Here is a 143,241-nt window from a genome sequence, read left to right on the forward strand (position 1 = left end):
ATTCACAGTTAATTACCATCAACTGCCACCGGGGAAGATGATGACGGGATTGAGATTTGTGGGGGCGGACGGGCGGTGTGTGTTGAACGGGGAAAAAGAGCATAGGAAAAGATGAAATAAAACACGTTCGTGGTTGAGTTTGCTAAAAAAAGGAAAAAGAAAGTTTTACTTAACGGGATCATACGTACTCTTATCTTTTTTTTCTTCTATTTACTAGGATTTGGATACTGTAGTAATTTTGTTTGTATTTAGTAATTAGTGTCCATGGACTAAGTAGGCTTAAAAGATTCATCTCGCGATTTACACACAAACTGTGCAATTAGTTATTTTTTTATCTATATTTAATGTTTCATGCATGCATTAAAGATTTGATGTGATAGGAAATCTTATAAACTTTTAGAATTTTGAAGAGATTTAGGCCGTGTTTAGTTCTTGAATGGAAAAATTTCGCAACACTGTAACACTTTCGTTTGTTTATGATAATTATTGTCCAACCATGGACTAAGGCCCTGTTTGGTTCAACTTACTAAATTTTAGCTAGCTAAACTTTAGTCACTTTATAGTAGCTAAAGTTCCAAACACATTGACTAAGGCCTTGTTTAGGTACACCAAAAACCCCAAAACTTTACAAGATTCCCCGTCACATCGAATCTTACGGCACATACATAAAGTATTAAATATATATAAAAAGAATAACTAACTACACAGTTTACTTGTAAATCACGAGATGAATATTTTAAGCCTAGTTACTCCATAATTAGACAATATTTGTCAAATAAAAACGAAAATGCTACAATGTTAAAATCCCAAAACTTTTTACATCTAAACAAGGCCTAAAAGGAGCTAAAATAGTGTAGTTCCATTAGTCACCCAAGAGTAGCTAAAATAATTTTAGCTAGCTAAAATTTAGCAAGGGGAACCAAACAGGCCCTAACTAGGCTCAAAAGATTCATCTCGTAAATTTTGATCAAACTGTGCAATTAGTTTTTATTTTTGTCTATATTTAATACTTCATGTATACGTCTAAAGATTTGATGTGATGTAGAATCTCGAAAAATTTTAGATTTTGGGTGGAAGTAAACAAGGGCTTAAACAGGCCCTAAAGTATGGATGATATTGTTAATTCCGTTAGTTTCAATCTATGTTGGATCCAGTTGTCGGTGACTTCATTCCTTGCTTGCACAGGTTGCAGGCGGGCTTATTCGCGACCGTCCGTTAACCCGCATCGCTTGCCGCAAAGTTTGTTTGCGGGCTTACGGCTAGCTGCTAAGCTATAAATTTCGCGAATAAATTTTTCGTGGATATAACATAGGCTGCTAAACCCACGAGACCCGCTATACAATAGTGGAGACTAAGTGAATATTGTCTCTCTTTATATAAATACTGTAAGAATTTAGAATTTATAAGCTAAACATTTATATCCAGTTAATCGACGAGCACAGATGATACAACTTGCACTGATCATTTTAATTTTCATATCCCGGCTATCTATATATTGTACGTTCTCAAATATAACAACATCAATAAATACATGTATAGAAACAAGGATATATATCCTGTAAGAAAAGTTATTATTACTAAATAAAGACATAACGTATATATTTACTCTTCACTCTTATGGGCTCTTGCGGGTTCTTGTGAGGTTGCTCGTTCGTCCAACGGGCTTGGCGGATTGGCAATCACTAGGCCATAAAAAAATTACAACTAGTCCGCAACAGTCACGAAGCCAAATTTTGCGAGGCGAGCGGACGGGCTATGTTAACAACCCGCCCCGCCTACAATCTGACTTCCACCTCTCGGCGACCCGCACCGCACCATGCTACCCAGCCGCGACCCGCACCGGCGCACCGCACCTGCACCGCATCCCGCACCAGCACCGGCACCGCCTCGCCCCAACAGCGCCTCGTACCAGGCCACCCCTTCGTGTTCGCGTTGTCCCGTGGCGCCGCAACGCCGGCCAGCCCCATGCTACCCGAGCTCGACTGCGAAACCTCCCGACGTAAACCACACGGCGCTCAGATCCAGCTCACCATGCCCGCCGCCTCCCCGGGCTCGAGCTCGCCACCATGGCCGCCACCTCCCATATCCTGAGCTCGCCCGCCCAGATCTAGAGAGCCAGGGCTGGGGACGAGGTTGACGCTGCGATGAACGGGATGGAGAAGGAGACAGAGCCCACGACGTCTGGTCCGCCCAAATCGAAGCAACTGGGAGAACCCACATTTGAGGGCATATTTCCTCCTTGGTCCAACCCAAATCCACTAGATTTCCCAACCAAACAGAAGATCATCTAGGGCGGACCCAGGATATCCTACTTAACCCGCAAACCAAACACCACGGTGAGACGCTTGCAAGTTCCCAATCCGAGGAGACCCGTGCGGAAGTCGAATTTTTGCATGAAGAAAAGAAGAGAAAAGAAAAGAAAATAGAGTGGCAATAGAATTCATGTTGTAGTAGAAAACAATCTGCTCTTTAATTACCGGCTCGGTTCTCTGCAGCAAATTCAAATAAGAATTCTACTGCCGGCCGCCTCTTTCGCGTACCGGTACGGTGTGTATATATAGGCAGCGGGTCAAAAGCAAATAGAACCTATCGATTCCATCAGCAGCTTCCCATGGAGAACAGCGACAAATCGTTGCTGCCGTCCGGCTTCGGGATGAGGCCAACGCTGATCCAAGCGCACGGAAGCCGCAAGCAGACCCAAACCATAGTCGACGTGGTTGACCGGAGCTCGCACGAGGTGATCGTCCCCGAGATGCAAAGCAAGATCTGTCTGGGCCTCCGTGTACGACGGCAGCTGGCTGCTGATGCTAGACGAGGACACCCGCGAGTGCTTCCTCCTGAGCTTTACCGGCAGCGGCAGGCGGCGATCCAAGATTTCTCTGCCACCGCTGCGGCTGCGCCCGGCATCAGACTACAGGGGAGCGACGTGCGGGGTGCTGGGATCGCCGCCGGCGAACTTCACCGTGGTGCTCACCAGTGACCGCGAGTCCGAAGGCGAACAGTGGTTCCGGCTCTGCTGCCGCCCTGGCGACGAGGAGTGGACCGATCTGATGGCGGACGGCAACCGCCTCGTCTGGACCCCCGGCAGCAGTGTCAGCCACGCCGGAAAGCTTTACTCCGGCAACCTCGAAGTGATGGACTCCATTGGCGGCGGCGCGGTCGTACGGTGCCAGTCTCTTGACACCGGTGGCGAGGTGGAGGGCATGTACGGGATGACTGTGAGGCACCTCGTCGTGTCAGACAGGGACATCTTCCGCGTGATTGTCGAATACCTAGGGAGACATCACGACGGCTCGTTGACAAGGATTCTCGTGCACCGCCTGGACCTCTCGAGTTTGGTGTGGACGACTGTGGAGAGCATCGGCAGCGATCGTGTCTTCCTTCTTTCCAGCGACTGTGGCCTGTCAACCTCCGCGGCGTCAGCCCAATTGCAAGGCAATTGCATCTATCTGGTGTGGTCGAGCTGCGACTGCGAGAGGCTTTACAAGTTCTGCTTGGATGACATGACGAAAAGCTTCCATCAGATTCTCCCTCAACCTACCACTCCTTGTTCTAGAGCCTACTGGGTTGTTTCTGATGATGAGTGAGTTGATCCACCTTTAGCTTTTGCTACTTTATATATAAGTTTCATCTCTCAAAATTTTATCATGCACCATGTAATCCGTATATAATAAGTCAATTACTATGCGCCCACTTCGATTTCCCTTCGATCTAAATTGTAAGTCGTTCTTCCTCTGTTATGTACACATAGCTTACAATTTAGAATGAAAGAAGTACTCTACACTATGATATTATACTTTTCTTTCTTTAGAAGATATATTATATGATACGTGTATTAATTCTTCATATGAATCTAGAACGAGGACCCTATATTGCAAATCTATAGTTACTGATAATAAAAATTTTGACTTACGAAAGATATAAAACTACTCATTGTCGGAGCTAGAATAGTCAAACAACCCTTTTTTATGAGTAAATTTACACATTGTTGCTAACATGGTGCCCATGTGTCACTGCAGGATCCAAGATACACTGTTTAGAGGACAGGCTTTGCTGAGTGCTGTTACGTCGAATGAGGTTTGTAAATCCGTGAAGCCTCGCTCTTGCCAATTAGCTAGTACTACGTAATCAAGTTCTGTTTTTCTCCTAGCAGATAAAATAATCAACATATTTTCTTGCTTCAACATCCTCTCACAGCAGGTTACTCAGCCAAATGATTTGGACAGCCAACCGGAGGAGCAGAAAGGCGTTTCTTGGCCTCCATGGCATGATCTCCCGCTAGAATTGCTGGACTTGATTGCTTCCAACTAGAGATGAGCAACGGGCCGGCCCGGCACGGCCCGGCACGGGCCCGTGCTAGGCACGGCCCGAAAGGGCACGGGCCCGTATGGCCCGCGTGCCACCGGGCCGTGCCTGCACAGCCCATCGTGCCTGCCTGACGGCCCAGGCACGGCCCGTGGGCCGATTTTCGTGCCGGGCCGGCCCGAAAGGCACGAGGCCCAATAGTGCTTCGGGCCGGCCCATGGCCATGAAAAACACCAAATTTAATACAGAATTTAACAAAGCATAAATACATTACATTCAAGTCACATACATTAATACTTCACAATTCACATAACACAATATACTCTCAGATCATATTTTACTTGCCCAAAGTCACAAGTTTCACAAGTCATAGAACCTGATACTTCAAGTTTCACAAATTTCATTATACCGTGCCGACACCGTGCCTGCTGTTAAAAGCGTGCCGTGCCGTGCCGTGCAGCGGGCCGAGGGGTCGGCCCAAGCACGGCCCGCAACGTGCTTTGGGCCGGCCCGGGCCCAGTTAGGATCGGGCCGTGCCGTGCTCGGGCCGGGCCAAATGACCGTGCTTTGGGCCGTGCCTTTGGCCCGCGGGCTGCATGCTCAACTTTACTTCCAACCTAGCTTTGGTCGATCGCATAAGGTTCCCAGCCGTTTGCAAGCCATGGAGCATGGTTTCCAGCCCAATTGGGCAAGCGCAGGTTTGGCCCTGGCTCATGCACGTCTCCAAGCAAGACGGGACGTGCAAGGTGTTCGACCCTTTACGCGGCAAGCAACACACCCTGCAAGTCGAAGCACTCAAGAGCGGCAGTTACGGGCACATTTTCCGGTCCTCCAACAACAGTTGGGTCGTCACATCTACTGGACGCAACAAGGATGAAATCTTCATCATAAACCCCTTCACGCAGGGCATCGTGGAGCTGCCCATGTTCGAGCGGAGCTGGTACCACTTCAAAGGCGTCACTCTTTCGTCAACTCCAACATCGTCGTCTCCAGACAGTATTGTCGTCTTTGGCGTCTGCAGTTCTACCAATGGCAAGTATCTTCGTATGGAGACTTGGCGGCATGGAGAGGACTCGTGGAGCGACGAGTATGACTTCGAACACGAGGAGGACCCATTCCCCATTGCGTATATAATAACCCCGTGTATTTCCGCGGGGAGTTCTATTGCCTTGGGAGGAAGGGTAACCTTGGTGTCTTCAACCCTAGTGACGGCACCTGGAGAGTGCTTGAAAAGCCAAAGCCGATCTACACCGAGCTACAAGTTTTTGACGATGACCATGATGGGGCCAAGTTTTGCTATTTGGTTCACTTGGGAGAGGACCTGATATCAGTGTTCATGCACAACGCGGATGAGCCCCCACGGGTGTTCAAGCTTGACCAGACGAAGACAATGGAATGGGTTCAAGTGACGGACATCGGTGGTGCAGCTCTATTTGTGGATTATAGGGCGTCATTTGGCGTTGTGTCTCCAGGAGACGGTAATGGAAACAGGATCTATTTCCCAAGTTACTCCGAGGATGAAAAGCACGCGGCGTTCTATGATATGGAGGCCAAGGTGTATCACCCATCATTTTATGGGGTTAAACAACCATTGAACTGTGTGTGGGTGGTGCCAAACTTACAACCATACTAGAATTTTTGGGACACCCCTTCATGTCTCGTACAGTCGTACGTGACTTATAACTTGTACCCGTACGAGGCTACGAGCTACTAGGACAATTCGCGTCTAACAATCATGGATAGATAATCCGATTCCAATATATATTAGGTCATGCCTGATAAATCCGTTCTAACTCCAACCTTCAGCATGATGAAGACAATTTCAATCTTGGTGAAGCATGTAACTGTGAAGTGAAGTGCTTTATGAAAATTTTGGGATCGAGTCAGATACAACTTGTGTGTAACTATAAAGTGAGAGGTGCTTTCTGAAAATTTTAGGATTGAAACGGACGCAGCTTGTCCCTCTCTAGTGTTGTCTGATTAGCTATAGGAGAAGCATTATGCACACTCAATCCATCAACAACTAGGTAGTTTGGCAGAGCTCCCAGAGGCTAAATCTAGGAGAAATTTTGCCAGATAGTCTTTTTTTTCTGAAAAGTGATTCTTATTAATTGTATGAAATGACTCTCTACAATGAACTAGGGGCTGAGAGCTGAAAAGGTAACTTCTCCTGATTCACTTTATGCACAGAATCACTGTATGCATAGAGTTTATCCTACAAAATCTACGAAAATATAATCCATTTCAGTTAGAGACTTTCATAGAGAATCTACTGGCCCTCAGACAACGTTGCATGAAGTTTTAGGTTGATATAAGAATCGCACTAATCGTTCCTTTTGAGTGGGCAACTAGGTCTACCTCAAACTTCAACCTTACGTGCAAACATCTCTTGCTCCTCATGCAAATTAGAAGTTATTATACAAGTTCTTTAGACCTCCGCTTACAAACTGTAATGGTCTAGAACTTCATAAATTCATCTAGTCTTTTCATGTGTCTCCACTCAAGCATATCATTCTTGTTACTAGTCGATCGCTGAGCTTCCACTGGCGTGGATGATACTCCCTCCATTCCAAATTTTAAGTCATTTCAAGAATCTTGAAGAGTCAAAATATCTCAAGTTTGACCAAATCTATATGATAGGATAATAACATTTATGATATCAACTAAGTATCATTAGGTTCTTCAGTAATTATATTTGCATAGTATATCTATTTGATGCCACAAAATTTTATAACTTTTTTATAATTTTGGTCAAACTTGAAATGCTTTGACTCTCCAAAATTTTTGGAATGACTTACAGTTTGGGATGGAGAGAGTATTAGGTACATGAGCAAATTCTTCAATGCCATGTATCTTCCACGGGGAATGCTATCTCTTTACAGGCGCAAATCCTTCCAATGTCAATCGCTACCTGGGAGGACCGTGAAGCTCTGCATCAACATTTCCCTCGCACACCCGATTGGGGGTAAGCGTGTTCTAAAGGAGGAGGGGATGCTGCTACCAATCCAAATTCCTAGTAACCTAGTAGACCTACAGGTATGAAGTAAGGATAGAGAGGTGAAGAGGAAGAAGCTTGATATGATGGATGCTCAAGGAGGAAGAGAAAAACATGTCATTCCTTCTGTCGTTTGATACAGATGGTGCCATTACCCTAAACTAATGTGTGTTTTCTATTGTTGTTGGTAACGTCAATGACGACTGCCGTCAGAAGTGAAAAATCCTTCCTCAATCTTTTGAAAGTGTTTCCTACTGCACCAATACCATGAGTAGACTCAAGAAATTTAATTTGCTGAAGGTCACAAATCCAAACCACTATCCCCATAAGTTCCGTAGCCGGTTGGCATCTCTATAACTAAATGTGTCGAGTGCTTAGTTTCAACTGTAAACCCACAAATAGCAAATCTTTGACCGGAGCAAATAAGTTGACCGGAGCTCATTATTCTAAAATCGTCTCAGCTGAAAAATATTTGACAAGCTGATTGTCTTATGCTATTTATTACTGTTTAGGTTATATATTTTTTTATTTCAAAACAACATCTAGTCTTGTCTAGGTTATAGTTTATGGGATATGCTACTTAATTTTATAGCTTGCTATTGTTATGTTATCTCTACATTTTACTTCAAGCAACGCATGCAAAAGAGCACACTCCAGCAGTCCAGCTTCACCCCGGCGCCTCCGCCCGCACAGCCGTAGTCGGCGCCGGCCCTCGCCGCCCACGCCACGCCCGCATCTGGATTCTACAGCCCGCAGCCCGGGGCGCACCCTCACACCGCCACTCGGGTCCGTCACGTGTCTTCCACGGTTCCGCCCATCCACAAGCCCAAGACTGAAACCGATCGAAACGCCAAACCCAGATCCCCTCGGCCCCTCGCCCTCCTCGTCGTCCATCAGCATCATCCCGCAGTTCAAAGTTGCAGCGCCGCACAAGAGAGAGAAGCCGCACCCGAAAAACAGAGGAAAAAAACACTCCTCTCTCTCCCTCGCAGCTCAAAAATTTCCCCTCCACTACCACTCCAAACCTAGGCTTCCCGGCGCCGCGGCCGGTCCCCTCCCTCCCTCCCCGCCACTAGTAGTCTGCTGCTCGGCTTCAGGGAGCACCCACCTAGGCTTCCCGGCGCCGCGGCGCCGGTCCCCTCCCTCCCCGCCACTCCTAGTCTGCTGCCCGGCTTCGGGGAGCGCGAACCTCCGGCTTCCCGGCGCCGCGCCCCGCCGCGGCAGGTCCTCCCCTCCACGACCACTTGTAGTCTGCTGCCCGGCTTCGGCTTCGGCTTCGGCGGCGGCGCTCCTCTCTCGTTGGCAGTGGAGTGGAGATCCACACGGGCGTTGGTTGGTTGGTTTCGTGTCCATTTTTGTTGGTAAGTGATCCTAAGCTCACTTGGGGATAGGAATAATATTCTCTTGTCCTGAGAGTTGGTTTGTCTCTCAATCGAACCATGTAGTAATTTCTGTCCACTCCATTCTTAGTTGTAGATTTGTGTGCTGCGCAGTGGTTCAGTTAGCTTATATCTGATTAAGTTCTTATTCAGTGCGTGAGGTCGTCATTGGTTTACACCATAGGATTTCTCGGTACATGCCAGTTAAATCACGGGTGCAGTTTATAATTTGTTTTAGCAGCACCTTTTGGGGTTCAACTGAATCCCCATTCCCCAACCAAGTGCCCCTTCACTGGAACAACACAGTGGCGTAGAGAGTTCCCAATAGTAGCACAGCTGGAACTTCCGTTAGTTTTTTTCTCTCTCTCTAATTAGCAATTAGCTTGTCTGCAACAACCATAGGCCCCTAACAATTTGGTTCGTTGGTAAGGGGTGCATGAATGGGACAGAAGTTACAATGTTAGGATAGCTTAGCATACATTCGAAGTTTCCTGTTCTGGAGTTGGCTGATACCTAAATGTTTTTATGATGTTGTCATAATGAAAACCAACTCGATTGAGCTGGCACGACTCCATCCTTGCTTAGCGCTGCGATGACATCCTAGTGGAAAAAGTGTTGGCCTTGTGAGAAGCAAGGCCAGTTACTATAGTTGTATCCACTTATCTCCCAAGTATTTGTTCACTAATCTGACTTCTGCTAGCAGCTACAATCTTAAATTGATAAAGTGACTAGCCAGACACATACTGCACTCTGATTTTCAGTAATGAGAATCACGTCCTTACATGTGACAGTTAAAAATGACTAAGGGGGTGTTTGGCACTGCTCCACAAACTCCACCATGGAGCAGCTCCACAAAAAACTGGAGTTCGTGGAGTACCTCTTTAGGTGCTCTCACAACTCCACCATTTTTTCTCGAACTGAGTGCGTGGAGCTGAAACTGTTTGGCTAAAAAACGTGGAGCGGAGCTGAAAAACGTGGAGCAGAGCAGTCCCAAACACCCCCTAATAATCATAATACTTCATTCCAATTTTCAGATATGATTATCACGCCCTTACACCTTATAGTTGGTTCTTTTGAAATCAATTTACTTTTGCAGTGCTTGTGAGATAACACTTAGAAATCCTGTGCAGTTTGCCTTCCAACACAAAAAAGATCCTGAGCAGTGATATCAACATTTCTTCATTCACATGAAATGTCACTTCTTAGTAGATTCTTCTACAAGAGGCCTCCTGATGGACTACTGGAGTTTGTTGACAGGATCTATGGTATGCATGGAGAATTTTACTATATTTATCGCCTTCTTAGATCAATGTAACTTATTTAGGACAGCTCAACTAATCGCATCTTTTTGCATTGTACAGTTTTTGATTCATGCTTCAGCACTGAAGTTTTGCCTCAGGGAATGTACCCAGTGTATTTAAATGGGATTCTTACAGAGTTGCATGAAGAGCATGTAGAATCCTCATTTCTGGCAATTAACTTCAGGGATGGAGATAAGAGAAGCCAGTTTGCTGATATACTACGTGAATACAACATTCCAGTCATTGATTACCCCCGTCATTTTGAGGGCTGCCCTGTGCTTCCTTTATCTCTTATTCAGCATTTCCTTCGTGTCTGTGAGCATTGGTTATCCAGTGGGACCAATCAGAACATTATATTACTGCATTGTGAAAGAGGGGCCTGGCCATTGTTGGCTTTTCTTTTATCTTGTCTTCTGATCTACAAGAAATTGAACAGCGCTGATCATAAAACTCTGGACATTATTTACCGTGAGGCACCTAAAGGGTTCCTACAGCTCTTTTCTGCCCTTAATCCAATGCCATCTCAGCTCCGTTACATGCAGTATGTAGCCAGAAGAAATATATCTCCACAGTGGCCTCCAATGGAAAGAGCACTCTCTTTGGATTGCCTGATTCTTCGAGCGATTCCAAGTTTTGATTCTGATAACGGATGCAGGCCATTAGTGCGCATTTTTGGGCGAAATCTTCTCGGCAAGAATGCTACCATGACCAATATGGTTTTTTCCATGCCAAAGAAGAAATCTCTTCGGCACTATCGGCAGGTAGGTGACATGCAATTGAACATAAACAATTCATTTCTTTCTGTCACTCTATTTTGAGATGACATCAGTTGGGAATGTCTTAATGCAGGAGGATTGTGATGTGATAAAAATTGACATACAATGTCTAGTCCAGGGAGATATTGTTCTGGAGTGTGTACATCTCGATCTTGATCCAGAGAAGGAAGTCATGATGTTCCGGATAATGTTCAATACCGCTTTTATACGTTCAAATGTATTGATGCTGAATAGTGATGATGTGGATATACTCTGGGGTTCAAAAGAGCGATATCCGAGAAATTTTAGAGCAGAGGTAACTCGATGCATATACTCTTTGAAATTTCCATGGACTAAAATGGATCACTGACACAAATTTCAAAATGTAGGTGCTCTTTTGTGAAATTGGGGGCATGTCTCCCCCAAGGGCTCCAACAGCAACACTCAATGGTGATGTGAAGGGTGGTTTACCAATTGAAGCCTTTTCAGCTGTTCAAGAACTCTTCAATGGAGTTGACTGGATTGAAAGCAGCGATGATGCTGCCTATTGGTTGCTCAAAGAATTCTCAGCAAACTCACTGCAAGAGAAATTTCAAAAGCTTATACTCAATGACATGAAAGAGCTCTCGAGAATGCAAGCTAAAGTTGGTCTACAGATGCCACTGATGTCTCCACTTGATTCTGATGAAGAAAAGTATTCTGTGGCTTCTGATTCTGTTTCTTCAGCTGATCATGAGAAGGTTCAGCATGGTGGAAACTCATCTGACTCAGAGAATATTGATCGTGATCATACCACTGAAGATTTTGAATCCAGTGGTATAATAACTTCTTGCATGAACCAATTTGTGCTTTGTAACTTATTGATCATGTTATTCAATCTATATGAGGTTCCCTTTAGGAGAAACATTGCTTTGTATTGCTGTGCATGGTAACATTTCCGGGTCGCATCACTATCCTCCTTTGTGTATTTGTCTTCTATTAACCATTTTGTTTAATTACTAAAGATCTGATTCTAAATTATCACAATTTTTGCAGCTACTCCGTCAATGCACAGTTCATCCCTGCCTCCCCAGCCTCAACCACCTGTGCCTCCCCATATGTTACCTTCTACCCTTTCTGTTTCGCCTGTGTTGGCAACCGGGCCAAGTGAACTCCTAATAGAATCACTGCAGGAGCTACCAAGTAACATGTCTCCATCGTCACAACCCACTCCACCGCTGCCGCCTCTGCTGCCGCCGCCACAAAGCGGTACTAAATCTGGTTCATCTCTGCCGCCATCACCAAGCGAGAGTAAACATGTTCTCTCATCACAGTCACCTCCACCGCCACCGCCACCTCCACCTCGGGCTAGCAGTGTAGGTCTTTCACAGCCTCCGCCACCTCCACCTCCACCGCCACCACCACCACCTCGGATTAGCAGTGTAGGTCCTACACAGCCTCCACCACCACCGCCGCCGCCGCCACCACCTCCTCGAATTGGCAGTGTGTCTCCTTCACAGACTCCGCCCCCACCCCCACCCCCACCGCCACTGCCAAATTCTGGGGCAGCAAAACAGCAAAATGTTTGTGCAGCTCCACCACCGCCGCCACCACCGCCGCCACCTCTGGCTCCTGGAATAGCTACGCCACCCCCTCCTCCTCGTCCTCCCTCTTCTAGTAAAACACCTACAGCTGCTTCTGGCACTTCTTCAAAAGGACCACCTCCACCTCCGCCTCCTCCTCCACCTGCTACTTCTTCAAGAACTTCTGGCCCTTCTGTTCCACCCCCACCCCCACCACCCCCAGGTGCTAATAAAAAAACTCCTCCAGCCCCACCGCCACCTCCCCTAATGACAGGAAAGAAAGCACCTGTGCCCCCACCCCCACCACCTCAAGCACCAAAACCTCCTGGACCTCCAAAACCTCCTGGAGTTGTACCTCCACCACCACCAAGCTCAAAGATCTCAAATGCACCAGCACCACCTCCATTATTGGGAAGGGGACGAGGCAACACAACTGGACCAAGTAAAGGCCGTGGCATTGGTTTGGCACAGCAAAGTAACCCTCCCAAGAAGGCTTCACTGAAGCCTCTACATTGGGTGAAAGTCACAAGAGCAATGCAAGGAAGTCTCTGGGCCGATGCCCAAAAACAAGGGACTCAGGCTAGGTAGCTGCTGTGGACATAGTTTATAGCATGATTTTCTATTCAAGTGTTCATAACATGTCATCACATCGTTTTGCATCTGTTGGTTTGCTATTGAATGCTTACATTTGTCATGCCACTAGTTTATTAAATATGAAATGTGTTATTTATGAACACAAACCTTTGATTAAATGAACTGATTTTATAATGTGCTATATAATTTCTTTTATCACATATGTATTTTGATTCTGGACTTGTAGTTTCTTTTAGTTATTTAAGCTATGGAAGGTCTCTCCACTAAAGCTGTGTTCACTTTTTCACTGTTTGTCAGGGCTCCTGATATCGATTTATCTGAACTGGAGAGCTTATTCTCCACTGCAGTTGTAACCAGCACAAGTGAAAAGGGGGCAACAAGACGTGGTTCAGCTATTAACAAGCCAGAAATTGTTCACCTGGTATGAAAATTTTCTATTTCTTTGTTGTGGCATTTTCTCAAAACTCCTAAAAGTTCAATTGTTCTCCCTATCTGTGGGAAAAATGGCTTTGTTTAGGCCATGTTTGGTTCCTGAACCATTTTGCAAAATGGTCAAGATCCCCGTCACATCGAATCTTGCGGCACATGCATGGAGCATTAAATATAGATAAAAAAATAACTAATTGCACAGTTCGCCTGTAATTTGCGAGACAAATCTTTTGAGCCTAGTTACTCCATGGTTGGACAACAATTGTCAAAAAAAAAGAAAGTGCTACAGTAGCACTTTGCAATTTTTTTCACCAACTAAACAAGGCCTTAATGTAGAATGCTTCAAGGTTGTTCTCCTGCTGCTACAGAAATTGATTGTTTCCTGTCACATTTATTTCATAACCTTTTCCTTTATTATTTGACTATTTGTTATGTATGTAGGAGTACTTTGAAACTCAGACTGTCATTATTCTTGACAAAACTACTGCATGCCATATCTTCTCTAATCAATTTATATTTTTTCTATGTTTGTATTAGCTGAATTAAACTAGCCCATGTGAGTTTACTAGTTCCATTAACAAACACTGGTATGGAAATTCAGGATGGTTCATTAGTGTTGCACATATGGTGCAAACCTGCTGCCACTGTTGCCCTCTTTTATGTGGTTATTCCTTTTTCCTTGGCATCTTGTTACTTTGTAATTCCTCCAGTCACCCAAAAAAAAAACACTCACCTAATGCAGCTTTATCAATTATCATTATTCATTAATTCCCATTGTAGTATATTTATGAAATCTGATAACTGATATTACAAGAACACCTTTTGAGTTTTGAGCCAAATGTACGCATATGCTTGTCACACGTCTGATCTGAACACTAGTAAAGATATGGACGGCCAAATTCAATTATGCGACTTCATAGTTCATACATCTCAAAATGTTGACTATTTTGTGATTGAAGGGAGTGTTACACAACTGTGACCATTTATGACATTATAAACACATCTAATTTCAAATTGTTTGTTGTCTGATTTCATGTGGTAGAGGATGAACTAGCTATTATATTCAGAGCCTGTTTAGATCTCTTCAAAATTCCAAAAGTTTACAAGATTCCTCATCATATCGAATCTTACGGCACATGCATGGAGCATTAAATATAGATAAAAAATAACTAATTGCAGAGTTTGACTGAAAATCGCGAGGCGAATCTTTTGAGCCTAGTTAGTCCATAATTGGTCACTATTTTCTAAATACAAACGAAAGTGCTACAGTGTCAAAATCCAAAAAGATTTTTGATCTAAACACACCCTCAAGTCCACAGGACAGGATTACATATATAGAGAGGAGAGAGTTCAGAACAGTAATAAAGAGGGGAGGAGGCCTGGCCGACAGCCAGGGAGAGTTCCCATGCGTTGGCCAGGGCAAGGTCCAAGGCTTCCAGCCGTTGAGCAACCAGGCATTAAGCCACTAAGCAGTGAAGGCATTTAAGCCACTGAGCAGTAAAGGCATTTAAGACACTAATACCCAACTACCACCAGTACACAGTGAATGCGCTAACATCATGATCTCCAAATTATAGGTCAATTTAGAACTAATTGATTTCATGGTCTCCAAAGTCACCTTTGTGACTGGATGGAATATATGTGATGATTTCATTTACATGTTTTTTCTCCTCGAAAAGATTTCAGTTACTTGTGATTTCCCTTCCATATTGGTATGATGAATAAATATTCCACTGCTCAATAGACAATAGACTAATTGTTTGTTAGTTTCATTTCAGGTTGACATGCGACGAGCTAACAATTGTGAGATAATGCTTACGAAAATTAAAATGCCTCTGCCTGATATGATTGTGAGTTCACTTCCTGGTCCAACCTGTCTCTACTCGTAATAAAAGTGAGCACTCCAGTTTATAAAAAGTGGGCACTCTTAGTGACTGATGTTATTCATTGTACCTGCCATGTTAGCCCTAAAATGTATCATAATCAATTGATTTTGTAGTATATAAAAAGTCATAGCAACATTGACACTACACTCCCTACATTATAACATAATTTCATAGATCAGAGCATTCTTATTGGTGCATGGCAAAAGTATCAACTTTAATATTTGTTGTTTCTCTTTGCTAATACTGGCATACGTAAGAAACAAAAACATGCATGATGCATCTAGAAATCATATTTTGTGATTTCTAGATTCATGTTTTTGTTTCTCACGTAATTTGTCATACTTATGACATTGCGCATTGTTTTATGTTGGCACTTCCAAATTCCAATAAATCCCTGACAGTCTCATTCTTATTTTGTACTCCCACATAATTTTGTTTTATGATTGTGTCTGGCAGAATGCAATTTTGGCTCTGGACACTTCTGTTCTTGATAATGACCAAGTGGAGAATCTCATTAAGTTTTGCCCTACAAAGGAAGAGATCGAGATGTTGAAGGTAATTCTTCACGTGTTTTCTGTATTCACCTTATGATTTGACTTGCTTTCCTAATCAGAATTTGGCATGTTTTTTTTTATCATAAATGTGTGTCCTTGTGTCACATTTCAGGGTTATAATGGCAACAAAGAAATGCTTGGGAAATGTGAACAGGTGAGTTCTGTGTTTTGTTTCACACAGTGCCTCATTGTTTTTTTTGGAAAAAGGCCTCCTTTATATGTTGATGGAAGCTTTAAACTACAATGTAGTTCTTCCTGGAGTTGATGAAAGTTCCACGTGTAGAGGCCAAGCTAAGAGTTTTTGCTTTCAGAATTACTTTCTCAACACAGGTTTGGTGAACCCCCAGCCAACTTGCCTGAAATACGTGTCTCCATATTTTTGTAGTATGTCTGTATGTGATTGTGATAATTGACCTTTTCGCAGGTAGATGAGCTAAGAACTAACCTAACCACCATAAACGATGCAACAAAGGAGGTATAGCGATACTCTGTTACAATATTGAGATATGTTATACCCATGTGCTGGCTTAATGGCTCGATTTATGCAGGTGAAAGAGTCTCTGAAGTTACGGCAGATAATGCAGACCATTCTCACATTGGGGAATGCATTAAATCAAGGGACAGCACGAGGTATTTAGGAAGGTCCTTCTATACTTCACCCCCTGTGAGTTCCACCAACCTAAAGCACAAAGTCAAGAGTGAATTTGAACGATTCACCCTTGGAGTGCTTCAAGATTTGTGTAACTCGCATTAAACGGGTGAAGCATAGAAGCAAGTTCCTATCAAATAACCGCAGAGAAGTCATATGCAATGCTTTTTTCTCCGAGGACTTTCAGTGATGCCCTTGTCTGTGGATTGATTGAACAGGATCTGCTGTTGGCTTCAGATTAGACAGCCTTCTTAAACTGTCGGATACTCGAGCTAGAAACAATAAAATGACGCTGATGCATTATTTATGCAAGGTATTCACTTCGCTGAGATTTGTTATAAATGTACTGTTGCTACATGCTTAATCAGTTAATCACCTTACAGGTCGTTAGTACTGAACACATGTTACATGCTTCATGATCAACTTTGGTTAGATATGAACATTAGTGTGCCTCTAGCCTCTCTTCTCTAATATGGCAGAGCACACAAGATTGTACTCCAGTGGGCACTACTATGTGCTGTATGGTGCTAATTCTGAATCACACTCATGACTCGTTTATATTTAATAAGGTTCATTAGTCATTATCCATGAGAAGGCTTAGATCCCCTGATTATATCACTATTATAGATACACAATACGGGGACCGGATATGAGGCGATTACACATACACAATGTTTAAACGCATGGTAACACAACACGACCTTAGCTAAATGGACCTATTCAACCAGAGTCAAACATAGCCCTTCAAGCTTCTTCGCCCCAGCCAAGCAACAGAGGCTATGCTCATTCTTCAGATCATTCCAAATCCTGTTAATAGAAGGGGAAGCCCCCTCAAAAACACATGCATTCCTTTGCTTCCAATAACCCAGGCCCCTAGAATAATTAAAGAGTTCACCCCTTTCCTGTGCTCCTTGCTAACTCTGCTTATTGTTGTCGCTGTTAGTCTGTCATTTTTTCATTCATAACTTAGCTAACTTCTTTCCATTTCTATACATGCTAGCTTCTTGCTGAGAAAATGCCTGAACTTCTTGATTTTGACAAAGACCTAGTTTATTTGGAAGCAGCTTCCAAGGTATTTCAATCAACTTATCTTTTGCACTTCTGGGTGAATAATGAGCTTTCTACTCATCAAGTATGTTACAAATCAATTGAATTTGTTAATCCCCACAGATCCAACTGAAATTGCTTGCGGAAGAAATGCAAGCAATAAACAAAGGTCTTGAGAAGGTCGAGCAGGAGCTAGCTGCTTCAGAGAGTGATGGTGCAATTTCAGTTGGCTTTCGTAAGGTATGGTAGGGTTTATATCTCTTCGTTTAGGAGTTGCTGGATGGCTGAACTTAAATTAATTTACAGCAATACATCACTTCAGGATGCTTAATCTATTAAGGCAAAAATGCAGGTTCATGCCCCAGATCTTGCACTCACTATATTTCTTGTATTTTTCTTCCTGTTCTTACCCTGCCACCTCAGAGGCTAGATAGAAAGGCGATGAGAATGGGAAAAGAAAAATTAAATATTTTATTTTAATGAGTTTTCCCTTTTTGTAATTTTCTTATCTTCAATTCCATTCATTTTTTTTATAGAATACTTTTTTATTCTATATCTATAAACAAAATAGTATTATATAATATAAAAAATCTTTATTTTGTATAACTCTGGTCGGCCTCTCCAGCACTGGTGAAATATGAGCAGTTTGTGTGTTTTGTCTCCTGATTTGTAGTTTTATATGTAATAGCAGTAAAATTGCATGTAAATGTAAATGTTCAACATACTTGTGAGTTGTGACAAGTGCCTAGACATGCGTCTCGCAAAAAAAAAAAGTGCCTAGGCATGCATAGTGCGTACATCAAGTAAATTTACATGTGTAGTGCCTAGTAGGTGAACAATAATGATGACTTTTTTACTGACTGAACTAAGATTTGTTGTACAGGCATTGAAAAGCTTTCTTGATGCAGCAGAAGCTGAGGTTAGGTCCCTCATTTCCTTGTATGCTGAAGTGGTGAGTCACTGCTATAAAAAATATTTATCCTGTTTTCCTGTTCTTGTTATATATTCTGATATTTTAGTCTTGCAGGGAAGAAACGCTGATTCGCTAGCTCAGTATTTTGGTGAGGATCCTGCACGCTGCCCGTTCGAGCAAGGTATATTTTAGCGTTTGTTGTGTTTAAGCGTTTTACTAGACGTTGGCTCATTGGTTTCTTGGTTACACACATTTACATTATTCATGCTAATCCCATCTGAACATGTAGTGATGTAAGTCAATACCAATCAATTTTGTTTAACAGGATATTTAAGCAAAAAATGACCTTTGAGTAATCTAATCTTGATTACCCCACTAGGACACCATAGGCTTCAGTTTGCGCATTACATTATGTCAAACATAATTCTGCTTCTTTTATCAAAACTGCAACCTTTTTTATTCTTTAGCCCCTTGAGGCCTTTGAGTACTTTTCCATTGATTGTCTTTTATCCAAACTGTAACTTTTTATTGAAGTTGCTACTATCGGTGACTGGTTAGCTACTTAAATTGATCTGACTGCCCGGGCCCCTTCAGTTTCCCTGCGAATACTTTGATTGTCACGAATCAATTTTGTTGCACAGCTGTATGTAGTTCTTATGTTTACCTAACCAATTATTGCTCTTTTATTTACAGTGACGTCAATTTTGGTTATTTTTGTGAATATGTTCAAAAAATCACGTGATGAAAATGCTCGAAACGCGGAGGCTGAGAAAAAGAAACTGGAAAAGGAAAAGGAAAAGGCAAGTGTGTCTGCTAAATAAGGCTTGGAATGAGACTACTGCTATGCCAAAGTTCCATCTTTGTGAAGCTGGATTGCTGGACTGACGAGGACCTGCAGTGTAACTTGCGGCAGTGCAGAACCTGCTTTGAAATCTTCAGTATGCACACATGTGTTGTGCCAGGAATCTCGCTATCTGGTAGCCATCCATCAAATGGTAGGCTCTTAACTGCCGCTCCCCATATATATCGCTGCATGTATTTTGGTGATTGCTGTCTGCATTAATTTTACACCCATGGATGCAAAAAAATTATGAATTTTCTATTTCATAATCAGTCCTAATTTCATTCTCAAAATAAAATAAAGAACCTATGGCTTTCTCCTAAGTCAAAATCTCTTACTTCGACCAAGTTTTTTTAAAAAAATATATTATTATCAGCAAGTTTAAGTAAATGCACTTTTAAAATATGCTGTATGGAAAATTTAACCAAACTAATTTGATGTGATAGGTGTAATTTTCTATAAACTTGATCAAAATTAAAAGAAGTTTGACTTAAGGAAAAAGCCAAAGTGAATGATAATTCGGAATTAAGTTTATAGGAAGTTGTAGCTTTCATACTGAATTCAAATAACACATTAATTCAAATAACACATTTGGGTCATTTCACATACACATGATATCCAGCCCCATACTTTTTTTTCCTCTTTTTGTGCAGGTTACCTTTGCGAATTCCGAGGTCTAGGAGCTTTCGTGCTCACCTCCAGTGGGAATGTATGAACAGATGACTGAACAAACATACGGACGCCACGGCTGCTGTAGTTTTTGCGTGTAAATATGACAGTTACTGGAGTATAGCTGTCTTACCTGTACATAGAATTAGGTTAAGGCCCCAAGCGGGGACGAAGAAAACAACACGAGTGTTGCCTTTTTTGTTTTGAAAATAAACACGGGTATTGTACAATGTTGCTGTGTTACCGAAGAACAAACGACGAGTACAAATCCTTTGCACTTCATACATTTATCCATTGCGTGGCATGTTACTGTTTATCCCACTATTTGACATCATAGATTGGGGTTCTGTTTGGATCTAAGGAACTAAGGCCTTGTTTAATTCCCAAAAATTTTCAAGATTTTTAGTCATACTAAATTTTTGGACGTATGTATAAAATATTAAATATAGATAAAACAAAAAAAATTATTTTTATAGTTTGTCTGGAATTTGTGTGACAGAATCTTTTGTGTCTAGTTAGTCTATAGTTGGACAATAATTAGGGCCTGTTTAGATTTGAAACTTTTTGGCCTAAAGAGAAATTTTTGTGGAATTGGGATCTGAGAACTAAGGCCCTGTTTAGTTCCCTACCCAAAAATTTTTTATCCATCCCATCGAATCTTTGGACACATGCATGGAACATTAAATGTAGATAAAAAAATAAACTAATTACACAGTTTAGTTAAGAATCACGAGACGAATCTTTTAAGCCTAGTTACTCCATGATTAGCCTTAAGTGCTACAGTAACCCACATATGCTAATGACAGATTAATTATGCTTAATAAATTTGTCTTGCAGTTTCCTGACGAGCTATGTAATTTGTTTTTTTATTAGTTTCGAAAAACCTCTCCCGACATCCTTCCGACACATCCGATGTGACATCCAAAAAATTTTCGTTCCCAATCTAAACAGGCCCTAAACGGGGTCAAAAAAAATTTTGGCTGCAATTGTGCACGTACTCTCATGGAAATCCACCAATGATAACTTGAGCTGCATGTAGTTGCAGTTGTCAATTGTCATTGGTGGGCTTTCATGCGAGTGCGTGCACAGTTGCAGCCCAAAATTTTGGTCCTAAAATTTTTTTAGCCTCGTTTAGTTCTTAGGCTCCAATTCTACAAAATTTTTTCTCTTTGGACCAAAAAATTTCAAATCTAAACAGACCCTTACTAAATATAAATGAAAGTGTTACAGTAGCTAAAACTAAAAAAAATTGTGAACGAAACAAGGCCTAATTATTAGCTAAGGTACTGTTCTAGTGATTGGCTGACTAGCGGAGCAAACTCGTAGAGCCGTGTAGCAAACTCGGTGGCGTAGGAATTGGCACGAGGACGTCGAGAAATGTGCAGCTGCCGGCAAGGATGAATCGGAGCCGAGCGAGGAGAAATCAATGTCGGCGTAGGACTCGGCGAGCAGTATAGGCAGGCCCGCTTTATTCAATAAGCTATGGTAAAAAATACTGCTAGCTGATTTACTGAGAGAAAAAAATACTGCTGAATGACTGGTAGATTTGGCTGATAAACTCAAACGAACGAGGCAGCGCAAGATGATAGAGTAGCGTCTAGCTGAGCGGATGTTGACGGGACTAAGGGTTATGCGCTCTCTCTTTTCGATCGCTAAAACACCTCGTAGCTAGGTTGGATGGACTAGTAGTTAGCTAAGAGCAATGTTAATAATTAGTCAGTTGAAGACTGTAGCACAGTGCCATCTGCCATGTCATATACAGCCAGCAATACAATCAATTAGAATTATAGGTTGGCTATTTGAATGGCTCTACTAGACATAAGTATTTAATCCTTTCATTGTAAACTGTATCGGATTGGGTAAGAGAAAGTAAAAAGAACTTCTTTTTTTTTTTAACATGTGCTGCAGCTGACGAAGACCTTAACGCCCGCTCTCCCTTCTCTCTCCTAAGGTCATCCTAGCTAGCTAGGAGAAATTCTATTGGCTCTCAATAGCACTTTATAAATAGCTAGCGAGATGATGTATAAAAATAATAAAAAAAGTAGCACTCTCATTGGCTATCGAGGAGAGTGATCAAATAGCTAGCGACTCATAAATAGCTAATCTAGCACGATCTTCTAAAAATAACTCTCACAATACTCTCTACAATAGCTAGCGACTTCCTAATAGCTAGCAACTTTCTAAGCTAGCTATTTGCAAATTGCTATTGAGAGCCAATAATATTCTTCCCAAGATGAAATAGCTAGCAATTTGAACACCATTGCAGACGCCCTAACATGGCTGCTTTTGTATGACGTGCATGTCATTTCGCCGGTTGAAAAACGCTTAATATTCTTGCTCTAACAGCTAGTTGAGACCGTGGAAGTCTGGCTCATCCATTAGTCCACGTGTTTGGATTCTCAAGGGCTAAATTTTAGCAACTAGTTATTAGTTCAACAGATATAAACATGCCTTAATTAGCTTCTTGACCTAGGTCTAGCTAATAGTTTACTTGACCTAGGTCTAGCTAATAGCTTAGCTAATTGTTAGTTGAATACCTAACTAACGATTATTTCACGAGTTCGACTAAAAACTAGTTAATAGTAGCTAATATTATACCCTATTTGGACCGATTAGTTGCTAATAGTTAGAGTATCTCTAAAGACTCTCTATATCTTTTTTTAAAATGATAAGAATAGAGACTTTAGTAAAAAAACTACACTCCAATAGCTTTAGAATGGTCATCTAAATATAGTCATCTTTTATTGTGGATTTTTAGCTAACCAAAAATAGAAAATGAGAATGGCTCTCTAGAGTGCGAATGAGATATAGAAAAATGGTTGGAGAGTGAAAACTTATGGAGAACGATTTTTATACAGATGGCTCTCCAAACGATGATTTAGAGAGTGAGATTTAGAAAGGCTCTTGGAGCTGATCTTAGCTAACTAATAACAGGTCACCTCTAATATTAGGCGCTATTAGCTAGTTTGAGGTAAGCTAGTAATTAGCTAACAAATAGGTCATAACTAATATTAGCGGCTATTAGCTAGCATTGTTGAGCGCGCTAGTGTTGTATGAGCTAACAATGAGCTAAAATTATAAGCTAGATCTGTTTGGATCCAAGGAAACCAATTATTAGCAGCTACTGTAACTATTATCCTCTGATATCTAAACAGGACTTTACTAGTAAATTATTAGCTAATTAACCATTAGCCGCTAATGGGCCTTGCACGTAACATAGTTGGCATCGCAAGACTGAGCCGAGTTAACTGGGATATCAATCGAGGGAGGGGGCAAATAACAGAAGCGATTGGTCTGGCTGATCTGGCCGAATGCCCAAAAGGCAACTCATCCGCGCTCCCCACCGCAGCACCGCGTCTAGGGCCTTGTTTAGTTCCGAAAAATGAAAACTTTTCGGTACTGTAGCACTTTCGTTTGTTTGTGACAAATATTATCTAATCATGGATTAACTAGGATCAAAAGATTCGTCTTGTGATTTACAGCTAAACTGTGTAATTAGTTTTTATTTTCGTCTACATTTAATGTTTCATGCAAGTGCCACAAGATTCGATGTGACGGGAAATCTTGAAAACTTTTTGGTTTTCAGGGTGAACTAAACAAGGCCTAGCACAAAAAGGCTCGCTTCCTCGCTGTCGCTCTCGCGTGCTGCTTTACACGCACAAGAACGCGGTTTGGAAGCGCGCACGCATCCAAGCCAAGCGCCGCAGGCTGCAATCGATCCAAGGCGCTGTGGGCAGTGGCCTGTGGGTAGCTGACGCTCAGCTTCTTGCTTCCCGCCGAAGGATGGACGGCACCGGCAGCCAGGCACACAGACAGTACGACTGCACGAGAGAGCATGAGAATAATCAGGGCATTGTTTAGTTCCCAACAAATTTTGCAAAATTTTTCAGATTCTCCGTCACATCAAATCTTTAGACGTATGCATAAAGTATTAAATATAGACGAAAATAAAAACTAATTGCACCGTTTGATCGGAATTGACGAGATGAATCTTTTGAGTCTAGTTAGTCTATGATTGGATAATATTTATCAAATACAAACGAAATTGTTACTATTTCTATTTTGCGAAATTTTTCAGAACTAATCAAGGCCCAGAAAGAGCAGCGCCGCGTGTAGGGGGCGAGCAGCACATGCATGCCACTGCCACTGTGCCACAAGCTCTAGGCAGCTTTCATGTGTACTGCGAGGCCGGGGAATGGCCGATCCGGGTTCTGTACTGCACTGCCCGCTCACCTCTGGGTGGCTGGACGACGACCCTTTTGGTCACTGTGCTCTACTATACCTGTATACAGACTGGGTATGTACAAAACTCTGAATCAGTTAAGGAAGGATGGTCATCAAACGACGGACAAACGTCCTACAATGTTTGCTTATGTTTTGCTTACCGACCGCCTGCATGCTTTAAAGTTGTTGATCAGGGCAGAAGTAAGCAACCGACGGGCTACACACCTGATGACCTGAAAAGCACCTGTAACGAATCCTAGTGCAGCGAGGAGGAAGCCTCCAAAGCCTCTTTCTTGTACGACGAAAACCCCGTTTCCTGTCCTCCCTACCCTACCCTGTTCTCTTCAGCGACACCACACATGCCCAAACTGTTGCTTTCAAAGAAAACAGTTGCCCGTGCTCGGTTGGATTATTATTATGCTCTATAAAACCCATCCTCCGGAGCATGCAGGAACCCACAGCCTAGCCGAGCCGACACACTCACTCTCGCAGCCCCGGTAGCTAGCTAGCTAGCACCAACTATGGCGTCGACGTCGACGTCGACGTTTCCGCGCGCCACAGCACCTCAGCTCCTCCTCCTCGTGCTCTCCCTGCTGCTGGCCGCTGCCAGCGCCTCGTCCCTGCTTCCTCCCCTGAACAATGCACACCCGCAGAGACCTTCGCCGGTGGCGAAGGCAAGGGAGGAGGAGGGCGGCGGCGGCTCGGCGGGGCTGATCTCGACGCTGCGCGAGACGCTGGACGCGATCAGGGACGTGGCGTCCATCATCTCGTCGTTCCCCATCAGCGTCGGCGGAGGCATCCTCGGGGGCGGCGCAGGCGACCTCCGCCTGTCCTCCGCCGTCGCCGACTGCCTCGACCTCCTCGACCTCTCCTCCGACGAGCTGTCGTGGTCCATGTCCACAACCACCTCCTCTTCGGACGGCTACAGCCCCGCCAGCGCCGGGGCGGGGGCGGGGGCGGGTGGCCGCGTCGTCGGCACCGGCGACGACCGGTCCGACCTGCGGTCCTGGCTGAGCGGCGCGCTCGGGAACCAGGACACCTGCAAGGAAGGCCTGGACGAGACCGGCTCCCCGCTGGCCTCGCTCGTCGCCACGGGGCTCGACGCCGTCACCTCGCTCCTCGCCGACGGCCTCGGCCAGGTCGCGGCCGAGGAAGCAGTCGCGGCCGAGGAAGCAGTCGCGGCGTCGTCGGCCTCCTCTCGCCGCGGCGCGCTCGGCGCCGCCGCCCCGCCGCCACGGTGGGTGCGCGCGAGGGAGCGGCGGCTGCTGCAGATGCCCGTGGGGCCCGGGGGCCTGGCGGTGGACGCCGTGGTGGCGCAGGACGGGAGCGGCAACTTCACGACGGTGAGCGCGGCCGTGGATGCGGCGCCGTCGCAGAGCGCGGCGCGGCACGTGATCTACGTGAAGAAGGGCGTGTACAGGGAGACGGTGGAGGTGAAGAAGAAGAAGTGGAACCTGATGCTGGTCGGCGACGGCATGGGCGTCACGGTCATCTCCGGCCACCGCAGCTACGTCGACGGCTACACCACCTACCGCAGCGCCACCGTCGGTGAGTGCACAGTGCAGCATGCCATGTGCCTCCGCCTAACTGTTCCTCACTTCTGCTCTCAAATATAATAATTAAATTTCCTAAAAACTCGACCATGCTTAGATTCATTTAACGTAGAGGGGTCTTTGCATTGACAACAAGCTCAAGATCGACTTGATGGCAGACAGTAGTAGTACATCGTAGGAGCATAGAGGATCATATTGTGGTCCATTGCATGCATGCATGAATTGAATACGCAAATGCATGGTCAAAGCCAAAACTACTAACGATGAGAGCGCTAGCAATATAGGACTACTCCAAGTTCTTTACTTTGGTAAGCTAGGCCTCGTTTAGATGCCAATTTTTTTTTAATTTCACAACTGTAGCACTTTTGTTTGTTTGTGGCAAATATTGTCCAATTATAGACTAACTAGATCAAAAGATTCGATTCGTGATTTACAGACAAACTGTGTAATTAGTTTTTGTTTTCATCTATATTTAATGTTTAATGCATGTGCCGTAAGATTTGATGTGACGGGAAATCTTGAAAATTTTTTGATTTTCGGGGTGAACTAAACAAGACCTAGATAGATTCACCTGGGGTAAGCTCACTAAGATTACATTACCAGCTTCATAAGTATGTAGGGCGTACGACGTGCTGTATTTAGGCGTCTGTCTGACGTAAGAAAGATGGTCAAGGTGCCATCATTGCATTGCACTGCGGTATGGCTACGACGACCAACCGTACGTTGCGGTGCACGTCAGGCATGGTAGCAAGCTGCAGGCCATACTAGTAGTATGTGGGATCACCGGCAAGGCAAGGCAAGGCAAAGCAAAGCAGTAGCACGGGTCGGCCGGCGCGGTACCAATACCAACCGAGGGGTGGCCTGGTGCTGACCGCGCCGTACCAATGCCAAACATGGATACAGAGAAGCACCATGCTGGTTCGAAAGTTTCAGGAGCCTTGCCCTTAGCAGGCGGAGTACGGAAACATGGGTGAACATGGGTACGTTCTCCGTTCCGAGAATTTAGTCTCGAAACGTGAAACGAGAACATCATAGAACATCGTTTCCAAATACGGTAGAACACGAATCATATATAGAAGCAATCATAGGAACGTCAGTCTCAAGCGACTATGGAACTTCGTGGTGTGTGTATACTGCGCCGTGCCCGTCCGTGAACGGTCGGCAAAAAATCTAGATGGTGATTGACTCATTGGCCTAGACCTGCCATGAGCCTTAAGGTTGGAGTTGGACAGCTCTAAATGAAATAAAAATATAATAGTAAACTATATCACGCTAGGAATCGAACTCATTTGGTTCAAAACAACACGTAAAACTACTTGAGCCAACCACTACGTCCCAAACACGTTCCTTTAGAAAGTAGAACACGTTCCGCAATTTAAAAAGAAACGAGACGAAGCTATATACCCTACGTTTCATATTTTATTAGAATGTCGTAGCCTATGTTCTGCGAACTTAGCTGCAAAGGCTTAGGCCTTGTTTAGTTCCAAAATATTTTGCAAAATCGACACTGTAGCTCTTTCGTTTGTATTTGACAAATATTGTCCAATCATGGCCTAACTACGTTCAAAAGATTCGTCTCGTCAATTTCGACCAAACTGTGGAATTAGTTTTTATTTTTATCTATATTTAATACTTCATGCATGTGTCTAAAGATTCGATGTGACGGGGAATCTGAAAAATTTTGCAAAATTTTTTTGGGAACTAAACAAGGCCTTATTACCAGTAGTTATTTCGTTGCCTCTGGTATGGACCGTCTCATCACTTACGGGCAGCTGCCTGCGGCGCACACAGTTCCCGTGCCGCGCCATCGCGTGCTGCTGTGTGCGGCGAGCCGGAAGTTTCCACGAAAAACAAGCATGGGCTGTGCACCGTGCAGTAGACAGTAGTGCCACCATGCATCCTCACCGGCCCCCGCCTTAACTACACTGCCAACGTGCAGCATTAACACCGGACCAGTTCTGGATTTCGGAGTGGTTGGGATACACAAGCATGCCAGGCCTCCGTATCCTAGGCTTCCTGACAAATTTTGTAAAATTTTCCAGATTCCTCGTCACATGAATCTTTAGACGTATGCATGAAGTATTAAATATAGATAAAAATTAAAAATAATTACACAGTTTGATCGGAATTGACGAGACGAATCTTTTAAGCCTAGTTAGTCTATAATTAGACAATATTTGTCAAATACAAACGAAAGTTACTATTTTTATTTTGTAAAATTTTTTGGAAGTAAATAAGGCCCAACTGTCCATGCATGGGCTCGGCCTCTCCTCCGGTCAAGGGCCAGCGCACCCTAACCCTATCAGGCTCCAGCTCCAGGCACAAGCACAACAAGCCATCTGCCGAGGGGATCGACGGAGCAGAGCTCCACTGCTTGAGCCACCAGGACCGCACCGACGCAACAATGATTCCATCCTAGCTCGGGCAGAAAAAAAAATGCCACTGCACCGCGGATCTGCTGCTTGCGTCGCCTGCTACTCGAGAGTCCGTATGAGTATGATGACCACGGCCTTGTTTAGTTTACCCCGAAATCCAAAAAGTTTTTAAGATTTTCTGTCACATCGAATCTTGCGGCACATGCATGAAGCATTAAATATAGACGAAAATAAAAATTAATCACACAGTTTGACTGTAAATCGCGAGACAAATCTTTTGACCTTAGTTAGTATATGATTGGACAATATTTACCACAAACAAACGAAAGTGCTACAGTTCCGAAAACTTTTCAGTTTTCGGAACTAAACAAGGCACACGCCGCGCGTATGTGCATCTTTCACCCCAATTCGCCTTGTGATCTAGGAAACGAAACAATTTTGCGTTGCATGCATAGGATTGATGTTTCTATGGATCGTTTTGGGGCTTTTGGCCCAGCCCAGTGGAACGGCTACCAAGCAACAAAACCAGCTGGTTTGTGCTTTACAGTACATTAGTAGTCAGATAGCTGTTGTGCAGCATGGCCGAATTAATTAGCGTACTTGTCCATATGACCTGTGGGCCCTTTTGTCTCCCCTGTCAGACAAGATCCATTCGATCACCTCACGGCCTGTTCTGTTCTGTGCTGTAGACCTGTACTAGTACTGTACGTAGTAGGGGTGGCGCACCCACAGGTGAGGTACCGAGCAGAGCACATGGCGCATGCATGGAGTCATGGAGACTCTTCTGATGGGCATTTGCCGACCTAGCTGCCTACTGTGCCTGTGCTGCTGTGCCAACCACCAATCTGACGCAATTTTCGATCCTTTTTTTTTTCGCTCTGCAGCTGTGAGCGGCAAGGGCTTCATCGCGCGTGACCTGACGTTCGAGAACACGGCGGGCCCGTCCAAGCACCAGGCCGTGGCGCTGCGGTGCGACTCGGACCTCTCCGTCTTCTACCGCTGCGGCTTCGAGGGCTACCAGGACACGCTGTACGCGCACTCGCTCCGCCACTTCTACCGCGACTGCCGCGTCACGGGCACCGTCGACTTCGTCTTCGGCAACGCCGCCGCCGTGTTCCAGAACTGCTCCCTCCTCCCGCGCCGCCCGCTCCCCGACCAGAAGAACTCCGTCACCGCGCAGGGCAGGCTCGACGCCAACATGACCACCGGATTCGCCTTCCAGTTCTGCAACGTCTCCGCCCACCCCGAGCTCCTCCTCAACAACGCCACCGCCGCCGCCGCGGCTGCGCCGCCGACGCAGACGCAGACGTACCTTGGACGGCCGTGGAAGCAGTACTCGCGGGTGGTGTTCATGCAGTCCTACATCGGCGACCTGGTGCGCCCAGAGGGGTGGCTCGCGTGGGACGGGGACTTCGCGCTCGACACGCTCTACTACGGGGAGTACAGCAACACCGGCCCCGGCGCCGGCGTCGCCGCCAGGGTCAAGTGGCCAGGGTTCCACGTCATGACCAGCGCCGCCGAGGCCGGCAACTTCACCGTCGCGCAGTTCATCGAGGGCAACATGTGGTTGCCGCCCACCGGCGTCAAGTACACCGCCGGCCTCACGTCCTGATCACTTGCTTGATCCTTCAACCTTGATGGGTGTAGCCGTGTAGTATTGTAACCGTATACGCCTACTACTATATATACTAGCACAATAGTCCTATTATTACTACATGGTATCTGTGGAGGAGAATGTAAGGGAAATGGTGGGTTAATTAGTTGTTTGATTGGACCAGTGTGTGGAAATGGCGGAGATTCAGTCTTTTCTTTCTTTGGGTACTATCTGTCTCATGTTTTGTTCTGACAACAGAGGAGCAGCAGTTAGCAGTGCATCTGTTAGACTTCTCAAATGTTGTACAAGTTCAGAAAACTGCATACTATTTTTCAGAACTTGTGTAGAATGGACAAACTCCCTCTGAAGAAGACTGAAATGACCTGACCAGGGAGCTCGTAGAGAGTTAATTTTCACGCTACAAGTTGTGAAGTCCTGTGATTCTGCATCAGCAAATCAGCAGTTTCTTTTTTTTTTAAGAAAAAAAAAAGCAAATCAGTTCTTCGGCCTCTAGGTATCGCCTATCCTCTTTACTGCTTTTGCAACTCATAATATGGTACACTGAACAAGAAAATCTGATACATCAATACATGTACAGCATCCAAACCAATGCATATACATACTTGTGTACAAGTGATAGGGATTATGGTCAGCAACTCAGCATCACAGCACCTTGTCTCGTCCTTCCGTGGATCAAAATGCGCCCAACAGCTGAAGATTAGTGATCCACCATCACCATGCATAGGCAAATTAGGCATAGAAGATGGCCTCCTCCTCTGCTTCATCGCGTCCTCCTCTGCTCTCCTCCGATCCCGATGCAGCATCAAATCGTGCCACAGGAAAGGAATGTCCTCACGGCTCACGCCCAGAAGCCGTACTTCACCGGCGTCCCCGTGGGCTTGAGCCACGGCTCGGCGTGCAAGAAGTTCTGCACGGTGAACTTGTCGGCCTCCTCCTTGCTGATCACCTTCTTGTACCCAGGCCAGGCGACGCGGCCGGCGGTGTCGGCGCCGGGGCCCCTGTTGCCGTACTCGGCGTACCACAGCGTCTTGAGCCCGAAGTCGCCGTTCCACGGCAGGTACCCTGCCTTGTCGATGAAGGCCGGGATCTCCGACTCCATGATGAGCGTGCGCGAGAACTCCCGCCATGGCCGGGCGAGGTAGCTCCGGATGGGCGGGCGGGACGCGTCCCTGAGCCCCGCCTCGGCGGCGAAGCGGCAGTACTGGAAGACGAAGCCCGTGCTCTCGCGGCCGTCGGCGCGGCCCTGCGCCGTCGCGATGTTCTGCTGACTGTCCAGCGGCCGCCGGAGGAGCAGGATGCAGTTCTGGAACACCGCCGCCGCGTCGCCGAAGACGAAGTCGATGGTCCCGGAGATGACGCAGTTGCGGTAGAATTGCGCCTTGGAGTGCGCGTACAGCGTGTCCTGGTACGCGTCCATGCGGCAGTTGAGGAAGATGGACCTGTCCGACTGCACCAGCAGCGCCACCGCCTGGTGCTTCGCCGCGCCCGCCGTGTTCCGGAACCCCAGCGCGATGGCGATGAACCCGTCGCCTTGCACGTCTGCAGCGACCAGACCATAACCGCGCGTCTGTTAGAGATTCGAGGCCACGCGTACGAAACAAGAGGCGTCGCATCGCATCGCATGCAAACGGCGGTGAGGACGGTGATGCTTGCTTTCGTCTTACGTACTGAAGGTTGCGGTTTTGTAGGTGGTGAGGCCGTCGGCGAAGTTCCGGCTGCCGGTGATGACGGTCTTCATGGCGCCGTCGCCGTACATGGTCACGTTCTCCATCGCCCTGGTGATGGTCACGTACTCCTGGTACACCCCTTGCTTCACGTAGATCAGGTACCTGTCTCACGCACGAAATCAAAAGGGCAGAAAAGGGTCATCATCAGACATCAGTGCATGTGCAATCTCGATCCTTTGCTGGTTTCGATGAGAAAAGAGCGTGGATTCAGGCACTGGCCGGCACCTTCCGGTGTACTGCTTGGGCATGGCATTGAGCGCGTCGTTGATGGTCTTGAACTTGCCGCTGCCGTCCTTGGCCACCACCACGTTGGGCCTGAGTTTGGCCTGGAAGTTGTTGCCCTTGAGCAGCCTCCGCTTGTCGGCTGCCATGGCTTCGTCTTCGAGCTCGCCCAGGGACATACCCGAGTGTTTCACTTCAGGTTGATTCTCCATGTTTTCTGCTTCGTCGTTGTCGCCAAGTAACCTCCGGTGGGCGGTGAACCCTGGGATGTGGAGCGCGACGAGAACCGACGAGGCCTTCTCGATGATGGCCAGCGCGTTGCTGGTCAGCTCCTTGCCGGACTCCATCGTGGCAGTCATCTGCTTCTTGAGGTGCCCGCCGTCGGGGAAGCCGTCGATGCACGTCTCCATGTGCGCGATCACGGCGCTGAGCAAGACGCGGAGCTCGTAGTTGTGCTTGGCGACCCCGTTCATGCCGCCGGCGTCGATGCCGTGGAGCGTGCGCCCGAGGTCGTCCTTGGCGTTCTGGTAGATCTCCTTGCAGTCCGCGACGGCGGCCTTCACGCGCGGGTCGTCGCTCTTGATCACCTCCGACCGGTTGAACGCGTCCGCCAGGGCGTCGCCGATCACCGCCACGGCGGCTCGGACCATGTCCTTGGGCGACGACGCGCTGGCGTTCGCCGCCGCCGCCGCCTTGGACAGGCTCTTCTCGCAGGCGTCCTTGTAGTCTGTCTGCGAGCACATCATCTTGACGCTCTTGGACGCGCTGATAAGGTTCGACTTAGAACCCGAGCCGCCGCCGCCGCCGCCGGAGGAGGAGGAGGAGGAAGGGGACGAGGATGACGAGGACGACTCGTCTTGGACGCTGGCGTTGTACGCGACGGCGGCGCCGCCCATGACAATGAGGATAAGCACGATCGACGCGGCGCCGGCGGCGAGCATGACGCGCCTACGCTGCTGCCGCTGCCTCTCGACGCGCCGCCGCTCCGTGAGCGGACCGAAGTCGGAGAAGGCCGTCGACATGGTCGACGGTTTTTTCCCCCACTTCCACTTTCTTGTCTCTCTCCCTCTGCCCCCTTACCTGGGGAAAGGCAGAGAGGACGGAGAAAGAGCGGCCGAGTGAAGGGAGATTGCCCTCGTTTGCATGTGTCGAGAAACAATGGCGCCGAGAGATTTGAGGAAGCCTGGTTAATTTGGGAGTTGGTAAAAATTTACGAGCTTCCCGCTTGCTTCTTACCTGAAAAATGGCCGCTGCCTGTAGCAGGTCGAGGCATCTTCCAGCATTCGACGTCGTTCGTTGCTCGTTATTTAGGCCGACCAAGATTCTAGGCCTGTTGGGCCTGCATGTTCTATTGCTCGTTACAATACGTTGAGTTTTCTTTATTTTTCAATTGTTTTTAACAAATAATTTTCCAGAATCGGAAGTTTGATACTCCTGAAAGCTCCAAATGGCTAGAGGGGGTGAATAGCCTATTTAAAATTTTTATAAACTTCACTAAGCAAGTGAGTTAGTAAAACAAATGACGAAGCAATTCTAGCACTAGCTTAACTAAACTATGCAAGCCACCTATACAAACTAGTACAAGGCTAAATACTAAAGCACAACAACCAAAGAACTAAGCTAAACAAGCTACACAACTAGCAAGATATGCACAAAAGTAAAGTAGAGGTGAGTGATTGTTATACCGACGTTGTAGAGTAGAAGTATAGCCAATCAATCAATCAATCACAACTATAAGAGAATCCTCGGCAAGAGATGACACAAGATTTTTTACCGAGGTTCACTTGCTTCCCGGCAAGCTACTCCTCGTTGTGGCGATACACCCACTTGATGGATCACGAGCTAATTGGCAATCCAAAACCAAACCCTCAGCGGGTGCCGCACATCCACTCACAAGATGGGGATCCTCCGAGCCACGAGCAATCCACTAGAGTAACCAATTTGCGATCTCCCGCGGGGAAGGCTCAAGAACCCCTCACAAATAACTTGGTGAGGCTCGAAACAATCTCCAATCACAAACTCAACACCATCGCTGCTCCAAGCCGTCTAGGGCGTCGGGAAACACCCAAGAGTAACAAGAAATCCGCAGCAAACTCAAGAAACAAGTGCCACTAAATGCAACTCTCAAAGCAATGCACTTGAATCTCACTCAATCTCATTATGATAAGCAATCAAGCAAGGAGATGAGTGAAGGGAGTGTTCTCTAGCTCAATGTATGTCTCAAGTAAACAAATGTGCAAGAGATAACCTCCCAAAGCCGGCCACCAACTATTTATAAGCTCCTCAAAGAAACTAGCCGTTGGCTGTTTTCACTGGGCTGAAAACGGGGGCACCGGACGCTACTAAGTGAGCACCGGACGCTCGACCCCCTGCGTCCGGTGCACAGGAGTTGGCTACGTGTCCGTCCTAAATCTCGTGTGTCAGATCCTAACGGTCACCTACAACACACCGGACGCTCTGCAGGTTCACACCGGACACGTCCGGTGCACACCGGACTCATGCTCAGAGAGTTTGTCAAACTCGCGACCTCACCGGACGCTAGGCACCGGACGGTCCGGTGCTCACCGGACTCGTGCGCAGAGAGGGTTGCAAAAACCCCTCACACTGGACGCTGGGCACCGGACGGTCCGGTGCTCACCGGACTTGTGCGCAGAGAGGGTTGCAAAAACCCCTCACACCGGACGCTAACCACCGGACGCTCTCAGAGTGCGTCCGGTGCTCAACCCTAGCAGGGTCAAGCACACCGGACTCTGAGGCCAGCGTCCGGTGCCTCCGCACTCAGCGTCCGGTGAGTGTTTCTCACTGAGAAAACACTCCCGCAACTTCTCCAAATTTCCCACCGGCGCAATAGAAAATATACACTTATTTTTCTCAAAAGCGCCGAATCCCGCCGAGCTTGCGAGTGTGTTAGCTTTCTCAAAAGCACCTTTAGGGTTTAGGGTTTAGGAGAGAGGAACCCACACCCCTCTCAACCCTAGGAACTCCGCCTCCTTTGAAAATGTGCTAACAGCAACAAGTGTCCACCACCAAGGTGTAAGTGTGTTAGCTTTTCACAAACATTTTTATCCAAAGGAGTTAAGTTAGCACTTTACTAGATCGTAATGCATATGCTCAAGATATGGACCTAGTAGCACTTGATTCGAGAGATGACCGTGATTTCCCCTCTTGATAGTCGGCTATCTATCCTAAACCCGGTCAATCACTTCTCTACTCATCTTAGACCGGCAAAAGTAAAATCCTATGTTTATACATTTGCCTTGATAACTTTGCTCCTCGTCTATCATCATGATCTCCACGTCAAGCTTCATCTCTTTATAGTCATGTGGCCACCTTTCCATGCCACCATGCACCTTCATCACATGTGTTGCTATGCCTACTCAAATCACTTAAACACAAGGCATTAGCAACTTGGTGTCATTAATTACCAAAACCAAACTTGGGCTTTCAACTCCTCTCGCCAATATCGGACTGGTGAGATTTAAAATATATACACTTAACATGACGAGTTTTCCCTTTTCCCCATTTAGAATGATGAGATTATCCTTTTCTACACAATGTATCTTAATAAAAAGGAAGGTAAATTTTATACGAGTATGTTCACTTGTGCTTATCTGCCGAATCTATTAGGACACTCACAATGCAGACTCTATCATAGAGTCTAAAGTTATTTATTACCTCGAACAATGTGGACTTAGAGTCTAAATAAGACTTGGAGTCTTAGTTTTTTTACCTCTTTCTTCAATAAATATGGTGCCATCAGCAAAATATCATAAATAATATGTAATTAATTGTCTTGAACTCTGTTATAATAAATTAATGAATAATACTTTCAGCTATGGTTTTTCTACCAAGCGAACAGGCTTAATGAACTCATGTATAGAGATAAAAATTTATATGAAAATTATAGAGCTCAACGAAATAGACACCTCTATACGAAATCATCTTGATACTGAAGTATTCAGTATCTTATATGTAAAAAATCATAACATTTTCATGTACTTTTGATTTGGCAATTATGATTTGGCAATCTGACTAAATAAATAGAGTTTCTATGTACTTCTATGCATGTTTTTATGTGCGCGATTATGCTTTTGAATGTAAAATTGATTTGAATAAATGGACCAAACACATTCTAGCCTTTGTAAATTTAATTTAGTATGTGTTTCGTTTTGGTAGTATATGTGGCACCAAATGATTAAGTGTTCTTGGAGTAGCAGCTTCACAAAGGAATAGGTGGATTTTTTATGCCCGTGAATTATTTTTTTGCCGCATAAAATTGTTTTTCCCCTATAATTACTGATGCATAGTAACTAAAGCAGCAAGATAAGGGAAAGAAGAGGGACACACTGGCTGACGACGTGGACAACGGCAACGGTGTTGCACGAGACATCCAAGGATTTTTACGTGATTGCTTAATATTTTTTATGCCTTCGTGGATGTTTTGTGCTTAGCCTTGATTTAATGTGAATGCAACTCAAATCATTTCCTGCAAATTTATTTCTGTCCTTGCATACATAAGTTTCTATGCATAGCAGTTATGACTTGGCAATCTGACTAAATAAATAATGAATTTCGCAGATTGTTTTTATATACTTTAATTTTTTATTTCTATACTTTTTGAGCCAACCGTGTAATTAAGAAATCATCTGGAACTCTATACATTGTTGGAACATATTTTATACATTGTTGGAACTCAATTTTATATGTTTTGTGCTTTCTAATTTTCTAGTATTTGCATCAATGTAAGTTTCTATTCTAGCATTAGTGAGTTTCTATGCATATCTTCAATTTTCTCTGATAAGAGGCTAAAATTACTTATTTTTGTGAAACTACTGCATGAGTGTGGTGCCAATCAACAGTGGCGGATGGTGGCGTGGACAACGACAATGGCACGGCGTGGTCAAGTATGCATATTACATGGATTGATATATTGTTGTGCCTTCGTTTATAGAATACTTTCCTATTTCTTGATGACCCGTGTGCACTTAAGTGGAGAAGGTGAAGCTTTGAAGGGTCGAGATGGCGGACTAGAGGGGGGGTAAATAGTCCTTTCTAAAACTTATCGCGCCGGCTAACCGAAACAAATGCGGAATTAAAACTATCGGTCTAGCCAAGACTACACCCCTCTATCTAAGTTCTCTAGCACCTTGAAAAGATCCTAAACAAGCAAGCAAGGTGCTACCTTAGCAAGAGCTCACCTAACCAATTCTAGGAGCAAGGTCACACAAACCTATGCAACTAGTACTTAGCAAACCGGGGGAGCTCCTACACAAACTAGTGAGGCAAAGCGCACAAAGCCTAAGCTCACTAGCAAGCTCAATAACAAGGCAACTAATGCCAAATTAGTGAGCACAACTTACTTAGCTACACAAACTAAGCAAAGTGACTAACAAGGTTACACAAACCAAATTAGTCACAAAAGTGAACTACTTCTAGCTACACAAGCAAGAAGGTAACTAGCAAGCTACACAAGCTAACTAATTACAAGAGCAACTACACAAGCACAATTATATGAATGTAAGAACAAGCTTGTGTTAGGGACTTGCAAACCAACGGGAAGAACAATGTTGACACGATGATTTTCTCCCGAGGTTCACTTGGTTGCCACCAAGCTACGTCCCCGTTGAGACAAGCTCCAAGGTTGCCGCCGGTCCTCTTGCTAGTGGTGACCCGCAAGTCACACTCTCCCACGTGGAGTGCTTACCACAAGCTCTAGCACTTGACCCGGCCGGACCACTTGTCGCTCTTCACGTCTCGCTCAACTAGAGTTGCTCTTCGCGATCCCCGCGGGGTGAGCACCGTACCCCTCACAATCTCTTCTCCGGAGCACCGCACAATCTCCTTGCGTGCTTCGACGGAGTCACAAGCCACCAAGCCGTCTAGGAGGTGGCAACCTCCAAGAGTAACAAGCACCACCGGCTTGCAACACGAACACCTAGTGCCACTCGATGCAATCTCTCAATGCAACGCACTAGAATCACTTACTCGCTATTGATTCGCACTCTTGCAAGCACAAGTGAGTTAGAGGCCTTCCTAGCACTCCCCAAGCATGGACACTAAGTCCCAAGGGTGCTCAGCACCGGCCAAGGCCGGCCACCACTTCTTTTTATATCCCCAAGGGCTAAACTAGCCGTTGCCCCTTCACTGGGCAAAACACGTGAGCACCGGACGCTCTCAAGGAGCCACCGGACGCTCAACACCCAGCGTCCGGTGCTCAGCTGACCGCCACGTGTCACTAGCCGTTTGAAGTCGACCGTTGCCGCCAACGGCTACTTCGCACGCGCGCCTGCACAGCACCACCGGACGATGGGCACCGGACGGTCCGGTGCTCACCGGACTCGTGCACAGAGAGTTTGTCAAACTCGCGACCTCACCGGACGCTAGGCACCGGACGGTCCGGTGCTCACCGGACTCGCGCGCAGATAGGGTCGCCAAACAGCCCGCACACCGGACGCTGAGCACCGGACTCACTCCGGTGCGTCCGGTACACTCTGCTGCACCCGACAGCACACCGGACGCTAAAGGCCAGCGTCCGGTGCCTCCGCGCTGAGCGTCCGGTGAGTGTTTCCAACTGAGAAACACTCCCGCGACTTCTCCAAAATTCCCACCGGCGCAATAGAAAAAATACACTTATTTTTCTCAAAAGCGCCAAATCCCGCCTCGCAAGCTCGGCGGGAGGGAGAGAGAAACTCACATCTCTCTCAACCCTGGGAACACCACCTCCTTTGCAAATGTGCCAACACCACTAAGTGTACACCACCATGTGCATGTGTGTTAGCATTTTCACAAACAATTTTCCAAAGGAGTTAGCCTCTCAACTTGCCACACCACTCGATCCTAACACGTATGCAAAGTTAGATCGCTCAAGTGGCACTAGATGACCGATATGCAAACAAGTTTGCCCCTCTTGATAGTACGGCCATCTATCCTAAATCCGGTCATAAACTTCTCTACACACCTATGACCGGTGAAATGGAAATGCCCTAGGTTATACCTTTGCCTTGCGCTTTCCATTTCATCTCCTCCAATGTTGATGCAACACATGCACCAACCAATCACCAAATGATATGATCCACTTCATATCATCACGTGACCGTATTGGTTCATCGATCTTGACCTCACCTGCTCTTCACCGTTGCCTCGGTCCATCGGCGCCAAGTCTTGCTCAAGCTTCACCGTCACACGCGGTCCCTCGCTTCAAAGCCTCTGACTTGCCCTTCACTCTTGCAACCGGTCCATCAAGCCAAGCCTCATCTTGATCTTCTCCACCTTGGTCTCATGACTCCATGTCATGTCTCATATGCAATGAGCTCCTCCATCATCACATCATTACCTGTGGACTAATCTCCTGTGTATCTCACATAAACACTATTAGTTCACCTAAGTTGTCACTCAATTACCAAAACCAAACAAGGACCTTTCAAGCTTATTAACTCTCATAGAAGTAGTTTTATGCTTGCGTTAGTGTCTGCTATAAAATTGAAATCTTATTTTTTGTTCTATGCTTGATGAGCTAGCTTTTTATGCGTTCAATTCATGTGTGTAATGTGATTTTAGCTGGAGTTGCTCTTAGGGAAGTATCTAGTCGGTTACTTTGCTTGCATGCATAGTTTTTTACGCATGGTGAGACTGTGTTTTCAGGCCTCATTAAAAACTTGTATTTATGTTTCTATGCACCCACTCAAGCCATTTAGGGGGAGCATTCTAGCCATCTAGGCTTGGTTTCGGGCTCATATCGGCCTGATCCACTCTTGACTATGTGTTCTATGCTTCACGAGTTAGGTTGTTACACATTCAAATTCACTCTTGACTATGGAATTTGATTGCTTTTTTTTGTAAATTTAAAACATGACATATCAGTTAATGTGCTTGCTGCCGACTGCAGCTGACTAGAGGCAAGAGGATCCTACACCTATTGCTGCAGCCCTCCAGGCTTCCCATGTGTTCTATGCTTAGGTTTTTACACATTTAGATCCTGTATTTTGACTATGAAATTTGATTGTTTTTTTTGCTGATTTAGAACATGACACATATCAATTTGTGTGCTTGTAGCTCTTGATTGTTCAAATTATTCATGCTTAGTGTGCATAGGATTCTATGCAATTCATTTTCATGCAATTTTGAATTTTGGATGTAAATTTCTAATTACTTACCTCCACTAAGCTTTCTATGCTTGGAAGTAATAATTTGTCGTGGGTTCTGGATGCTTGCCCCATGACATCCGATATATTGTTGGTCCCCCCAGGCCATCCATCTCTGAGCTACAGAATGAACAACAAGGTCAATTCAAAATTTATTTCTCCATTCATCTATATCGGATGCCTCTAAATTTTGACGGATTGTTATATGCACTGTTACATTTCTATATATATACTCAACTTTCTGTGATTTTATCACTAGTGTTTTTATACTTCTAGTGGCAAGGTTCTATGTGTTGTTACATTTCTATGTGTATTATCAGTGTGATAATCTTGTGGCAAGGTTTATGCAGAGTTTTATATACATTAATGGATAGTATTTTATATATTGTTGGAACACAATTTTATACATTATTGAGGTATATTTATATATAATGTTGGATCACATTTCTATACATTACTAGATGATATTTCTATAGTTTTTATGACATGTATTCTTTTAGATGACTTCTATACATCACTAGATGATATTTCTATAGTTTGTTACAGATTTCTATACAATTATAAATAATGACTCTTGCAGTTTGTTTTATTGTACTTTGTGTGATCTTTTTGGTCACATAGGGTGTTTTATGAATATGACCTTGGTTGTTTATGCTTCACTAAAATACAATGAGCACAAGGGATCCAACTGCGGCTAGATCAATTTATTTTTTCTATTTTTATGACATGTTTGAATACTTTGTGTGTCTGAGGAATATAGCCATAGGTCGTAAATTTTTTATGCCAACTGTGTAATAGCTAAAGTGTAACGTGTGTGTATCAGTTTAAATGCTCTATATATTGTTAGTATAGAATTCTAAACACTGTTGGTATACCAGGTCAGAGGGGATGAGCGGCGAGGCCACCAAGTCCGGAAGCGGCGATAGGCTCATGGGTCTAGGGACGGCTCGTGTCCACAGCCGATAGCTTGTATCAGCATAAATAATTGTGGCCAAATCTTTATCTTTTGCAATCTCCTATAGTCCAGTTTGCTTGTTGATTAATTACATTAAAAGTCGTTCCTAGGAAACTAGTTGTATTGTCCTGTGCTTTGGATTTTGATTTTTATAAATGGTCTGTGATTGTTTAATCATGTAGCTGATATTAATTTCACCAATAAGTTTGCATGCTTAACAAGTTAGATTTATATGCATTTCTTTGATTGTATGTGCAATGAATAATTTTTTGTGCATTTGATTTTGGACCTTTATGCTTCGTGGGTTCTATACTAAATGAATTAAGTTTTTACACATTCAGATCAATTCCGATGGTAGTCTGTTGCATGACGTAGACCAAGGAGGCGGCGCTGGCGCGAAGCAATTGGTGGCATGCAGTCCATAGTGGTGGCACTGGTGCGAATCAGCGGTAGCGGTTGGTGGGGTGAAAACGTCAATGGTGCAACGAGACTTACATTTTGCTTGTTGTTTTTCTGTTCTTATGCTTGTGTGAATACGTTTCTATACACGTAATGAGAGCAGTTTTATGCATTTTTGTATTCTTATGGTTGTGAGTATAAGTTTCTATACATGGTTGGAGCAGTTTTATGATGTTTTTATGCAGCAAAAAATTACTTTTATTCATCAAACTACTAATTTCTATGCAATGTCAGCATAGAAAAAGTTTAAGCGCATTTTGATCACTGATTCTATGAATCTCATTGTCCATCACGTGCTATTTTTTAAATTTTAAATTTTCAAAAAGACAAGATCGTTTTCAATGTTTTACGCGTGTGGTTCCTATATTCTATGTATTATTCTCATGTCAATTATACATGCTCATATTGGGAAGCATGATATTGGTAAAGGCAATCACTGTTCCGTTACTTGAAATATCTAACTCGTGGAGAGGGTTCTATGCAACAATAAAATTAACTTTTATTCATTCAACCACTAATTTCAAAGAAGACAAGGCCGTTTCCATGTAGATATATTTTTATGTGGTAACAAAAAAAATTTATTTATCAAACCACTACTTTCTATTCAATGTCGGCGCCAAAAGCTTTCCTACATATCTTAATCAGTGATTCTGTGCATCTAATATCCATCTCGCAGAGAGGTTTTTTAGATGGTAACAAAATTAATTTTTATTCATCCAACCACTAACTTCTATGTAACTGAAAGCCCAAGTTTGGTTTTGGTAATTAATGACACCAAGTTGCTAATGCCTTGTGTTTAAGTGATTTGAGTTAGGCATAGCAACACATGTGATGAAGGTGCATTGTGGCATGGAAAGGTGGCCACATGATTACAAAGAGATGAAGCATGATGTGGAGATCATGATGACGGACAAGGGAGAAAGTGAACAAGGCAAGGGTATAAACATAGGGTTTCACTTTTGCCGATCTAAGATGAGTAGAGAAGTGATTGACCGGGTTTAGGATAGATAGCCGACTATCAAGAGGGGAAATCACGGTCATCTCTCGAATCAAGTGCTACTAGGTCCATGTCTTGTGCATATGCATTAGGATCTAGTAAAGTGCTAACTTAACTCTTTTGGTGAGAATGTTTGTGAAAAGCTAACACACATGCACTTTGGTGGTGGACACTTGTTGGTGTTAGCACATTTACAAAGGGGTGGGATTCGGCGCTTTTGAGAAAAATAAGTGTATATTTTCTATTGCACCGGTAGGAAATTTGGAGAACTCGCGGGAGTGTTTTCTCTTCGAGAAACACTCACCGGACGCTGAGTGCAGAGGCACCGGACGCTGGCCTCAGCGTCCGGTGTGCTTGACCCTGCTAGGGTTGAGCACCAGACGCACTCTGAGAGCGTCCGGTGGCTAGCGTCCGGTGTGAAGGCGTTTTGCGACCCTCTCTGCGCATGGGTCCGGTGAGCACCGGACGCTACCGGTGCTTAGCGTCCGGTGACCCTGCGTTTTGCGACCCTCTCTGCGCATGAGTCCGGTGTGCACCGGACGCGTCCGGTGTGGACCTGCAGAGCGTCCGGTGCTGCGCAGGTGACCGTTAGAATTTGACACGCGAGATTCCTAAAGGACACGTGGCCTTCCCCTAAGCACCGGACGCTGGGGGTCGAGCGTCCGGTGACCACTTAGTAGCGTCCAGTGCCCCCGTTTTCAGCCCAGTGAAAGTGGCCAACGGCTAGTTTCTTTGAGGGGCTTATAAATTGAGGGTGGCCGGCTTTGGGAGGCTAACTTCTTGCACATTTGATTACTTGAGGCATACTTTGAGCTAGAGAACACTTTCTCCACTCATCTCCTTGCTTGATTGCTAATTCTAGTGAGATTGAGTGAGATTCAAGTGCATTGCTTTGAGAGTTGCATTTAGTGGCACTTGATTCTTGAGTTTGCTGCGGATTTCTTGTTATTCTTGGGTGTTTCCCGACGCCCTAGACGGCTTGGAGCAGCGGTGGTGTTGAGCTCATGATTGGAGATTGTTTCGAGCCTCACCAAGTGGTTTGTGAGGAGTTCTTGAGCCTTCCCCGCGGGAGATCGCAATTGGCTACTCTAGTGGATTGCTCGTGGCTTGGAGGATCCCCATCTTGTGAGTGGATGTGCGGCACCCGCTGAGGGTTTGGCTTTGGATTGCCAATTAGCTCGTGATCCATCAAGTGGGTGTATCGCCACAACGAGGACTAGCTTGACGGGAAGCAAATGAACCTCGGTAAAAAATCTTGTGTCATCTCTTGCCGAGGATTCTCTTGTGATTGTGAGTGATTGATTGGATATATCTCTACTCTACAACGTTGGTATAACAATCACTCTCCACTCCTTACTTACTTGTATACCTTGCTAGTTTTTTAGCTTGTCTAGTTTAGTCTTCTTGTTTAGGAGTGTAACTAGCCTTCTCTTGTTGTTGTGCTTTAGTGTTTAGCTTTGAACTAGTTTGTATAGGTGGCTTGCATAGCTTAGTTGAGCTAGTGCTAGAATTGCTTCGCTATTTGTTTTGCTAACTCACTTGCTTAGTGAAGTTTGTAGAAATTTTAAATAGGCTATTCACCCCCCTCTAGCCATTTGGACCTTTCAGTAACGTCAGCACCAAAAACTTTTACATCTTGGCCATTGATTTTATGCATCCAATCAGCCATCACATACCATAATTCAAATTTCGAAGTTTAGAGGAAGACGAGATCATCTCCATGTTTTATACTTTCAGTCTCTATGTTTTATACATTGTTCCTATGTTAGTTATACACCCTATAGTGAGGAGCATGATGTTGGTGGAGGCAATTACGGTTGTTTGGTGGAATATCTATCTCGCAGAGAAGTTTTTATACGACAACAGAATTAATTTTTATTCACCCAACAACTAATTTCTATACAACGTCGGCGTAAAAACTTTTTTACGCATCTTGACACTTGATTCTACGCATCCAATTAGCCATCACGTGCTATGATTCAAATTTAAAATCTATGAATTTTATTTTTTTCAAAAAAAATATTCATAATGGATCTTGAATCATTCACAAAAATATCAGGAGTTCAATGGTGAAAACCGTTTTTGAATCGGATGCTTCGTTGAGGAATAATTGTAAAAAAAATAGAAGTGATTAGAATGGACGCAGGTATACATGCATGTGTCCGACTACGTCAGCTGCTGTCCCCCACCTGCACGCACATCAGCTCCATAATGGACTGGGTAGAGGTGGCTTACTGGGGCTTCCAATAGCTATTTGTAGCCCTGGGCTCCCAATATATCAGCCATATATATATATATATATATGGTAAATTTTCTCTACTCCCTAGGAGTAGTTACTCCCTACTCTCAATCACGCATACAGATATACACCCGTAGAACGTTCAGTTAGCGGGTTTAGAAAACAAACCCGTTAATCTAATATATATATAAGAAACACTCACCAGCATCTCAGGTTGGAGCCTCACCCGACGGATCTCGTAGTTGCCATCGTCCTCTTCCCCTCCTCCTTCCACAGCCCTGCCAAAGCTGTAAGCGCCGCCATCGTCCAACCAGCGCGCCGGGCTACGTGAGCGCACCAGTCTCCGATCTCCATTCCTGTCGAGCAGCTCTATGCCGATCCGCGACGGCAGCAGCCCCGACCCTCCATGGTTGCGTCGACGGCCCTCTCCACGCGCACAGCACCGCTAGCCTGTGCGGCAGGCGTCCCTGGCGGCGGCAGGCACAACCTGCACGGAGCCTCACGACAGCTTCCAGATCAAGTCATCGAGGGCAGTTGATCCGACGTCACTCCCCTGGCCTTATGGAGCCTGTATCTGGCCGGCGGCGGCGCCCGTCTCCCACAGTGACTCTCTCGATCCAGATCCAAGAATCTGTTATTCTTTTATTTTCTTGCTACGCCTTCTTTAATGGATGTCTCATTTTTTTTGTAATACAGATTTTTGAGTCCTCATGGATTCAGATTCCATTAGGATTTTTAAGCAGTGATTTTTTTTCATCATCGGTTTCAGATCGGACTTCAACGTGAGACTGCATATCATCAAAGTTCCTGTCCGTGTGAAGCTGCTCCAATCAGCATCCACTACGTGCCACCATCGTGGTATTTGGTTCGTGCAATCCTGCCGCCGTCATGGTATTTGAGTTGTTGCATCCACCGGCGACTCCATGCGAGATATGGTGCAGGCATAGGCAGTGAAGCCAGATTCAGTTTTCTCTAGATTTTTAGTACTGATGATGATTTGATTTCTGCAAGTGAATATTACATTGGTGTAATTGTGTTGATAAAAGTATATACGCATACTCCCTTCTCACAAAAGTATGTATATATATATATATATTTTATTTTCAAAAGAAGTATGAATACATACTCTCGTTGTTTCGTATACCTCCATACGTGAATGTATGCACACATACTCCGATTATATGGTTTAGTATGCACTTGTACTAAGTCTTCACGTATGCATGCTCCACTCCAAAAAAGTATGTATAAATACTCTATTCAAAAGGTATGTACAGAAGTATGTATAGATACTTCATTTCGAAAAGTATGTATAAATATTATATTATAAAATTATATACAAATACTCTATTTTGAAAAATATATATAAATACTATATGTTTTAAAGAGAGTATTTTCTCGTTGGTGGCATTCAAATGTGTCATGCATGAAGCCGTCTTCCCTATTGGATTTTTGGTGTACCCGTTAGGAGGAGAGAGTAGATACTCCCGGGAGTATATGCACTCACTCATCACAATTCTAGTCCTTGAGTTTTCTCCGTGCAAAATACACTCACGCGCGAAAACTAAGCCATTTTCGGACGCGGACGTTTCATGTCACCTCCTGGTTGGAAGACATCTCGATAGTCCTCCGTGTCTGTCGTTACAGCCACCCACAAGAGACACATCGTTGTCAATACAAAAAGGATTAAAGATGATTAGCCGCTGCGAAACAAATGGCAAAGCACATCGTGCCGAAGGGAAACCTAATAATTACATCGAAAGATATGGGTCTATCATGCATGTTTTTTTCCCTGAAAGAAAAAAAACGTGGGTCTGTCATGTACTGAATCGAGAACGTTCCATGCATAGGCCTGGTTTGGTTTAGGCCTTGTTTAGTTCTCAAAAATTTTCTAAATTTTCTGTCACATCAAATCTTTGTATGCATGAAGCATTAAATATAGACAAAAATAAAAATTAATTACACAGTTTGCCTGTAATATACGAGACGAATCTTTTGAGCCTAGTTACTTCATAATTAGATAATAATTGTCACATACAAACGAAAGTGTTGCAGTAGTCAAAACCAATTTTTTTCGCGAACTGAACAAGGCCTTAGTTTCCAAAATTCTTTGCTTTAGGCTACTGTAGCATTTTCGTTTTTATTTGGTAAATATTATCCAATTGTGGACTAACTAGACTCAAAAGATTCATCTCGCGATTTACAGGCAAAATGTATAATTAGTTTTTGTTTTCGTCTATATTTAATACTCCATGCATGTGCCGCAAATTTTGATGTGATGAGGAATTTTGAATTTTTTTTTAGTTTTTGGGTTGAACTAAAAGGTTTTAGGTAAACTAAACGAGACCCAATACATATGAAATGATATACTCCTGCCGCTAGCTGGTCGTCATTTGTCTCGTCTGGGCGCTTGCATGGGCTGCCCGTGTGGTGGAGGCGCACAACGCATCGAGGGAGGCAAAGCTTGATTGCGCCTGATGATTTCTCGCGGTCCAGAAAAATAGGCGATGGATCCGGGTTGGTTTGGGATGCGCCCGCAGCCCTGCAGATTGCGTGATGCGCAGCGTGCAGATAGTGAAGGGTGGCCGTGGTCGGCCGCCTGAAAGCGAGACCTTCACGATCATCACGGAGCCCCTTCGGCGCGCGTAACCTGCCAACGAAGGACACGTGATCCATCCATGTAATGTAATTACGCCTGATGCTGATGGTTTGCTCATCAAAACGCGATACCTTCTCGTCTCGACAACGATATAGATATATGCAACCCGGTTTTTCCACAACCATATGCGGCCGCCCACACTATCCTGCGGCCACAACCTCTATGAGATTCGCGCCAGTCAACTGCGTCAGATTCCCCTTCCTTTCCTTATTTTGATTCCCAGACTCCACATTCCCCATTCCAATAATAATCCTATATAGCCATTCCAGCTGCCTCCCTCTCAGTCAATCATTCAGACTCTTCTACCTCTCTCTCTCACACCACACAAAAACTCTCTCCTCTCATATCTGTCACTCGTCTCTCTCCCTCTCCCTCTCTCAGATCCTGCACTCATCTCTTTCTCTCTCTCTCCCTCTGTCTAGATGATTTCGTGTTTTTTCTTCAAACTTCTTGTCGATATTTTTGTGCTCCCTCTTTCTTAGTTTTTTTTTTCCATTTTTTTGAGTCAGTAATAGATGCACTTCTAGCTGGGTCGTAGGTTTTTTTTTAACATTTTAGCAGCATCTGCTCTTTTAATTTCCTTGTTCGATTTGCTGGCTCAAGCTCGAGATGAAATTGCTTTTTAGCTCAATTCGAGATGAACTTTTTTTCTCACTCTTAAGCTACATTTGTATGCTTCTTACTTCATCGGTCCTAAGATTTTTTTTTTTTTTTACTTCTTCAAGTCACTTGTAGATCCAGTCTTAGATCCTATTTCTGCTACAGTTTTATATGCATTTGAGTTTTTTTTAATCTTCTAGTTTGTATCCTCTCTATTATTATTTTCTTCTATAATCTAATCCGGCGCCGGAGCTCAACAGGTTCATCACAGATCCCATTAATTACCAACATTCATTTTATACTGCAACTTTTGCAGATTTAGAAAAAAAAAATGTACTTGTTTTGTTCAATCAGAATGTTGCGTTTGCATTGTAGAAATATTTATTTCAGATCTAATGAGTTTGTTCATCACAGTATCATCCATGAGTTGGTTCTAAACAGTTCACCGCTTACTCCACTCTTCCTATTTCACCTTGTTATATATACTTTGTCTAGTGTTGTTTTCTTTTACTTTAGATTGAAATTTCTTATAACCGCATGTGATTGAACCAAGTAGACCCTTAACTCTAAGTTCTACCAGATATGTTTTGCTCTTTTATATAATTAATCCTTTTCTTGGATGCCATTACATGTGAGCTAAACTTTGTACATTGCGTAACTGTTTCATGATCCTAGTCTGTTTAGTTCACCCAACAACTAAAAACTTTTTAAAATTCTCGTCACATTGAATCTTGCGACACATGCATGAAGCACTAATATAGATAAAAACAAAAATTAATTGTATAATTTACCTATAAAGTATCAAAATTTTATTCTCTAGATTAACCATATTTTATTACTTGATTACATCATTAAATGAGCATCCAATTTTTTTTATCTCTTGATGTTTTTTAACTGATTCTATTTTTATAGCTCCTTGTATCTTCGACCAAGTTTATAAAAAATATCTAAATTTGACCAAGTTTACAAAAAACATCAATATTTATAAAATAAAATAAGTGAATTATAAAATTTTATTTTATGACAAATATAATTATAATTATTTTATACTATACTTATAATTATTTTATACTATAAATATTTATAAAATTACATTTTATGACAAATATAATTTTATGTTAAAAGGGAAAATTAGAGGAGATATATGATTTAACAATATGTAATTATGATAGGATGACAACCAAAACTCAATAATCACACTGACACTCTCTTTTATGACGTGTTAAATTATTCCACAATTCAATAAATAGTACTATGCCGTGTGTGTTTGAGCATGGGAATAATCAAATTTGTAATTTTTCATTTTTAATGAATGTACTATGCTAGCCCACTATATTACCCCGAATTTACTCACTTGGATTGACAGGCATGTATCCCATGACGACAGTTAAATAGTGAAAGTATATTACCTACGGATAAAAGTATTCCGTGCTCCTGCCGCATGTTTTATTTTAACTTTTAAGCTCACTTTGAACTTCAATTATTTAGAATATATAATTGAAATTTGAGGACATAAATCCTCCATAATGTGAATGCTGAACTGACTGTACCTTTTTCCTTTGTCCAATGTACTCCGTACATTACAGGGATGACAATGGAGTATGTAGTACTAGATCATAGTACACCAATACGTCCAACAAAACATATAACTACGGATTATGTGTCGTTAAAATTATTTATTTTAATTAAACTTCTAGTAAATACTATTTAAATTTAGTTTTTAATTATTTAGAGATACAAATATTATATATATATCTTTGAATCTAGTTTTTAATTATTTAGAGATATAAATATTATATATATATTTTATAAATCTAGTTAAACTTGTGATAAAAAATCTAAAACGACAATTATTTTGAGTACAAAACAAATACTAGTACCTTGCTCTCTGCACTGTTCCAGTGCTCGCGATCTCCACAAATGCTTGTGGACATTTATTTTCCACTAGCCACCCCACAACAAACTGTGCAATTAATTTTTATTTTTATCTATATTTAATGCTCTATGTATGTGTCGTAAATTTTGATGTGATGAAAAATCTTGAAAAGTTTTTAGATTTGAGTGATCTAAACATTGGCAATATCTAGTACGCTCCCATCGTCTGCTTGCTATCTGCTTGCTCAAATGCAATGCCCATCGCGGTGCACTCAGGCTGCCTAAAATGTAGAAACTTTTTAAAACGTTACATCAAATCTTTTGGAATATTAAATATAAATAAAAAATAATTAAATATATAATTTATCTATAATTTATAACTAAAATTTTAAAACATAGTTAATCTATAATTAAATAATAATTATTAAATATAAACGAATATACTATAGTATTAAAATCAAAAAACTTTTTACATCTAAGCAAGGCCTCATCCACACGAGCAAAGCAAACACTTCGTTCAGTCTTGACTGCTCACGTCACTCTAACCTTTCCAGGGATAACACTGCATTACTTTTAGCGAAAAGACTGTAGTAGAACGTATTTGTAACTATAGCGAAAAACTAATTATACCTGTAAATCACGAGCCAAAAGGGCTAAAATGTTAAAATCCAAAAAAATAATCTAAACAAGGCCTCACATGTACTTCAAGTTTTACCAAAGGCCTTGTTTAGTTTCCAAAATTTTTCAAAATTCTCCGTCACATTTATGGAGTATTAAATATAGACGAAAACAAAAACTAATTACATAGTTTTTCTATAATTTAGGGAACGAATCTTTTAAGCCTAGTTAGTCCATGATTAAACAATAATTATCAAATACAAACAGAAATGCTATAGTAGTCAAAGTCAAAAAATTTCGCGAACTAAACAAGGCCAAAGTTTCCCGTTGGCAAGGTCTATATTCCTATGTAGATTTTTAGAGTTATTTTAAATTAAAATTTTTAAAATTTAACTGATCTTTAGTAAAACCATTAAGATTTATAATATTAATTTAATATAATTACATATAGCATAAAATATGTTTATAGTAGTGCTTCTTGAAGTTTATTTTTTCTGTCAAATGCTAGTGCTCCTAAGGCCTGAATTTGCAAGTGTGCGTATGGAGCATCTATTTTTTTTCTCCTGTTTTCTTTACGGATTGCATTTTTGTTGGTCTTATATTTTTGACCAATTATCAAAAATAAAAGGTATCAAATTTTCTTTCTCTTGATGTGTTTTAACTGATTCTATTTTTATAGCTCTTTATATCTTCGACCAAGTTTATAGAAAAAACTAAATTTGATTAAGTTTATAAAAAAACATCAATGTTTATAAAACACAAGCTTGTGGCATAACTCTTGCTGTTACAGTCGAGCAGTTTGTTTAGTTTCGAAATGAATTTAGTATGTTGTTGTACTCTGAAATTTGTTTAGTATTAGTCACTAAAATTTTCAGGATGGTACTATGAGTTATTTGTCTTTGTTGGTAGAACTACTGGAATAAAATTTGCTTATCTATGGTGGTACATGATCTTCATTTTGTTCATCGCAGTGAATTAAAACTTTTATAAATGCTAGCTCTGATCTATTTAGGCTGTAAATCTATTTAAATGAATTTTTTAAGTCTAGTTAGTTTATAGGTAAACAATAATTACTAAATAAAAACAAGAGTATTATAATACTAAAATAAAATTGTTTGGCTAACAAAAACGAGCCTTGATTACTTCTAATTTTTTTTTGCAAAATAGTTCGTTTGTATTTGACAAATATTGTCTAATCATGGACTAACGAGGCTCAAAAGGTTCGTCTCAAAAATTATATGTAAACTGTTAATTAGTTATTTATTTTATCTATATTTAATGCTCCATGCATGTGTCGCAAGATTCGGACTGTATTTAGTTTCTTAGAGGAAAAATTTCACGACACTATAGCACTTTCGTTTGTTTGTGATAATTATTGTCCAACTATAAATTAACTAGGCTCAAAAGATTTGTCTCACAAATTCCAACCAAACTGTGTAGATTTTATTTTCGTCTATATTTAATACTCTATGCATGCGTCTAAAGATTCGATGTGACGAGAAATCTTGAAAAATTTTAGGTTTTTGGATGGAAGTAAAGCCATGTTTAGTTCGCGAAGAGAAAAATTTCGCGACATTGTAGCACTTTCATTTGTTTGTGGTAATTATTGTCCAACCATGGACTAAGTTGGCTCAAAAGATTCGTCTCGTAAATTCCGACCAAACTGTGCAATTAGTCTAAAGATTCGATGTTTATTTTTGTTTATATTTACTACTTTATGCATATGTCTAAAGATTTGATGTGATAGAGAATCTTGAAAATTTTTAAGATTTGATGTGATAGAGAATCTTGAAAATTTTTAGGTTTTTAGATGAAAATAAACAAGACCTAAACAAGGCCTCGATGTAACGAGAAATGTGAAAAATTTTATAAAATATTTTGGCAACTAAACAATACCGTAGTCTCATGCGCGCGGGCAAAATCTCTGTCCCACTGCACTACACGAAGGTCTTGTTTAGTTCTGAAAAGTTTTCGAAACTGTAGCACTTTCGTTTGTTTGTGGTAAATATTATCCAATCATAGACTAACTATGGTTAAAAAATTCGTCTCGCGATTTACGGTCAAACTGTGTGATTAGTTTTTATTTTCGTCTATATTTAATGCTTTATGCATGTGCCGTAAGATTCGATTTGATATGAAATCTTGAAAAACTTTTTGGATTTCGTCGTCAAGGCCCAAATGCACTGGCTGCCCCCTTGTCATTTCATCTCAAAAGTTACACCTACACCATGCACTGGCTGCCCCCTTGTCATTTCATCTCAAAAGTTACACCTATGCCTATGCACAGTACACTGTTGACAGTAGCCACCGCCCTCACCTTGCCAGCGCCGCTCCACCAGCTCAACCCACCCCTCGTATACTGGTTTGCAAACAAAATCTAAAAATATTTAAAGATTGCGTATCGCATCAAATTTTACTGGACATGTCTATCATATTAAATCTTATAGCACATATAAAAATCATAAATATAGATAAAAAAAATAACTAACTGTATAGTTTATCTGTAATTTTGCAAGATGAATCTTTTAATCCTAATTAGTTTATAGTTGAGCCTTGTTTAGTTCAAAATTTTTTGGGAAATCGACACTGTAGCACTTTCGTTTATATTTGACAAATATTGTCCAATTATAGACTAAAAAGATTTGTCTCGTCAATTCTGATCAAACTGTGCAATTAGTTTTTATTTTTGTTTATATTTAATATTCCATGCATGCGTCTAAAGATTTAATGTGACGGAGAATCTGAAAAGTTTTGTAAAATTTTTTGGGAATTAAACAAGGCCTTGGATAATAATTACAAAATACAAACGAAAATGATACTTGTAGAAATAAAAAACGGATCTAAACCAGGCCTAATAAGAGGCTATCCGGATCAGAAAATAGTTGGAATGCCAAACAACGGATGAGTATAAGAAAAAAGATAAGGAGTTAAAGACACCAGCAGAATTACAAAACTGGCGTAAAGAAAAAGAAAAAAGACGAACAAGAGAGCACGGGGATTCGAACACGGGATGTCGAGCGTGGAGTAGACTCCCGAATCTAGAACCGGGAATCAAACGTGAGCTGCAGAAAGCTGGGAAAGGGAAGCAGTAAAAGAGAGACGGGTTGACCAGTGCGAATCGTAAAACGCGAGCGACGGTGACAGATAAGTACTGCGCGCGCATGCCGTTGCGGTTATGTTCATTCGTAGATATATGCAAAGTTTCTGTGTGTTATATGATGGATTATTTGGGTTATTGTCTAAGGACATATCACATAGGAGTATAGGAGTATGCGAGTATAGCTAATTATCCCAATTATTCAGTTTCAGAAATAAGAGTAGAAGTGACTACTACTTGAAAATCTTTTCACTTGAGCTTATTTGTCGAATTTGCTAGCAAACTGTACTTTTAGCTATTACTCATTACTTTTCAGACCAACGAACAGCACTATATTTTTCTTCCAAAATGGCCACAAATTCTAAAAAGAATCGTACCAGCTAAAATAACACTGACAAGTTGAAAAACTTTGAAATGTTAATTATCTTGTCAGCCTTATAACAAAACATATTGGCGCATAGTAGCTACTATTTTATTTATAGGTTTATACTCCTCCATTTCTAAATATACAATACTCCTCCCCCTTTCCTAAAACAGGGTCATATGGGCCAAATTTTCTCTCAACTTTCTAGATTTATAGAAAATACTGGTAATATTTATATCTCCAAATATGCAAGTGCTTGTTGTCTCTTTCTGTCATATGGTGCGTCCATTTTCTCTTTTTTCTCTTTATCTTTTTTACCCTTTATATATTAATCTATCTAATTTATATGATTATAATATGTATCTATACACTAGTTGTGGATGAATAATATAATTTAATGCACCATATTTTGTCTTTTTATATTTTATCTTTTTTATAGTTTCATGTTTATGTTATGTTAATAGGGTATGATATTAATTTATAAATCTAAGTTAAGTATATAACTTATATGTCTAATTTTACATCTAAGTCATTGAACAAGTTATATATCTAAATTATACAAAAAAAAGTTAGTATTGTAATATAAGTTATCAATGGTTACTTTGTACATATAAATTTGTTCATCTAATTTATAAGTTTTTTCGAGAGTGTATCCTTGTGACACGTATTTCATGAAGTAGGAGAAGAGTTTGACTGGTTACAACATCCTGTTTGCTTGAACTTATTAACACTACTTTTCAACTATGGATCAATGTTTTTCTCTCACAATAAATTAACATCAACATTAGTTAAAAAGTTAGCTAGCCAAACAGATTCTCAAGTAATCCATAGATTACTGTGGAAGGATGGAAGTCAACGTGACCTAAATAAACTTAACATAAATTACATTATATGAAAGTTTTGCAATCAATTAGGCATATGCCAACACGACTAGCAAGCTAACTTATAAGTTACAGTACGTAGTTATTTTCGTACATAATTTTCATATTTGTACTAATATGTTAAATAGCAGAGTTATTATATAACTTTTTTTGTTTTCATGGGTGTGCTACCTAACTTGCCAATTAACTTAGTCTATAAAATTATGTACCTAACTTGTTCTTTCATGCATTGGCAGACGTAGGGGGGGTGCTGGAGTGGCTGCAGCCCCCCTCTGGGCTCAAATTTTTTTAACAGTTTTTTTTAGCAAAAGATTCCATGTATTTGATATTTTTCTATGTTTATTCTATGAATCTTTACTTTTGAGCACTTTGAATCAATATTGAATAATCAATCTTGGCTATATCTATTAGTGTACTGGATTGAGCAAGCAAAAAAAAATTTAGCTATGTTATTTAGCCTCCTTCTTGATCCGTTTCTGGTCCGCCACTGCTTTCATGTCTATGCTACCTAACTTATTTGAGTAAGTGAGTACATAGTTATGTGTCTAACTTTAATTTTCTTTCCTTTTGTATATATGCTATCCAACTTATTTGATTAACTTAGTGTTAAGAATTATGTCTTTAACTTTTGTTGTCAACTTTTCTTTTATATTTGTTATTTTAAATATTAAAATATTTTACAAATCTTTGAATTAAAGAAACAATGCTCAATGTCGTAGATATGCTGAGAAGTTATGAAGTTATTATTATCTGGTTTTGAAAGTTTGTATCATATTATGGAATTTATTCTGTACTATAGGTTGTAACATTTACTTTTATTTTGCTTTCTCCACCTTTTTTAAATCCTTTTCCCATATTCTCAAATGATTAGTTTTTGAAAACAAAAAAGAATGTTATTCTCACATGTATTTTAAAAATATAAATTCCGCACAGATTTTAGTTCACAAAACAGAAAAAATAATGTTGTGCAACACACATGTTTATACTACACGCCAAAGTGTGGGAAAAGAGAAAGAAGCACGCGAGGACGTTCGCTAGAAAAGAGAGGAAATTGAATGCTACACTATCCTAAAAACGTGTTAGGTGGAAATGAATACTTTCCTATTAAGACAATAAATGCTGGTCGGAGATTTGATCGCTGGATTCATTTTGAATGGATGTTCGCTAATTAGTGGCGTCGCTTCTTCTCTTCCTTGCACAAATTAATTTCTTGAAAAATAAACTTGGTCCCAAATCTTGTAGTATTAGCTAGGATCTCTTTCTTTATCTTGTTTTTCTTTACATCAAATAAAAATGAGCCAAACTGAATACTCCCTCCATACTGAAAAGGGACGTTTAGGACATGATTGTGGTAACCAAAGAGTCATTAATTAGAGGGTATTTTTTCTCCTTTGATCTTATTAAATAGACTGCCGGGTGCATGTTATCCAGGAAAGATTCGTAGATTGGCTAGCAAGTGCGAGTTGGGAGGTTGACTGTTAGGGGGTCGGTTCGATCCCTGGTGGGTGCGCTATTTTTTGGTGGACACGAACGGGCGGCTCGCAGGGGCAAACGTGTCCACAATACTCTCCGCTGCATAGGACGTATGTTTTTTTTTCAGTATGGAGTGAGTACTTACTAGCCATGGGCTCATCAGGTGGGATTTATGCCATGCTGTGCTAGACACGGGCCCTCTCATGCTGCTTCAAGTCACATATCAGGCCATGCCGATATGGAACGATAAATCTTTTCTTTGGCCTAATCATAACTTATGACACGTTATCCAATAATTAATTGAGATGTAGTATAGTAAATATTAGAAAATTATATTATAGCATGTACTTATGTGCTATTTTTGTGTCATGTCGGTCCAAACACGGCCTAAAATGCGGGCCGGGGCCTCGTCATGCCGACATGACCAAAAATATTTCGGACCATGTCATGGCCTGCCCTCAAATGGTATGGCCTAAGTCCCCGCTCTACTATTATATATGAGTCCATTTTTTATGATTTTATTAGTTGTGCATTTGATAGTTTAAAGTTGAAGTTGGCCTCTTGTAACTTGGTGTCCTCATAGATAGGAGAGAGGGTTGTTGTTATTGTAACCAAACTCAGGAAAATATTAGATGCAAACCACCTTTTTCAGTTAATGTGAAAACATTTCTAAAACTATACTTAGAGGTTTTCAAAAATTATAAAACAATGTATATCCGTAGTTCATCCGTAGATGTATATTGTTGTCTCAAAAGTTGGGAGGCGAACTTATTGTGTAAAAATCCACACAAAAATAACAAATTTTATTTGCAAGTGCACTAGAAGACAAAATTTATGCGAATTTGTCAGAATTTATCTTTTAGTGCACCTGAACATTAAATTTGTCAGTTTCATATGAAATTTTCTAGACTGTTTTTGTTTCTCAACTTTTGGGACAACGTACATTTTCGGATGAACTATGACACTGCTTTATAATTTTGAAAACCTCTATGTATGATTTTTTTGGAAGTGTTTTCATAATTGCAACGAAAAGATGGTTTGCATCAATATTTCTCAGTTTGCACCTAATATTTTTCCACTTGTAACCACTAACCATGGCAACATGTATATAGGAGGGAGGCGACATCTTGTCTGGACCCTAGAGCGGGCCGTGTGTCATGGTATCGGAGACGAGTGTACGTAGCCATGCTTTGGAGAACATAAGCTTTAGCTAGACCTCATAAACTTTTTTAATTTTCTAGTAAGGCATAGTTTCAGAAGACATGAATGTATGAGTCATTTTTGGCAAGATATAGTATGTAAAAGGCATTTATGAATGCATGCATGGATAATGGATAAGGTTTAAAAGGCAAAAACGTGTAGATGTGACTGAGCAATATAGAATATCTTATACTAGTTTAAGAACAATTTTTAAACATTTACTCATAACTAGTTTTAAACAATCTAATACGTTGTATTTCATAAAAAGGAGCAGTATTAAAGCAAATATCACACTAGTAACTAGATTGTTATGCTAATTTCATAAAAAAAGGAGCAGTATTAAAGCAAATATCACACTAGTAACTAGATTGTTATGCTAACAATCATCGACAAAAGTCCACATCAATAAAACATTGCAATATAAGTCCACATCAATAAGATGTTTCAATGTATATACTCCATCTATCATATATACAAAATTTACAGTTTTGAACAGACTAAATGAGCACATAATAAAAGACGCATCTGCCTTACAAAACTTACAGTTTTGAACAGACTAAATGAGAACATAAATGGTAACTATTTAATGTAAAACTTTATTGTTACTAGAATTCTTTATACTTGAATATAATTTTTGAATGCTTGTACAACAGAGGACTGGTATAGCATGAGTCGCCAAGTGGCACAAGTATACTAAGATTTCAAGAAAAGGTGCAAAAGCAATATAAAATACAAAATCAGTTGAGGATGACTGGCCGCAAATTGCTCTTACTGTATACGACACGCTATATTGAAAATCGCAATACAACAAAATAATAATAAGCATGAATCGCCACTAAATCGCGTATTGCATACACGTAAGAAAACAAATAGCCTTTATTATAAATTATAGGAAATATATAAAGCATGTAAAATATGAGATGAAACACAGAAACAAGAAATAGCTGCAGTCCGCAGCCTTGGCGTGTCAAACAAAGAAAAAGAAAAAACGATACTGTCGCCACTTTACCGTGCAAAGGTACGGTACAGTAAGGACTTTTTCAGTACCTAAAAGTTTCTGATTTTAAGGATTGTAGTATTTTTGTTTTTATTTAGTAAATATTATCCAGTCATGGACTAACTAAGTTCAAAATATTTATCTCGTGATTTACAAAGAAACTATATAATTAGTTTTTGTTTTTATCTATATTTAATATTTTATGTATGTGCCGTAAGATTTAATGTGACGGAAAATTTTAAATTTTTTTAGTTTTTAGGGTGAATTAAACAAGACCTAAATTTTGTTTGAGCCAATTGATTTATGCCCCAATGCAAAGGAAATCCCCAATAAAGTGTGCAGTGAAACGCATTGATTTATGCCCAAATCCTACAATAAAGCGTGGAATGAAACCGAATAACAACAGCGGATAGCGAAACTCGAGAGAGGTAGAAGCGGGTGGCGCCAAGAAAAGCAAATAAAAGCAGAAAAGGAAAACACAAAAATCATCAAGAAAAAGATTCGAAAAAACGGAAACGCGTCCGTTAATCAATCCCCCCCCTCCTTTTCCATCTCCGTCCCCGTGAATCGGCACCGCACCCTCCAGCCTCCCGTGCTCCACTGGCGCCCTTCTGGAACCCTCAGCCCCCTCCGCCCCTCCTAATCTCAGCCCAAGTTATTAACCTCTTTTGTTCTTCTCTTAAGCCAAATTAGCTCCCCTCCCCGCGATTCCTAGCTATTAATTAGTTGCTTCGCTTCGATCTCAGCCGCGCCGGCGAGCTCGGAGTCTTGGTGCCCAATTCGTCGAGGCTGCTGTGTCTGCCTGTGAGTTGCTAGCTTCCGCTGCTGCTACTGCTGCTGCTGCTGCTGCCGCCTCCGTCTCCGCCTCGGTTTGTGATCTGATCTGGTGGGCGGGTTGCGGCGCGGCGGCGGAGTGGTTTTGGCTCTAGGGGAAGCTAGCTATGCGGATTGAGGCGTCGCCGGATTGAGCATGAGGGGTGGGGCTGCTGGAGGTGGAGGAGGAGGTGGTAAGCGTGGCGCGGATGATGGGATCGCCGGATGGGCGGCTCGTGGAGTTGTTCGGTGCGGTGAAGTCGTGGATGCCGCGGCGGGGCGACCACTCTCCGCCGCCGCCCGCGTCGCAGTCGCAGTCGCAGTCGGCCGCGGCGGCGGCGGCGGCCGGGCAGCCGCACGACCTCTCTAGAGACTTTTGGATGCCGGACCAGAGCTGCCGCGTGTGCTACGACTGCGACGCGCAGTTCACCATCCTGAACCGGCGCCACCATTGCCGGCACTGCGGACGCGTGTTCTGCGCCCGGTGCACGGCTAACTCTGTGCCACGCTCGCCGGGGGACGCCGCGAGGGAGGACGGCGAGAGGATCAGGGTCTGTAACTACTGCTTTAAGCGCTGGCTGGAGGAGGAAGCCGCAGCGCGCGGGGACGCGGCAGGGCAGCAGCCGACCAGCCCGTCCCTATCCGCAGCTAGCGTTGGTAGTGACAAGTCCAGCTTCACTGGGATGAACGGGCAAATGTCGTCCTATGCGAATATTAGCTACTCCGACTTTGCGTCGGTGCCGGTCCACGGAGAGGGCAACTGCGGCGAGGATGACGGCTATCCTGAGAAGCAGCTGCCTGCTATGGACCCTGCTCCAGCCATGGAGCCTGCAGCTTATGCTGACAAGTCGTCCAATCAATTCAACTTTTGCTTGCAGAGGTAAGGCTTTTCCATGATTCGTGCTTTGTTGTTTAAGAAATTGGAACTTGATTTTTCTCAATGCTATTGAGAACAAATATTATTTTGTGAATATAAGTTTACATGTGCATTGATCGACTGATTAGGAGCTTGGATCCGTGCCTGTGAGATGCTGTTGCATGTTATATATGTCTTGGGTAGAGGTGTAGAACAAATGTGTACTTACTAGTTGAGCCATAATATTTTCTTTGCGGATCCTCGGACATAGAAATATCAGTCTTTGAACTCTTTGGATATTCTTTTGGAGATATGATTCTTTTGCATCAGGTGCATCTCTACTCTCAGCAACTAGCTAAAATTCTAAGTACATAACTGTTATTTGGACCAGCATGTATGCTTTCTGGTTTCTGAGTCTATCATGTGCTCTAGGCCAGCATGTATCAGGTAGACTTGTTGAGCAACAAGAAATTCTCTGTGGATGCTTGGGCATAGCAAGTCCTGGTATTTGCAGCTTTTGGATAAGTTGTTTGAAAAAGTGCTTGTCCACTTACTTTGCTATTGGTATCAGGGCCCTTTTTTAGTACATTACCTCAAACTTTTGGATTCTACCGTTATTCGGAGCTGCACTAACTCCTAGGGCCCAGTCTCAAGATCTACTTAGGAGATAAGTTTTATTTGAAAATTAGACAGCTCTGCCAATCGGTAGTTTGTTTTTATTTATAAGATTTGTTTGGAGACCATCTCTATTTGAAGGGATAATCTATTTTATTGAAAGTCATGTAAGCATTAATCGTCTATATATTCCTTCACCTTTCTATCTCTACCCCACTCCCTGTGTACCCATTAGTGCTTCTCTCACTGCACGCCATAGGACCAGGCCGCTCAGGTCCTTGACCTCAGCTTCCCGTGTTGCATTTTAGCTGCTGTGTTACATTCTGACTTGCTTGTCCTTATCAGGTACCCACTCCCTTAAAATGAAATATACTCAATTCAGTTCATGATATCTATTGTGTTTTTCACTTCATTTTGCCAAGGAATGTGCCTATTCTTTAGAGGAACAGTGATTTAACTAGATCCATGGTGTTACGTTGCAATGAGAATTCCATTTCTTGTATTATCTGATTTGTCCCTCATAGCTCTAATGAATTGTAATATTAGATAATAGGAAATTTTATTTTGAATCCCAAGTGCATTGTTGTTAAATAACATTTATTTTGTGTTAGGAGTGACGATGAAGATGATGACTACACAGTTTTCCGTTCAGATTTGGAAGAGCAGCACATGCAAAATTCTGAAGAATATTATGGACCTATGTATTTTGATGGACATCATGTTGACTGTAGTGATGACGCAAAAGAATCTACTTCCCCAAGGAAAGATTTGACAACCTTAGTTGATTCCTTGGGAGCAGATAAGAATGAAGATCATAACGTTGATGAGTGCTGCAATGCTCGGTCTTCTTCCATGTATAGCATGGAAGTGCTAGATAATGAGCCTGTAGACTTTGAAAACAATAGCTCACTTTGGGTACCTCCAGAACCTGAGGACGAAGAGGATGATCACGATGGTGAACATGATGATGATGAGGGGGTGGATGCTACAGGAGAGTGGGGATATCTTCGCTCAAACAGCTTTGGCAGTGGGCACTGTCGAAGTAGAGATAAATCAGCTGAGGAACACAAGAAAGCCATGAAAGACATTGTTGATGGCCATTTTCGGGCGTTAGTTTCTCAACTTCTTCAGGCTGAAAAGGTACCATTAGTTGATAAAAGTGGCAAAGAGAGTTGGCTAGATATAGTTACTTCTTTGTCTTGGGAAGCTGCATCTCTTTTGAAGCCAGATACCACCAGCAAAGGCGGTCAGATGGACCCTGGTGGCTATGTTAAGGTGAAATGCTTAGCTTGTGGTCACCCAAGTGAAAGGTAAACAAATTCTATTTTCCAATTTCCATGCATCACTATTCACATTCATATGTATTGATGATTTTACATCTATATGGTTGAGCGTCCATAACCTTATAGTTAATTGAAACTGAAGCTTTGTAATTCAATTGCCTTCTGTTGCCACTTGATGTGTACTTGCTTTGTTTTTATTAATCTACAGCGCTTTGAGTTTCATAGTGTGTTACTATATTTATCTGTGCATTTCTTTGATCTCCACTTGAGATTTTTTGTTTTATACATCCATTCCTTTATTTACAGTTTTGTTGTAAAAGGAGTTGTTTGTAAGAAGAATGTTGCTCACCGGCGTATGTCATCAAAAAAGGAAAAGCCTCAAATCTTGATTCTTGGTGGTGCACTCGAATATCAGCGTGTATCAAATTTGCTTTCAAGTTTTGATACATTACTGCAGCAGGTATTGCCTGTGAATTCCAGTCTGTCCACGCTTATGTTGTAAACAGAAAGGACACTGACAAGGTTATAGACAGCTGCTGATAGGGATGCACTCATAGTTTTTTTTAACTCCAGGAAACAGATTATTTGAAAATGGCTGTTGCGAAGATCAAAGCGCACCAACCAAGTGTCGTATTGGTAGAGAAATCTGTGTCCCGTTATGCTCAGGATTTATTTCTAGAGAAAAACATCTCCCTTGTTCTGAATATCAAAAGACCACTGCTGGAAAGGATATCACGCTGCACTGGTGCTCATATAGTTCCCTCAATTGATTATTTGTCATCCCAGAAGCTTGGGCGCTGTGATTTATTCCATGTAGAGAAGTATGTTGAAGAGCATGGGACCGCTGGGGAAGGCGGGAAGAAAATGCTGAAGACCCTCATGTTTTTTGAAGGCTGTCCCAAACCGTTTGGTTGTACAGTAAGTATTTACCTTTTTTGTCTCAACTATTTTGCTGTCTTTTTCTTGTGTTAGCATGGTCACTCTGTACCTTGGTATACTTAATTACTAAGGGGTAAGCGAGTTCATTGCTGGGGTACCTGGAAAAGTTTGCAATTAAGCTGATTTAAAGTATTCCATGCAGCGTGGAGATTGGAGGATATATGATTTAAAAAATTGCTTTGTCCATGAGCAGCAATGCAGCATTTCCCATTTTAGCTAAAAAAGTGTGTAGCTGTGATACATGTTCCTTGAATGCTTGATTAGGCCACTTTGTTATCATCTCATTTAGATAAATGATCTGCATTACCGGTGTTAGGAAACATATGTATATTAAAAAAAAGAGGCTGCTGCCAAAGGTCATATATCTAACTTCCTCCGATTCTGTAGATTTTGCTCAAAGGTGCTAATGGGGATGAGCTAAAAAAGGTGAAGCATGTTGTGCAATATGGAGTATTTGCAGCCTACCACTTGGCACTTGAAACATCATTCCTTGTGGATGAAGGTGCAACTCTTCCAGAACTCCCTCTCAAGTCACCAATTATTGTAGCCTTGCCAGACAAACCTTCCAGTGCTGATAGGTCTATCTCGACAATACCTATCATACCAATCCCTAGTGCTTCAACACCAAACAGTTGCCTGCAAGCATTTGGCTTGCAAAATGATGATCTGGCATTTAATGACACTAAACAAATGGAACAAACAGCATTGGGAGGTCCTTATGATGAAACAACATCTGTTCCGATCAATAGCCAAAATGGACGTATTACCTGTTTGCTGGATATGGTCCCTCAGTCACCTGTTGGTCCCTTGGTTCATCAGTCGAACATTCACTGTCCTGATGGTACTGGAGATGTGAACACAAAAATGAATTTACAAGGCAGCCTACATGGAACCTCTAGAAATGCGCTGGTTAATGACTTTAGTGTATCGCCTGCTCATCCAACGAGTTTGATGTCAGCTAAGGGTGACAGTGGTGACAAGGTAGCAGATAAGCCGGCTGCTCCTCTGAACGTGCAGATTTCTCATGACGATGCCAGCATAAAGGATAATTCAGTTGCAAAAACAGATGAAATTCCAGCATCTCCAGCCGACAATCAGAGTATATTAGTTTCTCTATCCTCTCGTTGTGTTTGGAAAGAGACTCTGTGTGAGCGACCACACCTTCTTCGCATAAAATATTATGGTAACTTTGACAAACCTTTAGGCAGGTTTTTGCGTGACCAGCTATTTGATCAGGTTAGACTGAGGTCTTCCACATCTATATTTGCTTTTAAACCTTATATTGTATTAAACTTAAATTTTTATTTCAGAGCAACCTCTGCCAATCTTGTGAGCTGCCACCAGAGGCCCATGTTTATTGCTATGTTCACCCCCAAGGCAGTTTAACAATATCAGTAAGGAAACTTTCAGTAAAGTTGCCTGGTGATGGTGAAAATGATGGTAGAATTTGGATGTGGCATAGATGCTTACGCTGTCCTCGAGTTAATGGGCTCCCTCCAGCAACTAAAAGAGTAGTGATGTCTGATGCTGCCTGGGGCTTGTCTTTTGGAAAATTTTTGGAACTTAGTTTTTCAAATCATGCGGCAGCAAGTAGGGTAGCTAGCTGTGGTCATTCACTTCACAGGGATTGCCTTCGCTTTTATGGGTACATTCTTATCTCTTATCTATCTTTATCAAATTGTTAAGGGTTTTACCTTACATGTTTGCATTTCAGCTTTGGTGAAATGGTTGCTTGCTTCCGATATGCATCAATTAAGGTCCACTCCGTTTATTTACCACCATCAAAACTTGATTTTACTTCTGAGCATCAGGAATGGGTAGAAGAAGAAGCAAAAGAGGTAATATGAAGATGTACTTAATGTAAGAGCCTGTGTGTGCAATAATTCCTCACTGATGTGATTGCTGATTCAGGTGGATGACTCAGCTGAACTTCTGTTCTCTGAAGTTCTGAATGCACTCCACAAAATTTCAGGAGGAAGGCCAATTACAGGTTCTTTTGATGGCAACTTGAAGATTCTCGAGTTGAGAAGAAATATTGGAGAACTGGAAGAGATCCTGGTGGCAGAGAAGACTGACTTTATGGTTAAGTAGTTTTGAATTTCTTATATAATGTTTTATTCAATCGCCCACTGTCCTACCCATGTCTGCACAAATAAAATTTCTTTAGTAAAGCTGTTCTCTGATTATTGGAGTTTTCACCTCACAGGAGTCACTAAATAATCTACTGAAAAAGGATATGAGAAAGGGACAGCCATTCATTGATATTCTTGAGGTTAACAAATTAAGGAGGCACCTATTACTTCTGTCTTACTTGTGGGATCAACGGCTGAAATTCATTGCAAATTCAGGTGGCAAGTACTGTGATGCACTAGCTAGTTTACGGATCGGGAGTGGGAATTCTGATTTTAATGGTAAGTCAGTTGGTGCCGGTCCAGCCCCAAAGTTGGAGAAGGGCTCAAAGGTCACAGAAATTCTTTCAACTGCAAAGGAAGGGTTGTTACAACAGAGCTCTTGTCCACCTCATGGTGAAGATGAGGGATTCAACCAAGCCAATGAGTCTAATGAAAATAGCTCAGGGAATGTTGCAGAATTGAACGGCACTGAAGATTCAATTGCAAAAATCAATCATGCTACCAGTGCAGATGTTAAGGATCGACTGGATAACCAAGAATCCAGAACTGGTGTACGTAGAGTTGTTTCTGATGGACAATTTCCAGTTACTACTGATATTCCAGACACATTGGATGCAAAATGGAGAGGTCAGGATGGACCTGCCCCTGATTCAAACTCGGCGAAACCACTACCCTCAGTCGAAGACACAGCAGTTGATGTTAAAAATCAAGCCAAGGCTGTGCATACTTCTAGTTTTACTGTCCGGTCTGGAGATGCAGCAGAAGAATTACTTAGATGGCTTAAGATGCCATACATGACATCAAACAGTTCCTTAAACATAACCTCTAGTTCACCACTGAGATTTACTTCCTTGGCTGACTACATTCCTAAATACGTCGAATTGTTTTGTGAGCTATCACAGAAAGGTGGAGCAAGACTTTTCTTACCTACTGGACCTAATGATATTGTTATTCCTGTATTTGATGATGAGCCAACAAGTGTTATTTCTTATGCACTTGTTTCACCCATGTACTGCTTCCAGTTGTCTGACGAGAGCAGCAAAAATAGAGAGAAAGATTCTTCGCTTCCATTGCCTGTATATGATTCAGGAAATTTTAATCCATTTCATTTGTTTGAGGAATTTGGATCCCACTATGATGTTACTTCATCAGTGTCTGGAGTTAGAGGATCCTTTGCTCCTGATCAGGTGCACTTGAGTGTTTCTTTTGAAGATGGTGGGCCACTTGGGAAAGTCAAATATAATGTTACATGCTACTATGCAAAAAAGTTTGAAGCACTAAGAAGGTCTTGCTGTCCATCTGAGCTTGACTTTTTGAGGTCCATCAGTCGGTGTAAAAAATGGGGAGCACAAGGCGGTAAAAGCAATGTGTTTTTTGCGAAATCTTTGGATGATAGATTTATAATAAAACAAGTTACAAAGACAGAGCTTGAATCATTCCTTAAGTTTGGCACTGAATATTTTAAATATCTGTCAGAGTCCATAAGCACTGGAAGCCCTACATGCCTAGCAAAAATTTTGGGGATCTATCAGGTATGTTCTTTTTAACATTCTTCATTGTTGTTACACTTCAGCTGTATCAAAGAATCTTCATCCATCCATTGACTTAATACAATTATGTCTTGTAATATTAATTGGCCCCTTATGAGGAAAATGGCTCTAGCAATCAAGCAGAAACTTTTGAAAACATAGTTCTGTATATCAAGAATGACTGCTTTTCAAACTTGATCAAATTGTATAGTTTAGCTCGTTGAAACAATAAAAAGCATCTTTTTGTTCCAAGCAAGTCATAGATATGATGCTTCCAAAGGAAAATATAACTTTCTATGCATAAATGTGAAAATGAAGTTGGGCTTTGACAATATTTATGTATCCCCCTGCATTATTCATCAAATTTGGCCAAGTTCAAAAATTATTTATGTTTTGGATTTCCAAATTTGAGTTATTAATTCCTTAGTGTTTGGGATCAGACCCACAGATAATAGAGCATATTTTTTTTATAGATACTCCCTCTTGTTGAAAAGTAATGCCAAAATTATGTATTTATGTGCAGTGAAGTTCTATTAATCTTGACTGAAGATATGTCTATAATAAATTCCTTCTTAATAGCATGAGCAAATGTGCCATAGTAAAATGGTTGCGTAGACTGATTTATGCCAACCTATTATGAGTATTTAATAAGCAAAATGTATTGATGAAAGCAGCATCTTATTGACTTCAAATTAAACTACAACATTTCTCTTTTTTTCCCCTGACTGGAGGGAGTATTTTAATTTTGTTGACTTGATGTGTTTAGGTTACTATTAAGCATGTAAAGGGTGGCAAGGAGTCAAAGATGGATTTGCTTGTGATGGAGAATCTTTTGTTTGGACGGAATATCACCAGGCTCTATGATCTAAAGGGATCTTCAAGGTCAAGATATAACGCAGATTCAAATGGTAGCAACAAGGTTCTTCTTGACCAGAACTTAATTGAAGCAATGCCAACTTCACCGATTTTTGTTGGGAACAAGGCAAAACGGCTACTGGAAAGAGCTGTTTGGAATGATACTTCTTTCCTAGCTGTAAGTTCGCATCTATTTGTTGTTCTCATCAAAGCTTATAGAAAATGTAGGAGCTTCCAGAGTTATCTTCAACTTCAATTTTTTGTGTTCAACAATCTTCAGCCAGATTTTTTGGATCAGAATCTGACTTCTTAAGTTCTTATTAGCACCGAAGCGGATGGTTGTGACTCATAATCATAGCTGAGCATTCTTGTTTTAATCTCTATGTTCCCATTTAATCCTCTTTTAGCGGGCCTATATTCATTTGTTTTCCTCAAGTTCTTGTATAGTCGTAGTACACAATGACAAGTTCATACTTTGTACTATTGTAATTAGACTACCTTTTTTGTTTTATGACATTCTTTAGGCTTTTCTCTGTTTTTCTTTTGTTTCTGCAACTCTTAGGACTTGTAAGGTTCATTGTAGTCTACTCCAGACCAACGAGAATTAGATATATAGTAATATAGGCTGACATTAGTGCACTTAAGATTAAAATGAAAATATAAGGTAGACCGAATCTCAAACTCTGATGCTTGTGCATAGATACATTAATGTGCTCCCGTGTTTTTCAGGGAATTGATGTGATGGATTATTCCTTGCTTGTGGGAGTTGATGAGGAGAAACATGAACTGGTCTTAGGAATTATTGATTTTATGAGACAGTATACATGGGACAAGCACCTTGAAACATGGGTAAAATCTTCTGGCATTCTAGGTGGGCCGAAGAACTCATCTCCAACTGTCATTTCACCTATGCAATATAAGAAGCGGTTCCGGAAAGCCATGTCTGCTTATTTTATTGTCATTCCTGAACAATGGATGCCTGCGATAATCAATCCAAGCAAATCATCATCAAACATTTGCCAAGAAGATTCTCAAAATGGGTCTCAAGAGTGATAGGATGTTTGACCGATAAGTCCAGTTTTTGTCATGTCCTGTCGTGAAAAGTGCTGAACTGGTAGTCTGGCACTCTGCCTTGGCTACTCCTGGTGCATCCAAGTGACCTTCCGGCTGACCGCATTCTCTCGTGCTAATTGGCACAGGTCCGATTGCATCATCGAGTCCCTCTCAAGCATCGGATATGTATATTCTCAAAACTGTAGTTATGTCCTAGTCTTAGGTTTTTTTCCACTTTTCCGTCTATAATAAATCAGTTCATAGTGTCGTCACTTCTCTGTTGTCGTCGCTTAAATTTTGTTGGATGTATAGAACGAGCAGGGCGGAGAATTCTTTTATTTTTGTAAACGGTCCTTGTATATTGAGTCTTCCATCTGTCATTTTTTTGGGGGGCTATTGCCGTCTGTCATATCAAAATAAAAGCCTGTATTATGCAGACGTGGAATTTTCATGTACAGTAGTCAGTAATATTTGACAAGCAATAATTCCTAAGACTTACTACGTCCGTCGTATTTAATCTTGTATGATTTAAATAACAAATCCATCCTAAAATATATTGAAGTTTCAAATTTTGTCCCAAATTCTAAGGTATGGATTGCTCAACTCAACCATGCGTGTCTGTTTTTAGATCCAATCCATACATACCTTTTAATAGTCATTACTATAATTGGTAACTGAAGTGTGACATGCATTCATGTCTTTTTAAATTATGGATTGTCAGACTCATTATTTGGTCCGTCCTCAAATCATTTGAATTCAGGACGAAAGGAGAATATTTATATTTATACACCTATATCTATACATATCCCTCGTAATGCAATTCTGCAATAGTGCTATGTTTTAGTACGTCAAAATTAACTCTACACTCATGATCCGCGGTCATGCGAGTTAGAACAACTTGTGTCTAACATGATACGAAGTTCGATTCTTATATGTCTCAAGCTCTATTGCAACACACGAACAAGAGTGAAGGTATTCTTTCGTGTATCTTTATTTCCTGCAATACCCTTGCATCTCTCCTTTGTCTCAACTGGAACTTGGATTTACGATTCGTGCTTATACGAGTCAGAAACACATGCTAGCATGTGTGTTTTCTATTTCCCATAATATCCTTCCTGTCTCTCTTAAGCTTAGAACCTAGACTTAAGGTTTGTATTCATACAGTTAGAACTGTGCATGTTTGCACACCAAGCGATGATATGGAGTATGCTTTTAATACATATTAGAACAGTTAGAAACAATAAATATCTGTAATCATTCACCCTAAGCCCTCTTAGTTCTTCACTCTCTCCCCCGTTTGATTGTTTTTTACTCTCATACCCATTCTTTAGTAACTTGAATCATTGTCTTCCACTTTTCACTCTTCTCGCTTTCATAGGAGACAAATGTAGCCCCATCACAATGGCGTTTGTTAAAGTTTGAGAGAAATGTAGACCCATCACAATGTCGTTGGTTAAAGTTTGGATTCGTAGAATCTTCACTAGCACTCATCACTTGTCTACTTATGTCATGGTTTGACCACCCGAACATTGAGTCCGTGCCATGACACACCGCAGGGGTTATGGCTCATCTTCCATCTTTCTTAACCTACAACAAGTGCGAGCGATAGCCACCCATTTAAGTAATCTCTCCAACTATCTTCCCATATACAATTAATCTTTTTATTACACCCAATATCTATTACGTGTCTTGGAATTTATTTGATTAAATTGAAATAAGGTTGGATCAAAGTCAATTAATTCCAACAAAGATAGCCGAGTCATTATAATTGACATGGGCACAATAAGTTATTATACAAAAAGTTACAATTTAGAAACATGTTTCGTGCAATATTAATTAATACTCCCTTTCACCCCAAATTACAAAACATTTGATACTTTTAACCCCAAGTTTTACCGCTTGTTTTATTCAAAAATTTGTACAAATATACTCAAATTTAAGTCATTTCTTTAAAAATTTTTATTAATAAACCAAACTACGACAAAAAGAAGTGATATTTTATACAAACTTTTAAATAAGATAAATGGTCAAACTTAGTGTAAAAAAAGTAAAACATCTTATATATTAGGATGGATTGAGTACAACAATCGACGACAACTTTGGTGGTTTCAGTTGTCATTTGAATTTCTAATTGTATAGGATCATGGATCATTGTCCCACGAGCAGTTCTTAAATTCTGTTAAATCACAATTTACATCGCATGGCCACTCAGTTTACCAAGAACAAGCAACCCTCCATGCCTCCACTAGAAACTTTCCATATATCCGATGAATTCATAATTTCATTCCAATTGTACGACGCAACGCGGATGAAGCGGATGACTATATAAAGGCATGCGGCGCGGCCTAAACCTAATCCAACCTCTTGCTAAACGGCAGGCGTGTACCCTGCAGCCAGGGAGCCGGGGGGCATGGCGGCGGCGCAGTGCGGCGAGGGCAAGGCGGCGGACTGCAAGAAGACGCCATGGACGGAGAAGGAGGACGAGGCGCTGCGGCGGGCGGTGCGGGAGCACGGGCGGCAGAACTGGGCGGCCATCGCGGGCGCGGTGGCCGGGCGCGGCGCCAAGTCGTGCCGGCTGCGGTGGTGCCAGCACCTGGCGCCGGAGCTGGACAGCCGCCCCTTCACGCCCGAGGAGGACGCGCGCATCGTCGAGCTGCAGGGCGTGCACGGCAACAAGTGGGCCACCATCGCGCGCTTCCTCCACGGCCGGTCCGACAACGCCGTCAAGAACCGCTGGAACTCGGCGCTCCGCAAGATGCATCAGCAGGGCTACTACCCCGCCGCCGTTGCCGCCGCCGCGGAGGACGACGCCGAGGACACCGACGGCCAGGCGGCGGAGGCCGTGGTGTGCCTCGATCTGTTCCCACTCAGGGCTCGGGCGATGGGGGAGGCCACTGCGGCAGATCGGTTGGTTGTACGTGAGGAGGAGGTGGAGGGGGAGGGCGACGTGGCGGTGGAGCCGATCGGCCTCGGCCTGAAGCTGGGGTCGCCGGGGCTGAGCGATGCGGAGCTGGAGCTGAGCCTGGGGCCCGTGCGGCCATCGTCGTCGAATCGTGGAGAAGCGGCTTCCTTTCGGCTGTGTCTTTGATGGTTTGATATCGATTTCGTCGTTAGCCATTGCAGATTGCACCGGGCGTGGAATTTTAAGAGGACGAACTAGCAAAGTTTGTGTCTCTGTGAGGAATTAAAATTCCACTTTACTCTCTAATTCTCGCTTGGTTCTGCTCATCATACCTGCAAACAACAGGATTACTGATCCCGAGGCAAAACTCCTACCTGTCCGGTTCTACCAAGTACCCACATGTGTCAGGGCTATCATCTATCTGTGGATAAAGTTTAGACTATCGCCAACAAAAAAAAAACTCAAACATAAAACTTATTTTATGATTTAAGTTATGTATCGTAAATGAGTAGCATACCAAAAACTTGGCTTCTCCAACAGCAAACCCAAAAGCAGAGCTCGTCAGCAAGGGATGCATGTGTGCCGCTACAGATCCACCTCAGCGGCAAGGAGGCGTGCCAGGCAGGAGGCAGCTTGTTGGCGCGCAGGAGTAGCACGCGCTGGCTGCTCCTCGCTCCCCATTGTGGGCCATGCCTTGCCGTGGGCCCACCACTATCGGTGCTAGAGGTTTGCGTCCTCTGGAACGAATGGCCTTTTTTTGCGTTCCTTTTTAGCTGCTACCCAAAATGGGTCATCTCTTTGGGTAAGTTGTTGGAAGGTTTTTTTGAGAAGGCAAAGCACGTCGAAGGATTTATTTTTGTATATGGGTTGTGCTGTTGGAGACAACCTTAGTTGACTACTATCAATTTTATCACTTATATAATCTAATGAATTAATGTTCTTTAGAAACTAGCTAAACTTTAAACACACTTTAGACCATCTATATATTTGGAGATTTCAATAGCTAAAATTTAATGGATAAAGTTTAGGACACAAGACCAAACACCTCTATGTCACGTGGTTTTGTCACAATTAAGGGGCGTGCAGGTGCAATTTACCTGAAAATATATATGCAACCATGTTTGTCAAAATCTCGATTTGATATCCAAATAAAGTGGTTTAATTAATTCTATCTTATGATGACTTTTATATTTCACACTACTACAAAAATCTTAATGAAGGCGGGCATTGCAACCACCTCCAATCGATGGTCATGGTTAATACTAGATTAACGGAGGTAGTTGCTTTGGCCTTCTTCGTAAATCGAAAAAATAATAAAAAAAGTGAGCCCAACACCGGCCCATATGGACCCGACATCAAGCCTGCCCTCACCGCTGCCGTCCTGGATTCGCCACCACTAGAGCGCCTAGAGGAGCGTAGGAGCATCTAGAGGAGCGCTGGATTTGGTGGAGGCCCTGCATCCGCACCTGGAGGCACCCACCATGTCCCTCGACCAGATCTGCCACAAATCGAGGTCATTGTCACCGGATTTGCCATGGATTAAGGCCGCCGTCACCGGATCCGCCACAGATTGAGGCCGGCGCCGTTGGATCCACCATAGATCGAAGCCGCTACCGCTGGATCCGCCATGGATCGAGGCCGCCGTTGTGCCCCTCCACCGGATCGAGCCCACACGCATTGCCACCACTGAGCTCGTGCGGCCGCCACCGAGCCTGTACCGCAGTGTATGGTTCCTCGGCACCGTCGGGCGCCACGCTGGAGGGCTACACGGCCCTGCCCCGCTCCCTCGCAAGCCACCACCGAGGTGCGAGTGCCTCTCGCTATCGTAGGAGAGGGAGAGAGGGGGCCAAGAGAGGAAGAGAGGTGGAGTGGTGCGATGGTCGATGAGGGAGAAGAGCCGAGAGAGGAGGAGAGGAGGGGTGCAGCGCTAGTGGGAGAGAGAGAGAGAGAGAGGGAGGCGTGGGGGAAAGAGTGCAGTGGAGAGGGTGGCGCTCGTGTCGGGGAAGGAGAGGTGCGCCGCGCTCGATGGGTCGAGAGCGGAGGGGCGCTGGGAGAGTGGGAGGTGAGGCTAGGGTTAAATGTTGCTTATATATGAGCCTAGTGGAAAGGCGTAGATGGGCTTTTTCTGGGCTAAGGGCCGGACCACTATTTTAAGAGGCGGGTTTTATAATGTGCCCGTCTCCAAAAATTGATTTATGGAGGTGTGGGGGTATAAACCCCTATACCCTTACGGCTAGAATTCCGCCAGGAGGCTTGGCCTATTACGAGACGAGTTCAAGGCTTGATCCGACAGCCTGGAGTTTCGCGCAAGGAAGCAAGATGTGGAGATCAAGCAGGATTCTAGTCGGTTAGAATAGGAATTGATATCAAACTATCTATGACAATTGTAACCGACTAGGATTAGTTTCCAGATCTGTAACCCTGCCCTTCAGACTATATAAGGAGAGGCAGGGGACCCTCCTAGGATATACGATTCTCTCAACACAATCCAATACAACCAGACGCAGGACGTAGGTATTACGCCAACTCGGCGGCCGAACCTGGATAAAAAGCTTGTCCGTGTCTTGCGACACCATCGAGTTCGTAGTTTGCGCACCGTCTACCGATAAACTACTACCGTGGGTATACCCCAAGGTAGACTGCCGACCAGCTTTCGTCGACAGTGGCGCGCCAGGTAGGGGGTGTGCGTGCAACTTTTCCGGCGAACAAGATGGTCACGATCCCAGCTTCCGCGACCGTGCCTGAAGGCCTCACGTTCACCGTTGGCCAGATCACGTGGACGACGTGCAGTGGCGGCCTCACGACCACGATTTCGAAAGAGACCCAGATCCAATCTGAGATCATGCCGTCTCCGACCACACACGAAGCAGCACCGAGCACCCGACCACCGCTCCCGCTCTACAAGGGAAAGAAGATCGACAGCTCGGACCTTCTCCAAGCGCTCGATCGCACTGACTCCAAGCTACTCGAAGTTTCCCAACTAATAGACGGAATTCTGCGTCGGCCCGACCAAGCTGCTCCAGCGGATTTTTTCAAATCCCGCCGGCCAACTCGTGTCGCCACACACGAACGGCTGGGAACGTCTCTGACGATAACCTCAACACCCTCAGGACGATCCGTCGAGCTCAAGAAGGAAGATTATCCTTGCGGCCTGAACAACTCGGCCTCTGTTTACTCACAGCACACCCAATCCGTTTTCAGCAAGGCGGGTTGGTTGCCGACAAGGAACGATCGTCACTACGTCAACATGGTGACAATCCGAGAACTACGGGACGGCCAGGTTTCCAGCACCAACTCAAGCACCGGTTCCGTCCCCACCGAGGTTATAAACACCGAAGACGAGGACTACGACCTGGATTTCCCTTCACACCCTCCGGGTTTCGACCGATTCCCGATATTCCCCCCCCCCGGCGAGGGGATATTGTATTCAATGTCAGCGCCGACGAACCGGTCGTTGATGGAGAAACAGATGACCAGAGGCAACTCCGCGAACAGCGTAACGCCGATCGCGCCCGACGACGTGCGGACGAGCAACAACAAATGCCACCAAATAATCTCAACGATGCCTTTGACATGGTCGGGGACCAGCCAGTCTACAAAACGCCAAGCGCCAACGTGGCTGTCGCCATGGCTAACCTGGATCGGCTTCCTGACACCCCTGAATGCCAGGGAGTCCGGACCAGCATCCGAGCACACCTGATCGCCGCAATGGGACAGACAGCCACTCTGCTCAAGAGAGTCCAGGACGTCTCTTATACGGAAGCCGCCTCCGACCAGACTAATCGTAGCCGGGCCTCACCCAGCAGGCGTCACCGCAGCCGCTCCCCCGACAACCGTCGAGGGGACTCACGGCGCGACGATGGTGGTCGGGACGCCGATGGCCGCCGCAAGCAGAACCGCGTACGCGGCCAAGAAGAAGATCAACACAGGGATCTCCGCCACAACATCCCTTCCAAAGATGCCCGGGACCGCATCAACAGGCGCGCCGCAGAGAGAGCAGTCCACGAAAACCTGCGCCGCATCGAGTACGATGCAACGCACGGTCCTCCGGGCCTAAGACAGTTCTCCTCACACCTCCGCCAGGTCGTGTGGCCCCGCAATTTCAAGCTCGAAAAACTTAAAAAATACGACGGCAAGGAAAATCCAGAGAACTGGATCACCCTCTATGAAATCGCCGTCCGATCAGCGGCAGGGGATGAGCACGTCATGGCTAACTACTTCCCCGTAGTCCTCGACCAAGCTGGTCATCAGTGGCTTCTCGGCTTGCCCGAGGACTCCTTCGACTCTTGGGAAGAGCTACGCCAGGCTTTCATCGACAACTTCATCGCCACATGCGAGCAGCCTGGAAACAAGTATGACCTTGAAAGGATAAGGGACAGGAAGAACGAACCTCTGCGCGATTACATCCGACGATTCTCGGATATGCGCCTCAAAATCCCGAAGATTTCTCATGACGAGGCCATCTCAGCCTTCATCAAGGGCCTGCGTTTCCACGAAGCGCTGAGGAACAAGCTGTTGCGTAAGCGTCCAACAACGGTAGCAGAGCTCCTCGCCACGGCCAAAAATTACGCAGATGCCGATGACGCAGAAAAACTAATCCGAGACGATGCGAGAGGTCCCGACCAGCCTCCCCGGCGAGATGATGGTCGTGGTCGCTACGACAGCAGAAATCACCGCCGCTCCAACAACCGCGATCACCGAGAGGGTTGGGATCGGCGGCGCGACAGCCGCGATGACTTCAGAGGAAAGCGCCCTCGCGACTACGACCACGAAGTAAATACGGTCAAACGACCCAATGGACGACGGGACTACCAAGAAGACTACAACAAAACGTTGAAGGGACCATGCCAACTACACCCAAAGTCCAATCATACCATGGAAGAGTGCCGCGTCCTCAAAAGTATCTATACACGGCGGGCCGCCCAAGACGACTCCGCCAAGAAAAACAACAAGCGCGACGGGCACGACCACGAAGATGAGGATGAGGACCAAGATAGGGACCCCCGACACCAATACGTCAGCCCCACTGACGTGGTCCACTCCATTTTTGGGGGCAAGGTCTCCACTGAGTCCAAGCGAGAAAGAAAGCTGTTAAAGAGAGCCTGCCTCAACATAGACAGCACGGACGGGCTGATCGCAGACCCGAAATTTCCCACGTGGTCCCACAGGGAGATCTCGTTCAGCAGGAAGGACCAGTGGGCCGCTATCCCAGAGCCGGGTCGTTTCCCCCTGATTCTTGACCCCTGCATCAACAGCATCAGATTCGAGCGCGTGCTCGTGGACGGGGGAAGCTCCATCGACATCCTCTTCCGCAACAGCCTGCCCGCCCTCAAGATATCCCCGGCACAACTAAAACCTTACGACGCCCAATTCTGGGGGGTTTTGCCAGGTCAAAGTTCCGTGCCTCTCGGACAGATAACATTGCCTGTCCAATTCGGCACACCCGACCACTTCCGGACGGAGTTCATCAACTTCGTAGTCGCGGATTTCGACGGGACCTATCACGCCATACTGGGCCGCCCATCACTGACAAAGTTCATGGCAGTCCCGCACTACTCATACCTAGTCCTTAAGATGCCCACGGAGAAGGGTGTCCTAACCGTCAGAGGCAACGTCTACACTGCGTACACCTGCGAAGAAGAAAGCTTCAAGATCACCGAGGCAATTGACCTCTCAATCCGCATGGCGGAAACAGCAAACCAAGCCGCACAACTGCCTCCCGACCAGCTCCGATTACCCGAACAGGCGACAGCCAGGAAGAACTCAAAATCCAAGGAGTACAAAGAAGTGCAGCTGGTCGAAGGCAACCCCGAGAAGACAGCCCTCATCGGGGCCAACCTGGATCCAAAATAGGAAGACGCGCTCGTCAGGTTTCTAAGGGACAACGTGAGCGTTTTCGCATGGAAACCCGCAGACATGCCCGGTGTCCCACGAAACCTGATCGAGCACTCCTTAAATGTCTCGAAGACCGCAAGACCAATCAAGCAAAAACTGCGACGGTTCGCTCGTGACAAAAAGTAGGCTATTAGGACAGAAATAACACGGCTTCTAGCAGCCGGATTCATAAAAGAAGTCTATCACCCCGATTGGCTCGCCAATCCGGTTCTTGTACGCAAAAAGAATAATGAATGGAGAATGTGCGTTGATTACACTGATCTCAACAAACACTGTCCTAAAGATCCCTTTGGTCTCCCTCGCATCGACGAGGTGGTCGACTCAACGGCCGGATGCGAACTCCTCTCCTTTCTAGACTGCTACTCTGGTTATCACCAGATCTCGCTAAAGGAAGATCAGATCAAAACATCCTTTATCACACCCTTCGGCGCATACTGCTACACGACCATGTCTTTCGGACTCAAAAACGCCGGAGCCACTTATCAAAGGGCCATCCAGCAATGCCTCCACGACGAGATTCGTGATGACCTCGTCGAGGCCTATGTGGACGACGTGGTCGTAAAAACAAGGGACGCGAGCACCCTAATCGACAACTTAGACCGAACCTTCAAGGCACTTAATAGGTACAAGTGGAAGCTCAACCCCAAGAAATGCATTTTCGGCGTTCCTTCCGGTCTACTGCTCGGCAACGTTGTCAGTCGCGACGGCATACGACCAAACCCTTCAAAAGTAAAGGCGGTACTCGACATGCGACCACCGAAGAACGTAAAGGATATCCAAAAGCTAACAGGATGTATGGCCGCCCTCAGTCGCTTCATCTCAAGGCTAGGAGAAAAAGGCCTCCCTTTCTTTAAACTGTTAAAAGCGTCGGAAAAATTTTCTTGGACAGAAGAAGCCGACACCGCATTCAACCAGCTTAGACCTTCCTCACTTCACCACCTGTCCTTACAGCGCCTCAGCCCAATGAAGACCTACTCCTTTACATTGCTGCAACCGACAGGGTTGTCTCCACGGCAATAGTGGTCGAGCGAGGTGAACCAGGTCACGCCTACAAGGTCCAGAGACCAGTTTACTTCATAAGTGAAGTCTTAAACGAGTCCAAGGCCAGGTATCCACAAATACAGAAGCTCATATACGCCATTCTAATAACGTCAAGAAAGCTGAAGCACTACTTCGACGGCCATCGAGTCCTGGTGACAACCAGTTTCCCTCTCGGGGACATCCTGCGCAATAAAGACGCCAATGGCAGAATCGTGAAATGGGCAATGGAATTATGTCCATTTTCCCTGGAGTTCCAGAGTCGCACCACTGTCAAGTCTCAGGCCCTGGTCGATTTCATTGCTGAATGGACGGATCTCAACGAGCCTTCCGTTCGCGATGTCTCAGACCACTGGTCAATGTTTTTTGACGGGTCCTTGAACATCAACGGTGCCGGCGCTGGGATACTGTTCGTATCACCCAACAAGGACAAACTGCGTTACGTCCTTCGGATCCTTTTTCCGGCATCAAACAACGTCGCCGAATACGAAGCATGCTTGCATGGCATAAGACTAGCCGTCGAGCTGGGAGTCAAGCGCCTCTATGTTTATGGCGACTCCGCTTTGGTCATCAACCAGCTCAACAAAGAATGGGACGCAACCCACGAGAAGATGGATCTCTACTGCAAAGAAATTCGCAAATGGGAAACCAACTTCTACGGCATAGAGTACATCCACGTGGTCCGGGATAAGAACCAAGCAGCAGATGCGTTGTCGAAGTTAGGCTCATCTCGGGCCCAGATCCCGCGGGGTATCTTCGTCCAGGACATCCACGAGCCGAGCGTAGGCTCCTCCCTGGTCGACAAGCAGCCCAACGAGGCAATGCTCATAGACGACGCCACTCCGACAACCGGTGGGCATGACTGGCGTACCCCGTTCATCAAATACATATCGGACGGGACAGGCCTTCAGGACAAAACAGAGAACGAGCGCCTCATTCGACGATCAAAGAACTACATCCTGGTCGACGGCAAACTCATGCGGAAAAACGCAAGCCCCGAAGTACTGCTCAAGTGCATACCCCAAGATGATGGTATCAAGCTCTTAGAGGACATACATGCTGGATCCTGCGGCAATCACGCCGCATCCAGAACGCTGGTCGGAAAGGCTTTCCGAGCAGGTTTTTATTGGCCAACCGCGGTCGGCGACGCAGAAAAACTGGTTCGGCATTGTGAAGGATGCCAGTTTTTCGCTAAGAGGACCCACGTACCTGCCCACGAAATTCAAACCATCCCCTCGTCTTGGCCCTTTGCTTGCTGGGGGCTTGACATGATCGGGCCATTTAAACCAGCCCCGGGCAATTTCAAGTTTGTTTTCGTGTTAATCGACAAGTTCTCCAAGTGGATTGAATACATGCCTCTGGTCAAGTCAACCTCCGAGAAAGCTGTGGAGTTCCTCAATCAAATCATACACAGATTCGGCATCCCGAACAGCATAATCACCGACCTGGGCACTCAGTTTACTGGCACCACTTTTTGGGACTTCTGCGATGACAGAGGCATAGTCATAAAATACGTGTCAGTGGCACATCCACGTGCCAACGGTCAAGTGGAACGTGCTAACGGAATGATCGTTGACGCCCTAAAGAAAAGGTTGTACACCGAAAACGACAGAGCACCCGGTCGATGGATGAAAGAATTGCCGGCAGTGGTCTGGGGCCTCCGAACTCAGACCAGTCGAAACACAGGGGTGTCTCCCTACTTCATGGTATACGGCGCAGAGGCGGTCCTGCCGTCTGACATACACTTCGGATCTCCCAGAATCGAACACTTCGACCAGGCGACCGCTGACAACGCCAGAGAACTCGAAATCAATTGCATGGAGGAAAAGCGTTTAGATTCGTGTCTCCGAACAGCTAAGTATCTCGCGGCAGTCAGGCGATACCGCAACAGGAACGTCAAGGACCGTTCCTTCGTGGTCGGCGATCTGGTACTTCGATGGAAAACAAGCCAGGAGGGAATGCACAAGCTATCCACTCCCTGGGAAGGACCCTTCGTGGTGACCGAGGTCACACGACCTACGTCCTACAGATTGGCATACCCAGACGGAACACGAGTGCCTAACTCTTGGCACATAGACAAACTGCGACGTTTCTATCCATAAAGTTTTAATAACTTTCCCTTGTAAGTGTCTCATAATCGTTGATAATGAAATTCTCTATTTTTTTTGCCTATATCTTGTCACAGCACTCGGCAAAACTCCTGCAATGGATGCTCTTAACGACTACCAAGACGAATACGGTGACACGTCACTCAGATAATCTTACAGCGCTCAAAACAACAGTCATGACAAAAAAGCAAACTTTATTACAAACTTTACATACAAAGTTTACAATAAATACCCTGACGGGCAGACACTAGTCTATTTCTACAGACTACTCTATTGGCCTAGCTGCTCGGGCTGATCACCCGCCTGGCCCTGCTGCCCGGACGAAGGGGTCGGGGCCACCGGCGCCTGGCTGGTCGAGACCGCAGGCGTCGACCGCCCATCTCCCGCAACGGACGCGCCCGACAACTCCCTGGCCGACCTATCTGAACTCGGCTGGTCGGGGGGAGTGGCCGTTCCGCACAGATTGATGTCGCTGATCACTGTCGACGACAAGTCCAGCAGACTACCCCGAAGCTCGTCCGCTTCCTGTGGACCGACTTCCTTCGGGTACCCCTTCTCCAGCCTGCTCAAGTCGACCAGGGGGTAGTGGGCGCGCACCATGCTGAGGACGTGCGCGCCGGCAAACTCCCCGGCGTCCTTCACGAACTGCTGGAGCCAGTCCCACGCCCGTTGCGCCTTCTCGACCGGGGTCAACTGCGGCGCGCGGGGCTGGCTCTCCGGGAGCTCGGGACTGATCAGGTCTAGGACCGGGGACACTCCTTTCCAGATCCTGCAACAGTTGACCTTCCAGGAGTCCCGGTCCTTGATCAGATCATCCAGGTGCTTCTTGGCGTTCACCTTGAGCACTGCAAATGAAACAAAGCGTTATTTTCGGCATATCAAACAAACAAAAGGGCGACAAGCAGCAGCTAGCAAGGCGGCACCCATTACCAGATAATTCCCGGTCCTTTCGACCCAATTCCTCTCCTGCTCGCCGTCCGGACTCCAGCGCACCGGCGAGCTGTTGGCCGAGCTGCTCCTTCTCTTGTCGGAGGCGCGCCACCTCCTCCTCCAAGTCTGCATGTGTCATAAACTGGTCAGTAAAGCAAACTACACAAGTACGCAAAGCTGCTCGGAGCGTGTGACTAACCTTCTCGCTGCCGGTACTGGTCGGCCAAGCGACGAGTGAGGTCGAGACGACGCTCCTCTTGGGCACTCATCTCGACCACCTTCTCCCCGACTTCCGACCGCAGCCGGTCTACCTCTGCGGCAAGGGCCTTGTTCTCGGCCACGACGCCTTCTATCTGGTCAAAGCACCGTTTCCGGTACTTTGCCGTTTTCATTGCGCCCTACAAAGCGGGCATATAACGACCATGCAAGACAAGGCATACAATGTGCAACAGTACAAAAAGCCGCTTACCTTGACTTCGTCGACGAGGCGCTTGGCCGCGCGCTCCACCCTGGCGGCCTCCTCGGTCTCGGCGAGCTCCTCATGCCCGATAAAGTGATCTCCGCGTTGGCGCCACACATAAACGTGTTGGCGGCCATCGCGGGGACGACCCTCAATCTCTTCCACCTCGTCATCGGAGGCCGCCCGGGTTTCCTCCTCCTGCGCTGCGCCACCCCCGGAGATGGTCCCAGGTATTACTGGCCCTCCGACCAGACCTGGGGAGCCTGCAGCCGAAGAGGTTCCCGCTCGGGGTGGCGTGGGGACTTCACTCCCCCCGACAGGAGGAGCGGTCGGGGATCTTCCCTCCTCTTCTGTGAAGCCAGCTGGGGGAGCCTCTTCAGCCCTGGTCGGGCTGCCTGTCGTAGTCGGTGCCGCGGTCGGGAGCCCCTCGGTGCTCCCAGGAGCGACTGCAGCTGTAGGCTGCTCTGTGGTCTGGGGGGCTGTATCTTCAGCAGCGCGGACAGGCTCGCACGTCCCCTGGCTGGCAGCCTGGCCGGGGTCGACATCCGACGCCGCACTACAGGAACAAAAGTGTAATTTCAAAAAAAAAACAAAGAGGAGTCCAAAATACGTAAGTCGAACACTTACAGGTCTGATCGGCGGTGGGTCGCGGTGAACCTCCTCCTCGCCCGGCCGGTTGGCACCTGCGCCCCCATCCCGACAACTTGCGGTGCAGGGGGGTCGCTGGCCACTCGATCAGTAGCGGCCGGCGTATTATCTGGGCGGCTCCGAGGCCGTCGGACCAACGACGGCGCAGCCTCCTCGACGTCGTCGTCGTCGTCGTCAACGATCCGCACGAGCCGACGACGCTTCGGTGCTTGGCTGCTCTCCGCCGGTAGATCTGCCGGCAGCTCCGGTGTCTGCAAGGGATCTGCCGGCAATGGCCTCTTCCCCGCTACCCTCTCCTCGGAGGTCGGGACGGGGCGGGCTTGGTCCTCCTCACTGCTGGTGTAATGAGTACACCGAGCAGCGTCCTCCTCTGGCGGGTCTTCTCCCGCAGGATTTTCCATCCCCGGTGCCAGTGAAACATACACTGTGCACCGGTCGACATCGCCGATCTGCAAAAAGCAACAGAGATGAGTCAGCTGCAGACGATATACGAATGCTAAAACAAAATAATCTGCTACATACCTTTGGTGCTGGTCGTCCTAACTTGAAGGCTTGCACCCGATCACTGCCACGGATGAAGCCTCCGTCCGCGAAGTTAAACAGCTCGTTCAACAGCTGTTGTACCTCCGCTTTCTCCAAGATCTCCGGCCGCATCCTGGTCGGGTCCACGCTTCCGGCATACTCGTACGCCGAGTGCACCCTCTTCTGGCAGGGCATCACCCGACGACAAATGAAGTTGCCGACCACGCCAAGCCCGTCCAGGCGCGACCAGTCGATCAGCTTCATGAGATCCGCCACTGGACCGTCGAACTCCGGGCGGTCGGTCCAGCTCATCCTCTTCTCAGGAATGTATCCCACGTCGCAGAACGTGGAGCTGCCCGGTTCCTCCCTGATGTAGAACCACTTCCTGTACCATTCGGTCAAGGAAGTGTTCCATGGACAGTGCAGGTAGCGATTCTTCATCCCATCACGAAGGTTGAGGTATACTCCACCTGCAACCTTGGAGCCTCCAACTGCTCCCTTCTTCCTCAAGCAGAAAAGATACCGAAAAAGATCGAAGTGCGGCTCTATGCCAACATAGGCCTCGCACAGGTGGATAAAAGTGGAAATGAGGAGAATTGAGTTCGGGTGCAGATTGCAAATCCCGATCTCATAATACAAAAGAAGACCTTGAAGAAAAGGATGAACAGGAACACCAAAACCCCTCTTAATGAAATCTTCAAATACGACGATCTCACCGGCGTGGGGGTCGGGGTAGCTCTCCCCCTCCGGTGCCCTCCAGCCGCCGAGCTCCGGGCTGTGCAGAAGCCCCATATCGACGAGGTCACCAAGAGATTTCGTGGTGCTGCGGGACTTTTTCCACTCCTTGGCCATCAGTTCGGCCCTCTTCTTGGAGTCGCTCTTCGCCATTGGAGGTGCGAAAGTGGGCTTGAGTTAGGAAGATGCAGGTGGTTGAAGGAGGCGAGAGCGGAAGGCTTGAAGGCAATGGCAGGGTAAGCAGTACAGGCGGAACTGTCAGGCTCTTATAACCCGTAACTCCACCTCTCCCACTTCCCGTATTCTCGGGAAGTGGGCGGGCCATGCGGCGGATGCGGCGTTTCGGTTTACAATGATTATAGACAATTAATGCGGCGGAGTTTTCGTACCAATTGATGGTTTCCTTTTCTCAAACCATGCAAAGGGCGGCTGCACAGTTGCCAGGCGCAATTTTTCATGCATCCATCTGACACCCCGTCAGGAGGTCTCGTCACGTCAACTTTAACTGGAAAGATCTTTTCAAAAACAAGAAGACACATATGCCAGAGAGTCAACAATCCAAGGACTGCACCGACCACCGAGCACTCGACGCTCGGGGACTGGTCGCCCAGTCTATCAGCTCGGAACTTCAAGGACTGCACCGACCACCGAGTACTCGACGCTCGGGGACTGGTTGTCCAGTCTATCAGCTAGAAGCTTCAAGGACTGCACCGACCACCGAGTACTCGACGCTCGGGGACTGGTCGTCCAGTCTATCAGCTCGAAGCTTTAAAGCCTGCACCGACCACCGAGCACTCGATGCTCGGGGACTGGTCGTACAGTACAGCAACACAGAATTCTAAGGAGCGCACTTGGTGCTTGGGGACTGGTCGATTGGTCTATTCAATTGTAGACGGACTGGTAAATTCAATTTTTTAGACCTTGCTACAAGGCTCATACTTCGCCTTCCTGCAAGCTCGGGGACTACATCGGTACGATGCATCTGGCGATGCATCTCAGTTTCAGAATTTCTTTGAGGACTTTTATTTTGACCCTGGCACCACGTGCCTACGTCACCTACTACCAGGCTCGGGGACTAAGTGGGCACACTTCACCTTGCGGTGAATATGCTTGCTTTTTTGATGTTTATACCTTTCAAAAAAGTAAAATGGGCACACTTCACCAGGAAAGAAATCTTTTTCAATTTAGAGCACCATGCATTCTTCAAACAACCTGCTTCTTCGATGTCAATGTTGATCAACTGTTTTTTTTGAGTTGGTCAAAATACTGTTGCAACTGTTTGGGCGACTTTCCCACTTATTGAAGACGTCAAGTCTCACTGATCGAAGAAACTCAAGACGGCGTGTTACATCACAATACATGGTGCTCGGGGACTAGCTGTGGGGGTATAAACCCCTATACCCTTACGGCTAGACTTCCGCCAGGAGGCTTGGCCTATTACGAGACGAGTTCAAGGCTTGATCCGACAGCCTGGAGTTTCGCGCAAGGAAGCAATATGTGGAGATCAAGCAGGATTCTAGTCGGTTAGAATAGGAATTGATATCAAACTATCTATGACAATTGTAACCGACTAGGATTAGTTTCCAGATCTGTAACCCTGCCCTTCAGACTATATAAGGAGAGGCAGGGGACCCCCCTAGGATATACGATTCTCTCAACACAATCCAATAAAACCAGACGCAGGACGTAGGTATTACGCCAACTCGGCGGCCGAACCTGGATAAAAAGCTTGTCCGTGTCTTGCGTCACCATCGAGTTCGTAGTTTGCGCACCGTCTACCGATAAACTACTACCGTGGGTATACCCTAAGGTAGACTGCCGACCAGCTTTCGTCGACAGGAGGTGGACAACTTAAGATAACTATCTCTAAAATAGACTATTTTTTGGAGTCGGTTGTGTTAAACTGACCACCGCCGTTAATCATTAACCGAAGCGGCCGCTCGGGGGCTGGCCTGCCACAGAAAAATGGTGGCGAGCAAAATGTATGCCTGCCTCCATTCAAAATATGGCAACACAACTTGTGTCAGATTCAAATTACTCCATTGCGATTTTCTAGAACCACGAAATCCTTCGTACAACTCTACGACCAACAAGTTATTGGGCTACTTTTTTAGCAGAACTGGGCTACATGTCTTACGCCAACTGATTTTTTTAAATGTATGCCAACTGGATGGACTAATAGAGATAGGACGGGCGTGGCATGTTCTCGCATGTCACAAACCCACGATACCTCGGGAAACCTGTGTATGGGTCGTCCCCGTCTGTTGAGGGACGAACCTTATCCGGGTTTGTATGGGTTGTCCCCGTCTATTGAGCGACAAATTTCTATCGGGGTAACTCTTCTGTTCTCGTTTTAAAATCCACTCAAAAAAGTTCTCGTTTTAGAAATTTCTTTGTAACTTTTTCCACAGAATAGCAAAAAAAAGTTTTACGTGATGAGACAAATAAAACTAGACTCCACTTACATATATTTCAAAGAATTTATTCTAGCAGCAATCTACATGTACTAACTTATAGCATATAACTTATGTACAAAAATTTATGAAGTACGACTTATATACAAAAGTTATAAACACAAAAGGGACAAACTACCTTATAACTTATACCAAAACTTGAAAATCGCAAAATTATTAAACACAGAATAAACGAACTAACTTAATTATAACTTAAATCAAAACTTGAAAACACAAAATTTATTAAACACAACTTACGTACAAAAGTTATCAAGCACAACTTGTATACATAATTTATCTATACAACTTGCCAAACAACTCACTACTTACTAGTATAATGCCCGTGCTAACGCTACGGTTTTATCTCGAGGATATACATGAAAACAACCAATAATTTTGTTTCCATAATTTAACTTTTACATAATTATATTTGAGCATACAATCTGAAAACACTTTTGCATAAGTCCTTAACCATCTAAGTTACATTTTGTCTAAGTCCTTAATCATGACTTGGAGATCTTTAGAGAAGTTGTCAAAACATTCATTTAAACGGCTCTTCAAAATGTCTACCAAGAATTGCATCCCTCAGTGTAGTTGATAGCTGTGCATGGCAAATAGTAAGCTAAATACTTTTGATCTGTGCCAATCATACAATGTATGAACTATAGTTGAAGTATATATATACTTACATTGTTGTTCGGTGCATCCCATGACTTCATAAAATTATACACAAGGAAGCCTCCCAATCTCCAGGAGAAGAGTATTAGTTTTTTTATTGTATATAAATTAAATGTCTATTTTGTGGTAATAAAGATGAAACATATTGTAAGAGATTAGCAGTCTTTATTTATTGAAACTTTTGTAACACATGTAGGAAATGCTCGCTTCCAGTCATAAATATTGTCGTTCCACTTAGAATTTGTTAGTTTCATGGCGAGATGGAATCTTTGAGCAATAATGTGAAATGTTGATATATATGACATGCTCTGATCATAATCCTTCAAACATACTTCATTTTGAAGGATCTATATTGTGCACAGTTTTTTGTGCATGTTCATTATGAATAAAGTATATAGTCATGGATAATATGGTAGTAGAATCTAAAAATATACATACAAACAATAAGTGATAAATAAAACATAATGAGTTTATAAAGGACTACACTGAACATATCTTACATTGCTACAATCTTTTAATTTTGTAATCCATATTAGGCCAGCACTGAAGTACTTTTGTGAGTTTCTTGTTGTCTAGCTTGTCACAACATCACAGATCTCGTCCAAATTGAGTTATGGACTTTCTAGTTTGCAAAATTTATAATTTTTTTATTAATTATACAATTATATATATTATAGTAGATATTTATGAATTATACAATTAAGACTTAGGTGAACTTACAGCAAACTGAAGGTCCATGAAGTGGTATTTGTTTCTCCAACAACAAGGATGCGTTTGATGCAGCCATCCTTGCAGCTATGTTGAAACAATCATGCATGATCGAACTCTCTATTGTCATATAAAATATCTCTAATTTTTCTAGGACTTAAAGAAATTGTGTATGGTTGTGTGCTTCGGATCCATTCTTTACTAAAAAACAATGACAAGGAATAATTTACTTATTGTAGCAATTCAATCACGAATATTGGAAAAAAATAAATTAGAACAAAACAATTCTATTTAGAATGACTTACTCTGAAGCTTCAGCATCGGCGATCATATGGATACTTGTTTGTCCATGTTATTGTACCCGACGGTAAATTAGATATGTTGTCCATATCATTGAGCATTATGACACCATCATTCAGATTTTGGCCGGTCTCATTATCTTGCACATCATCTTGTAACCCTCTCGCCATGTTTAATGGGGAGTTATACAAGATTGCAGGTAGTTTGAACCTAAAGTTACTTATATCATCCTGAAAATATGAGCAAGCCTTGATATATTAAACAAGCCTAGAAAAATTCATATATTTAAAAATATATTCCTATGAAATTACCTAGGTCACGTGGTCAGATAAAGAAGCTCAAGTCCAATATTCTAGAAAATTAATCATCCATAAACCACAACTTACACTGTGTAATATTGAAAAATTAAAATCTGGGTGATATAGATAATGTTAGCGTCAAAAGCAAGTTACGTGAAAAGTTAGATGTTTCTTTACCCATCTGTCTGCACTCTTTTCATGATCTTATGTTTTTTTGGCCAAGATGATACTTCGATACCCTTTACCCACTTGTTTTGGTTCAGCTGTTTATGCTTTGCTGCATATTTTATTAGTCTTTCCATTCCTATCAACTGCTATGACCGAAACACCAAGATTTAGAAAGCGGTATTAATATTTTTTTTAAAAAAATATTATGTATTTGTGTATATATCAATCATTAAGCCATACCGCGTAGTCGAGATCTTGCCATTCCGACATAATTTCTCCAAAAGAATCCAAAATATGTATCTGTCCTTCTAAAGCATTGACAACCGCTAGGTACCAGTGATACTTGTCAATATTAATCGGAAGAAACACCTGTAATAATTTGAGTTTTTTTTTCTAAATTCTTTCCATATGTTTCAATCAACAAAAAAATATCATATGGACATCACTCTAAGCATGTTGAACACTACTTTTAAATTCAATTACACGAGCATCTTCTTGTGTACACTCATAATTTACGAATAAAATATTTATTCATATTAACATTAATTAATTCCCAAGTATAAAAAAATCTAATTGAGGACGTCTCACCGTGTGGCAGGACATTGGCATTGTTTGTCTTCTTAGGTTTATTATATTGAGGGATTGCCTTAATCTCCTTGTCAGCACGGTTAATATCTTTGGTTGTCTTTTTCTATATCAACTCTCATCAATACGATGTCTTGGATATGCACTTTGTCTTCATCCATAATATTGATCTGCATATGTAATATTATAGAATATCAGTGACGACCCATATATATAGATATTCATTTGTGAGGATATGTGAGTTCATCGAGAGATTGTTACATACAATATCTTCGTGAGAACGCTTCCGCTTCCTGCTGCTCTCGTCTGTTGGCATTTTTTCTTCACTCGTTGTATCCACTTTTTGGTCAGAGGCTGATAGCATTTCCTCCTCGACAATTATCTGAGCATTTCTAACAGGTACAATTGTTTTCTCAGTTTCTATATATGTTTTCTTTTCTTCTGTATTCAGATAAGCAAAGCAAAAATATTAAATATTTGTGGAGACCAAATTTATGTATATGCGATGATGGTAAACAACCAAATATAGCTTATTGACTAAAAATAGTAATCTAACTTAGCTGAAAAAAAAACATAGCTGTGCATGTACGTAGAGGTTACCTTTTTCTTCTGGTACTATCTCATGTGACGTTGTATTGGAGTAACAACTGCCTCTTGCACCTCGGTGTTTTTTTGGTCGTTGATGATGCTTCGGATGATCGGCCTTTAGATCGGCGCAACAGATGCAGCTTGGTCGCGATGGCCGCGGAGGATCGACGATGAACGCATTGGCAGCCTAGCAGATCTCCAATCGGCAGAAGGACGCAGCTGGCCGCGATGGCCGTGGAGGATCGCGCGATGGCCGCGGAGGATCAACGATGGACGCGGCGGCCGCCCAGCAGGTCTCTAATGTCGGCAGCCCAGCAGGTTACGTCAAAAGCCTAGAACGTCTCCAACGAAGATTTTTATTTTTTATTTTTTATTTTGGGTTCGTTGCTGATTCGATCGTGCGTGGTCTCGCGGCTTCCTTCGTGTCGGTCTCTAGCGAGTCTTGAGATGGATGGTACGGGGTGAGAAAGCTGGCTTCCCACATCCAATCGTGGCCCTTGATTTTAATGATAGTGTTTTATTAGCCTTTGATTTTAATAGAGATGAATTTTTGTGTGCATTACTCTGGGTACACAATGGTTGAGGACTCTCAGCAGGGGACGTTTTATTGGGTGGACCAAGTATAATTTAAGTATTCCATTATAGTAGAGATAGCAAAACTTGAAAAAACAAAAGTTATTAAACACAACTTATGTACACAAGTTATTGTGTAAATAATAATTTATTCTATATAACTTGTAAAAAGTAAAAAAATAAAAGAAAGATAAAAATATTTAAAAATAAAAAGGCTAAAATCACATAAAAAAAGACTAAATAAAGATAATAAAAAATAAAAATAAAGAAATAACTGCCATGCTTCAACCCAATCGTGCGGTCACAATCGGTTGCAGGCCTCAACACCGAGATTCAACGCGCCTCAAAGTCACCTACGATCAATCACTGAAAGGAAATGAAGAACCCAACCGTTGTCGCTCGATCTCTGGCCTCCTCCTCCTCCTACTACTACTACCGGATCTGGCGGACCAAGCAAGAACGACGGAAAGAGCACCCAGGACCGAGACACAGACGTGGTTGAGGATCCACCCGTGGATCAGCGACCTACGAGGCCGCCTGCATCCACGCCGGTTAGTTCCTAGATCAGTTCTTCTCTCCGTGAAAGCGGTGGATGGATTTAATAGAGTTAGTTCACCGTGGTGGAAAGCATTAATAATTTACAATCGATGGATTTTAGTTTGTTAGTTCATCATGGTGGAAACCATTAATAATTTGCCGTTCCATATTCTTGGCTGCAGGTGCAGCTGGCTCTGCGATTAGGGGGTGTTTGGTTTCCTCGATAAAGTTTAACGTCTGTCACATCGAATGTTTAGACACATACATAAATTACTAAATGTAGACTATTTACAAAACTAAAAACACAGCTAGAGAGCAATTTGTGAGATGAATCTTTAGCCTATGATTGGACAATAATTTTCAATTAAGACAAAATGCTACCGTACCTATTAAACTTTAACACCCCAACCAAACACGTGCAATAAATTAAAAAAGTAGGGAACACATATTGGCCACAATATGCACAAAACATCTATTTCATCGCGACTCATGAAACTTTGGTTCAGTAAGTCATTCTAAAGAAAATTATTTTGTTATAATTTGGACATTTCAGCCGTCCGTTCTAGAATTTCTATAGAAAGTAGTTTGTTCCTTAACCTTGTTTTATAGAAATAGTGGGTACGAAGTACACGGCCGTACCTAATTTCTTTGAATCTTAGCAAGATTAAAAATATTTTAAATGAGGATCTAGAGATGGATCATGAGTGCTTAAATATGGCTATTCGGATGGTTGCGTGCAACCAACACATGGTGCTGAAGAAACAAAATACCACTTCATGGACCTCAAGTTTCCCGTAAGTTGATATATAAATTTATATTTATCAAAGACTTATAATAATTGTATAATTAATTTTTTTGCACAATCGTTAAAAAATAACTGGGTTTGGATGGGATCCACGATGTTTAAATAATTATTGTCCAAATAATTTTGTCTGTTTAAATAACTATTGTCCAAATAATAGCTAAACAACAAATGATTGATTATTTAGGGTTTAGCATATAGGATAATACTAACTTTATATGCATGTCAGTATTTTCTGGTAATGTTTTTTCAATTCCACCTTAAATAGGCTTATAGAATAATCCCATGGGGTTGAATTATCGATTTGCGAAGTATATGCATGTGCATTCAGCTTGCTAACTCCAAAAAGGTGCCTTAGGAGGGTTTGGCAACACTAAATTATGAGAAAAAAATAAACATGCCGTGCTTCCGTATTGCTTCAGTTTGCGTGGAAGAAACTGATGATTATGCAAAGGTAACCATCGGCAAAGTAGTACTAAAACCCTCAAAATTGGTCGTCGATGCGTAGCTCTTATGTCCCTGGAAAAAACAAACACGATCCCATATAAAAGATTGATTAGCAACCGAGAAAGTCAATGATTATAGAAGAGGTAATGCTAGCTTCGTAAATACAAGACTTGCTGCTAGCATCACATGATAATTTAAATGTAGAAAAGCGGCTTAACATGGACATATATAATAATGCTGGGGTTACCCCTCATCTATATTGTATATTGAATATTAGCTTTGTTTGTTCATCCTTGTTAATCAAGTACTAAAATTGAAGTTTGCATAAGTTATGGTTAAATCATTTGAGTGAATTGCAAATACTATCTTTTGGCTTTTACCATGGCGTTAGCATGGGTATACTACTAGTACCTAAACTAGTATAGTACCCGTGCTAACGCTACGGTTTTATCTCGGAGATGTATATAAAAACATTCAATGATTTTATTTTATAGTTTAATTTTTACACAATTATATTTGAGCATGTATACCATCTGGAAACACTTTTGCATAAAGAATAAAAAGTAATCTAAGTCATCAACCATATAATGTCCGTGCTAACGCTACGGCTTAATTTTGGGATGCTTCTAAAAACAAAAATTATAGTTTGGAAATATTTTTTCACGCACTACTGTTATTATTTGTCGTGTTATGAGCATCTATGTTATATTTTGTCTAACTCTTTAATCATGTATTGGACATCTTCAGGGATGTTGTCGAAACATTCGTTTGCTTTGCTCGCCAAAATGTCCGCCAAAAATTCCATCCTCAGCGAAGTTGAGTGTTGTGCATGGCAAATGATAATTAGTTATTATTATTTTTGTAGTGTAAGATATGTACTGTTATAGGCTATATATGCTTACGCTGTTGATTTGTGGCAATTTTTTGCCGTCCCACAACTTCAAGAAGTTGTAAACAAGAAAGCCTCCCAATTTCCTGGACAAGAGCAGTTGTTATTGATGTGCATAATGAATAAAATAACCATTTTTTTGACAAATGTGAAATGTATTACAAGTGGTTACCAGTATTTATTATTATCTGTAACCTTTGTTACAAGTGGATATTCTCGCTTCCATTTATAAATATTGCCGGTCCACTTTGCATTTGTGAGTCTCATGGCGAGACCGAGTCTTCTAGCAATAGTGTGTAATGTAGGTATATATGCTATTTTTTGATTATAACCCTCCAAACATGTCTCATCTTGAAGGGGGTCCATAATATGCACGGTTTTGTTTTGCATATCCAATATAAATAAAATGTAAGTTCCATCCTTATAATATGGTAGTAGAATCTAAAAACAAACATAGAAACTATTAGTGGTAAACAGAATAAATTAATTTTGTAAATCAATACACATAACATAACATACATGGCTACAATCTCTAATTTTGTACTCCATGTTTGGCCAACACTCTAGTACTTTTCTTAATTTTTCATGGTATACCTTATCAATCTTACCACAACATCGTTGATCTCGTCCGAACCTAGTTATTTCCTGATGATTTTGCAAAAAAAATCAAACATCTAAAGTAATTGTACAACTAAATATTGTAAGTATTTGATAAATTATAAATTTTTATTTCAACTTACAGCAAATCTGAGGTCCATGAAGTGATATTTTTGTTTCTTCAGCATCATATCTTGGTTGCACACAGCTATCCGAATAGCCATATTAAAGCATTCATGATCTATCTCTCGATCCTCATTTAAAATATTTTTAATCTTCCTAAGACTTAAAGAAATTGGGTACGGTCTTGTACTTCGCACCCGGTCTTTGCTAAATAAACAATGACAAAGATTAAATTAATTTTATAGGAAATCTAAGACAGACAACGGAAATATTTAGAATGACTTACTCAAAAGTTTCATCACTTCCAATCAAATGGATGATTGTGTAAATTGCTGATAATAGATCTTCTCTACTTTTCCACTTTAATGTGCGTGTTAACTTGATGTCACCTGACATTAAAATATCCAGATCATCTGTGACGTCATCATCCTCAATATTGTTAGTCTCATATTGATCTCCATCATCCGGTAAGCCTCTTGCTTCATTTAATGGGGAGCAGGTAGTTTATACCTGAAGTTACTTATATCTTTCTGAAATTATGAGCAAGTTCTCATATTAACCAATCAAAAAGTAATGACTATGTTTAGAATTTTTTTTAAAGAATTACCTGGCTGATTTGGTCAGATAAAACAGTTCCTGTCCAATATTCCATGTAATTAATGAGCCATAAACCACAGCTACAACTGTCCATATTCCAAAACAATTTTTTAAAAATATATGAGATACAAATATGAGATATAGACATATTGTAGCTGGTTAGGACACGATAGAAAGATATTTTACCCATCTTTTTGCATTTGTTTGGCAATCTTATGTTTAATCTCCCAAGTTGACACTTCGACACCGTGTTTCCATTTTGTTTGGTCCAGTGGTGTAGAGAGCAGTGCATGCTTTATGAGTCTTTCCAGTCCTATTAACTGGATTGATCGACACATCAAAATTATTTAAGAAAGAGATATCGAAGAGTTGTAAACAAGTATGTGCCTCAGTCGTTTTTTTGTTTACCGTATATTTGAGATCTGTCCAGTTTGTCATATTTTCTCCAAATGAATCCAAAACATGTATTTCACCTTCTGAAGCATTCACGACTGCTAGGTACCAGTGAAACTTTGTAATGTTGATCGGAAGAAAGACCTGCAGTAATATAGATTTATCTAAATTATTTATGTACTTTTGAAAGGGTTTAAAAATTTGCATGACATTTTATATAGTGAAGCCTACCATATCAACATCTAAATAATTTTGAACCCTTGTCTCAACCACGTCGTCTTGAGTATAGCTCAATTTCGACTCATCTTGCTCTCCGTCACCTTGTAGCAATTGAGAAAACCATGTATTCTCCAAATAAACAGATCCACCTTCTCTATGAAGAAGGTGCTCTTCATTCCGCATCAATTGTATATAAAGACTTATAACCTGCAAGTTTTTTATTTTTTCATTAATTGATTAGCAGATATTTGACATGGACATTATTAGTTAATATAGAATCAGGTGTTAAACATGCTTACAGCTCCGGCCTATCTTGTGGGTCCTGGCCTGGTTCCAGATTGCTTGTTATCTCTTCCCAGTATGGATTGCATGTCATGGTGATGAAGTAATCAGGCTTGCCAAATCGCTGCACAATAGCCATAGCATTAAGGAATCTTTGTTGCATGTCTCGATCGCATCCTGGGAATGATCTTGGCAACACAATTCTCTTTCCAACCTTAGAACCCTGCGTCTCACCAACAGAGATAATAACATCAACCAGTCCCTACAATAATAGATTTTGGCACTTTATTTTAGCTTTATGCAATTCGAATGTTGCCAAGGTAATAAAAATATTTATGAACAGTAGAACATGATTGGTTACCTGGTATAATTCCGCACGTATAAGTTTTTGATTATCAGGATTAGAGTACCAATCTAGTCTCATAGACTCAATTTTTATATACATATCCACAGCCCACTGCTGGAAAAGACGCCCTCCGAATAATAAAATGTTGAAAATTCCCCGTCTAATTTGCAACTTGAAGCAGTAGTATTCTCGTGCAGTGACATATCTAGAAGATTGTTCTGCAGCTGCACCCAGCACGTCCCCTTCTTGTACGTCATTGTCTCCTTCTACTTGATTCTCTGCTGCTAGTTAGTTAAAACATTAGACCATATTAATATATATAGATATATCATCAAATCATCTAGTACCGGTATATATATTATTACGAGTTAATACCATGATTATTAGTAGAGGCCGGTGTTGAAGCTGGTGGAGCGACTGGACTCCCACTGTACGACATAAATTTGTTCCATCATGTTTCCCCTCGTGGGTTATATAAAGGATAAGCTAAGGGGTCATAACAACCATGCCATGCTCGGATATATTGCGGACGACGATCAGATTTCCCATATACTATCACACTTCTATCAAAACTTCTTTGTGGATCGTTCCCTTCCATCCAAATAGCAGCAACTTGGGATGTCGTTGGGGCATTGTACCTTCTTTGGTCAGGTGTGACATTTGTATTGAGTTCAATCCGATACTCATCCAAATTTGGAAAATCCCTGTTTCTCCTAAAAGTACTCACATATGGGTTATCTTGCAATATTGCAAGGATAGTCCGTATGAGGTTTACATTAAGATCAGGGGACCTTTTGACCCTATGTGATAAGGCCCCATCTTCTGTATCATAAAAGTATAGCTGTAGATGCCGAGCACTGTCATCACCTGCCACAATATGGTCAAGACGGTGGTACAAACCGCCATGAACTCGAAATGTGTAAACACCGGACCCTGCTGGACTTTTTACACTATCGTCAGTGGTAACCCCTAGACTTGCAAACGCAAAATGTGAGTTGATATAACGTATATGTTTCCTAAAATACTTTGCATCACTGTGCTCTTGGCTTGTGAACAACCTCTTTAGCTCTGTAGGAACATCTGGTATATGTATCTGTACTTTGCCCTTTCTACAACAAAACTCAGGTGTCTCATACTGAAACCTAATCGCACCACAAAAACTGCAGTCAGGGACATTTCTCAATTTATGTCGTTCTGGCAGGTTCTGGTAGATATAGTCATACGGATCATCATGTGGCTGAACATTTGCAGCCTTTCCCTCTGGAAGCACGCGATATGACTCATAGCGTTGACCTTGTGCATGTCGCTGAATGAATCTGTCATCATCGTCTAAGTTTTCATTGTGCAATCCATGTCCATCTTCCATGTCATCTTCATCACCATCCCTTCCACCATTTATTGGTTCAAATAGTTCACGGTCAAATTCTTCTTCATCGGAGTGGACATGTACATGGTTCCTGTGTTGCGCGGGTAATTGTCCTTATGCATAAACACATTTAATATTACCACAAAAAAATATTAAAAACATAGTATAGGAAAACATAGTGTCCTTGATGTGTAGGCCTGTCTCAGCTGTAATAGGTGGTTCCCTACGTGTAGGAACATAATTATCATTTTTGTGTAACCAATCTGTAGGCTCCTCAGAGTCATCAATTTGCACTATTGTCGATAATCCAGTTCCCAAATTCGCACTTGCGGTTGTGGACGGTTGAACAATTACTCCACCACTGTCTTGATTGGCAATGCTCGTGGTTTTATTATTTTGCAACTCAGCCTTTTTTCGTGCTCGATATTGACGTTGGTACTCAGCAGCCTTCCTTCTCTTTTCTTGTAACTCTTCGTTGGTCAACTCAACTTTCCTCTTTCGATGTTGGTTATTTCTTGTGTCCATCACTGTGTTAGCAGTATTTGCATATCCACTTTTGTGAGGCTAGTCATCATTGGGATGAGATATGCCACATGAAGTGATGGTAATAGATAGTTACCGTTGTTCAAAGGTAGTCTACTTTCTATCATGACTCCTGTGAGCATTCCACTGTAGCTATGATTCCCATCTGTAGTTGGCTCAGTATTTGACTCGTTCGTAATAAATGGTGAATTTTGGTCTATCCCAAAATGCTGATCACCTGCATAAATGGAGTGTCATCTCGTATAAATTGTTGTAGTAATAAATAGAGTGACATCATCTCGTATTTGTACTATAATAATTCATGTCATGTATGCGATATTTACCAATAGCCGTAGATTCTATATTTTCTTTGTCCAAACAAAGTGCAGAGTTCTGGGATTCGACATTCTTCCTTTGTCGATATTGACGCGAGTATTCACGTTGTTTCCTTCTCATCTCCTCCTTTCGTTCGTCGGACATCTCGGCTCGATGAGCCCGTTGCCGCAAGTTTCGTTCTTCCCTCGTCTGTCGGGCATCATCTATAGAGAGATGGAAAATAAATAGACACCCACAAATACTATACATGTACCCTATTTGGCATCATACCTGCGACGTTAGTGATGTCACTTAGTGCACTGGGCGTATCTCGGACCGTCGACATTGAGTAGGTGAGGAGGCAACACCTTTTGATTTTTCAAAGGATCGCGGTAGTCCACAAGAGAATAATCAGAATGAACAAATTTAGAGACAAACAAATAATAACGCAGGCATAAATTCAGAGAGATAAACAAAATTTAATGCAGGCATAAATTCATAGTAGAAGTATAATATATATATATATATATATATATATATATATATATATATATATATATATATATACATATATATATATATATATATATTGCAGTAGTAGAAGAAGCACAGTGGAATGCACAAGTGGACCTGGTTCTTCACGAGGCGTTCAGAGATGAAGGAGAAGCTGAGCGTCAATTGTGGTAGATGAAGGCGGAGATGGATCGCGCGAATTAGCCGACCTAGCTGCGGCAGCAGCCTGAGGCGGTCTTCCACGGCTGGGATCGGGCAAAAATGGAGGTTGCACCCTTCATCCACGGCCGGGATCGGCAAGCTGCGGCACCAGCCCGACGCGGTCCTCCGTGGCCGGGATCGGTTTTCTGTGACGCGGTCCTCCACGGCTTCCACGGCCGGAATCGGGTTTGTGCGATACGGAGTGTTCGGCCTTCCTCCACGGCCACGATCGGCAAGTTGCGGCAGCAGCTCGACGTGGTTTTCTGAGATTCGGAGTTACGGAGGTTTTCACGGGGATTGTTTTTTTGCGATACGGCGTGAGGGCGTGAGGCGAGGCGAGGCTGGCGACGCGTGAGGGCGTGAGGCGAGCGAGGATGTAAGGTTGTCATCATAGTTTTAATCTGAGCCGTCTATTTTATAGGACATGTGCTGTAAGTCGTTGATGTTGCAGGTGGGATTTGGCTGGAGTAGATTTCAATTATAGTAGAGATAGGCATTGAGAAGGTACACATCACCGAACGGCCGGAGCTGTTAATCACCACACCTGTCTACAACATAAGCTCACCATGTGTCATCCGCAAAGACAGGCCTTGTTTAGTTCACCCTAAAGACTAAAAAAAATTCAAGATTTCCCATGACATCGAATCTTGCGGCACATGCATGAAGCACTAAATATAAATGAAAACAAAAACTGATTGCATAGTTTACCTGTAAATCGCGAGATGAAGCTTTTGAATCTAGTTAGTCCATGATTGGACAATATTGGTCAAATAAAAACGAAAATGCTATAGTACCGAAAACCAAAAAAAAATTCAAAACTAAACAAAGCCCAACTTGGATTCGAGGGTGGCGGTTGAGGTGTGTGTGGCTGAATCAGAGGCGGCAATGAGCGGTGCTCGATGTGTAATGTCTGGCTGTGGATACTCTGTACTTATAGGGTTTAAATGGGAACATTACTGTAACTGAAGTGGAATTGGAATTGGAATTAGAATTTGGAAGAAGAAAGCACGGGATGGAAGAGCAGACGAACTGGAGAGAGCGATCTAGTTGAGTTCATGTTCTCATTTCATATCAATTCAATCATTACATGCATTTGCCATTTATTCCCCTTGTGGCACGTATGTTCACGGCACAACCGACTGCACAACATCATTTCCAAATGAAGTCCTAGTTAGTGAACACACTAAACGATCACCCAACTGAGCGAGGCTCTTCTTCTTGTTGTTGTATCTAACAGGATCCATGGGTCACAACAGAGAAAATTTCGAATTCCATGAGCTCTTTCTTGCATGTAATTAGCTCAGCGCGAATGTAGTTGCACCACGTCGTCCCTGAAGTCCAAGCCAAGCCGCTTGAGGCGGTCTCCCAGATTGGACACTGATAAGAGCCTTTAAATCGACCACCTAGCGATTTTGGTCCTATTTCTCTCAGAGCCGCTTCCCTATGGCCTAAGCCTCGCTCAACTTGCCAATGGTCCGCTCGATTGGAAATGGAAGGGGAAAAGGGGAAAAGGGTGCGCTTTTTATAGGCGAGACATCGCTGCGGGGGTGTGGGTGGGTGGGGAGGGACAAGACGATGTGAGCGTGAGGCCTTGTTTAGTTTCCAAAAAATTTCAAGATTCTCCATCATATTGAATCTTGCGGCACATGCATGGACTATTAAATTTAGATGAAAACAAAAACTAATTACACAGTTTGTCTGTAAATCACGAGATGAATCTTTTGACCCTAATTAGTCTATGATTGGACAATATTTGCCACAAACAAACGAAAGTGCTACAGTACCCAAAATCCAAAATTTTTGCCAACTAAACAAGGCCTGAGCCAATGCTGCGATCAGTCTTAGGATTCGTATCGTGTGAGTTTCCTTTTGAAGTTTAAATTGAGGCTCAGGTTGGCACTCGGCCGCTAGGGCATCTGCCTCCGCTGCAACGCTAAGCAGGGTCTGGGTTTGTTTGTTACTGCGATTCGGAGCGACAGCCGCCAGATTTGCGTCGGTGCTCCCGGGTAGCTTGGTCCTGCCTTGGCGGAGGGCCGACTTGCAGCGCCTGGTGACGGACCCCAGCGTCACGGACCGTAGGTAGCCTTCGCCTTCGCCGCCACCGCCATTGGCAGAGAGGTTCACTCACATCTACGGCAACGTCCGCCCTCTGTCGGCAGTCCCTTCAACATAGTTCAACAAAATTGAATTTTTTATTTTATAATTTTTTTGTGATTTATTACAATTTTTTAAAAGATTCAACGGAAATAAATAAAAAAGAAAAAAACGAAATCACCGTCCAAAACCACTCCAGGGGTTATTTGACCGGTTTTAAAAGTTCAAGAGATAAAATATCCGGTTTTATAGTTCAGATAGTTAAGGGAGTTATGTAGACTTTTTCCTTTTCTATTAATCTTGCGTTATCTTCGTCATCCATGGTGCCCTGCTTCAGTCATGTTCCTTACTTCGGCTCCTTTGAATTATGTTTGTTTCCCCAAATTGATGACTGATATTCGATCAAGGCCGAGTCATTTAATCAGGTTGTTCCAAGAATCATGATACAATGATGATTTGCTAGAATACTTATAAAGATTTTTACGGGATCTCAGTCTTGTTTTAGATTGCATATTATTGCAGCTGGAACTGCTGTCCGTGATGGGTTTCATGTGACAGGGACACATCTTCCTAACAGATGGAGGAATCCCAGCTGTACATACCGTATATCTTCTTTTGATCAGTGGCAGTCCATTTATGTGGATTTTCAACAAGGAGCACATGATGATGCAGTTGCTGATAAGTTCTAAGAAGGATTGCATTATCTGCCCTATTCCATAAGTACCCACTGCATCGATGCTTCATGGCGGCTCCCTTGCACGTTCTATGACGGTGCTTCTGTGCTGTATTGCTGTTCAATATTGCTTGTGAATCAGATCAAAGACATCTCAGCTTCGAGTTTCAGTCAACAAATTTGAGTTAAATCCTACATATAATTCACTGAGTTCAATAAAGTCATTCATTATGATTAATGAATTGATCGTCACTAGTAAAGATCGTATTGTATATACAGCTGTTGTTGCATGCTACTAACATAGTGCACCTGCAGTAATATGATATGTATGTCTGACAAATTAATTTGGGAATCGATCTAAAGTCGTCACTGTTGGGACACTTGTTGTCACAAATCCAGGAAACCCAATATAGATAGGTAATTATTTGTCTATTTGTTACATGCAAAAATGACATGTCTTGCATGGTTTTCTCATTAATAATACCTCACAAGGCATTGCAGATTATAATTTTTTAACATGTCTTAAAGTTTTTGGGATAAAAAATACTTATCTGACAATAATAACATCATATCCCATTTTTTTTTACAAGAATCAGTGAACCTAACAGTATTCCACTTTCAACAGATTCGCGAGAAAAAACACAAAGCAAATTGTCAAATTCTTCAAGAATGAAGGACTTGCTCTTCTGGCAGATGAGGTGAGCCAGAACTTTGAGGTTTTCACCACAACAATACCAATGAGCTATTCAAACACCTCAAACTAGCTAGGTCCACAGACTATTTATTTGTCCATCTCCCCTAGGTTTACCAAGAAAAATATTTATGTTGAAGATAAGCAATTCCATCCATTTCCCGTACAATAGTTGCATGGGCCGATACAAGGCTGACTAATACAGTATACTTTTGCTTGTATGCAGTGAGGCAAGGAATCTCCAACTATGATGGCCAATGTAAACAAAGAAGTTTAAGCCTACACCAGTGCATAGCTTGGCTGTTGAAAAGATTCCGGAATGTGGTGGATGTGCTTCTAAACAATATTCATGGAGGTACTGCCATCGATCTCTCAATCTCTCTGCCCTTTTTTCACTTCATGTCTTTTCTCAACGTTCATGCATTGCCTTCACATAGCTTCTAAACAATATTCATGGAGGTACTGCCATCGATCTCTCAATCTCTCTGCCCTTTTTCCACTTCATGTCTTTTCTCAACGTTCATGCATTGCCTTCATGTGAAGGCAATGCATGAACGTTGAGAAAAGACATGAAGTGAAAAAGGAGGAGAGAGATTGAGGGATCGATGGCAGTACCCCATGAATATTGTTTAGAAGCACATCTCTGGGCCCTTATTTTTTTTATTATATAATTTATATATAGTAGATGGTCAGGCTTCATCAAATTCATCGCTATCAATCACTGATGTTAAAGAACGTAAAAGAGAAAATGATAGAGCCCGCTGAGCAACAATGTCTCAAGAACAAAGAAATGAAAAGAAATAGAAGGCGTCATGAATCACATCAACGGAAAAAAAAGGAAAAATAATACTAACCGAAACAATCAAAGATAATGTTGCACATAAAAGGGTTGTGATTATATTTGACATCTTTACCTTTTTCAAATTTATGATGTCCAAATAATTTATAGATAATGGTGACGCTACATTGCATATGAACAATTCATATCGACCTCGCAAGTCACAATGCTGACAATGGGTGGGTTGGCTGACCTGGCTCTTAGCCAGAACAGAATTTGGTGGGCTTAGCGCATTGACATTTTTTCACTTGCCTTGCCTTCTTTGTTTATGGGCTTTTAGGCCTTGTTTAGTTGGTGAAATTTTTGAGTTTGCTGACTGTAACATTTTTTATAATTATTATTTAACTATAGACTAACTAAAATTTAAAGATTTTTCTTGCAAATTATAAATAAACTATATAATTAATTAACTTTTATCTATATTTAATGTTCTCTATATATAAAACATTCGATGCGATGAGAATCTTCCAAATTTTTGGACGCATAGCACGCAAGCGGGCCTGGCTCGGCCGTGAGCACTTGACCATTGAGCAAACACCTACACACGGCTCTCAGATCACATAGCCCAGCCTTGCAAGTACCACTAAAGACAAGCCCATGTAAGGCTAATCCGCACTCTAGGCCCATGTCCATTCACCGTTAGTTGGTGAGCCTGCACTACACAGCTGCTCCAAGCCCGATCGTTTCCTCGGCAACTCGATCGCTACTCACTGTCTACGCTTCCCTCCGCTTGACGCGCGCCGCGCCCGCGCGGGAGCACGCGCTCATGGCGACGACGCCGGCGTCCGCGCTTCCCAAGTCGGGGGCGGTATCCAAGGGCTACAACTTCGCATCCACTTGGGAGCAGGTTGGTCGCCGCGCGCGCCTTTCTTCGCTTCTGGCAGATCTGGCCGTGGCCGGGCCCGAGATCTCGCGGGTGCGATCGGCTGTTTCATGGATCTGACGCTCTATTTGTTTGGGCATTCTCGCCTTTTTTTTTGCAGAACGCGCCGCTCACGGAGCAGCAGAAGGCCGCGATCGCCGCGCTCTCCCACGCCGTGGCGGAGCGGCCATTCCCGCCCAACCTGGTGAGGCGCCGCACCTGAGAACTGTCATGTTTGTATGAATTGTTTACTTGAACCAACCAATGAATGCTGGGATTTCCTAGGGCTGTAATTGGGCTAACTTCGTGCTCTAAAGTGTGTGCCTACTGCTTAGGCTGCACTGGAGCCCTGTGAAGTTGGGGTTTGAGTTGGCAGTACAGGGTTTAAGTAATTTATTTTTTGTGGGGTTGGAAAATTAGGATCAATTCTAGATTTTAGCGCACATGCCATGCTCTAATTTCTGCATGTGTTGCTAAGTGCATGTTTGGTGCAGGGTAATTTCATTGAATGGTTTCTACTGAACATTCTTTTAGTCCTGTTTTAATGTTCCCTTTCGTGACTTGGGTTGGTAGTGGATACTGGATGCGTGATAGGCATTAAGTTTATTAAAATGTGTTCTGTGGGTGTTTATCAGGAAAAGAGTTCAGGAAAGGATGGAGGTGTGGCTGTTCCAGAGAAAGAATCTGCTTTAGAGGAGGCTGGTGCAATGGATGCAGTCTTGGTGAATACACATCAGGTTTGTTTTCATTCTTCTGTTCCTTTGCATTACTACTCATATCTAGCACTGGCAATGGAATTTTAAAATTATTTTTCTCTTTCCTGTAGTTTTACAAGTGGTTTGCAGAACTGGAGTCAGCTATGAAATCTGAGGTTTGTTTAATGTTACTATTTCTCTCGGCAATGGAAAGATTGTGACAACATTGTTTGCTCACTCTGGCTCTTTGACAGACTGAGGAAAAGTATCGACTCTATGAGAATACATTACAGGAGCGAGTCAACACATGTGACGGTATCCTTAAGCAAGTAAGCCAGTGAAAGTTTTTGTTGGTTTATGTTGAAAAAAGATGTTACAGACCGATACAGCTTTGCATTTTTAGTTTTAACCCTTTGATCATGGATCTATACAGGTTGATGATACATTGAACTTATTTGAAGAACTGCAGTCTTTGCACTCGAGCGTTGCCACGAAGACAAAAACTTTGCATGATGCTTGTGACCAACTTGTATGTCCCTTTTGCACTAGTTATTTGTGTTTGGATCATTCTTGGAGTTGTGTGAGTGCAGTTTGATCCTTTGATAGTGAAACATCCACCAGAAAGGAAAAAAGAAATATGTACCAGAAAGAACCGTCGATCCTACATGTCTTGTGTGCATAAGCCATCTTGAAGAGTGAAAGAAAAAAGAGCAGTGATAGTGTCTTACTTGCTTACGACCCTCCACTTCCAACAAATCATAGTGCTCTGTTTCTCATCTAGTGGGCCCAAAGAAGTACATATTTTCTTCAGTTATGCTAAGTTGTTCATGGGTCTCACAGTGCAACCTTATGCAGTCTTTCTCAAAAAAATAAAAAACTCGACCAACCTAAAAGGAACCGTATCATAATTAACAAGAGGTAAGCACTCAAATTCGAGTTGAAGAGATACTTGAACCTGGGTTGTGGGAGTCTACCGATACCTCCTAGGCTACAATATGCAACATTCAGTTCCTCATCTTGAGGAGTTTCATAAATATTCATGAGGCTTTTTTAAAATAATATTTATTGCTTTATATAGTTTGTTTTGCATGAATTATATATATGCTGATATATCATGCTAAAGAAAAGGAAAATCTCTTTGTTCATGCTGTTAGCTTGTATTTTAGCTCATGGTCCATTTTTTTTATGCATTTTTTAGCTTCATTCCTGTTGCACCTTTTACATTGGACTATAGGAAAGTCCTCATACACACTATTTTTCGTGTGTGTAGCCTTATTGAATGTCATGTGTAAAATCCACAAAATCAGTTGAGGCATGCCATGGACCATGATAGTCAAGTTGAACTACATACTGTTTTAACCACATGAGGAAGTATTACATGGACCTATGGTGGCATCAATCCAAATAATTGTTTTGACCGGTTCTATTAGGTTGGCACAGTGCCATAGTGGTCTGCCAATATTCTAAAACAAACTGAAAAAGGCGCACATCTCTTGTGGTATTCAATAAGTGCACTCTGGTTCTACGAAACCCAATACTTCATTCATGTACTGGATGCTGGTGTCACTTTACTTTGTAACAAACTTTTATGTTTATTCCACATTGATATTGAATGTAATGTTTGGTGGCAGAAACATAATTTTCTCATCTTTCTGGTTCCTCTCCTGGTTTTCTTTACTATTTGGTGACTGAGCATTATTTCTAACGATGGTGCAGTTGGTTGAGAAACAAAGGCTGATTGAGTTTGCAGAGGCACTTCGAAGCAGGCTCAACTACTTTGATGAATTGGAAAATGTAAGGTTTGGCAAACACAGATGTCATATTACAAAGATTTTTATATTCTACTTTATGGAAAAAATCAGATCCAGTCAATTCTTGTTCTGTTATCAAGTCTTCCAACTAACCGCGACCGCGATTAGTCGGGCTGATCGGTGCCATGGCGATCAGCTATGTACTATGATTAATCGGTGCCATGGCGACTAGGATTGGTTAGACGATTTGATAACATTTCTTGTCAATGGCTTCTGGAGCTTACACCAGAGTACTGTGTGACAAATTTTCTGCACTATGTAAAACACAAAATATGAGGTTTGTCTTATTAGTTTGTGTGGAAGTTTCCAAACCAATAAATTATGTCAAGTTTCTACACTTATGTTAATTATATTGCAGCCTGTCGTTGATTTGCGTAAAATTAAAACTGATGTTTGGTTGTTTCGAGTAATGTTTATTTGACTTTAGTGGAGGCCCCGAACTATGTGCCTCACTCCCTTGTTGCAATCTGTGATTAATATTATGTTGTTATCTGTATCAGTGGGTATGTGTCCCTTAGGTTCTGCTCATGATGCTGTTGAGAACAGTCCATATCCAGAACCAGAAGATTAGAGCATGTTTGCTTGATGAATATATTTTTCCACTGCTAATGTGGTATCTTATAAATCCTTTGGCTCGCCATAAGAAAAGTGTGATGCTGGCTTTGGCCTTGCTTTCTTTCCATGAAAAGGGTGAACTAACTATAGTAACATGCAAAAAAGAGAAAAGCAGGCATGGAAACTGCAGTATGTCAAGCTTTAGACATATATACTGCAAATGCAGAGTAGCATATGGATGAGAAGTTCTTACTGCCATTTCTGCCACTAAAATAGTACCAATATGAGGCGCTGAGTTTTATACTTCTTCCACTAAAAAAATAGGAGGCATGAGTTATTTGATTCAATCATTATCTTCTGATCAAAAATTGATCAGTAAATTTTATGAAAACGTGGCAAGGCTTCCTAGTGAAATCACAAATACAATTTTATATTCTTCCGCGGCCACAGAAATCTAGTGAATATAGTGGTTAAAGTTTTCTGAAGTTTGACCATGTAAGTTCATGTTGATTTCATATTTTTGAAACTGAAGGAGGGAGAATTATGCTTTGTATGAAGCATGCAAACTACAAATCAGTAATACGTTACTTGTCTTAATGTAGATGGATACTAAAAATAATAATTCCCACTCTCTATGAGCGAACTTAATTGCAAACTATTAATCTCACAGCAGGCATTCCAGGGTAGAATTGGACCAATCAAGCACTATCCTAGTGGTAGTGGGCCTTAGTTGGTAAGCAAGAGGTCATGGGATCAACTCCTCTAGACACAGCAAGTGCAATAATTACTATTAAAAAATGGGTTTCTGATAAATACCAGGTGGAAGAACCACCCAGATCTGAAAAAAAGAACACAAGATCAATTGCAGGCTTCCAGCACATTCAAATAATAACAGAAGTTGTCGAGCTGCAGCTTTCCCAGCATATCCACTATTCAGTTGTTGGCATGAGAATCCTTTTGAATTGCTTTGTCATTATGTGCATAACTACCTAGTTTTGCCACTGTGAGCTGACTGCCTAGTTCCCTTTTACAGGTCTCAAGCAGCTTTTATTCTCAAAATATGAACATTGGAAACGACCAGTTTCTTCCACTGTTGAAGCGCCTTGATGACTGTATCTCGTAAGCAGTGGCTGCATAGTAATGCTTTATGTTTGATTCTAGTGCTAGGTTTCTGCAGCTAATGCAACTTCCCCTGTTGCTGATTGTAGGTATGTTGAAAACAACCCACAATATGCTGAATCTGCTGTTTACTTGGTCAAGTTTCGCCAACTTCAAGTAAATGACTACTAGTGATCTAATAGCTACATTCGTAAGCATAAAGAATCAAAGCACATAACCGGATAATTATTTGGTACTTTATATGCAGACTCGTGCACTGGGTATGATTCGCTCACATGTGTTGTCAATACTTAAAGGTGCTTCATCCCAGGTAATTCTCAGTTGTTTTTCCTTAGTACAAGTGAAATCAATAGACAGCTATAAATGATACTTATACTTTGTTGAACCTTGCAGGTTCAAGCTGCAATTCGAAGCAGTGATTCTGGCAAAAACATTGTCACAGAGGGTGTGGAGGCATCTCTTATCTATGTTCGCTTCAAGGCGGCTGCTAGCGAGGTATAATTTATATATGCATGATGTTTCACTCTGATGATAGCAAATTATGTTGTCTATAATAGGGTATGACATTGCAGTCCTGATACATTTTTTGTATATTTGTCAACCAGCTAAAACCAATATTAGGTGAAATTGAAAGTAGATCTTCTAGGAAGGAGTACGCACAGATTCTTTCCGAGTGTCACAGTTTGTTCTGCGAGCAGCGGCTGTACTTGGTAAGTTACAAGAGTTTTATCATTGCACTTTGTTTCCACCATAATAACTCTGTTTGTCTCTTAAGCCTTAACTGTTTGATATGACTGGTAGGTACGAGGCATGGTGCAGCAACGGATCTCGGAGTTTGCAAGAAAAGAGGCCTTGCCTTCTTTGACAAGGTCTGGCTGTGCCTATCTAATGGAGGTAACTCCTTACTTTCTAACTTCCTGTTTAAGTTTCATCTGTGTATTGAAATTGTTTTTGAAAGCGGCGACTTGCAATCGTTGTAGTATTAGAAAACTTGATGTCATACATAAAAGGAGAAAATGTAAGTGACTAACTAGCATACTGGTAGTACTGGAAAACTTCATAGTCAACTAGAGATGTCGATTCATCTCGCTTTGTGACTAACTACTAGCATACTGGTAAGTGCTCACTGTACATGCTTAATGACTATCGTATCTTTATGTTTTGTCAGCTGCTGAGTATCATCCACATTTATTTTGTTTTTGTTTTTGTTTTTGTTTTCTAATGCTAAACCAGCACTTATGTTTGATTGCTAGAAAAACATGTTTACTAGTTTTAGCGTTGTTTGTCAGGCATGCCAGTTTGAGCACCAGCTTTTTGCTCACTTCTTCCCATCATCTGCTGCAGATGTTTCAAGTATGGCTCCTTTAATGGACCCCCTGTAAGTTAATTTGTTCTCTGTCAGGATTTGTCGTTTCATTATTTGTATATGCAGTCATGCATGCTGTCAAACTTACTCTTAGCTGAGGCGATTAGTTTGTGAAATACTCACCTAGCTTTATTTGAGGAACATAGCGATGTACAAAACCTAGGCCTTGTTTAGTTCCGAAAAGATTTCGGAATTCGACACTATAGCACTTTCGTTTGTTTGTGGCAAATATTGTCCAATTATGGACTAACTAAGATCAAAAGATTCGTCTCGTGATTTACAGGTAAACTGTGTAATTAGTTTTTGTTTTCGTCTATATTTAGTGTTTCATGTATGTGCCACAAGATTTGATGTAATGGGGAATCTTGAAAACTTTTTGGATTTTGGTGGGAACTAAACAAGGCCCTAGGAGGTATTCTGGACAGATTGTTAACCAAGTAGCAATTCATAAAATTTTGATTGCGAGCTGTATGCAGTTTCAGATGTTACAAGTTTCAGTCTGCATGGGTATGCATCAATTACCATACTGGAACTCCAGTAATAGGTCTAAAACCATCTGATCATGTGGGACACGATATTCATCCATTTAATACTTGGAAATTAACATTTAGCATTGCCAATATAGCTGTATGCTGAGGGAAGCTAGCAGTGCTAACATCCCTAGATGCTGATTTGATAAACGTGGCTAACATTGTTATTGAGTCATTGGCCAATCAGCTATTATATGTATCCAGTCTTGTGTAAGGCCGATTGGTGGGACCCTCGTAGTCGACTTGGCTGGCTGAGTTGGGTGAATGTTGGCTAGAGATAGACTCAGCCTGCTAATCAACTTGGAGGCTCCCTTCAGCTCGACATACACAATGTAATCACAGGCCTAGTTTTTTTTTCCTCAAACACGCAGGAGATCTGTGTGTGTTTGTTTTAAAGAAAGAAAAAGGGAAGAGAATCCCATAGCAAGCAAGGAGGGCACGAGCTAACACCAGAAAAAAAATCACCTGATATATATCAAGAAATGACAACCAGAAAAACAAAGAACTCTCACCAGACCTTCTATCACGGTCGGACCTAGTTGTGATGTGTAGGTTAGAATCATGGTTCTCTTGTGATCTTGTCTGATCTGAATACTCATTGTAAATTGATTGTTTTAAGAAGACTAATGATTTCTATTATGCAGGTGCACCTACTTGTATGATACTCTGAGGCCTAGACTGATATATGAAGGAAATATTGATTCTCTCTGCGAACTTGTTGATATTCTGAAAGTTGAAGTGCTGGGGGAACAACTAAGTAGACGCGGTGAATCAGTAGCCGGTCTCCGTCCAATATTGCAAAGGATACTTGCAGATGTTCATGAGCGGCTAGCATTCTGTGCTCGGACTCATATCCGTGAAGAGGTAGTGTTCTGTGTGTCCATATGTTGACTGATGATTCTATGTCTTTCTGTCAGTATACTTTTTATGGGGCTCCTATATATTGTGAGAATTGTTCCTTAACATTCAGATCTGTTGGAGTATAGGAGTGAGTATTGGCCCATGTGGCTAGGCCCATGAGGCCCATGTATGCTATACTATATTGCTACCCTCCTAGGGTTAGCCTAATCAATGAAATTAACAGTTTAGCATGGTATCAGCAGACTAGGTTTTCCCTTCCTCCTCCCTCACCAGCCGCCGCCGCCATCCACTGCCTGGCCGGCGTGCGCCGCCGCCGGACCGCCATGGCCGGCCGGCCTCCTCCCCCACCTCCCCCCTCCTATTTCCACCAGTTTCCCCCTCTCTCTACCTCCCAAACCTGGGCGCAGCTCGCTGCCGCCGCCGCCGCCCTGGCCCCTCGCCCGCTGGCGGCTGGTGCGCGCGGGACGGCGCCGCCCGCGCCTGGCCTTCTCCCGCAGGACGCGCCCGGACCACGCCAGCAGGGGACGCCCGCAGGAGTCGCCCGCCCCTGCCCTGCGCTCGCAGGGAGTCACTTGCTGAGGACGCACGCAGGGGGTCCGCCCGGACTTCACGCAGGGCTGCAGGCCCAAGCCGCCATGGCTGTGGGCAGGACCACCGACCCTGCAGCGGCAGAGGACGCCACGGTCGCAGAGGACGCAACAGGCGCCCTGTCTGGAGTCGATGCCCTGGCTGCGGCTATGGGGCCCGCAGCCATGGCTGCTGGGGCTGCTGCCGCCATGTCTGCTAGGCTGGGGATGCCGGGCGCGGACACCGACGCCCTCCTGCGCCCGCCTGTCATCCCTGCCCCTCCTCCGGTCGCCCACAACACCAACTCCGTCCTCACTGCCGCCCTCGTTGCTGCCCGGGCCGCGGCGCAAGAGGGCATGGCCCGCGTGCGTGAGGCTGCCATCGTCTGGGAGCGCGAGCGAGATGTGGTTGATGCCTTGGCCCGCCAGATCGCCGAAGCGGAGCAGCTCCTCGGCCTTCCTGCCTCGGCCGACGTCGGGGCCACGTCCTCCGGCTCGGCCGGTCACCGCGTGGCTCACACCGCGGCGGGCCTCTGGCACGATCCGGCCGACCCCCACGTGGTGCAGCTCCACTACCAGGCTGGGGGTGTCCAGAACATCCGCCTCCTCGTCCCGGTCGTCCTCGAGCCCGAGTCGTCCTCCTACGCTCGCTGGAGGGATTTGGTCCTCCTCACCCTCCGCCGCTACGCCCTCGACGACCACGTCCTCCTCGACACCGCGGGGGCGGTCCCGACCCCCTCGTGGCTACGCCTCGACAGCATCGTCCTCTCCTAGATTCTGGGGACGATCTCCCTGGACCTCCACGACCTCGTCCGCAACACCCCGAGCGCTCGCGGGGCCTGGCTGGCGCTCGAGGGCCAGTTCCTGGGCAACGCCGAGGCTCGGGCTCTGCGGCTCGACGCGAGCTTCCGGACCTTCGTCCAGGGCGACCTCTCCGTGAGCGAGTACTGCCGCCAGATGAAGGGCATGGCGGACTCTCTCGGCGACCTCGGCTGGCCCGTGGAGGACCGCATCTTGGTCCTCAACGTTCTCCGCGGGCTCAGTGACCGCTACTCCTACCTCCGGACGTGGATCACCCGGCAGCGGCCCTTCCCCACCTTCCTGCAGGTCCGTGACGACCTTGTCACGGAGGAGCTCACTCAGGGCCTGCAGCCTGGGTCCACCTCCGCCTCGGGATCCTCGTCCTCCTCGACTGCTCTCGTTGCCACTCCTCCGCCCCGTCCTACCCCGTCACCACAGTCGTCACTCCTTGGTCCTCTTCCCCCTGGGCCGAGCGGGGGTGGGGGGGGCCGTGGCGGCCGCCGTCGCCGTGGCGGGGGACGTGGAGGTCGCGGGGGCACCACGACGCCGCCGGCCCCACGAGGTGCACCCTGGCCATCCTTCCACAACCCATGGTCAGGGCGCATCTCCATGTGGCCGTTCCAGGCTCCCGGTGGAGAGCCTCGCCCGCCGGCGGCCATGCTCGCTGGTGCTTCCTCGGGGTTTCCCTCTGTGACCCCGTGGACGGCACCCACCGGGACTGCCGGCTGGGACCAGGCAGCCTTGGCGCACTCTTTCAGCACCATGGCCTTGACTCCTCCAGTTGGGCCGGAGTGGGTCGCCGACTCTGGGGCTACTTACCACACCACTCCTAACCCCGATATTCTTTCTTCTGTTCACCCTCCTTCTCCTTCTCTCCCTTCATCCATTATGGTCGCTAATGGGTCTTGTCTTCCTGTCACCTCTGTGGGTGCCGCCGGCCCCCATGGTTCCTTTTGTCTTCCTGATGTTCTTGTTGCTCCTTCTATGGTTCACAACCTTCTTTCAATTCGTCGTTTTACAGCTGACAATTCTTGTTCTGTGGAGTTTGACTCTTCTGGTCTTACTGTGAAGGATTTGGCTTCCCGGCGTCCTCTGCTCCGATGTGACAGCACGGGGCCCCTTTACACTCTTCGTTTTCCGGCATCTGCCTCGCCTCCTTCGCCAGTTTTGTCAGCTGCCTTCGCCACCACTACCTCCACTACTTGGCACCGGCGTCTCGGCCATCCTGGACGTGATGCTTTGATGCAGCTTAGTCGTAGTTCCGATATTCGATGTACTCGGGCTCACGATGAGCATTTGTGTCATGCGTGCCAACTGGGCCGTCATGTTCGTCTTCCTTTTTCTAGTTCTTCTTCTCATGCGGCCCGCATTTTTGACCTTGTACATTGTGACTTATGGACCTCTCCTGTCATCAGTATTTCTGGATACAAGTACTATCTTGTGGTGGTGGATGATTACTCTCATTATTCCTGGACTTTTTCTTTACGTGCAAAGTCTGATGCTTTTCCCGCGCTTGTCCACTTTTTCGCTTGGGTGTCCACACAGTTCGGCCTCCCTGTCAAGGCTGTCCAGTGTGACAATGGTCGGGAGTTTGACAACTCCACCTCCCTCGCCTTCTTTCTCTCTCACGGTGTCCAGTTGCGCATGTCTTGCCCGTATACCTCCTCTCAAAACGGCAAGGCTGAGCGCATGATTCGCACCACCAACGACACCCTGCGCACTCTCCTGCTTCAGGCCTCTCTTCCTGCTCGCTTCTGGGCCGAGAGCTTGCACACCTCCACTTACCTCCTTAACCGCCTTCCTTCTGCTGCTTGTCCAGCACCCACCCCACACCACGCTCTCTTTGGTACCCCTCCTCGCTATGATCACCTTCGAGTCTTTGGGTGTGCGTGTTACCCGAACACCACAGCCACCGCTCCTCACAAGCTGGCTACCCGTTCAACTCTCTGTGTCTTCCTTGGGTACTCTCCGGATCACAAGGGGTACCGATGCTACGACCTTACCTCTCGTCGAGTCCTCATATCTCGCCATGTGGTGTTCGATGAGTCGATCTTTCCCTTTTCCACCACTACCACTCCTGCTTCCACCTCGGAGCTTGACCTCTCCTCTGTGTTTCCTACTGACCCGGTGGTCGAGCCACCTTTGACGGTGTTTCCTGCAGGTACTGCTACGTCGCCTGTCGCCCGTGACACCTCGGGGCCTCTACCCTGCCCGGGTCCCGAGGGGTCACCTTCCGGCCCGGCCCCTGCGCTTGACGCGGGTCCCGGGTCGGCACCTTCGACACCGGCCCCACCGGCACGCTTCGCCCAGCCGGTGCGTGTCTACCAGCGACGTGCACCCGCCGTGGGTCCCGGGTCGGCGTCTCCGACTCCAGCCCCACCGACACGTTTCGCCCAGCCGGTGCGCGTCTACCAGCGACGTGCCCGGCTGGCGCCACCGCCTCCGGCGGCGCCGGTGGCCCCCTCCTCGCCAGGGTCACATGCGCCACCGGCGACGTCTTCCCCGTCGGCGACACCGACCCCACCGCCGAGACACCCAGCTTCTCGGGCCGCGACGCCGGTGTACCACCCTTCGCTCCTTCACCGACACCCGCGTCATGTTCACCCGATGGTGACGCGACACGCGGCTGGGACCCTGCAGCCCCGGGCTCTGGCGGCGATGCCCGGGGACTCGCAGGTCTCACCGATACCCTCTTCCGTCCGCGAGGCTTTGCTGGACCCTCACTGGCGCCGAGCGATGGAAGAGGAGTACGCGGCCCTCCTCGCCAACCAGACTTGGGATCTGGTCCCTCGTCCCCCGGGCTCCAACATCGTCACCGGCAAGTGGATCTGGACCCACAAGCGCCGGGCTGACGGGACCCTTGAGCGATACAAGGCTCGCTGGGTTCTCCGGGGCTTCACTCAGCGACCCGGTGTCGACTACGACGAGACCTTCAGCCCGGTGGTCAAGCCGGCCACCGTCCGCACGGTGCTTTCGCTTGCTCTCACGCGCGGGTGGCCCGTGCATCAGCTGGACGTCAAGAATGCCTTCCTACATGGCGTTCTAACTGAGACAGTCTACTGCAGTCAGCCAGCGGGGTTTGTTGACTCTTCTCGTCCCGACATGGTGTGTCGGCTCAACAAGTCTCTCTACGGCCTCAAGCAGGCCCCCCGAGCGTGGAACCATCGGTTTGCTACTTTTCTACAGACTCTGGGGTTTGTGGAGGCCAAGTCAGATACCTCTCTGTTCATCTTTCATCATGGGACTGAGACTGCATATCTGCTGCTCTATGTTGATGACATTGTCCTCACAGCCTCCAGTGAGTCACTCCTTCGGCGGATCATCGCCTCTCTTCAGTAGGAGTTTGCTATGAAGGATCTGGGTGCACTACATCACTTCCTCGGGGTCACTGTTGAGCCTCACCCTGCTGGATTACTCCTTCACCAGCGGCAGTACACTCTTGATATCCTGAAGAGAGCTGGGATGACTGACTGCAAGCCCTGCTCCACTCCAGTTGACACACAGGGCAAGATCTCGGAGGCTGAGGGCACACCTGTTACAGATTCCACTGCATATCGGAGTCTTGCCGGGGCACTTCAGTACCTCACCTTCACCCGCCCGGATATCACCTATGCAGTTCAGCAGATCTGTCTTCATATGCATGATCCTCGGGAGCCACACCTCACCGCTCTCAAGCGGATCCTACGCTACCTCCGCGGCACCGTCGACTTCGGTCTCCTCCTTCACCGACGGTCGCCCTCCACCGAGCTCGTCGTCTACACTGACGCCGACTGGGCCGGGTGTCCGGACACCCGCCGCTCCACCTCCGGCTACGCCGTCTTCTTAGGCGGCAACCTGGTGTCTTGGTCGTCCAAGCGCCAGCCAGTCGTCTCCCGCTCCAGTGCCGAGGCGGAGTATCGCGCTGTCGCCAACGGCGTGGCTGAGGCTTCGTGGCTCCGTCAGCTCCTCGCCGAGCTCCACAGTCCTCTCTCCCGGAGCGCACTGGTCTACTGCGACAACGTCAGTGCGGTGTACCTCTCCACCAACCCGGTCCAACACCAGAGGACCAAGCACGTGGAGATCGACCTAACTTCGTCCGGGACCGGGTCGCTATCGGCGATGTTCGGGTCCTCCACGTCCCGACCACCTCCCAGTTCGCCGACATCTTCACCAAGGGTCTCCCGTCCTCGACTTTCGCCGAGTTCCGCTCCAGCCTCAACATCACCAGTGGCTAGTTGCGTCTGTGGGGGGCTCGTGTGTGTTGTACTTCTTTCTTCTTTTCAGTCCAGTCTGCAAACTCCGCTGCGCCGGTAGTTCAGACTGCGGGGGGTGTTGGAGTATAGGAGTGAGTATTGGCCCATGTGGCTAGGCCCATGAGGCCCATGTATGCTATACTATATTGCTACCCTCCTAGGGTTAGCCTAATCAATGAAATTAACAGTTTAGCAAGATCAACTTCCAGTAACTGTGTCGAGTTTACTTTATACTTGCAATGTTCTGATGTGACATCATGGGAGAACCTGAAACTTGATAATTGAAATGGTCACTTTGGTCACTAAAGACAAAATAATTGGTGCACATTTTAGTTATCTGTGTAAACATAGTAGTTGAAGTGGACCTATCGCGACATATGACCATATGTTCATGCACTAGAGAGATTGCGTATGTATTAACACTGTCCAAAGAAAAGAAATTGGTAGGTCATTGGAGGCTGTTATTTAAACTTTGAATATATTTCGCTCGAGTTCCAGTTAACTCTGGATTAAGCCATATTTGTGACGATAACCATAAGATACATTCCAGCATACATGACTTACAGAGTAAGCTTGAGCCCCTTCAAACAAGACCTGGAAGTATCTGGATACTTTGTTGAAGGTTTTAATTCTGCCTGAAAGTGGCGACCTTCCAGGGACCTGACCTTAGAGCAACTCCAACAGTAGCCCCCAAAACTAGGCCCCTACTTTTAATTTGGGTGCTCCCCCTACTTCTTGGGGCTTAATTTTTTTGTTTCAACTCCAACAGTAGCACCCAAATTTAGGCCCCCAAACATATTCCAGAGAGAATGACAGAAGGGACCCACTTGTCAGTGTCTATTTCTTCTCCCTCTTTTTTCTTCCTTTGGACATGGACACATTAGAGCATCGAGCTGGTTACCGTAGGGTGTCATACACATGCAAGGGTAGAGAGAGAGAGGGAGCATGCGCTGGGGCTAGGACACGCGATGGAGGATGGGGGCTGCCCTGTTTGGGCCAACCGGAATGGAGTCTGGGGGAGAAATATGGGTGCCCAGCCAAATATGGGGTCTGGAGTAGGGGCCCTGCTGGAGTAATATTTTTAGCCTGGGCACCCATATTTAGCTATTGGGGTTTGAGTAGGGGTCCTGCTGGAGTTGCTCTAAGATAGCACCTTTATTTTCATTATCCTCCACAAACAATAGGTTTTCTATCTTTAGGTCTTTGTGCAGCTACAGTTTTGTAATTAATGTAAACTTTTCTTGTCTCTCTCTTTTTCCAGATTGCAAATTTCCGCCCTTCTGACGAAGATCTGGATTATCCTGGGAAACTTGAGCGATCTGTGGATACGTCTTCAAGTGCTACTGTTAGTTTGCTGCTCACTTTATTGCAATTGGTTCTTTCCATCGTACTCTTTCTATTCCAACATACTGTCCAGTCAAAAAAAAATGTATCATTCTGGACATCAGCATGGTGAATAGCACACTACTTTGACCACTAATTACCTTTATGATATATTATGCTCCACCTGACCCAAAATGGCACTCGTTTGTGACAGTTACATATGTTTTTTATAAAAAGCACATGGTTCTTATTACTGGTTCTATTTGTTTTAACCTGTAGGTTGGTGACAACTCGGACATATATGTAACATGGTACAGACCATTGGAGAAAACAGTTTCATGCCTATCAAAGCTATATCGCTGTTTAGAGCCTTCTGTCTTCACTGGCTTAGCCCAGGTACTGGACCTATCAAAGTTACGATCATTTATCTCACTAAACCATCCATTTGCTGGCTGTTTCCTTTTCATTTGACTTGGCAATACATATTAATCTGATTGCCACCAGGAAGCTGTAGAAGTTTGCTCAACATCTCTTCAGGTTGGTATACAATTTGGCCCAACTCCCTCCTCTTTTCTTGTTTTCCATGGGATCAATGATTAAGATAAAACACTATTCCTGTTTTTATGCTATGATGTATTATCTTACTATTTGCTATTCTGAGAAATACTCTATTGATGTTGTGAACAGAGTGCAAGCAAGGTCATCTCAAAGAAAGCAACCCATATGGATGGCCAGCTTTTTCTGATTAAGCACCTCCTCATTCTACGGGAACAGGTGTCCATCTATCTGTGCTTCATGAAAATTTTCATCTTGTTCATTAATTTGATCTTGTGACTCATAAGGTACATACCTGTTTGCAGATTGCTCCATTTGATATTGAGTTCTCTGTCACACATAAGGAATTGGATTTCTCCCATTTATTGGTATTTATTACAAACTTTACTCCTTCCATATGAAATACTAATTATTTATCTCGTGCATGTCATTTGCATGAGAACATTAATTATTCTACTTATATATGTGTTCACTTTCTCTTAATTCTGATTCTCTGAAATAAAATTCCTTAGGTTCCATTGTTTTTTTATGTTTATAGTTTAAATTGGTACCTATCATACAACCATTTCATTTCATTTTATTTGGAATATATTGTTTCTGATTGCTAACTACTGCAAATCAATATTTTGCAGGATCACCTAAGAAGGATTCTCAGGGGTCAGGTCTCGTTATTTGATTGGTCGAGGTCAACATCACTAGCTAGGACCTTTTCTCCTCGTGTTTTGGAGAACCAAATTGATGCCAGAAAAGTAACTAACTTGACCTGAAGCCTTTTTGTGGTTTGTACTATAATTTGAAGATGCATATTTGTTTGCTTCTATAAATTTACCGGTCCATATTAGTCCAGATATGTGCATGCATTACATAGAATGAAGTTGCGACATTCAGATAAAGTAGGGGATACCTGATCGGCTTTAATATTTTCTAGTAGCTCACATCTTTCTTTGATTTGAGCTTATTTTGCTATTGTTGTTTTATTTCAGGAGTTGGAGAAAAGCCTTAAAGCTACCTGTGAAGAGTTTATAATGTCCATAACTAAATTAGTAGTGGACCCAATGCTTTCTTTTGTTACTAAGGTAGCGATATCTAGCCTTCTGCAACCTTATTGCATAATTTTGGTGTCCTTTTATGTACCTTGCTATATATATAGTACCTGCCATTTGAACCCTTGCTATGTTTTGTATCCCTCAACCCATGAAGGCCTGGAAAATTGTTAGTTATTTGCTAGTAAGGGCAAACTTTGAGGTTCTTCACTGTATTCTTCTGTAATTACCCTTGTTTGACTACTACTGGAAGGGTCTAGGGTTTACTATGCATTAAGATGGGGTACTATGCAAACTACAGAACTAGTATGGTGTAACTGTAATGCCTACTAAGATGTAAATCCCTTTTACCTTTTATATGTTACATTCTAATGTGATCATGGCATAACTCTGGCAGGTAACTGCCGTCAAAGTTGCATTGTCCTCTGGTAGCCAGGGTCAGAAATTAGATTCAGTTCTAGCAAAACCCTTGAAGACTCAAGCTTTTGCTTCTCCTGATAAAGTTGCTGAGCTGGTTCAGAAGGTGCCTTTTCAAATTCTTCAGTATATGATGCAAGCAAATATGAATGTTTTATTTTCCCAAATCTTATATGAAAAGTTGTTTTCCCTGAATAGGTTGCTGCTGCTATTGAACAAGATTTGCCCAAAGTAATGTCCAAGATGAGGTTGTATTTGCAAAATCCATCTACCCGGATGATCTTATTCAAACCTATCAAGTAAGGATATCTCCCACATCCATACACCTTTTTTTTTTGCCTTCCATATTTTTCAAGGAATATCTAGGACTTGTGAGCTTAGTTCAAGAATTAGGTTTTTGAGCCAAGACCAGCATAATATTTTTCACTATGTTCATAATTCAGCACAAAAAGTCTAACTTGTGTAAATCTTAAAAATCAAACCAAATGTTTTTATACATCTTAGCCCTGGTCTACCAATTTCACTGATTCTCTGTATCTGACATCGAATTACTGATTGTTTGAAGCATGTGAACTCAGTTACACATTGCCAGCATAATGAATTAATTGTCACTTATAGTCTGCCAAATTTCCATAAGAAACCTGCCATTTCAATGATAATAATAATATTAATAATTGTACTTTCTACCTTGAAATTGTGATGAATCATTCTAGGCTCCTCTGGATCAATCATTCCTCATGGGATTGAAGGGGATTGAGGGAGAAATTAGTTCATTTTCCCCTCAATCCCCTCCAATCTCTATGGGGAATGGGTGTATCCAAGGAGCCCTGACGGAGACACTGGCCAGGGTTCAAATCCTGGGGAGGAAAAAAAACTCACTGGCAACCTAAAAAATAGTGGCAGTGCTGGTCTTTGGTGCTTGTGGTTGGGTTGGGCCCTCCTACCAGAGGGGGAAGTTGCAATGGTCGTCTAGGGTGAAGCTAGGGTTTTGGGGGCTTTTTTGGCCTGTGTCGTTGAGGCAGCTTCTTAGTCATAATGACTTGTGAATCCCTCAACTGTTTTTGTATGTGTTGTATACTGACATATCATTCCTAGAGTATTTTGATGTGAGTTCCTTGATTAGTTTGGTGCATAGAAGGTTATCAAACCTTATGAAATTATTGGAAACAGTAGTTTAAAGTGTGCTATGGTGTGTGCTGCTATTTGTGTTATGGTAGTATATAACTTCTAATAGATTGAGTGGTTAATATGGTGGTTTCCACTATGAATGAAACTAACCTACTGAAAAATTAACCTTTGTTGTTTCTTGATTATCTAGCTGTGCTACTTTAGAGTACACAGAGAACCTTTCCTAAATGTAAACTGGAGAAAAGGTGAAGCACTATTTCCAAAGTATTTCTTCTTCTTATACCTCTCTTTGGCCACAGGACAAATATAGTTGAAGCCCATATACAGCTGCAATCCCTTCTGAAGTCAGAATACACCACTGAAGAAATGCAATCAATCGGTATGTTGTCGATACCTGATCTACAGTCTCAGCTTGACAGCCTTTTGTAGCTTGCATACAGTTGCAAATTGCTCCTATAGTCCTTGTTGAGGTTGCAGTGCAGTTCTTTCAAGTAACCAAAGTAAAGTTGCTTTTCATTAAAAAAAGAAGAGTAAAGTTGTTATCACAATTCCGAACCGCTACCAGATTCCTGTTGTAACTTCTCATTGTTTTATATAATATAAAAAATGGAATGGAACACCCCCCCCATGATACATGTCATCGTGGATGCTCTGGAAGTTTGAACTCATATACCGTGGTGACTCTGTATATTGTACGTGCACGTTGGTTCATCCTCAGAAATTGGCTGTTAGTGAAACCTGCCTATCGTGGCATAATTTCAACGGATGATGGGTACGCAACGCATCTCTCACTTTTTTTTAGAGGAATCATGTCTTCTTGTGCTAGTACTACAGCGAAATCCCATTGGAAGTTTCCTACTCTTCTAGACATCTAGATAGGCCGTGTCAAATGGCTCAGTTCCATTTGCTAGAGATTCCGGTCCACTTGTTGCACCAGATTCGTGTGTGAAAATAACGTGATGCCTTTTGAGCGTTGTGTGGGGTCTCTGGCTGGCGACTGGTGACACGCAGCTGGTACTGTTAGGGGTAGCCATCAACCGCGGGTCATAGCTGCCTGCGAGCAGCCTGGTGCTCTGCTCGGCGATTAGCATCTGTCGTCGTGGACGACGGCGATCGTGCATGCGCTTGTTTCGTTCCCTCGGCGTGGAAACGGAGCAGGAGAGGTGCTCCTGCCGATTAGCAGTCTGCCAACGCTCCTGTCACGGACTCACGGGCTGGGCCCCATTTCTACGCGGACTTGGGCCCGCCATGTCGCTTTTGGATTCCCCTTTTTAGGCCTTGTTTAGTTTCTCAAAAATTTTGTAAAATTTTTCAGATTTCACGTCACATCGAATTTTTAAATATATGCATGGAGTATTAAATATAGATGAAAATAAAAACTAATTGTACAGTTTGGTCGGAATTGACGAGACGAATCTTTTGAGCCTAGTTAGTCCATAATTGGATAATATTTATCAAATACAAACGAAAATGCTACTATTCCTATTTTGCAAAAAAAAAATTTGGAAGTAAACAAGCCCTTAGAGCAAGGCTCGTCGCCTCGTCGGGTTGAGTGCCCGCGGTTGCTGTCAAGCGAGCTGGCCGGAGTGATCAGACGCCTCGTTCTATCGGTTTCAGCATGCACCTCGCGAGTGCTAACCTGTGTACGCGGATTTGTGCGGTAAGGGCCTTGTTTAGTTTCGAAAAAAACATTTTCGTTCGTTTGTGGTAAATATTGTCCAATCATAAACTAACTAAGCTCAAAAGATTCGTCTCATAAATTATAGATAAATTGTGCAATTAGTTTTTGTTTTTTTTATATATTTAGTGCTACTATACATATGCCACAAGATTTAATGTGACGGAGAATCTTGAAAAGTTTTTATATTTCGGGGTGAACTAAACAAGGCCAAGGTTTCATTTGTTCGTCCTCCTCCTCTATCATGATAATTAACTCTATCTCTCTCTCTCTCTTAAGATATTCGATTGTTTTCTGTAGGCGCTAGCTAAAAAAACTAACTTACAATAAACCGAGATGGCAATTAATCATTAGCACAGTATATATATATATAGAGGCAAAAGCATGGGCTTTTCACTTGCGCTGCACTGATAGGCGTAGGCATAGGCGCTTATATATCAATCAATGGAAACGGTAGACAGGAGGTAGGGCCAGCGTAGCTTGGATTGGGATTATGATTGGATTGGACGTGGGCACGTGGCTTTGTGAGCTGTGACTTTTGCGGTGTTCATCTATCGTACTTGGCTCGCGTGGGAGATATATTTTTTTTTCGCGGTCCGGTCCGGACGTCCGGTTGGGGTGGAGAGGGACAAGCTGGGGGCATTATTCACTGGACCCACCTACTATACTCATGCAATGCAACACGAGACGATGCAGATGTGATAAGATGATGATAAGTTGCAAGTTTATTATTCGGCATATTTAGAATTTGCTCCGCTGTAGGAGTATGCGTTATTGATTGGCTGTTGCATTGGTATTCGAAGAGATGCGTGCAGATATTTTCAGATACCTCATTTATCCGACGACCTTTGTGGGGGTTCATATATGAACTAGAAGAAGCACAAAGGTCGAATAATAAAGTTGAACCAGATAATAAAGTTGAAAAGAATGAAAAGGGACATGAAAATGACCTGTAGCCTCCCTGTTCTGAAAACGAACTTGGCCGTTTGATTACATCTTGCTAATTGCTATCGGCTGGTAGTGAAGAACAAGGTTGGTGTGGGAGCAGAGAAGCAATCGGTGTTTAACAAACTACTTTGTTTATACATGTTGCCATGTATTTTTGCCAAGTGAAACAACCGTGTGACGGCCAAAATACTTCGTAGCAAAGTCAAACTGAAAATTTGTAACCATTGACTGGACAGCTGAGGCGCGGGCAGCATCCACTCCGTAGCACGAGGGTCTTGACGAGTTGCCTTTTCTGCTTACTGCTAAGCACAGTGCCCGCGAGGCCGTGACAAAAGGAAAAAAAAAAAAGAACGCAAAGACCAAAGAAAAAGAGAAAAGATGACAAAGATGCTTGTGGCGCGACATCCCTTTTTTTAGTTTCTTTACCTTGGTTTTCCTTTCATTTTCTTACATGTACAGAAAGAAACATATACGTATATAGTCTTGATGCTTGTGGCGCGACATTTTTTTAACCTTGATTAGCTTAATATCAACCATATTTTTTTCTAACTAACAAACATACGAGCTGCGCAAGAGTTTGCACACGTTCTGTGTTTAGGAAAAAAAAAGGGGTAAGATTCTTCACCTGCAAATGCATGCCATTGGAATCAGCTCCTTTTGTTGCCAACAACGCTGATGAGGACACAGCTGTTAATCGCTGCGCTGAACTCACAACAGTATAATAACAGATGCTTGCATGCATTGCATGCGATCCATTCGCCCTCATGAATGATCATACACTGCTTTTCTGGATCAATATAATCAAGGACAGAGCCACATATTGTCATTCGTCACCGTACCAAAGTTGCTCAACAGTTAACATGACACCGGCATGTGCACGGGTAGAACTGCACAACGACCGTGTTGTATTTTTTTTCGATACTCAAAACAGAGAAATCAGGCAACACTTATAACAATAAAGCTGCACTCAAGCGTTTATACAACCAAACTCTTGACAATTGACAAGGCAATTCTGAAAACGAAGAGGCCATCCATGAAAGACAAACAAAAAACAAATAGAATTGTTGCTGCTAGGTGATTCTAGGGTAGTGCACGCAAGGGAGATGATCTGAGTGACTTAGAAGCATCACTACGCTAGCAGCTGCAAGTGACTTCAGAATGTGACCCCCTGATAAGACCTGCAAAAAAAAATAAAAAGAAAACAAATGGGTTCGTCATTGTACCTGCAGCATGGATGATGGCATGGCAAGACCATGGACACGCACGACGTACAGTGTCCATTATTGCCTGATGCCCAACAGTGATAGCCAAAACTTGTCGGACATCTAGTTCTATATGGATATCATGCATGCTGCGTCTGCGTTAGCCATTGTTTAGGTCTGGTTGAGTTGGGTCAAAACTTCGTCTCGCGATTTACAGGCAAACTGTGTAATTAGTTTTTTTCGTCTATATTTAATATTTTATGCATATGCCGCAAGATCGATGTGCTTAAAAAATTTTGGGAACTAAAAAAGGCCTTAGTTCACTCCAAAAACCAAAAACTTTTTAAGATTCTCCGTCACATCGAATCTTGCGACACATATATGGAGTATTAAATATAGATAAAAATAAAAACTAATTGCACAATTTGTCCGTAAATCATGACAAAAAGAAATTGGGAACTAAACAAGGATGTTTGCTCGTCATTTCCTTTCTGTCTGTTCTCATTATTCGTCTACGTTATTTATGTCAGTTGTACTGACTATCCTTAAAGTACACATAGATATCTTTTTACTGATAAAAATAGTTGTATATAAGCACAAGCATGCATGAAATTAACCCCCCCCCCCCCCACCCCCTCACCCCCGCAAACCCAAAATGATTATCCTAGAGAATTGTCTACCCATATTTGCCCTCCAAGGGAGATCTTGCTTTTTTGCATGTTGGATAGATTACCAGATGAAATTAATTTCTAAAAGTTCTTTGCTGCATTATTGTTGGTTAGAGCATTATTTTGGCGTTTTGGCCAATTTTGTACAACTAGCTTCGGGATGTCCAAAAGCTAAAAGCTTCTGACACCTAGATTTAGGGGCGAAGCTACATTGTCATCAGGGGTGCAAATGCTTGACAATGTATATATATATGCACTCCATGAAGTAAGAACGGTGATTAGGTCCAAAATTTCACCATATATACACCCCCATGGAAGATGTCTATGCACCCACAGGCTTCACCACTGCCTAGATTGTCCAAAAGGTGAAACAAATTAATGACCTATGAGACAGAAACTCACGTTTATACACTCTCTCATGAATATATATGTATGCAGGCACACTCTAGTAATCTATGTTATGATTATGATCTCCATGAAGTATGGTTAATTACATTGAAGGTTCTTCTAAGGTCTAACAGTCATTAATTGCTACAACAGGGTTACAAAGGCGGCAGGATCAAAGTTTATGGAAACCGTGTCGCAAGGCAAGTCTCAATAGGGTTCATCAGAAAATTTAATGGCATTATATATGCTCATGTGGTGCCATATTGATGAAAAGAGTGATGATAAAAGTTTTATGGGAGTTGAGAGTGTTTCATATAGGGATGAAATTCTTCTGCACTGTTTTTAAAATATTGATATTGATGTGTTGAAAACTAAGCCATGAAACCTCCACTAAGACTAGCCTAATCACATCACTGACTGGTCCTTGCCTCCTTGGTGAATCTTCTACTATGAACCATCCGAGAAGACTTGTGTGTGATATACACAACGAGAACAAAACACTCCTATTGGCTTTGTTAATTCCTGACGGTTTTAAAACTACCAACAGAAATAAGAATAATTCATGTCGGTTTTTAGCTCATTCCCGACGGTTCATGAATTTTCCTTAGTCCGGTAGTGGATAGACATGGATACTCTATTATCTAGCTAGGTGTATAGAAAAATTATGTATCTAGAAAAGATATTTGACTTATAATCGGGAAGGGAGGGAGTATTTGTTTCTGGATATACGCGCTTAATTCAGCCCTTAGTGGTGCCAACTTTTTTTTTGTCACCATCGTAGCCTACTAGAGTAGTGCTTCAATTGGCATATGCAACCACCACAACCTGTGGTTAACAATGTACTGCTCCAACAACATCTATACAGATTAGATGTATAATGATTCATATTTAGTGGTCAAAATTCGCCCATATACTACAAGTATAGTGGCCAAAATTTCAATTTTTGGTGCGGCATTTTTCCAGAAGTGTGTCAGAAAAACAGGGGTATTATTATTATATAACTAAATAGAAGGCATATAGAATGCTAAATTGTGTGAGCAATGGATGTACAATGTCACTATAGTTATTTTTTTCTTTTTGTTCATTGTATAAGCTGCTGGTTCACGTAAATGATCAAGACAAACGAAATTCTCGAAAGAAAAAAAAAACTCTGGACTCGGATTCATTCCCGGCAGGGCCAACTCAAGCTTTCTTTTCTTTTCTTTTAATTTTACGAGGATTTTTTTAAGCTTCCGTGACCTTGTTGCCCACTATATATTGCTTTGCATGATTCAGTAACATCAAGGATTAATCCTTGAGAGTTTTCTCTCACGGAAACGACCTTTCCGTTTTTCTTGAAAGAAAAATAGCGCGAGAAACTTTGTGATATTCCATTAATTTTCAGAAAAGACCTCGCAATAATCAATCAGACTCCTTTTTGCGTACTCCCGCATGAGTGGAGAACAGCTTACACCAAGACAAAAACGTCACCTTTGCTTCTAACTAGGACCACACATAATATCATCTGTACAATTTCGTAATGAGCTAGTAATCATTATGTATCTATATTCCAGCTCATATATGTGTGTTCACTTGAGCTAAGCGGTCACTACTTTTCAGCCATGAAATAGTGTTTTCTTTTAAAATAAATTAACATCATCATCACTTTTTACTTTACTGTCTAAGAAATTTCATATCAGCTAGTGCTCCATCTCTATCTTAACTTCAATTGTGACTTGTTAAAGAAAAAATTTGAAACTTGTGCAAACTTTAAGAAACTTGTGCAAACTTTAATTAGGGGATTGCATAGTTTGCAACCAAAATTTGCATGTCAAAGGTTTGTCGAGCAAATATTAGGCAAAAAAAAATTGCCAAAGCAGGTTTGACAAGCCAAATATGAGAGGTTAGCAAAGTTTGGTAGCAAACCAAATAACAATCGAAAGCATGACTTCCCAAATCTTTGGCTCGGCCATTTTTTAAAGAAGAGATCTGGTCACCAGATATATAATTGATTTCGACATATTTTTTTTCTCGAATACGCAAAAGATTTATGCATCATTGTATTGAGAAGATGAGTTTAAACAAATATATAATGCGCTTCTATCGAGCGCCGAAGGAGATCGACCTAACACAGCCGAAGCTAGACCATCCTAACAAAAGACCTCATGTATCGATACTACATAAAAGCAGTTGTGTGGCCTAGAAGGTGGCATAGTGTCTTCGCGGCTGCCTGGATGGTGCCTTTTCAACGGCCGGGAAGAGCTCAAAGTGCCTCGGCGTCGGACGCAGTCAGGTTGTTTTCAAAGAGCTTGTTAAAGGCCTTCAGCTCCAAAGCAGATGGCACAGATGGATCCTTGGTGTAGTCTATACATTGTATGATTAATACCTTTGAAAAGGTCCTAATGGCTAGAGGAGGGTGAATATCCTAATAATATTTACTACAACAACACTAAAAGCACTTAATTAGTAATTAAGATAGCGAAGTGAATTTGGCACTAGCTCTACAAGGGTGATGCAAACCTCCAACCCAATCTAGTTTATATATTCTCTAAGGAAGCACACCAAGATTATGTCACTACTTATCCCTAGGTGATAAGCTAAATAAGAGAGCTACACAACTAGCTATCAAAGTAATGCTAAGAAGGGTTAGGATTGGTATACCACCGCGTAGAGGAATGAGCCAACCAATCACAATAGAGAAAACCAATGAATTCCAATCATCTTGGAATCAAATAGTGACACAATGATTTTTTTTTACTAAGGTTCACTTGCTTGTCGGCAAGCTAGTCCTTGTTGGGGTGCCGCACAACCAGCACAAGATGAGGATCACACAAGCCACAAGTAATCTACTAGAGTACCATTTGGCTCTCCACCAGAAAAAGCTCAAGAACCCCTACAATCACCACGATCAGAGCCAGAGACGATCACCAAGTGCATCTAGATGCAATCTCTCAAGCAATGCACTTAGATGTTCTCCCAAACTCATAAAGAAGATCAAATAATGATCCTAATGATTGGGGATGTGTTGGCTAGGTTTACAAGGTTACTATGTCAATGAAAAAGGCCAAGAGAGAGGGTGAGAGCACAAGCTGGCCAACCACTTTTTACAGCCCCCTCAAAAGAATAGAGTCGTTGGCTCTCTATTCTCGCAGAAAAAGAGGCAGAAAAAGAGGCCACCAGATGCTCCGGTGCGAACAACCAGACGCAGACCCTAACGTGATGTCTGCCATGTGTCCTCTACCTTTGAACGTCGCGTGTTAGATCTCAATGCTTAAGTTCACACCCGACGCACCGACCGGACTCGGCACCTAGTGTCTAGCGTCTGATAGTTACTCAGAGAGGTTCCAAAATGCTCAAACTCACACCGGACACGTTCGTTGCATGCTGACCGGACGCACCCTAGCGTCCGGTGTAACACTGCTCGCACAGACTCTCGCTGTGTGATTGAACGCTGAACAGTGTTCAACCAGCGTCTGGTGAGCAATGTCCCTACATCCGGTGCTCAACTCTAGGTAAAACTCTCTGCGCACTGCAAGTCAGTACATACTGGACGCACGCCCAGCGTTCGGTTCTCACGTCTGTTGCTTCTGGTGTGTATTTATTAATAAAAAACACTCCCGTGACTTCTCCGAAACTCACCTCCGGCACAATGAAAAATAGGCACTTCATTTTCACGAAAACGTCGAATCCCGCCGAGAGGATCCCAAACCTCTCTCTACCTCTCAAACTCCACCTCCTTTACAAATGTGCCAACACCACCATGTGTAAACCATCATGTGCAAGTGTGTTAACATTTTCTCAAAGAAGTTAGCGCACTCGATCACTAGATCCTAATACATGTGCAAAGAGTTAGAGCATCTAGCGGCACTTTGACAACCATATTTCGATACGAGTTTCACACCTCTTAATAGCATGACTATCAATCTAAATCACTCACACCCTCTATGGTGTCTTGAGTGCAAACCCAAAAGCTCCTAACCAATTATACTTTTGCTTTGTGCTTTTTGTTTTTCTCGTTTCGTTTTTGGGTCAAAATCCAAATTTGAGTTCAGAAAGGTCATCTCGAAAATTATCCAAAGTTTACCCGCCTTCTCTTTTTGCACTCTCATATTTCTTTTCATGCACACTAGTCCCAGCAGGCCAAAGAGAATCTTCTTCTATTCGCTCATGTGGAAGCAGTGCCAAAAGGTCTTTTGTGGCTATCAAGCAGTTTTAAATATCCATCACTCCTCTCCCCTTCACTACTCCCCCTCCCTCTCACCCTCATCCCTCTTCTTTAATTTCCCTCTCCTCCCCTGCGCGCCTAGCTATAGACAGCTCCGGCAGTCCTCACCACCTCAGGTGGGGGCGAGGAGGTGATCCCCCACCCTCCTCACCGCCATGCTGCCAAGAAGGCAGAGCATCTTTCACCTCGGGGAGGAGGGTGGCGCCTCCGCCGTGCACCACCGCGTCAACGTCGTCGGCGCGTCGTCGTCGTCCATGGCCATGGGCGGCCGGCGCGCGCGCGAGCGCGAGCGTGAGCGCCTCGTCGTGGGGCTCCAGATCCTGGTGCACCACCACCACCACCACCACGGCCGGCACGCCCACGCGCACGCGGCGAACGTAGTCCTGAAGCAGATGGTGAGGCCGCGCGCCGTCGCCGTCGCCACCGCTGGGTCGCGCCACGGCCACGGCGGCCACGCCTTCTCCTGCAGCTTCCTCAAGGCCTGCTTCCTCTGCAAGCGGGAGCTCAGCCCTGACAAGGACGTGTATATGTATAGGTATATATACATATATACATATATATTTATCAAATCAACGGCCCTGCACATAGTAGACGTACACGCGACGTGCCGCCGGCGCCGGCCTGCGTCGTCGCTGATGAGTTAATTCGCTGACGCATGCGTGTATGTGTCTGCTGTGCGTGCAGAGGCGACCAGGGGTTCTGCAGCGAGGAGTGCCGGTGGCAGCAGATCCTGGTGGACGAGCGGGAGGCGGCGACGGCGACGAGCAAGCAGGAGCTGCAGCGGCGAGGGCAGGCGGCGGGGCAGGCCCGCCACTACAGCCCCCACCCCACGCCCATCCGGGGCAGGCCGCCGCCGAGGAAGACACTTGCCGTAGCCTAGCTAGAGGTCCTTCCAGTCGCCTAATAAACCGATAGCGCTGAGAAGGACGAAACAAGTCTGATGGTGGATGACAAGAACAGCACTACTACTGCTGCTACTAGCTAGTACGGTCTACTACTGGAGTGAAGTGTGGTTAAAAATCCACTCTTCTAATCACCGAGAGGATGAGCACTACTAGAGGCGTCACCATCAACCAATAACCAATGAAGCTGCAAGTGTATATATATATATATATATATATATATATATATATATATATATATACTGTATCATAAATATATAGTGATGTGTGATGCATGCTGTAGTTGTGGTTATATATACTTATTATATCATATATAGTGATGCATGAGCTGAGAGGTGGGGTTGGAAATAAAAAGGGACTTAGCTACCAGCAGAGAGAGAAGTTGATTGGGTGTTTTTTCTAAAGCTTTTTTTGCATGTTGCAATCTTGAAGCTAAAGCTGTACTGTAGCATGCTCTTGTTACAAAATTACATCCAGTTGATTTTTCAGTAAAGCATGGGAAAGAAAGTGGAGGCATGCAGGAACAATCCAGAAGAGTATATATATCTTGTTTCCTTGGTGCGTGTCTCTCAGATTCGTTAGGTTTAAGTTGTGTCCAACGTTAACGCGTGAGGCGTGTGACCGGCCGGAATTGATTCCGGTCACTTGCTAAGTGGCAGCTAAAGAGGATGCCCTCTGTTTAATTCCATCGATACCTATAGCAAGCAAAAGGAATTTAGGAACTGGACGGGACAATAATTGCCGTATTGCATCTCCAACTTTTTGCCTGGGAATTCAGCAGGAGGCTACGTGTTTCACGAACCAAAGAAAAAAGGTCCGGAATCAGAATCAGCCCTTTTCGTTGGATGTGGGCCCACCTAACCTGATTTTAGTCTAATTTTTATCATAGTCTAATTTTTCTCCACTTTTTCTATACTTCAGGTGCATGAATTTTAAGGTAATTTCTGGCAACCCTCTTGTACCACCACCTAGTACAAGTAATTTATTACTTCTATGATTTGTTATTTGTCTTTGTGTTACAACATATTAATTTTTTTTCCTTGTCTTCCTATAAAAATAAATCAAATTGTTAATTGTCTTTGTACCAATACAAATTAGATTTTGTCGAGTTTGTGGTTTTGTCTAACGTGTTTTTTATCCTGGTACCAAAAGTTGGAGATTGCGCCTATAGAAATTACAGTAAACAAAATCTGAAAATTTAATATAAAACATATGCAATAAATGTCGCTTGAAAGGAAACTAAAACTCAGACACCTGAATTTTAGCAAATCCTATTTTTCTCTTCAAACTCTATCTAAAACCAAATATCTTGACCTCTCAACTCTCAAAAACTATTTAAATTGCCTCTTTACACCGAGTAGAGGTGGTTTTCAAGACACGGGTTCATTCTTTTTAGATAAAGAAGCTCCAATAAATACCTGATAAGTTTTTGAAATCATGAAAAAAGTCTTTAAGCTTCTAAAATTTTTTGGGACAAATCCTAGAAATAGATTGGAACGACAAACGCAAATATAATATCTAGGGATCGGAAAGTATCTCTAAATGCTTCCAAAAATTATATTTACCACTAGGAAGAAGTGATAAATACTAGAAAAATCTAGAAAACTTCCCAAACATTTATAATCAATGTCTAAACACATTCTGAAAACTTCCCATAAAGAGTATGAGATGCAACCATATGAATGCAAGCCTTAAATGAGTGTCGCATCCTTGCTACTTTCACCTTTTTTTGTTGTTGTGTAAAGGTTTTAAAATGCATTATACATTAATTAGATTTTTAGGGAATTTTCTAAAACAAATTTTAATTTTCAAAAGCTTCTAGAAATATTTTCATGAACTCTAAATATTTTGTTTCAGTTTTTTGTCCCAATATAGCTCTAGGATTTTTCTTACAATTTTATAATCTTGAAGACATTTTTGTGGTTTTATTAATAACTTATTTGGTATTTACCAAATTTTTATAACTATAAAAACATGATAAAACAGCCTTGTGAACCGATAACCCAACTCAGATAATTTAAATGGTTTTGATAGTTGAGAGGTAAGACTTCTGAGTTTCCGAAAGTTTTTAAGATTCTCGTCACATCAAATCTTTGAACGTATGCATAGAGCATTAAATATAGACAAAAACAAAAACTAATTACACAGTTTGTCTATAATTTGTGAGACGAATCTTTTGAGCCTAGTTAGTCCGTGATTGGACAATAATTTTCAAATACAAATGAAAGTGCTACATAGCCAAAGTCAAAAATTTTCGTGAATTAAACAAGGCCTAAGTGGTTGTTTGGATCTCTAAAATATAAATGTGTTTTAGCTAAATGAGATTTAAAGAGGTTTTTAGATAAACCAGTTTTGAGTTGGTTAGTTAGTCGTGAGTCTAATTAAAAATGTGTTTGGATGGTTCCTGCTACAAACGAACGCGAGTATTATGTTTGGTTTGACCGTATTTTCTGGCGTTGGGTGCTTCAGCCTCAGCTCGGCAAGATCATGGATTCCTGGTTATCAGAAAAACAGTTTTACTAAAAACGATGCGGAGCCGTTTTTATTAATACACATTTTTTGATTTCCGTGGAAAATGAATTCATCTTATACGAGAGTTGTTAGAAGATCCAAGCACAGATTTACAGATAGTAGTTACAGTAAAGCTAGCTGTAGGGAAACAAATCATCAAGAAACGTCAAAATCCAAATACCTCTGAAATTGGCTTAAGCTTATCTACCAAATTTACCAATCATTTAGCACTATTTTTTTATAATAAATCAGCGAATAATCATCATGACTTTTTAGCCGAACAAAGAGGACCCATGATAACCCATAAAGTCTATGAGTGAGGAACTGTGAAAGGCCCATGGGCTGGAACTTGGCCAACACGTCTGTCTGTTTCCATCCATCATCATCAACGAACGAACTCCCTAACCCACTCCAAGAAGTATTACGCGCCGCCGACTCGCTCTCCCATAAGCCATAAACGCCGCGCCTCACATGCAAACACAGCAACCACCAAAACCCTAGCAAGCTCGTGCAATCATCTCCCATTGACCGTTGCAATAAGCTTTCCCTAGCTATTAGCCCCGAGCAACGATGATGATGGCAGCGCGCGCTCTTTTGTTGTCATCCCGTCTCGCCGGCCTTTACGAGCAGGAGGCGGTGAACTGCGGCGGCCGCCGGGCGTTCAGCGCCGCGGCGACGGCGGTGGCGCGGAAAGAGCCTGTCGAAGCGGCCGGCAAAGCGAGGCCGGCGGCAGCGGCGGATAAGGCGGCGGCAAAGATGGAGGAGGAGTCCTTCTGGATGAGGGACCCCAAGACGGGCTACTGGATGCCGGAGAAGCACCTGTACGACGTCGACGCAGCCGACCTCCGGGCGCGGCTGCTCTTCTCCAAGAAAGATTAATTCATTAGTTGACGAAAGAGTCCCCGGGATGATCCCACAGAGTTTAGAGTTGAGACGACAGATTTGAGATGCAAAAACTTTTAAAATTTTAACATTGTAGCACTTTTATTTGTATTTAGTAAACAATGTCCAATAATAGACTATATAGACAAACTGTACAATTAATTATTTTTTATCTATATTTAATATTTCATGCATATGTCGCAAGATTCAATGTGACAGTAAACTTTTGGAATTTTGAAAGGATCCAAACAGGCCCCTTCCTTTCAATGCATCATGCCATGCATGCACGATCAGTATACAGTATGGTTTTGTTGGTCGATCTTGTAGCCTGTTCGTTGTACGCGCGCGATCGAGTTGACGTGCAAAACTGCAAAAGAGATTCGCTACCAGTACATGTGCATTGCTTATGGATTTTGTGTAGGCTGTGTGACGAACCGAGCGTCTGCATTGGATCTTCAACATTAAGTGGTTTTTGGATGTCTAAAATTTTAAACCTGTTTTACCTAACAACATGGTTTTAGGAGAACAGTTTTGATTGGTTGGTTATTAGGTAGCGCGAGTTCTATTAAAAATGTGCTTGGGTGTTTTTACTTAAATTGGTTTCCAGCCAAAAGCGGGCCAAACATATTTTTAGTAAAACTCATGCTAACGAACCAATTCAAAACTAGTTTTCCTAAAATCTTGTTTAAAACTCATTTAGGGTGTGTTTAATTCCCTATGGAATGCAAAATATAAAATACCAAGTACTTTGAAATGATGAAATGCAAAATACTAAATTTTTCATGGGTGTTTTTAGTTTCATCCAAAATACCAAAATTTTCAGGGTCCAAAATACATAAAGTTGCTCCTTTGGGTTTTTTTGGCTCTTGAAGCCAAAATCCAGAATGCAAAATGACAACCATTTTGCTAAAAAAAAAAGATGGTGTTCAGTTCTATTCTATAAAATGGTGAGCCAAAAACCCAAAAAAATTTGGTCCAAACAGGGAATAAACAGACCCTTAGCAAAAACAGGTTTAAATTTTAGTAATCCAAGTTTTGAAGATTCTAGTTACTAAAAGTGTAGTGTAGTCAATACAACTTGTAGTTGCTTAACACAAGTTCTAAAGATTATGGGTGCTAAACAATGTTTTTGAGGCGCCACGTCGGACGCTTAGGCGACGCTATATACATATTATAAGGCGTTGTAATATAGGATTTTATATACTACTGCAGCGCATACATACCTCGCTTGCCATGTTGTTGGCTACTATCTATAACTCTTATAAAGCTAAACCCCACTAGATGAATTCTCTCTTCATGCAAGGTGTCCACATCATTCCCACTAAATATTCTATCTCTTCATGCAAGGTGTCCACATCGTTCTCCACTAAGTCCATGTCATCTCATATTAATTACAAAAAATGACCATGTCATCTATATCATGTAAAATACTTCAAATCTTTAATCTATTAACATATAAGTCATGTACATACACTATTTGCTTCATCACCAATTAATTCCTCTATAATGTAACCAAATATTAGTTTTTGTTATATTAGCTTAGCAATTTTTTACTAGATCTAATATAATAAAATACATGCAAGTCAAATTTATATGACATACATAATAGACTAAATACCATATAGTAATGCTATGTATATAATGATTTATTTTAAAAAAAAATCCCTCACCAACTCGCGGGGAATTCGCGTAGTATAAAAGAAAGCAAGGGCATTACCAATAAGTATCATACTAATTGTTGTGAAATAACGTCTAGTCCCAATAGGCATCCATTCATTAATGATCTCATCCGTCCGTATGGATCCGTATGACGTCCGTAGGAGTAGTTAGGATTAGTGTTAGAGATTAGCGGTTAATCATGTCACCAAAAGGCATGTCCTTCGGTGAGCAGTTATGTCTCTTGGAGACATCCCTTTACATCTATATAGATCAATGAAATACAACAGTAATTCCAAAAAAAATCATTGTTCATTTACATTCACTTTCATCACTAATCAAAGCAAGAGCCTTATGATTTTTGTTTTGTAAGTAAAGTAGTAAATAGTAAACTAAAGAAAGTATCCCACTATGAAAGAGGCAGACATTATACTAATCAAAGAAAGATCCTTATGCTCTGTGACAACCCATAAAATATAAAAAGTAGATATCAACAGTTCATCTTATAATATTCAGAGCAGAGTATGTACAAACACACACCATGAGAAAAAGCAGAGCAGAGTGCAAAATAAATATTCAGAGCAATGAAGGAGGCAGGGATAGGCATGCAACATGAACATACAATATTCAGAGCACGAGACATACAATTTTCATATCAAAAGCAAAGCACGAGGCATACTATATTCAGAGCAAAAACAGAGCACAAAGAGCAGATAAACACTACAAGAGTACATGCCTGCGAGTTAGCCTATGGAAGATCAGAGACAGAGAGGAGGCAGGGGACATACTAGGCAGAGGCGCAGAAGCGAGACGGGCGAGCAACTGTGGACGGGCGGACGGCCAATGGAGGCAGAGACTCGAGGCGGACAAGCAGGTGCAGACTTTGAAGACTCGAGGCGGACGAGCAGACTGGAGGCCTGCGGACTTTGAAGTCTCAAGGTGGACGAGCAGACCAGAGGCCAAGCAGAGATGCAGGGCTAGCTCTGGCTCCGCGGCAGGGGTAACCAACCGGTGGACGAGCAGAGGAGCAGCGAAGCGGACACCTACCGACTGCCGCCTTCTCTCTTCCAGCTGGCCCTCTCTCTTCCTCTCCCCTCGCCCTCACTCGCGACCGTGGTAAAGGCCTCGCGCGGTAAATTTCCCGCGCGAAGGGCCTATCTACTTGTCGTGCCATCGCAGTTCCCGTGCCCTCAATTTTTGTCACGAACGTGCAGTAGATTTCCCGTGCGGCCATAGTCTTTTGGCGCCCTTCCCTGCGAACTGGCATCCGGCGTCCATTACGGGCTGGAGGCGTCCACCCGATGCCAATCTACTCCTTGTCGACGCCTAACTCGATTAGGCGGACGCCATACCAGTGCAGGTCATGGTGCCCCTGACGCCCAAGCCCTCTACAACGCCTTGTCACCTAGGCGACGACTAGGGAAAGCCTCAAAAACAATGGTGCTAAGTGTATTTTGAAAGCATCAGGATTTAGGATTTATGTAAGACAAATCTAAAAACCACTTATGACATGCTCATCTAGCCTCACATGTAAGACCATGTCATCGTACAGTCAAGATGACACACGAATGGTTTAGTATAATTTATGATGGTTTGTACTCCACGTAATATAATTAGCAAGTTTAGAGTGCCAAAAATAAATTTTGATGAATGGTTTAGTATAAATTTTTATGATTTAGACTGCACGTAATATAGTTAGCAAATTTCTGGTGCCAGAAATACATTTCGGAAGTATCCAAGATCTATAAAAAAATAGTAGACAAGTTCAAGGACCACAATTAAATTTACTCAAAAGAATTATACCATAGCAAAACACATCTCTTTTGAGGTTATTACAGACAAATTGTTTTCTGCAACACAGGAATTTGTTAGCGCGCCTAGATTCAGGTTCCTTTAGAACGCAGGGATTTTATAGGAATCCTACAAGGAGCACCTAGATTAGGTACCTTTGGAACACAAGAATTTTATAGAAATTATACAAACCGTACAGGAATCAGGTCATTTTAAACAAAAAGCACAAGAAATAGGGAGGAAATCCTGCATTCCAATTTCCAAAGGGGGGGCCTTCAACTGTTGCAGGAACACATACAAGTAATCAAATAACAAGATTTGGACATGAGTTGCCGGTGTATCAACTTTAAAACTTCTGGATCATATTCAATAATACAGGTCAACACTACAATCTGCACATCCATAGCCACTATTCTCTACCCACACCATCACCCCTAAGAATTGGGGGGTAACAGGTGAAAAATAACATAAGCTAATTGACATATTTCATGGTGCAGATGCTGTATATTCTATGAGTCATTGCCTACTTGTACAGGCAATGGTGACTTCGCATGGCTACAGTGGGGACAAATGTATTCCAGCCCGCCTGTCTTTGAGTAGTCCTGTTGTCACAGCAGCCACGTCAATTTGTAACCTAATTTTCTAGAATTCCTCAAAGGAAAACAAAATGGATGCTTTGGGATCAGCAAGAGTCTACCTTGAAATTGCCTAGCCCTTGCCGTCTATCACAGCCAAGGTGGGCCCATTCTCCACATACTCCACAGTTCACCCAATCACCCAGATCACTACTGTAAAAACATAAAGTAATATGTTAGAATCTACAGAAATGAAAAAAAGAGAGACGTCAGATATACTAGAATGAAATCAGATCCTCAAACCTGTGGCAGATCAAGCAACATTCCACTTCAATATCGTCATGTGCAAGTTCATATTCCAGCAAGTATGTCTCATAATGCCTTTTTAGGGTGTTCCCAACACCCTGAATGTAAAAGAATGCATGATTAGAGTTTTAGTATAATGTCAAATTAACCAGACAGCCAGATTACATGTTCATAATAATAACTGAGTAAACAATTGGCATTGTGTACTCCAAATAGCCGTAGTGCAAAAAACTATTTTAAAATACATTTTCTATATGCTAATAAATAACAGGGCAAATCTGTGTGTTAACATCAGAACTACAAAAATATAATATAATAGCATAGAAAATAGCAAATTTAAAATCTTCCCGCTTTCTCAGTACAATAGCAAGTAAATTAAACAAAAACAAGCATACCGTCATTTTGTTTGTAACTGTATGGTTGCGCATCTTTGAAAAGACTTGACCTTTCCAATTTATGCCATTGCCTACATGAAAGCCACCTCGGTATACCACCTGGATGATGACAATTCAGAAAATTTCTCAGCCAAAACATTTCAGTGTCACCAGTTTTTCTTTAAATGGCAATATTTTCTGGGTGATAACAGTACCTCAAAGATTTTTCACATTGATGCTCTTTTTTTTTCTAGAGATGTGATACTTTTTTTCTTTCAATGGGAGTGGGATTATCCCAAAGCAATATTAAAAAATTGGCATTCAAACTGGTACATGAGAACAGCAGTGTGCAACTACCTCTTTGTATAAATTATATAAATCAAGACGCTTTGAATTTAACACTGCATCAGGAAATTCTGCCGGTCCTCCCTGAGGTACAAGTCGGTCATGGCCCCTTTGAAGTAGGAACTGCATGACATCTTTCAAGAAGTCTTCCTGCAAAAGATAGCACAAAATGAGGGGATATTTACTAGGAGGATGTTTCAGCACAAAAGGAAACAAAAGGATGGTCCAGAAGTGTACTTCAGAGCAAATGTTGATAGGCAACCGATTGCACTCATGCTTCTTCATTGGCAGAGGATTCAATGGGATTGATGGCTGAACACGTGATGAGGATGATGGTGACCCGGATGATGATTTTCTTTGAGTCACTTTGATAACAGGTACTGTATTGTCCTTTACAGGAGGGGCTGGTAAGCTAGGCTTAACTGGACTAGCATCATGGATGGACTGAGCAAACCCCATAAAGGGATGCATTTGTTGCTTGCGAGAGTGGGGAATGGGTCTCATTGTTGCAGGCTTTAACCTTGGTTTCAATGATGATAGGGACATCTTATTATCCCCTCCAACTCCTTTGGCACCAAATGACATCTGTTTTGACTCGATGCTTCCAGTAGTTCTATCCTTAGTAAGGGATGCTGACCAGCTTGATAGATGGGCATATGAGACATTTTGAATAGCTTTATCTTTGCACTGGTTAGAGCAAAAGAAAAGCAGCCGATCAGCATCCTGCCTATCAAATGAGGACACTGGTGTACCATTTACCCAAGCAATTCCAAGTGCAACCAAGCTTCTGTAACAGATTTCTGGCGCAAGCTGTTTCAAGACCTAGGCAATTAAACATAATCTTCATTAATAGATGAAATAGGATCTGTTAAAATATAGTTATGGAAGGAAATTATAATCGAATCAACACCATGGGAAGAGAAAATAAAGAACACAAACTTGAAAACTCAATAAATTCCCTAAAACAGAAATCGACTCAAAACAGCAGCGCACATTCTACAGTTTGAAATTTTGAACTCCAGTATGAGATACTTTTCTAAGCAAGCAGCAACACTAGGCCTGGAGTACTAAATAAAGCTCAGGTATACAAAAACTAACAGCTACTCCCTCTGGTCCAGGCATCTTCTAACATGGCATGTCTCCTAAATTACACTTTGACCATTCGTTTATTTTATATTATACTGCTTATTATGATTATAAGCATATGATTATTGGATGGTACGTTTGATTACAAATCTAATCTAATAGTATCAAGTTTGTACTACAATAGTTAAAAAGTTGTTAGCCAAATTATTGGTCAAAGATTAGAAAGTTAGACTCTTGACCTACGCAAAATGCCTTATAAACTGGACTGGGGGAATATAAAATAAAATAGGGTGCCAAGATCATTGATGTCTTATCATTTCGTTAGAGCATGAACAATGGGGGTACTAGAGGAGACGCTTGCAAGAGTGGGGGTTTACCCTATGTCATTTCACCCAGGTGCTTATAAACGGACAAATGTTTAAGTTTGCTCATGGTGCTTAAGTGTACTACTTCTGCCCTGAAATACAAGGGCAAGATTTGTCCCAGGTCAAACTATTTTAGGCTTGACAAAGTGTATAGAAAACAGTATTAACATCTACCACATCAAAGAGGTAAGTTATGAAAATATATTTCATAATGTGATGACCATTGATATCGTAAATATTGTTATTTTTTTCTATGAAGATGGTCAAAACTAGGATAGCTCGATTTAGGATCCAGCTCCCCAAAAAATAACATTCGACTTGCATGACATCTAAAACTTTTATTCTTCAAGGCAATAGCAATTTAGGGTAACATATTAAGAGGTGCAATGCTAGGTTTTCAAAAACCTTCAATGGGAATGAGTGGACTTAGCACTCTTTGGCAGGAGGGATGGGATGTAGCAAACTCAAAATCTCTTGTAGTTCAACACGAAGGGAATACTAACAAGGTACTTAAGTTTATTTAAACACCCATTTGCATTGGAGGAATTAACATTAACTTTTATTCGGTGCTCATTGATGTAGTGATATTCTATCCCGTTAAGCACTCATGTTTAATCATCTTGCATGGTACATGCCCTAGATGCTTTCACAACATAATTTTAAACATAGAGAGTGAAATGTATAACTAAAAGGGCAAAACAAAAAAGAAAGTTAAATACAAAGGTATGCATTAAATGATAGCTGAAGTAAAACCAGAAAACTTCATTAAAACTTTGAAGAAGAAAAAAAACCTGTGCTGCCCATTTAGGCAGGGTTATCCAGACTTCAAAAGTAGAAGCTCCACAAGCCACACACATGGAAGGCAAAGGTTCATATGATGGCTTGTTATCCTCAGTATTCGATAGAGCACGAACTAACTGCCTCTTCTCAATAATTTCATTCTTGATACGGCTCTCTAGAAGCTGCATATGTTGTGAAGCAACATGAGTTTTTTTTTACATCAAAATATGGGCTAGGAGATGCTCCATCGTTGTAGAAATTGATACCTTATCATCAAAACAAGTTTGGGCACTGGCAGAAACAAGAAATGACACGTGTGCAGAACTGCAAGTTGAGATATCGCAGCGCATTGTAACAACTCCATGTGGAAGATTTTCAGCTTGAAGAGGTGGAGGAGCACTAGAAAGAGAAACAATGTGGAGCTTCAACTCTGAACAAAATGAACATTTCTAACAAAAAGAGTATTTTATAGTTTGGTAGTATATACCAAATAATCAAAAAAAATTAAAAAAAAAAACTCTACCAGTATCATTTTAAAAGAATTTAACTTCATTTTCCATTTGGTTCACAAATCATAGGCAATACAAATCAAGATACATTGGTTCCTTTTATATGCCTTCAGGTTTGTGCTTAAAAACATGATGAGAGCCAAGAATACAATGCAAACAAACATTCGGGGATAACAAAATATTAATATAAATACTAAAGCAAAAGGCCAAGACTACATTATAAACATGATCCATTCTCAAGTTATAAAATGTTTGATGCATGCATCATAATTTATGAGATATGTGGCTTAATATGTAATGAGATACCTGGATCGGCTCTGAAGTTTACTCGCACGAATCTGAGGAAAGTAAAAAAAAATCAATCATCAAGCAGGTCCTAGCAAATATGATGAAACACAAAATAGAATACTAGAACTTTATAAAAATTAAAGGATATTTATTGAACAAATCTGACACTGAAGACACCACTATCTAATACATCAAAACAATGCTTTTGTTGCTTATAGCAAACCAAAAGCAAGAGTCAGACTCAAACACTAGTACTAACTTATGCATCCGTTTGCTATACATCATATTTTACTGGGATTCACAATAAAAGTGCAAGCCAATAGTTGTAACTCGTAAGCAGCTAGTGGGCAGTCACCCCCCACTTGTCATGTGACTATGAGAGCAATCCATTCCACCAGGGCACCGTGGCTGCATAGGATCAACCGGCACATTTCCTTTCTTGTTTTAGTTACTATTTTTAAGTTTCTTACTTTGGGAGACGAGGTACCTCTAATCTATATGAAACAAAAGCAGGTAATGTGCCCTGAAATGACTTTTAGTAATAATTTCAATATATGAATATTCTGATTTACAATGATGTGATAACTATATGCTGCATACAAATCAGCATGCCTAGTTCTAACATAGCTACCATTCGTTCCCATAGCTCCTACGGTAATACTAAAAGTTTGCGATATCATGTAAAGATTAACCATCTATCCATAATCTCAATACTTCTAGAATGTGCTCCTGATTACTACAACGATGACCACAAACCTCAATATTCAACAGCGCAGTCAAACCATCTTCTAGTGCGCCCAACAAACATGCATCCTGAAATTGATACAGTTTGCAATCATTGATTGGAAACAAGGTAAACATCTAGTGATGAGAGAAAAACGAGGTATAACCCTAAGCTTACCAGGGTGCATGGTGCTCCACAGACAAGAAATTTCATGTTCACATCTTCATCATAGATTCTTATAGGTGGAAAACCTTCAGAGCAGCCTTCTTCCTTGTTCACTTCATTCCCAGCAGGGATGACATTTATTTTTGGGGCATCCCCTAGTAGGCAGGGGCCAAGCTTAACACTTTGCACATAATTATTTCTTACACAGTATAGTCGAAAGGAGGCATGTGCAAGTTGAAATGCATCCCATGTATGGCTGCAGGAACTATAACCAGGAATGAAACTGTTAGGTGTGAAACAAAATAAAATGGCACTGATCAATAATACTTTATGATGCAATACCTCTCAATGACTGACATTAACGCATGACGAAAATGAGATGCTGTATAAGACGAAAATGAATTCCTCCAATATACCACATATGGTATCCCCTGAGTGAAAGAATGCCGACATCACATATTCCACAATTAGCACCAAAAAGTCCAAAAAAATAATAGCCACTTTGTTTTAGGGAAAAATAGCTTATTAACACTATAAATTATCTGAAGCATAAATGGTGATATCTAAATACTACCAAAAAATTATAAACATTCAAACAATCAGTACCACCTATATTTATTGAAATGAGATACTCTCTCCGTGCCAAATTGTAGCACCTTTTGGCTTTTCTAGATACATTACTTTTACTATGTATCTAGACATAGTGTATATCTAAGTGCTAACAAAAACTATGTATCTAAAAAGCCAAACTGTCTTACAATTTGAAATGGAGGG

The 143,241-nt window shown here is 43.1% G+C and overlaps 9 protein-coding genes and 1 long non-coding RNA gene across 13 annotated transcripts in view; 8 read left to right on the forward strand and 2 right to left on the reverse strand.

Annotated features, from left to right (window-relative positions):
- LOC8077874 (formin-like protein 3) lies at window positions 8,177-20,195 on the forward strand. Its single transcript, XM_002444402.2, has 20 exons — window positions 8,177-8,661; window positions 9,810-9,944; window positions 10,041-10,741; window positions 10,830-11,051; window positions 11,125-11,551; window positions 11,771-12,881; window positions 13,189-13,312; window positions 15,099-15,170; window positions 15,663-15,761; window positions 15,873-15,914; window positions 16,010-16,090; window positions 16,185-16,235; window positions 16,309-16,390; window positions 16,628-16,722; window positions 17,410-17,481; window positions 17,580-17,696; window positions 18,340-18,408; window positions 18,484-18,550; window positions 19,063-19,364; window positions 19,864-20,195. Exons 2-19 carry the CDS (start codon window positions 9,872-9,874, stop codon window positions 19,188-19,190), a joined length of 3,633 nt encoding a protein of 1,210 aa, XP_002444447.2. The 5' UTR covers window positions 8,177-8,661; window positions 9,810-9,871; the 3' UTR covers window positions 19,191-19,364; window positions 19,864-20,195.
- On the forward strand, window positions 24,276-29,846 carry LOC8077875 (pectinesterase). Its single transcript, XM_002444403.2, has 2 exons — window positions 24,276-25,651; window positions 28,916-29,846. Exons 1-2 carry the CDS (start codon window positions 24,625-24,627, stop codon window positions 29,641-29,643), a joined length of 1,755 nt encoding a protein of 584 aa, XP_002444448.1. The 5' UTR covers window positions 24,276-24,624; the 3' UTR covers window positions 29,644-29,846.
- Window positions 30,137-32,716, reverse strand: LOC8077876 (pectinesterase). 2 transcript variants are annotated; one of them, XM_021464683.1, is made up of 3 exons: window positions 31,599-32,673; window positions 31,311-31,475; window positions 30,137-31,185 (listed from the first exon to the last, which is right to left on the reverse strand). In XM_021464683.1, the coding sequence occupies exons 1-3, from the start codon at window positions 32,615-32,617 to the stop codon at window positions 30,156-30,158; spliced, it is 2,214 nt and encodes a 737-aa protein (XP_021320358.1). In that variant the 5' UTR covers window positions 32,618-32,673; the 3' UTR covers window positions 30,137-30,155. The 2 variants fall into 2 exon arrangements, with proteins under 2 accessions (XP_021320358.1, XP_002445591.1); XM_002445546.2 differs by having other exon boundaries at window positions 30,383-31,185; window positions 31,315-31,475; window positions 31,599-32,716.
- LOC110437345 lies at window positions 44,609-45,460 on the forward strand. The gene is made up of 2 exons (XR_002455431.1): window positions 44,609-44,989; window positions 45,083-45,460. It is a non-coding gene; the product is annotated as an uncharacterized LOC110437345 (long non-coding RNA).
- LOC8080633 (1-phosphatidylinositol-3-phosphate 5-kinase FAB1B) lies at window positions 58,690-68,718 on the forward strand. Its single transcript, XM_002444404.2, has 11 exons — window positions 58,690-59,840; window positions 61,043-61,741; window positions 62,021-62,174; window positions 62,288-62,632; window positions 63,041-63,889; window positions 63,964-64,298; window positions 64,368-64,491; window positions 64,565-64,735; window positions 64,860-66,317; window positions 67,081-67,347; window positions 67,899-68,718. The coding sequence occupies exons 1-11, from the start codon at window positions 59,170-59,172 to the stop codon at window positions 68,220-68,222; spliced, it is 5,397 nt and encodes a 1,798-aa protein (XP_002444449.1). The 5' UTR covers window positions 58,690-59,169; the 3' UTR covers window positions 68,223-68,718.
- On the forward strand, window positions 70,302-71,511 carry LOC8077877 (transcription factor MYB25). Its single transcript, XM_002444405.2, has one exon. The coding sequence runs from the start codon at window positions 70,633-70,635 to the stop codon at window positions 71,308-71,310; it is 678 nt and encodes a 225-aa protein (XP_002444450.1). The 5' UTR covers window positions 70,302-70,632; the 3' UTR covers window positions 71,311-71,511.
- Window positions 102,937-120,883, forward strand: LOC8080634 (conserved oligomeric Golgi complex subunit 3). The gene is made up of 25 exons (XM_002444406.2): window positions 102,937-103,104; window positions 103,241-103,324; window positions 103,755-103,856; window positions 103,946-103,990; window positions 104,069-104,143; window positions 104,248-104,343; window positions 105,531-105,608; window positions 107,214-107,299; window positions 107,389-107,455; window positions 107,547-107,609; window positions 107,693-107,794; window positions 107,905-108,009; window positions 108,101-108,193; window positions 108,589-108,677; window positions 109,840-110,059; window positions 116,917-117,000; window positions 117,258-117,374; window positions 117,483-117,515; window positions 117,666-117,752; window positions 117,839-117,901; window positions 118,166-118,282; window positions 118,517-118,609; window positions 118,974-119,099; window positions 119,192-119,292; window positions 120,421-120,883. Exons 1-25 carry the CDS (start codon window positions 103,024-103,026, stop codon window positions 120,548-120,550), a joined length of 2,337 nt encoding a protein of 778 aa, XP_002444451.2. The 5' UTR covers window positions 102,937-103,023; the 3' UTR covers window positions 120,551-120,883.
- On the forward strand, window positions 129,205-130,285 carry LOC8077879. The gene is made up of 2 exons (XM_002444407.2): window positions 129,205-129,743; window positions 129,893-130,285. The coding sequence occupies exons 1-2, from the start codon at window positions 129,364-129,366 to the stop codon at window positions 130,086-130,088; spliced, it is 576 nt and encodes a 191-aa protein (XP_002444452.1). The 5' UTR covers window positions 129,205-129,363; the 3' UTR covers window positions 130,089-130,285.
- On the forward strand, window positions 133,192-133,500 carry LOC8077880 (late embryogenis abundant protein 2). The gene has a single exon (XM_002444408.1). It carries the CDS (start codon window positions 133,192-133,194, stop codon window positions 133,498-133,500), a length of 309 nt encoding a protein of 102 aa, XP_002444453.1.
- LOC8077881 (AT-rich interactive domain-containing protein 4) overlaps window positions 137,184-143,241 on the reverse strand; it is an 8,981-nt gene continuing 2,923 nt past the window's right edge. For all 3 annotated transcript variants that reach the window (XM_021464672.1, XM_021464670.1, XM_021464671.1), the window contains exons 6-17: window positions 142,810-142,898; window positions 142,480-142,732; window positions 142,335-142,391; window positions 141,597-141,628; window positions 141,048-141,180; window positions 140,793-140,963; window positions 138,788-139,372; window positions 138,563-138,700; window positions 138,227-138,325; window positions 137,829-137,929; window positions 137,648-137,738; window positions 137,184-137,552 (exon numbers count right to left, since the gene is read on the reverse strand). In XM_021464672.1, the coding sequence (XP_021320347.1) occupies window positions 137,460-137,552; window positions 137,648-137,738; window positions 137,829-137,929; window positions 138,227-138,325; window positions 138,563-138,700; window positions 138,788-139,372; window positions 140,793-140,963; window positions 141,048-141,180; window positions 141,597-141,628; window positions 142,335-142,391; window positions 142,480-142,732; window positions 142,810-142,898 (1,842 nt within the window). In that variant the 3' untranslated portion in view covers window positions 137,184-137,459. The remainder of the gene's footprint in view (window positions 137,553-137,647; window positions 137,739-137,828; window positions 137,930-138,226; window positions 138,326-138,562; window positions 138,701-138,787; window positions 139,373-140,792; window positions 140,964-141,047; window positions 141,181-141,596; window positions 141,629-142,334; window positions 142,392-142,479; window positions 142,733-142,809; window positions 142,899-143,241) is intronic.

The sequence above is a fragment of the Sorghum bicolor genome, chromosome 7 (assembly GCF_000003195.3).
Source record: "Sorghum bicolor cultivar BTx623 chromosome 7, Sorghum_bicolor_NCBIv3, whole genome shotgun sequence".
Classification (NCBI taxonomy): Eukaryota; Viridiplantae; Streptophyta; class Magnoliopsida; order Poales; family Poaceae; genus Sorghum; species Sorghum bicolor.

What these genes read in the sequence shown, in the direction of transcription:
- LOC8077880 (XM_002444408.1), top strand. Translation starts at nt 133,192, where the DNA reads ATGATGATGGCAGCGCGCGCTCTTTTGTTGTCATCCCGTCTCGCCGGC.
- LOC8077877 (XM_002444405.2), top strand. Translation starts at nt 70,633, where the DNA reads ATGGCGGCGGCGCAGTGCGGCGAGGGCAAGGCGGCGGACTGCAAGAAG.
- LOC8080633 (XM_002444404.2), top strand. Translation starts at nt 59,170, where the DNA reads ATGATGGGATCGCCGGATGGGCGGCTCGTGGAGTTGTTCGGTGCGGTG. An exon ending in TTGATACATTACTGCAGCAG is followed by an intron (nt 62,175 to 62,287) that starts GTATTGCCTGTG and finishes TTTTAACTCCAG; the next exon opens with GAAACAGATTATTTGAAAAT. An exon ending in AAATTTTGGGGATCTATCAG is followed by an intron (nt 66,318 to 67,080) that starts GTATGTTCTTTT and finishes TGATGTGTTTAG; the next exon opens with GTTACTATTAAGCATGTAAA.
- LOC8077874 (XM_002444402.2), top strand. Translation starts at nt 9,872, where the DNA reads ATGTCACTTCTTAGTAGATTCTTCTACAAGAGGCCTCCTGATGGACTA. An exon ending in CGAGAAATTTTAGAGCAGAG is followed by an intron (nt 11,052 to 11,124) that starts GTAACTCGATGC and finishes TTCAAAATGTAG; the next exon opens with GTGCTCTTTTGTGAAATTGG. An exon ending in TGAAGATTTTGAATCCAGTG is followed by an intron (nt 11,552 to 11,770) that starts GTATAATAACTT and finishes CAATTTTTGCAG; the next exon opens with CTACTCCGTCAATGCACAGT.
- LOC8077876 (XM_021464683.1), bottom strand. Translation starts at nt 32,617, where the DNA reads ATGTCGACGGCCTTCTCCGACTTCGGTCCGCTCACGGAGCGGCGGCGC. An exon ending in CCCAAGCAGTACACCGGAAG is followed by an intron (nt 31,476 to 31,598) that starts GTGCCGGCCAGT and finishes TGCGTGAGACAG; the next exon opens with GTACCTGATCTACGTGAAGC. An exon ending in AAAACCGCAACCTTCAGTAC is followed by an intron (nt 31,186 to 31,310) that starts GTAAGACGAAAG and finishes TGGTCGCTGCAG; the next exon opens with ACGTGCAAGGCGACGGGTTC.
- LOC8080634 (XM_002444406.2), top strand. Translation starts at nt 103,024, where the DNA reads ATGGCGACGACGCCGGCGTCCGCGCTTCCCAAGTCGGGGGCGGTATCC. An exon ending in GCTCCTTTAATGGACCCCCT is followed by an intron (nt 108,678 to 109,839) that starts GTAAGTTAATTT and finishes TCTATTATGCAG; the next exon opens with GTGCACCTACTTGTATGATA. An exon ending in TCTTCACTGGCTTAGCCCAG is followed by an intron (nt 117,375 to 117,482) that starts GTACTGGACCTA and finishes GATTGCCACCAG; the next exon opens with GAAGCTGTAGAAGTTTGCTC.
- LOC8077875 (XM_002444403.2), top strand. Translation starts at nt 24,625, where the DNA reads ATGGCGTCGACGTCGACGTCGACGTTTCCGCGCGCCACAGCACCTCAG. An exon ending in CTACCGCAGCGCCACCGTCG is followed by an intron (nt 25,652 to 28,915) that starts GTGAGTGCACAG and finishes TTCGCTCTGCAG; the next exon opens with CTGTGAGCGGCAAGGGCTTC.
- LOC8077879 (XM_002444407.2), top strand. Translation starts at nt 129,364, where the DNA reads ATGCTGCCAAGAAGGCAGAGCATCTTTCACCTCGGGGAGGAGGGTGGC. An exon ending in AAGGACGTGTATATGTATAG is followed by an intron (nt 129,744 to 129,892) that starts GTATATATACAT and finishes CTGTGCGTGCAG; the next exon opens with AGGCGACCAGGGGTTCTGCA.